This window comes from Phaenicophaeus curvirostris, chromosome 23 (assembly GCF_032191515.1).
Source record: "Phaenicophaeus curvirostris isolate KB17595 chromosome 23, BPBGC_Pcur_1.0, whole genome shotgun sequence".
In the NCBI taxonomy this organism is placed as follows: domain Eukaryota; kingdom Metazoa; phylum Chordata; class Aves; order Cuculiformes; family Cuculidae; genus Phaenicophaeus; species Phaenicophaeus curvirostris.
The window spans coordinates 4,420,801-4,561,765 of NC_091414.1; the positions used below are offsets into that span (position 1 = coordinate 4,420,801).

Consider the following 140,965-nt stretch of genomic DNA (forward strand, 5'->3'; position numbering starts at 1 on the left):
CTGCTGGATAGGATTTTATTGTGATGGTTAATCTAAATCGGGCACTGGCAGAGGCTGCCCAGGGAGGGGGTTGAGTCACCATCCCTGGAGGGGTTTAAGGGACGGGTGGACAAGGCGCTGAGGGACATGGGTTAGTGATTGATGGGAATGGTTGGACTCGATGATCCGGTGGGTCTCTTCCAACCTGGGGATTCTATGATTCTATGAAATGCAAGCACCTTTTACGGTGTTAGACTGAAGCGTAAGTCAAGGCAGTCACAGGCAGTCATCGCTGGAGAGCAATCCGAACTCTTTAACTAACGCAGCAGGCTTTATTCCTTACAAAACTAGAGCTTTCCGTGGAATGCTGGGAACGTGGCTCAGCCCAGGTGCTGAAATAAAGCATCCAGGTTGGCAGAACATCCAGTTCTGGGTTGTTCGATGGTATCACATAAAGCACAACGATTGCGAAAGCTGCTTCGGCTGAGCAGGAGAACCCAGCCCTGCTGGGGAAGGGGCAGCGTCCTGGGAGTTCTGGGAAAGGTTCTTATGGACAAAGCCTTTTCGAAAGAATGCAGTGGTTAATCCTAACTGAACCGATGGAGTCACAAGGAACTGGAATATTTAAGCTAATTAAGCCAGCCTACGACCTCTGTGCTTCTGAGCCTGCTTTTGTGCTCTAGAATGCAAGAAACGGATTTGTCCGTGGGTCTCAGATTATTAAATATGGAGAGAAATAAAGTGATGCAGAAAGCAGCAGTAAGGGATTGTGTAGCTGTTCCTGTCCTATAAGGTGTGTAACGGCCACTCGTCAACATTAAACTCATTTAGCAATAAGCAGATTAGAGGAAGCGTTGCATAAATTGTACAGTTCAATGATTCGATAGAGTTTTTGTGTTGTGATGGGGCCATTGATGGTTTTGGCTTCGTTGTCCCTGCTTTTTTGCAAGGTGCTTCATGCTTTCTCCTTTTCCTAGTGTGGTTCCCTGGGTTGACATGGCATTCACTTGTTCTTTGTGTGTGTTTGTTGTCATTGAGTGCTGACGCTCTTCAGAGCTTTGCAGGATTGAAGGTGCTGCAGTATTCCCTACTTGTCATTTTAGAATGTCTTGAGTTGAGGATCAGCTCGCTTACATCGTGATGTTCTATGAGATTTCATTTTAAGTGGTTTCAGAAGCAAATATGGGACTCGATGCCTTCACCAGGTGATGCATACGAGCCGCAGGGGTCTCACTGTGGGGTTTTTGGTAACTCTTTAAAGGGAAGGTAACTCTTTCAAGAAGGATGTTGAGGCTCTGGAGCGAGTCCAGAGAAGAGCAACAAAGTTGGTGAGGGGGCTGGAGAACAGGCCTTATGAGGAGCGTCTGAGAGAGCTGGGGGTGTTTAGCCTGGAGAAGAGGAGGCTGAGGGGAGACCTCATTGCTCTCTGCAACTACCTGAAAGGAGGTTGTGGAGAGGAGGGAGCTGGGCTCTTCTCCCAAGGGACAGGGGACAGGACGAGAGGGAATGGCCTCAAGCTCCACCAGGGGAGGGTCAGGCTGGACATCAGCAAAACATTGTCATGGAAAGGGTCATTGGGCACTGGCAGAGGCTGCCCAGGGAGGGGGTTGAGTCACCTCCATGAGGGAGCGGGACAGCAGCAGCTCCGAGTCCAGCATCATGGGTCGTGTTGCCTAACTCTGAGCAACGTGTTTGCCAGTGCTGGCTTTAACCACGTCTCTGTTGTTTTCAGATGAAAGGGACAAAGAAAACTCCAGGCCATCTGCTTGTATCCCAAATAAAACCTGTAAAGACAAAGGTATTTCTTCGGCTGCCTCCACGGTGAAGATCCTGGCTCTGCCGCGGATGGAGGAAGCTCGGACGCGATTCTTCAGAGCTGAGCAGGAGAGGAGCCCGGCTCCACCCTCGTGCTGTGCGCAGGGAGCACCGGCCTCACCAGCTCCTTTGCCAGATTCCCCGTGGTTACCAGCAGAGTCTCACAGGAAGAGCGAAGCCTCCTGTGGGGTGGGAGAAGATTCCTGCTGCTTCAGCTTCACCCAGGATTCCGAGGGCAACCAGGTCATCGCTCACAGGAATGAGTCCAATCTATTTGCTGGAGAAATGGCTTCAAGCAGCAGCGTAACTTCGGACTGTGGGATAAAGACGAAGGCAAGCCGGCTGTGTCCAGCCCAAGAAAAGACCAGGCTTGATTTCCAACCAAGGCTTGGGGCAAAGCAGACTAAGAAGCCACAACAGTTGAGCAACGTTAATTCTTTAACTGATTTCACCGAGATGGAGAATGTAAGGCCAGACAGTGCCCGGGCTGCAGGCTTCTGCTCTCCACGACCAGCTGGAGCGCGGCCTCTGCGGGAGCGCAGCTGGAACGCTGCGGGCTCAGCCGAGGAGAGCTGGGGCAGGGAGCCAGGCCGGAGCAGTCCCTGCAGGCAGCTCTTCACCCAGGATTCGGAGGGAAACAGGGTCATCGCTCACCACTGCCAGAGCGTCTTGTCTCCTCGCAAGGACAGCTCTGGCTCTCCCCACAGGGGCCGTGAGACGAGGAGCGTGAGCAGAGTGGGAGAGCAGCAGTCGGAGATGGGCTATGAGCGCCTGTTCACGCAGGATTCGGAAGGGAACAGAGTGATAAAACACTGTGACCTGGAATGGCTCACCGAGTGACCTCTTGGGAAACCTCAGGGAAGGTTTGTGTTGTCAGAATTAGGTAAGTGGCCCTGTTGTTTTCGGGAGTGGTCTCGCCAGCAGATGGGGCAGACCCACACCCAGGCAGGAGCCTTTTGTTCTCTGCTTTAATAAAACTAAATAAAATTTGGAAGGACTACGTCTACAGTGGTTTGACTACAGTGAGTGTTGGTCTCATCTCCCAAGTAAGACGTGATAGGACAAGAGGAAATGGCCTCAGGTCGGGCCTGGGGAGGTTTCGATTGGATATTGGGAACAATTTCTTTACTGAAAGAGTGGTGAAGCCCCAGCAACAGCTGCCCAGGGCAGTGGGGGAGTCTCCATCCCGGGAGGGGTTCAAAAACCACATAGATGTGGCACTTCAAGACATGGTTTAGTGGGCACCGTGGGGTTGAGCTGACTGGATGATCTTAGAGCCCAGAACTGACCCCAGGATTCGAGGAGCGGTCTCCCCAGGGCCGAGTCCAGAGGGAGAAGAACCTCCCTGGCCCTGCTGGCCACGCCGTGTCTGATCCAAGCCAAGATGCCATTGGCCTTCTTGGCCACCTGGGCAGCCCAAACTGGGGTTAGGCCACAGCCCAGAAGTTAATTAATCGCTCTGATCGGCTCTGGCATCCAGCACGTCCACAAAGAGGGACTCGGTTACAGCTCCACATGTAGGCAGGTGTGTTCCCACCCAATCCCTACGTAGAAGAACCATAGGACACAGAGATCGATCCCAGGGACCAGTGGCTCTTGGTCTTGGAGAGGGGAAGAGCAGCAGCTCCCTGGTAAATGGATGAAGGAGTAAATGCCATTTCTGGGGGCCCAGGGTTTAATTTTTCCAGGGCTGAAGGCCTGGTGGATGAAAATCCCTGGCACCCACGTTCATCTGCAGCCCCACCAGCTAATCCTGCCCCCAGCTCCCAGGACAGCGGCACCGCTGTGTTCGGACACAGGCACATTAACGACATCTAGGACAACCAGTGTCTTATTAAGGCTCCATTTTATATAAAGGAAAAATCATATTTAAATACAGCCATGAGGAACACTGCAGAGGATGTGGAGCTGGAGGAACCTCTCCAGTTCCGGCAATGCCAAGTGCGGCCTTCCCTTCCTCAGCTCCTGTGGCGGGTGCTCGGTTCTTAGCATTGGTGGTTTAATAAATAGACCTTCTGGGTGCTAAATAAAATACATTACCTGATACAAGGACTATTAATGAAACATTAAATTACTGGCAAGAAATTAAGGCCATTCTGTCATGCAACTGTGGGGATAATTTGTGAGTTAAGAAGTGGCCAGGGGACACCAAACCCAGCCAGTGTCTGTCCCTTTGGGGTGCCCGAGGGCTTTGATCGTCACTGCTTTTCATCCTACCATCCGCTCAGACAGAAACACCAGGAAAACACCTTTCACCCTGCGCTTCCCCAGCCTCCTGGACACAGGACACCTGGAAGAAGTAATTAGCTTATTCTCAGTAGCTCTGTACCACACTCAGAACAAAGAAAGACCAGGATGCTTGGCATCCCTTTACACTGACAATGGTAACGAGTCATATTGTAACGAGGCCGTTATCAGTTAATGCTTAATTTGAACCTAAGGATAATGATAGGTAGAAAGAATGTCATCCAGCAGCACTCACTGCACTCTTCAGAAGATCCTTAGCAATAATCAACATCAAAAGTCACGTGGAAAAGGATTCCATCTTCTTAAAAAGTTTCTTCTTAAATATAACAATACATGGAAAACACATCAAATCCGTAGGGTCGCCCCTAAGTGTCCAGTGCGGAAACCATTTCTAATTAATAAAAGAGGCAAACGGCTCAATCCTCAGGAAGGCAGCTACTGTGGAGAAAATCTTGGGAGCATAACATGTTTGCTTACAGAGTTTAATGACGGTGACATCATTTCTCCTTTAGGGCCAGATCTTCATCCTTGAGGGCAAATTTCCTTCTCAGAACTTCTGCTATAAGAATGGCCGGATCCTCCTCCTTCATTGGGGTCCGGGTTCTGCGTGTAAAACAAAAGCACAGTGTTTTTAGTAAAAAGAGGTGCCAGGAGCAAGGGTTACAGCTCTGGTTAGAGTTTGAGTGTGTTCCTGTAGCCTCTAGCACCAGCTTTTGTTGCAAGCGGAGGAGATGCAAGAACACCACCCCAAAACAACAAAAAGCAGCTAAAAACTCAAACATTTCATGTTGGCTTAGAAAGCTGGGAGCTCTTCGTGTGGATCAAGGGTATCCTGAAAAGTACTGGAAGCTGCTCTAAAGTCTCCCTGGAGCCTTCTTTTCTCCAGGCTGAACAAGCCGAACTCTCTCAGCTTCTCCGTGCACAGGAGGTGCTCCAGCCCTCAGATCATCTCTGTAGACTCGCTCCAACAGGTCCATGTCCTCCCTGTGCTGAGGACTCCGGCATTGCAGGGCTCCAGGTGGGGTCTCACCAGAGCAGAGGGGCAGAATCCCCTCCTTCACCCTGCTGGTCCTGCTGCTCTGGATGCAGCGCAGGACACAGCTGGTTTCTGCACTGTGAGCGCACGCTGCTGGCTGATGTTGAGCTTCTCACCCCCCAGCACCCCAAGTCCTTCCCCTCAGAGCTGCTCCCAATCCATTCTCCGTCCAGCCCGTGTTTGTGCTTGGATTGCCCCGACCCAGGGGCAGGACTTCACACTCTCTCCTAGAGGACACGTTTCTATAAGGTTAAAACACTCCACGTCCCAACGTGAAGCATCCGTCCGCTTTTCCAGATGGAGGAGACCCAGCAAATGACACAATGACAGCACTGTCACAACCTTAATGGGTCAGTGACAACAGGCAAAGCAAAGCCCTCCTGAGCCTCCTTTGCGGCCACACTGCACACAACAGTAGGGCTCTCCTTGAGAGTTCTCTCCCTCTTTGACTAACAGATCAGAACTGTTTGGATGCCCAAAGCTTTGCCATAGGCAGGAAGGGGCTGGAGAACAGGCCTTATGAGGAGCGGCTGAGAGAGCTGGGGGTGTTCAGCCTGGAGAAGAGGAGGCTGAGGGGAGACCTCATTGCTCTCTCCAACTCCCTGAAAGGAGGTTGTGGAGAGGAGGGAGCTGGGCTCTTCTCCCAAGTGACAGGGGACAGGACGAGAGGGAATGGCCTCAAGCTCCACCAGGGGAGGGTCAGGCTGGACACCAGGAAAAAAATTTTCACGGAAAGGGTCATTGGGCAGTGGCAGAGGCTGCCCAGGGAGGTGGTTGAGTCCCCTTCCCTGGAGGGGTTTAAGGGACGAGTGGACGAGGTGCTGAGGGACATGGGTTAGTGACTGATGGGAATGGTTGGACTCGATGATCCGGTGGGTCTCTTCCAACCTGGTGATTCTATGAAAAAAAGAGGAGGAGCAATTAATCTATAAATCCTGCTCATCCCCGCAAAAGATAACAGGCACTGATGTAAAGCAAATGAATGTTTAAGCTTTGATTAATATTTGAAAACCAGAGCAGCAGGGTCTAGCCTGTGCAGTACTGATGTGTAACATCGCGCTGGTACTCAGGGTGGAAGCTGCACACGTTTCTCTCCTATGTAATTTTTTTCAGTGCTGAGAATTTAGTTTCTGTTATACTGAGTTAGGTACAGAAATTGGGAAGAACCAGCACACAACACAGCATTTTTGGCCAGGAATCTCACTCACAGAACATAATGGGTGGGTAGGGCCGAGAAAAGGGGAACCTGATCTTTATCGCTGTGAGGCCCCAGGTATAACAGAGGCCGTGTAGCCCACGGTGAAGCAGCTCCGCTCTCAGCTGGCAGAACCCTGCCTCGGCCCGGCAGCAGCACGAGGCGTTCTCATGACCCATGTGTAAACTCGTCACAAGACAAGCGAGAACTCACTCTGCCCACGCTCACAGCTGGGCTGGATCCAAATGCCAGGAAGCCAAAAAGCTCCGTGTGTCAATTCCTGTATGCACCGTGCTGGAAAACCCGCTGAGCTCCAAGCTGCGGGCTTCGCAGGATGGTGTCAGCCCAGCGCCCGGAGCTGCTGGGGCTGAGGGTAGCACAACCCTTAAATGGAGGCTGCCGACACACACAGTTCTGGGTATCACCTTGTTTCATCTTTTATCATCTGGGCTTGTTCAGCCTGGAGAAGAGAAGGCTCTGAGGAGACCTTAGAGCAGCTTCCAGGACTGAAAGGGGCTCCAGGAAAGCTGGCGAGGGGCTCTTGATCAGGGAGGGCAGGGAGAGGAGGAGAAGGAATAGTTTTAAGCTGAGAGAGGAGAGATTGAGATGAGATCTGAGGAAGAAATGTTTTGCTGTGAGGGTGGGGAGGCCCTGGCCCAGGTTGCCCAGAGCAGTGGTGGCTGCCCCATCCCTGGAGGGGTTCAAGGCCAGGCTGGATGGGGCTTGGAGCCCCTGATCCAGTGGGAGGTGTCCCTGCCCATGGCAGGGGTGGGACTGGATGGGCTTTGATGTCCCTTCCAGCCCAAACCATTCTCTGATTCTATGATAAAGTTCTGCTACAAATCAGTCCCCCCTCCCTGCAAATCCTGAACGCAGAGCAGCACCAACAGGCAGTGAATGCACCGTCTAGTGTCTCCAGTGACAAAACCCAGAGATAAAATACAATCCAGAGAGTTCAAGAGGCACTTACAAGTCTTTGCTCTGCTTCATCCTGTGGATATCTTTGAGGATGCCCATCATGTCCGCAAAGCTACTGGCCTTTGAAAGTGAGACCGAGTCTTCCTCTTCGGGATCCTTTGGGTCTGGTTTAAAACACTCAGAGGTTGCAGAACAAAGCAGGGAGACGGACGGAAGCTCAGGGCTTTCGAGTTCTGCCTCCTCCTCCGTGATATCGCTAATGACAAAGGAAGTTGTGGATTGGAAAGAGGGTCCGAAACAAGGTAGAGGGGAAGACGCATTTGAACTTCCTGGAGATAACAGATCTGGTGTAAATGAAGTAGAAGCTGAAAAAGAAAACAATAGCAGTGGATAAGCTCATACCACGCTGTGTTGGCATTCTTTTCCCCAAAAGAAAAGAACATAAAACAAGTGGCATCACTAGCCATGTCCCCAGTGCTATCAGAAAACAAACTCATCATGGTCTGTTCTCCTCCACTGTCCACTCTGCTTCCTACACCGCAGTGCAACAAGGGACCTTCTCCAGCGCCTTTCATCCCACCAAGACCTTAATGGAGCTCTATTCCACACCCATCTCCGTATCATCCTTCCAGCAAGCCAACAGGTCAGGTTTGCTCTTTCTGGTCTTACAGGTAAGAAACAGGGGAACAGAGACTCAGCTGCTGCTCGGAGCCACAGAGAGAGCCTTAATTATCCAAACTCTTCTCCTCCTGCTCCTCACTACCCTGAAAACTGCTTGCCTGCTTTCCCCTCTCCGCCAGAAGGCAGAGCTAGTCAAGAACTCGTCTTCCACACTAGCTGGTCACAGCCATTCAGTCTGTGACTGTCAGCATTCTGATCTGTTCTGCTTTCCATCATGGTCTGTAAGAGGAGAACAGCATCCCCGTATCCCCCCGGGAAGATGGGATTTATTTGCTCACACTTTAAAATGCAGTGAGGACAAGAATGGATCCATAAATTCCAGGTGCTACTCAGTAAAAATATATTTCCAGTGTAAAACACTAAGGGAAAACAACCAAAAACCACAGAAAAACACTTGGTGTGCATCTCCTTGGAAGAACCTCCCTGTGCTGGAAACAAACCCTGCTGTGAAGCACTAAGGCCCTTGGCCTCAAGAACAAACCTGTAGATCATTATCGGTTTCCCATCACGGGGTTTCTCCTGCGGTCTGTACTAAAGCAGATGGCACAGTATTTCTTTTCCGACATCCATCTTTCCACATTAAGCCTGTTCCCTAGCTATCTCCTCCATCAGCTCCGTGAGCTACACCACAGCTCCCCATTATTGATCGAGAGGGCGCGGAGTCAACACGACCCATCTCAACGCCAGCTGATAACAGCCAGACGCTGCCGAGCAGGGAGGGAGAGAAAAGGCAGCAAATGATGAAATCATTTCTCTCCCATCTGGATCTTTAATCTTCCTCATTATTACTCGCCTTGAATTAAAATGGACTTTTCTAGCACACCGCCTGAGCAACCGTAGGGCTGAGGCAGAACTGGGAAGAGAAAATCACAGGACTTCCCCTCTTCTTTTTCAGTGCTGTCGTTCCTCTGGTCTCGCATAAAAAAAGAAAGAGGACACAGCAGCCTGTCTGAAGGGGACATCTGTGATCCCTTGTTATTCCCTGAGGAGCTGAGGATGATTAGGCTCCCCTGTCCCTGGAGAAGCTTCCTTTCACCCCACTGCTGTCAGAGTCGAGGTGCGTGGCACGCGGGACTCCACACAAAGATGACAGAAAGCGTGGGCACAAGAAAATAGGTGCTCTGTACGTGTGCGTGGACCATCAGGAACACCTCCCCTCAGCTAAATACAGCTTTGCATGCTAAAAACATCCCATATATTCTCATGTGGTGGCACATCTATTTATTCTATTGATATCAAGTAGATCCTTAGAGCCCACTGGCCACACAGAACTGAAAAAGAACCCAAATCTCTCATGTAGAAACCAGCGTTTCAACTAAACCAAACATCATAGCTCTGTCTCTTGTTCAGATGTGTTTATGGCTCGTGGACAGCCTGATGAGATAAACAACCATTAGAGCTGTGAGTCCCTTGGGGCTGCAATAACCAGACAACCACGTCGTCTCTCACAGACAACAGGAGATCCGATCCTGTGCACACACGATGCTGCACAGTGCAAAGCAGCGATCCCAGAATTTCAGAAGATTGGCTTTTGGATGTGGTACAAGGAAGGTTTCATCAGCCACCACTACCCGTCATGAACAGGAATTAACCTGTATGTTATCATTCCAAGTGTGGCGCAATCCTGGTTTAGTTTGGTTTGGTTTGTTTAAAGTAATTGGAGCTACAGCTCATCCTTTTCCTCTGGAAAGCACCCGTAATACAGCTGTCACCTCAGTTAGTGGGGAAAGAGTTGTAGGTACAAGAAACAGCTTTTAAGAAAAACTGTCTTCAAGAAGGACTGAATTCCTTTACTTTGTAAAACTTCCATGTTTTTCGAGTTGGGAGATGAATAGCTTTGCCTCCCGACTACTCCACAGATGCAAAGGCCTTTCTTACTGCTTTCCACACTCAAAACCAACCACTGGTGCAACAGCACCTGTAGAACCACTGGGGTGTGGATCCTACCAAAGATCTTCAAGTTTTCAGAACTGAGTGAGCAGGAAAAGCCAAGAAAGGAAGAGAAGTAAAAAGCCTTTTCTCAGGTTCAGCTTTCTGGCTGAAACACAGACTTAACTGCACATAAATTCACTAAGGGGAGGAAACATCAGTTCACCCAGGCTCTTGCCCAGATGCCTCATCTGCTACAGAAAGGGCATCGTTGTTACACAACAGAAATGAACACCTCACCCTCACCCAAATGAACGTGTAACCCTTGTAGCCGTGGCTGATTGGAGCAGGAACGGCAGGAACAGAGCAAATGCTTTCAAATGAGGTGCTTGAGGTGCAGCCACACAACAGCTCCTGGTATTTCTGAGAATGAAGCCAGACGCCTCCAACCAAACAGATGCAACCATCTAAAAAGAACCAGCACTGAGCCGACACCAAAGGTGGCACCCACCAATGGAGCCAGGGAAAAACAGCAGGCAAAGCTGCTCTGCATGGACGTAACTGCATGGTTCACTACCTCAGCCCTTCTTGTTCAACAAAACATTGTGTTCCTACCTGACTCTGCAGCGACTATTTTAGCTATCTGACTCCGAAGGTGACTCAGCTCATCCTGGAGCTCTGTGGTTCGGCTCAGCGCCGGTAAACCAGGCTTCTTCAAGGCGAGCAGCTTCTCCTCCTGCTTCCTTAGGTTGGGAACCGAAGCGTTTCGCTGTATAACGGTGAAGGGGCTCGGCTTCCACTTGTGTTTCAGCGGGCGAGTGTCGCTCCTACGGGACAGAAACCTGCCTGTCATTTACACGGCCCAGACCCCTCTGTGACAGCAATGATCTGCCCCCACCTCAGGGCAGCAGAAAACCTCAGCAGAACGAACGAAGCCTCTGTGCTGCTGTGCTGGATGCACCACGGCTCGTACGGATGTGCTCTATGAGCACTTTATACATCGCAGGTCACGGAGAACCCATCCCAGAAATCACGGCCCAGCAGCACGGGATGTGGTGAGAGGACACGGGGACCAACCCCGGGTGTGCTCCCAGGGTTTCAAGCCATTTCTCTCGTGTAGCCGCGTCTCCACGCTGGGCACACGGGGGAAACATCACCAACCCATTAACTCTTGCCCCTGGTTTCAAAGTCCATTTTCTCTTTCACAAGACACTTATTGCTGCTGCCTGGCTGCGAGGACAGATGTTCAACTGACCAGAACCAAACTCCAGTGGCAGAACGTTTAAAACCCAGGAAAACTCAATTCCTCAACTTCCTAAACAGAAAATATCACAGATTTTACCCCCCTCCATGGATCAGAGGGGCTTACTCTCCACAGACCTTTCAGTGAGTAAAACATGGCACAGGTTCTCAGCACTTCCCACAGGAAATCCTTCCTGTCTTCCTTAAGGATTTCCTTTGTCCACTTTTTGCTTCCCATCTCTTGGGAAAAACATCTTTCAACACGCCCCACATCAGACCTTGAGAGGACTGGAAGCTTTAAGTGTTTGATGCATGTCTGGCCTGCGCTATGTGAAACCAACCAGCGTGCAAAACGAGGGACATGGGAAGAAACCAACCTGACTCTGGCATACGTCTCTTCATCGTCCGCTGCGATCCACACGATGTCTGCCAAGGTGGGCACTGGAGGGACATCATTTAAATACAGCTCTGAAACATTGGGCAGAACCTAAAAAGAACGATGTTTTGGTAAGGAACAGCGATCCCACCTCCTGAAGCTGCCCAGATGTGCTGTGCTGGCTGTCAGAGCCCTTCTCCTCCGCACCCACCAGGTGCATGACATCAACATCACTCGGCTCACGGAGATGTTGTAGCGCCACGTGTTGGTGTCTGCACGTGTGACTGTGTCCCGTGAGGCTGGACAGCGCGGGGATCCCCGATACAGCTCAGCATGCAGCCAAAGCCACGCACAACGCTGCCACTGCAAGTGCCAGCGCTGCCCTTGGACAAGAACAGTCACAGCATTTCCACAAACCCTGCGTTACTGTTTAGGAAACACAGTCCCAGAGGGCACACGGCTGCTGGAGGTCACTCAAGGCAGCAGCGGCTCAGAGGCTCCGTGATTCCATCTCACCCATTCAGCTCACTAACCGTGTTCATAGATCACAGAATCATTAGGATCATCGAGTCCAACCATTCCTATCAACCACTAAAGCACCTCGTCCACCTGTCTTTTAAACACCTCCAGGGATGGTGACTCAACCCCCTCCCTGGGCAGCCTCTGCCAGGGCCCGATGACACTTTCCGTGAAAAATTTTTTTCTTAAGTCTAGCCTAAACCTCCCCTGGTGGAGCTTGAGGCCATTCCCTCTCGTCCTGTCCCCTGTCCCTTGGGAGAAGAGCCCAGCTCCCTCCTCTCCACAACCTCCTTTCAGATAGTTGTACAGAGCAATGAGGTCTCCCCTCAGCCTCCTCTTCTCCAGGCTAAACACCCCCAGCTCTCTCAGCTGCCTCTCATAATCCTTGTTCTCCAGCCCCTTCCCCAGCTTTGTTGCTCTTCTATGCTGTTTTAGAGGCATCGTCCTCAAGTTGCCAACGACTGCCTTACAAGAACAGAATTAAAACCAACCCAATCCAACTTAAAATGTGGAGCGCTCTTTTGTGAGTGCAGCCCCGCAGGCGCGTGTGGCTGACGAACAGCAGGTCCTGGCAGGGGCTGGTCTCACTCCAGGACATCATCGTCCTCCACAAACTCACCAAACCCCGCTTACCTCAAATGTGGCTCTGGGACAGGGCTTTAACGGGAGGTTTGACCCAATCCTCCTGACCACGCTGCGAGTGGAGCCATGGGGCTTGTTCTGCCAGATGGGGATCGTCTGCAAGAAATCATACAAGAAAATTAATATTTCTAATCAGTTGCCTTTCTTAGCATTTATTAAGCTGGAAATTGCCATTTTCAATCTACTCAAGAGCTCTGATCTCTCTTTATTTGTTGAGCGATGCTTTTAATTGGGGGTCTGCTAATAACAGCAGCCCTCACCCCAGCAGCCGGTGTTTCAGCCCGATGCAGGTGAAGGTCAACTAGTTACCCCAGGCTTTTAAAAAGGGGTGCAGCCGCCGTCAGGAGTGAAAACTGGAATCACCCAGTGCCAGACACTGAGCTGCAAATGAAAACGTGCCAAAAGGAAGCAAACAGCAGCGCCCGAGGGGCCCAGAAAAGGAACTACATAAGAAGGAACTCTTGTTTAAAGGAAGACTTTCACTTCCACGGGATCTGTCATCCAAGCAGCACTGACAGGACTGGGCACTTCTCCGATGAAGCCACCAAGAAACCCTCCCAGCTCACAGGGACAGCCCTCGCGGGTGTCTTCAGAAAGAGCCAATGCTCTGGAGCTCCCTGGATGCTTCCCAAATGGATTTACAAGGTGACGCGCTCTGTCCTTTCCCCGTGTTCTCCTCTGCCAGTTTTAGAGCTGCCACCAGCTCCCGTGACAGGAGGCAACACGAGACTCTGGGTGGAGAACACGCAACGCCAGACCGGAATCCGAACAGGTTACAGCACTCAGCCCACCGCTAATCCACTGATCTATTAAATGCTGGAGCCCGTTACACAGGCAGCACCGGGGCAGCGGTGTTAGGCGGTCAGAGTGAAAATTCCTGACGTGTGTTTTAACCTGGATCTCAGAGCTGGGAGAGCACCGACTGCTGAGCTGGCCCTGGGGCTGCCAGGGGAGGGAAGGTGGGGAGAAGGGGAGGGAAGGGGCCTGGGGGAAGGAGAGGGCACAGGCAGAAAGGGACTTGGGGGGAGAAAGCAGGGGAAGGGAGAGGGCTTGGGGAAGGGAAAGGGCTCGGGGAAGGGAAGGGAAAGGAGGGGAAGAGAAAGGAGGGGAGGGGAAGGGAAAGGAGGGGAGGGGAAGGGAAAGGAGGGGAGGGGAAGGGAAAGGAGGGGAGGGGAAGGGAAAGGAGGGGAAGGGAAAAGAGGGGAAGGGAAAGGAGGGGAAGGGAAATGGGTTCGGGGAAGGGAATGGGCTAGGGGAAGGGAATGGAGGGGAAAGGAAAGGGCTTGGGGATGGGAAAGGCCTCGGGCATGAAGAGAAAGAGGGGAAAAGAGAGAAGGGGAAGGAAAAGGAAAGAAGGGAAGGAGAAGGGAGGGAAGGAGAAGGGAGGGAAGGAGAAGGGAGGGAAGGAGAAGGGAGGGAAGGGGCCTAGAGGGAAGGAGGGAAGACCCCGTTTGCGGCGCTGCCACCGCCGCCCCCGCGCCGCCCCCCGCGGGCTCCCGGCTCCCCCGCGGCCACAGGCCCCTCGTCCCGCCCCGCTCCCGCCCGGTACCTGCGGCCCCGCGGCCGGCCCCGAGCCCAGCCCCGCAGCCGCCATCGCCGGGACCCGCCCCGCCCCGCCCCGCGCCTGCGCCTCAGGGGGACCGCCCCTCACTGACCGCAGCGGGGCCTGCCCCGGGCCGGCCGCCTCCTCCCCTGAGGCTGCCTTCCCCCGCGAGGGACGGAGTCACAGAACCGCCAGGTAGGAAAAGACCCACCGGATCACTGAGTCCAACCATTCCCATCAATCACTAACCCATGTCCCTCAGCACCTCGTCCACCCGTCCCTTAAACCCCTCCAGGGAAGGGGACTCAACCCCCTCCCTGGGCAGCCTCTGCCACTGCCCAATCACCCTTTCTGTGAAAAATTTTTTCCTAATGTCCAGCCTGACCCTCCCCTGGTGGAGCTTGAGGCCATTCCCTCTCGTCCTGTCCCCTGTCCCTTGGGAGAAGAGCCCAGCTCCCTCCTCTCCACAACCTCGTTCAGGTAGTTGCAGAGAGCAATGAGGTCTCCCCTCAGCCTCCTCTTCTCTAGGCTAAACACCCCCAGCTCTCTCAGCTGCTCCTCTTGTTCTCCAGCCCCTTCCCCAGCTTCGTTGCTCTTCTCTGGACTCGCTCCAGAGCCTCAACATCCTTCTTGTGGTGAGGGGCCCACAACTGAACACAGGATTCGAGGAGCGGTCTCCCCAGTGCCGAGTCCAGAGGGAGAAGAACCTCCCTGGCCCTGCTGGCCACGCCGTTTCTGATCCAAGCCAAGATGCCATTGGCCTTCTTGGCCACCTGGGCCCCTGCTGGCTCCTGTTCAGTTGCTGTCAACCAACACCCCCAGGTCCTTCTCCTCCAGGCACTTTCCAGCCAGACTTCTCCTAGTCTGGAGCTGCTCAGGGTTGTTGTGCCCCAAGTGCAGGACCTGGCATTTGGCCTTGTTAAACCTCCTGCCATTGGTCTCAGCCCATGGATCCAGCCTGTTCAGATCCCTTTGGAGCCTCCCGACCCTCCAGCAGATCCACACTCCCACCCAGCTCAGTGTCATTCGCAAACTTGCTAAGGGTGCCCTCGATGCCTTCATGCAGTCATTGATAAAGACACTGAACAGGGCTGGACCCAGCGCTGAGCCCTGGGGACACCACTTGGAACTGGCCTCCAGCTGGAGTTAACTCCATTTCCCACCACGCTGCCACCGGCAGGAATCACGTCAGGGCGAGGTTTGCTTTGCTTTGGGTTGAGGGTCCTGTGCAAGCGTGGGGTAAAGCCAAGCGGGATGCGAAGTGAAGCCCTGGGCATGTGTAGGTTTCGAGCCGTAAATCTCAGCACCTGCAGCTGCAAAACCGTCTGCCCTGACCCTGGCACTCACCGTTCCCCAGGCGGTTCTGTCCTCCCAGGCATCAGTTGGGACTTTGCATCTTTACGGCCTGATCCTGGCTCTGGTTCCATGAGCTGCTTTCCTTTTCTTCCAGCAGGAAGGGGAGCAGAAGGTTTCCTGGCTGCCCTGATGGCTTCGCCGCAGCTCTGATGGTCGTATCGGAGCTCGCTCTCTGTTGGTGACAGCTCTGCTGCTGGGGACACCACTCTCCAACAGCCCATGGACCCCACTGGATCCCAGAGCCATCCCCTCCGTAAGCGGCTCCCCCTCTGTGCTCAGGGACCTCCTGCCCCTGGGGCGGCCGTGCCAGCACCCACAGCCACCTCCAGCCTGGGCAACGCAGAGCGAGTGGAAACCCCAGCTCTGCAAGTGCCTCGTGTGTCTACAGCAAATCCAGGGTTAAGAGAGAGAGCTTGAGTCTGAACAAACATCGATAAATCTTTAATTATAGGAAAACCAACTCAAAATAACATTCTATTGATCTCCTTCTTCATACTCGTCGTCTTTGCCCTCATCGTCATCTGGTCCTCATCGTCGTCTTTGGCCACATTGTCGTCATCCTTATCGTATCCTTTATCTGCCTCCCTCTCATCCACTTTCCACCACACCCCACACCTCTACGGGCCTGGAAAAGAAGCAGAAGGCATGGCCTTTGGCTGATGAGCAGCGCCTCGTCCAGCAGAGCTGGGGCTCCCAAGCTGCCTCAGCGGCAGCAGCGGGTTGGGGTTCATCCTGATGGACATTCCATTTGCCACAGCTCTGGGACACGTCCCTTCCCAAAGCGGACGGGCGCTCAGGGCAGGTGCCTGGTGGCTCTTGTGTCACCAGGACAAGGGGACCGGGTGCTGTGTTCCCGCAGCAGGGCCCACAGCCCCCAGCCGGCGGCAGGGAACTCAGCCTGGCTCTGGGCAGTGGGTGAGGAGCACGTGCCTGTCCTGGTGATGGTGGGTTTATCCACATTTCCTCTTCCTCCTCCTCCAACTCCACATCCACTATTATCTTGTCATCAATATCCATCGCCTCCTCCATGTCCTCCATCTCCACATCCATGATTATCTTTTCATCGATGTCCATTGGCTCCTCTGTGTCCTCCTCCATCTCCACGTCCACAATAATCTTTTCATCTACATCCATTGCCTCCTCCGTGTCCTCCTCCATCTCCACATCCTCGATTATCTTTTCATCAATATCCTCCAGCTCATCCGTGTCCTCCTCCATCTCCACATCCACGATTATCTTTTCATCTACATCCATCGGCTCCTCCATGTCCTCCTCGATCTCCACATCCATGATTATCTTTTCATCAATATCCTCCGGCTCATCCGTGTCCTCTTCCATCTCCACATCCACGATTATCTTTTCATCTATGTCCATCGGCTCCTCAGTGTCCTCCTCCATCTCCACATCCACTATCACCTTTTCATCAATTTCCATGGGCTCCTCCTCATCCAACTCCTTCCTCCAACCCATGTTGCTGGCAGCCACCTTGGCAGTTTCCAGCATGACGTTGAAGAGCCTGAGCCAAAAGCCAAGCAGAAAAGTGCATTGGTGCCACCCTGGCCAGACAAGGCGACCGGTGGGATGCGGGTCTCGGCAACCCTGCCCCCTCCTGCTGCCTGGGGAGAACCGTGGGGCGACGGGGCCCCTGGGCACGTCCTCAGCCAGGAGGCAGCTGCAGGCTGAGCGGCTCCTTCGACGCCAGCACTCACCAGAACTCGTGGAGCAGAGCCTTCAGCTGGAGGATGCTGCGCTTGCTTTCCATCACAACACGAGAAGCGGGCACGGTGTTGCGGATCTGGCAGAGCAGAGAGCACGGGAGTGAGCAGCCCTGCTCCCTGCCCCGAGGGGCCTTGGGCACACGCCCCGGCCCCCAAACCGCATCGACCCCCAGAAGCTCCTTACTCTCTTCAGGCATCTAGTCGGCTCCATCGCACTCCGGGTGTTGGGCTGAGCTGCCGTGGATCCAGCCTGGAGAGGGGCAGAGAAGGGACCGGCTCAGGCTGCGGGCAGCCCCCAGCTGCTCCCAGCAAGCGTCCCTCCCGCACAAGCCCAGGGCACCCAGGTGGCTCCTGGGACACGTCCCGCCATGCGGGGATGCTCGGTTTCAGCCAGGGATGAGCAGCCCACAAGGGCTTCTCCCACCCAAGGTGGCTTCTCAGCACCTCGCAGGGTGGCTGGAAAGGGTGAGCCGCGCTCCCGGTCCCCCACGCTCCCCAGAGCAGGACACACACCCCACACCATCCCCACAGCGCCTGCTCCCCGCTCAGTGCAGGGGGTGTCACCCTCCGGGGACCAGGGCTTGTACCTTCTTGAGGATGAGCATCCTCTTCTTGCAGGCCTTCATCAACCGGTGGGGACGGAGGCGCTGGGAGCAGGTGGAAAGAGCCGAGCCTTGGATCAGAGGCATCAGGAACAGGGAGAAGGACAGTGCTGGGAGAAGGACGAGGCTGGGAGAAGGATGAGGCTGGGAGAAGGACAGAGCTGGGAGAAGGACGAGGCTGGGAGAAGGACGGGGCTGGGAGCAGGGGAACGTCAGGAGTAGGGCAGAAGGGATGCTTGGAGAGCAGAGGAGAAGGGCTGCGCTGGGTGTAGAGCTGTCGGGCTGTGACAGGATCGGGGCAGAAAGGCTGGTTTGGGGGCAGAGAAGCACTGAGCTCAGAGAACAGGAGACGTGTGCCAACAGCAGGGCAGAACCGCTGCGTTGTGCTCGTTGCCGGGCTCTGGCAGGTCCACTGGACCACGGGCCGTGACATCAAACCTCTGTTACACGCGAGCTCTGGGGCCAACTGCGCCGTGGGTAATGGGGACAACTCCCCTTCTTGGTGGCTATAGACGTATGAAGCTGCACCCCATCCAAATGAATAATCCTAACCAATCGAGGCACTCACTGCTTCTTCAAGAGGTTCTTTCTGACCATCCTGTCGTGCCTGGCAGCCATTCAGAGCCCTCCAAAAAGTTTTTGTCCAGCTGCTCCAGGCAAGAGCTGAGGTTTATCTGATATTTTATGGATGGTCCTTCATAGTCTCTGCTCTGGGCCTGCATCTGTACAGCACGTGGTGCTGAGCAGGACACAGGGCCCTTTCTCCAGTGTCGGGCGCAGCATTGCAGCCCATCGTGCCGTGCAGGGCTACCTGGGATGCTCGTGTTCCCTCCAGCCGTAGGGCTAGAACAGCATCGCCCATCTCTGCAGATCTATCGACAACAGCTCTTGCCAATCCTGGTGCCCCAGCCAGGGCAGGAATTGCTCAAGGAAACTGGGGGGAGCCGCGGTGTCAGCTATTTAACAAGTAGGTTTTGCTCAGGCTTCCTTTGGGATGCTGGGACAGGTTGTGCCCATCCTTCCCGAAGAGATGGGGATGTATTGAAACAGCAAGGGAAAACCCAGCTCCTCCTCACACACCAGGGCCACCCAGTCACCAGGAGGCACCTCTGGGGCCTTAGAGCCACGCACTGCTCATCATCTTCTGTTCCTCAAGGTCTCATCTGATACGGGTGAGTGGATGAGCAGACATAAGAGAAACCCCAAGGCAAAACTCCAGCTGCAATTCCTGCAACCGCTCAACAGGTTCAGGTGATACCAACAGGGCCATCGCAGTCTGTTTGCAAGGCTGGAGCTTGTCCTTCTGGTGACATTGGTTCCAAGACAACCACTGCAGCCAACTCCGCTGGGACAGGCGATGCCCTCTGCGTTGGCTCTGAAGATGGTTGGACCCTTTGCCACTAGGCAGTGCGGGTCCCGCTGAGCAGCCCTTGCCCATGGGTGCAGCATCAGGAATTCCCAGGGCCTGCTCAGGTGCCTTCCAGCTCTGACAGACCTCAAGGGAGACGCAGGATCCTTCTTTCGGGGAGGGACAGACTCCGATGGGGGCTCCGGTAAAGATTCTTCCACCTCTGTGTGGAGTCTTTCAATATTTAAAAAGAATTAAACTATCTAAAACCAGAACGTTTGCAGCTCTTCAATGATCACCTCCCCGTATGTGGCCGTGTTCTCCCCCAGCTTGAGGACGCCGTCCGAGAAGCCTTGGGAAACGTTGGCACAGGCGATGCCCGACGCCTGCAACCCAGCCAGCCCCCAGGGCTCAGCGGGAGCACCCAGAGCCTTGGGGACAGAGCCCACCTCCCTCCCAGGGGTCACAGGCACCCTGGGCTGTCACAGCACTGGGGACACCCAGGCACAGCGAGCTCCCCCTTCCACACGAGCCTGGCACTGTCCCTCGCCTGTCCCCAGCCCTGCCTGTGTTTGCAGAGAGCCTGGAAGAGCTGCTCTGCCAGGGCAGGGAGCCGATACGGGGAGAGTTGGGGCACCCACCGCCCCCAGCACCCTCAGAGGTGCAGCCAGGACCCACCCGGGAGAGATGCACAGTCACTTTGTCAGAGAAGTCCCTGCTCCCCAGCTCCCCGCTCTCTCCATCCCCGCATCCCCCCTTCCCCAACCCCACCTCTTCCATTCCCCCTCTCCCTGCATCACCCCTTTGCTCCCGGTTCCCTGCTCCCACGTCCTCAGTCCCACTTTCCCCCACTACTACCCCACATCCCTCCTTCCCCGCTCCCTCCATCTCCACGTCCCCCTTCTCCGCTCCCCCCCTCCCCATCCCCACATTCCCCCTTCCCTAATCCCACTCTCCCCCCATCGCCGCACCCCAGCTCCTCCGCTCCCCTCTGCCCTGATCTCTTCCCCCAAGGACCACAGGAGGCCGAGGCCGTGGGCAGGGTTTGGGTTTAGATTCCGGTCTGGGTTTAGCAGCTCCAGACCCCTCACGGCGCCGCTCCCGCAGCCCCTCGCTGCAAACATCAGCTCTGGCCCGCTGCGGTTTCAGACCAGCGCGTCACGGAGCAGAGGAGCAGGAGGAGCAGCACCGCCCGGGTATCCCCGGCCCACCAAAAATCTTGAAGTTAGTTTACAAATAAAGGAAAAGCTTGGCACAGGTCGAAGGCCTCGGGCGTTGGCTCCTGCCTGAGACCACTCACGGTTTGGCACCGATATTGGGCTACCGGGGATGCGGTCAAGGCCCTCCCTGCTGGGCTCCTCCCAGCACCCAGAGCTTGGGGCAGGGCTGCGAGTGCCTGGTGGGTCACCAGAGGAAAACAGGGGGACCTCACGGCTGCCAAAGGCTCCAGGTCAGCCCGGAGTCACTGTGGGCCCAGGCACCGACCCTGCTCCCTCTGCCAGAGAGCTCCGTGTCTGCAGGATCACAGCAGTGATGCTGCCCTTGCAACTCCCAACGTGACCACGGCACAAGGCAGAGGGGCTCCTCTCACCCTATGGAATCGCTGCTGTGCCACTTTTTCCAAGCCTGGAAAGACCCGAGTGATCCCTGCCTGCTCCGCCACTGCCCTCTCCAGCCCCTTCTGCTGCACTGGTGGGAAGGAAAAGAAATAGAGTGACTTCTGCACCTGAGAAGACCACTCTGAAGGCCGAAGCTGGAGGGGCTCAGGAGAAGAGCAACAGAAACGCCTCACGTGGAGCTTTGTGAAAGGCAGAAGGGCAGGTCTAGAAGGAGTTGGGGTGGGTACAGACACCACCCCCTCTGCTGCTCTCTGCTCAGACCAAAGCCCCCAAAGGGATGAGGCCAAACCCTCCAAGGGACGAGGCCAAAACCCTCCAAGGGACGAGGCCAAAACCCTCCAAGGGACGAGGCCAAAGACTCCCCAGAGGGATGAGACTGATGGTGTGATGGGAACTTGGTCTCGAACACTGCCCAGAGGCTCCAGGGCAACTGCTGGCACTTCTGGCAGCCAAATCCAAGCCTGTTGTTACTGCAGGCACCTTGGAGTGTGAGAAAAGTGCAGAGCTAATGCATAGTTATACGGCTGATTGCATCTCAGGGGTAATTATTCTCACTAGAGTAATTAGTGAAGCTACGCTAGTTTAGGCCAGAGGTTCACCTAAGCTCCGTCTCCAACCACGGATACACAGGAGGGCTGGGACAGGGTGATCATCCCCCAGGTTCCCGACAGGTCCTGGAGCCCAGGAATGAAAATCCCCCTTCCTAAAAACTGCTTTCCCCTATTTGGTCCCAAAAATTTGTGCTTCAGGGAGTAGGAAAAGCCCCACCAGCCTGGCTGGCTGCAGCCACCCTCTGCAGGTGCTCTGTCTCCTTACCTCACTGCAGGAATACGCTTTCAAACCCATTTCACTGAACCTTTCCTTCTCCAAATTCCGCTCACTCTGTGGCCAGGCACCAGTACGGAGCAGGAACAACTGCTCAGGGTGTTTACGGGTAAGGGCCAAGGGTGTTCTGCCTGATTTCTTTGGAAAAATCTGAAAATTTTAGCACTCTTGGCTTTGAGAACAGCTCAGTCCTCAAGCCACTTGTGCTCTCAGGACCTCCTGTTCCCAAAGGGAACTTCACTGTGGTTCCTCAATCAGTGTGGCTTGGAAGCTCAAAGCAAACGCGGACGGAGCATTTCATCACCTCCCAGGAGGCACAGGGAGAAAACAGCTCTCTGAGCAGTGAGGTGGGAGCTGCCCTAGGTGGAATGGTGGAACCAACAGGGCTCTGGCTCTTAATTCCCCCAGGTTAACCCACACTTGACATCCTTGAGCTGCACTGGACCCCTAAGGCCCCATGTGCCAATCCCAGTTCAACTGGGTCAACCTCAGCACCTCCCTCAGGCACAAAGAACCCAAAGAAGTGTGACTGCACCACACCGGGAGCAGGAGGAGGCTACTTCAGAGCTCAGTCACAAGTTCAAGGCCACGTTCGCATCTACACGTTGCCAGTGACACTCCCATTCCACACTGGTTGCTACCACTGTCCACACACGCTGTCAGGAAGAGCTGGCATCCCAGCTTGCGGCTCAGAGCTGCTGCTGGTGAGGAGGTGTGGAGGACACCGGCTTCCAGGAGGGATCTTCTCACCTGTGCTGGATTCTGCGCCTTCACCCCCAGGGCACAGGCACCCACCACAAGTGTTCGGTCACAACAGCAATGCTGTTCTGCGAGGTTCAGCACAACACAGTCCAGTCCTTGGGATCAGGGGTTCCTGGGAGACACCTGGCACTGCTGTTAGGAGAGTTTCACCACAGCCTGAATCGGAGCTGAACAACATGAGGGTGGCTGGCGAATCAAGGCCTGTGCACTGAGAACGTTTACGGATTCAAGTAGTCTCACTCCTGTAAAAATCTGCCTGAACTCCAAAGGGTGGGTTCTGTAAACTGGAAACACTGGGAATTCAGCCTGAAAACAACGCCCAGAGCAACATCCTAGGACTGCCTGCACCCAAACATCAATGTCTGGCACAAAGAGGAGGGAGAATCGCTGTCATCAAACCAGATCTCTGAAATTTTTGGCTGTCTCTGTAGGGCGCTCGGGTGCCCCTGTTTTTAGGTCTGCAGGTACGGTTTTGCTCTTTGCAGCCCTTCCTTCAGGAACTGGAGGTAAGTTGCAGTTGAAGGGTCTTCAAAATTGGTTGAGAAACTAAAGATGCTACTTTCAACATCTTCAGGCTTCATAGAAGTAATATCCAGGAAGTAGTTGGCATTGATGTGATGAATCTGGGAAAGAAAACAGAGGAGGAAAAGCTTTAAATGCCAGAATGATTCCCCACCCACTGCCTTGGCCTCAAGCCAGGGCACCGGTGATGAGCCTGTAAATCTCTGATGCTTTGGAAATGCTAATTCAGCAGCTGGGATTCAGGTTTGCATTTTGCAGTCAGAGAAAGATGCTTAAAAGATGATGCTTGTTTCTTCTAAGAGCATCAGCCTCTTGCTCAAGTTTGGAAGAAGATGAAGGCGATTTGGGAAAAATCACACAGGTGTAAAACCTAGCTGGGAGCAAGGGCTGGGGAGATGGCAGCCTGACTGTGCCTGCTGGAGCACCTCCTGTACGGGGACAGGCTGAGAGATTTGGGGTTGTTCCACCTGGAGAAGAGAAGGCTCCAGGGAGACGTTAGAGCAGCTTCCAGGACTGAAAGGGGCTCCAGGAAAGCTGGGGAGAGGCTCCAGATCAGGGAGGGCAAGGAGAGGATGAGGGACAATGGTTTTAAGATGAGAGAAGAAGATTGAGATAAGGTCTTAGGTAGAAATGTTTTGCTGTGAGGGTGGGGAGGTCCTGACCCAGGTTGCCCAGAGCAGTGGTGGCTGCCCCAGCCCTGGAGGGGTTCAAGGCCAGGTTGGATGGGGCTTGGAGCAACTTGATCCGGTACTGCCCATGGCAGGGGGTGGAACTGGATGGGCTTTGAGGTCCCTTCCAACCCAAACCCACTGCATGATTCCATGACTGCTAGGGTGCCTGCTCTTGGCCCAGTGCCGCTGCAAACCAGCACCAAAGCCTCCAATACCGCTGTGCTTTCTGGTCCTCTAAGGAAATGGGAAAGGGGGAGATGTGGCCACTAGACACAGCAACCTCAGCAGGATGGAACTCACTTGACAGGCTGGAACTCAGCTGAGCTGAGGCCACTTGTCAGCCCACAGCCTTGTCCAGAGGGATGAGCCAGCAAGGAGCCACTCCACGTGTTACGGGCTAGTGTCTGGCAGGCGTGGGGCGCAATCGATCAGCCCCAGCAGAACCTTTCACTGCCGGCACCTGGCTGTGGACACGCAGCCAAACGCTGCACTGCCAGCTGTTGGAGCAGTTGCTGTTCTCCAAATCCAGGTTAGGGGGGCCTTGCGGGGCAGAGCAGAGCCAAGCAGATTGGCTAAGAGCTGATCTACTGGAACAAACTTAGGGAACCAAGATAAACATGCTGATAAGCACGTTCTAATGGGAAAAGCCAAGCCCAGCTGAAGCCGTAATGAACGTACCACCGTGCCGTTGGGGAGGCAGATGATCATCTCCACGGGGAAGTTGTATTTCTCCAGGTGCAGGTCAGCCAGCTTGCTGTAGAACTCATTTTCTCTGTTGCTCTGTAAGGAGACCCCGAAGAAAAATGTTTGCACACACCAAAACTAGCAGAACAACGTGGGAAGAGTACACCAAACATCAGAGGAGGCAGACCAGAAAGCTGCTCTGCAGCATGGTAGTAACTGGCTCCATCCTCACCACTTTATTGTTCCCCTCCAGACAGTCTCCCCCTCGATTTTCAGCTGCTGATGTTCTCCCCAAACAATAAAATCACCCCATCACTGCAAGTCCCAGGCACACCAACACTGGAGGTGTTTAAGGGACGGATGGATGAGGCGCTGAGGTACATGGTTTAGTGTTTGATAGGAACGGTTGGACTCGATGATGCGGTGGGTCTTTTCCAACCTGGTGATTCTATAATTCTACGAAAGCAGCAGCCAGAAGGGTTCAGGCAGTGTTTGGTTGCTCACCTTCCTGATGGCACAAATGGCCTTGGGCAAGGCTATCTTGCAGTGAAGCATCTGCTTTAGCCTTTAATATTGGCACCAGGACAGAGCAAAGAGGGTCACTGGGCCATTTTCTCCACCTGCCTCCATCTGGTCTTTGCTTGCCCCCTGCGATCACTAGGATTTTGGTTGGGGACCAAAATCCCCCACTAGCACAGGCGCAAGCCCCCGTCTTCTGCTGGTGCCCTCGTGCCAAGCACCCTCTGTGTTCACCAGCGCTCAACACCAAGAAGGCAGACGTGGCTCACCTGCAGCTCTTCCAGCTCCTTCACCAGTGACCAGCTGCTAATGAAGCTCTCGTTCAGCAAGGCGAGGATGGGCGAACTTTCCAGGACGGTCTCCCGGAGAGTTCGCCCCGAACCTGGCATGGGAAGAGAGGCAGACACTGGATTGCTGTGTTTCCTGAGCTGACTGTTGCCATGTTTGATGCCACTGAGGCTTGGGGTCCCCCTGGCCTGGCCCATTTTTATGAGGAGCATCTGAGGGACCTGGAGCTGCTTAGTCTGGAGAAGAGGAGGCTGAGGGGAGACCTGATCACTCTCCGCAGCTCCCAAAAGGAGGTTGTGGTGAGGTGGGTGCTGGGTTCTTCTCTCAGTAAGAAGTGATAGGACAAGAGGAAACGGCCTTAAGTCACACCAGGGGAGGTTTAGATTGGATATTAGGAAAAATTTCTTCCTTGAAGCAGTGGTGAAGTACTGTCAGAGGCTGCCCAGGGCAGTGGTGGAATCTCCATCCCTGGAGGGGTTCAAAACAAGTGTAGCTGCGGCACTTGAGGACATGGTTTAGTGGGCACGGCGGTGTTGGGCTGATAGTTGGACTGAATGACCATAGAGGTCTTTTCCGACCTTAATGATTCTATGACTGTCTTTTTTCTCCTCCACAGGTTATGGTTTCCCATGGGTGCTGCTGGCAGAGAAGACTAAGCAGAGCAGCCCCCAGCCACCTGCAAGGCCACAGAAGGAGCAGGACAAGCTTGCCATGGAGGCTGACTAGTGTGGTGCATTTAGGAAAGGATCAGGCCCTGCAGATCCAGCACGAGTGCCGGTCCTACCAAGCAGAGCTCGTGCATGCTGGGGAGTTTTCAAGGGCAGATAGAAATAGAGATACCCACCCCTCTCCCACCCATGGCTCCTGCTCAAGGTGGGATGCAAGCTCTTTGGTGTTGGGGGAAAGCAGCTACACATCAGGACAACTGCAGAGCCACATCTGGCTTCGGCTTTTCCTGCATGGGTGTCAGGGATAAAGCAAAGAGCAGAGCCACTGTCCCCCTGCAGATCTGCCCAAGCAGACTGAGAGGGAAAGAGAAAAAGAAAAGACCAGACCCACGCTTCTGCTGCAAAAAGGGCACTAGAATTAGCGGGTTAGACTAGGGTTTGTCTCAAATAGATCTGATCCTGCAGTGGGGATATAAACCCCCATCAGTAATTCCCCACTTTCAGCCCTATTCAGCATCTTCAGTGCCAGAACGAGTAATAAAACATTTACCGCTGGCTCGTGACCAGCTCCTGACCCCAGCTCTTCCCAGAGGCTGAACGAGGCACATCATCCCCCAGCCACCCCAGGAATGTCCTCACCTCAGCAGGACTGGTCGTCCAGGGCACCCCACAGTAGGATCGAGTGCACCAGCTTTTTTTCTGCGTTCGCTCTCTCAAAAGCTTGTGTGAAGGGAAGATAGGAGACCTGGAAGTAAAAAGATGGCTTGAAAACAGGCACAACACAGCCCACCTCAAATAGAAGCAGGGTCACAGAATCATAGAGTAGTTTGGGTTGGAAGGGACCTTAAAGATCATCCAGTTCCAAACCCTCTGCCATGGGCAGGGACACCTCCCACGGGATCAGGCTGCCCAAGATCCATTCAACTTGGCCTTGAACCCCTCCAGGGATGGGGCACCCACCACTGCTCTGGGCAACCTGTTCCAGGGCCTCCCCACTCTCATCATGAAGAAATTCTTCCTTCTGTCTAGACTAAATCTGCCCCTCTCCAGTTTATCCCCATTGCCCCTCATCCTGTCACCACAAGCCATTGTAAACAGCCCCTCCCCAGCTTTCTTGCAGCCCCTTCAGCTACTGGAACGTCACTATAAGGTCTTCTCAGAGCCTTCTCTTCTCCAGGCTGAACAACCCCAACTCTCTCAGCCTGTCCTCATATGGGACGTGCTCCAGCCCTCAGATCATCTTTGTAGCCTCCTCTGGACCCGTTCCAACAGCTCCATCTCCTTCTTAAGTTGAGGATTCCAGAACTGGACACAATCCTCCAGATGAGGTCTCACAAGAGAGGAACAGAGGGGCAGAATCACCTCCCTTGCCCTGCTGGCCGCGCTTCTGCACAGAGCCTGTTCTGGTCACTCAAATGAAAGGAACATTATTAACATCTTGGCAGCTCCAAGGGGTATCTGTAAGCTCAGCCAGATGGAGGCAGCCACTGAAACGCGTCCCAGGAGCCAAGGAAGGTTTGACATGCAGTCGCCATCTGCTCCATAGGCTACTGGCATGTTAAATAGTTTGGGTCACTCAGTGCTATGAATTTATGTTTCGCTCTGGGATGCAGAGGTGCAGGCGGACTGAGTGTTTTCTGCTGATAAGGAAAGCTTGGTCCGAAGGAAGCTGAATGCTCCAGAAGTAACGCCAGAGGAAAACCATTTGTAAGCAGTGCGATTACCTGCTTCACTCAGAAATCGCATTGGCAGCTACTGATAAAAGGGAGGATGAACCTACATTTACAATACAAGCCTCTGACACAGGACGCCCAGGCTTTGCTCCTGCCAGTGCTGCCTTTCCGAGGTGCTGTTCTCCCTCACCTGGAAACGGGAAGCCCATCAAGCCACACACGAGGTGCCTGGGAGGCACACACTGAGCTAGAAAACCCCCACACTATTCTGAATGCTGATTGGGTTGTGATGTCTGGCTTCTGCTGATCCTTCAGGTGGCTGGATGTCTTAGTGAAGGTGACCTGCACCAAATAAAAGTGCCAAGGAAGAGCCCCACCCCTTCCTCACCTTCTTAAATGGATACATGGCCACTTCCAGCTTCTGAGCTGCCTCTTCCCAGGGGATTTCCTGCTGCCAGGCTATCTCTTCGAACACAAACTGAATGGGCTCCCCTGAGGGATCCCTGCTGTCAATCACATTCCCGTTCTCGCCATGGATCACAGAGGGGATTGAAGGCCCTGTTGATTCCAGCTCCATCTGCAGAAGAACAGGCTGAGTTGACAAAGCATACATCCCACTCCTGGTTTTTCTGTACTCCAGGACAGGATAAAGATGCAAAATAGAACTGTGCAGCTTACAATGAGGATCCAGCTCAATTTACTGTCTCCTCATGCTGTGCTTTACCAGGTGCAGGCGTGTCTTATTGGGGAACAGCAGGAAAACAACTTCATTCCCTTCAGTTATTGTCTGACTGTGCTTGCTAGACTGGAAATGCAGTGGAGATTTTTGACTGTGGGACAGCAGATCCTTTAACTCTGTGGGACGTGCAGGGCTAGTGTGAAGCTCTGGCTCATCCCACCAGCACAACCCTCACAGAGCCACCAGAGGGTGCAACAGAGAAAGCCGTTCAGGAGCTTCCTTGTGCTTCAGCGTTCTGCTACATCTGCAATTATTTTATAAGTCTTTTTTGTTGACTTTTGGCAATTAAAAAGAAACCTGGATCTAGTTTAGGAGAAAATGGGACTGTTTAGTCCAGGCATTCAAAATCGTGACTTGTGTTGCCTCTCCCAAGAGCTGGGATTACCACAAACTAGAGGAATAACCTCATGCAGTTTCTAAATCCAGGCATGCTGTGGTTCATAGACCACGCTGAGCGCAGGGCCTGGGTTCAGCTCCTCACCTTCCCCCCTGCCTGTCAGACAACATCTTAAAAATGGAAAATGTCTCATGACTCCAGGAGCGTAGGGTAAAACAGAGGGGAAAATCGAAATATCACAAGGACTCGAGCTACACAGTGGCACAGGACATGCAAAGATGAACAGAGATTCTATCGTTATATTGAAATGGTCAATAGAAGGCTCTGGAGAACAGGGATAACCAAAGTGACAGAGCTAAGGAATGGTAGCACAAATCCCTGCTGGGATACTGCAGGTAAGTGGAGGATTGGGAGTGAGTACACACCTGAGGCAGGTAACCTATATCCACTTCCATGTTGCTGCTTTCACTCGCCCCATACAGCCACTCCATGTCAACGTTCAGGGACCTGCAAGGCAAACCTGGTACGATCAGAGTCATCAAGGGCTAAAGCAGCGTACAGGAATCCCCAAACAAATGAGAACACCCAGCACTCCTCTCACAAGGTCAGCACTGAAGTCCAGACCCTCTGGCTCCTCCAAAATCACCGTGTTCCCTGCTGGATCAGGGCCCAGGAACCTACCCAACACTGGGCAAAAACGCTCACGCCTCTGAGCGCTGTCAAAGCACAGAAGAGAGAGGTGTCATTGCTCCCCCTTCCTTCCCAGCACTTAACTTACATGTTCTGATCCTGCTGAACTTTTAAAAGGGTTTTTTTGGAAGCAAAAGGCTTTTGTAAGGAGTTTCTGGCAGAGCTGTAACTGCCTGCTCGCTGTAACAAATGTGCTGACAGAGCCATAGGGATTGAGCCGCCAGGGTAATGTTATAATAGAATTTTCACTCTGGCCGTCATGGGCAAAGAGATTTGAAGCTTCTTTCCTCTGAAATGCTTCCAGCTGCTTGCCAGAAAGCAGGAATGAGCTAGTGCAAAGCTATACACACAAAGCCTTAACCTGTGAAACATCAAGCGAAAAATACGTTAAAGCAAGAGCATCGGGCTTTGCTGAGCTTCACTGCCCTGAGCCAGGCTCTGGGATCGCTAGGGGCTGCCTCTCCCCATCCTCCGAGCACCAAGGGACGGTCACTGGTGAGTGAATCAGACCCTGAGATGGGTCAGGGATCCTCAGTGCCTCGTAAAGATGTATTTGCCATTTTTACAGCCAACTCAGAGCTCAATTCACTCAGATTTTCCAGGGACTTGGCTGAAAAGCGTGAGCCCATCCATCACAGACACACGAGGAGCCTTCTGCAGCCTGCAACAGGTATCCGACATCTGTGAGAGCCCCTGCCACAGCCAGGACTGCTGGGACAGGTCAAGGGAGCAGGGCTTCCAGCAGGGCTGTGAATAAAGAGGCTGCTGCCGGCCTTTAGCGCAGTATCAGGACAACTTGAATTCCCCTTCCCTGTGTGTCTTAAATCATAGAATCACAGAACCATAGAATGTGGTTTGGCACAGCAGAGCTCAGGCTTGGATGCTCAGTGCCAGCTGCCCGCAGGTTGTGCAAGGACAACTATCCCCACCCCATGCTCCGTGTCCCCAGCAACCTCCACCCTGCTTATCCCCTGTCCCTCCTCTGCCCTTGTCCTTCCCTGCCTCTTTCAAGCCAGACACCCCCAGACCTGCTGATAAACGTAGCTCTTCCTGAAAAATTGCATCAGAACCAGTTCAGGGAGCGCTGTATCTAAAGAACTGAGGGCATGATGACCGGGATGACTGCTGGCAGACAGGGATGTGTGGGGAAAACGGATAAGCAAACAGCAGAACTGGCCCGCCCAGAGCTCAGACTGCAGATCTGCCCTCCCTGCAGAGGCCAGGATGCCCACATGCCACAAGGGACAGTGCTGTCACTGTGCTTAATTCTTCACATAAAAAGAGCCCGCCAGCCTCGCCCCAGGCACAGGACAGGATCCCAGTGCTTCCGGGATCCACTGGGCTCCATTTACAAAATTCTCAACCCTCTCCAGCTCCCATTAAGAGAGAAAACCAGCTGTACCTGCTGTTAGGAACAAAGAGCTTAAACTCTCGGACATGGGAAGAATCCTTGGAGAGGACGATGTGACCCGTGAACTGGCCTGGGGAAAACCAGAAGGGGAAGTCTGGTGGCTCGTTCAGCTGGAACTCAGCGTGGATCCTGAAATGAGAAAGGAGCCATCAGCTGCAGTACCAGGAGGAGGGAATGGATCACGCATTGCAGATGACAGCAGGGAGAAGTTATCTCCGGGCAGCAGAAATTATGAAGCTAAACTGGGGCAGAGGTTCAGTTCAAAAAGCTTTTCATGTCACACAGTGAAGACAGTAAAAGACTGGAGCAGATCCCCTGGGTCAGAATCATCATCTGGGTCAGGGCCATCTCCAGGATCAATGCCTTTTGGAACTGGGCAGTAAGTGTCTATCCAGGAAAGATGAACTATGTTATGATTCCTTGTAACACAGCAATAGACTAAGACCCCTCCAGCCTCCTTTTCAGCTTGATCAGGCAATTAAAAGCTGTGTGTGACAGTTCCAGTAAATCAGCAGAACAATTCCCCAGACTCTCCCTTTTGGAAGGGCACTCCACTCTCTGAGTGAACAAAATCTAACAAATTCATAGAATCATAGAACAACCAGGTTGGAAGAGACCCACCGGATCATCAAGTCCAACCATTCCTATCAAACACTAAACCATGTCCCTCAGCACCTCATCCACCCGCCCCTTAAACCCCTCCAGGGAAGGTGAATCAACCCCCTCCCTGGGTAGCCTGCTCCAGTGCCCAATGACCCTTTCTGTGAAAAATTTTTTTCTAACGTCCAGCCTAAATCTCCCCTGGTGGAGCTTGAGGCCATTCCCTCTCGTCCTGTCCCCTGTCCCTTGGGAGAAGAGCCCAGCTCCCTCCTCTCCACAACCTCCTTTCAGGGAGTTGCAGAGAGCAATGAGGTCTCCCCTCAGCCTCCTCTTCTCAAGGCTAAACAACCCCTTGCTAATCAGACTCTCCACTAATCAGACTCTCCTTGCCAATCAGACTCTCCGCGATCTGGGAAGAGCCTCAGTGACACTGGAAGCGCGGGTGCCCTCTTTGGGCGTCAGCTCAGCACCACACAGTGTCAAGAACTGCTGCGAACCGCCCTCTCCCTGTGGCTGCTTTGCCGCAGGTCCTGCTTGGGAGCAGGACAGCACATGGAATGACACAGGGCCTCTCTGCCATGGGCTCACAGTCCCCTTCTCCCCCTCCTCTGAGATGTGGGACGAATTTAGAAGTGCTCCCAAGCCCTCCCTGAACAGCCCAGAGCCCTGGCCTTACCTGAAGGCGATGGTGTAGTAGAAGGGACTGATGGCTTGGATGCAGGCCACAGCTCCCTGGGGAGCAAAGCGGGTTTTGACGAAGGGGCGTGGGTGGAACATGCTCAGAAGCTTGTGGATTATGATCTAGAGAAAGAATTGGAAGAGAACAAAAGTGAGAAGAGTTCCTCCACTGCAGATCAGCTGCAGGTCCAAAGGAACTCTCAGCCAGGTCAGGAAGGCAAGGGAACTGGTATGACTTCAAAAGCAGCTCAGGGAGCCTACTGACTCACAAAACAAGAGACAACGCAATAGACTGCTTTTAAAAATAAATCCATCCTCATATGCTTTTAATGCTATTCCCATTGTTTGCAAGCTTCCATCATCCCAGTTGGCTGATCGTCTGCGTACATTAAACTGATCTACAAGGCTACCTCCATCAATACTACTTAAGACTTTGAAAGAGTGGGTGTGCGATCAATAAACACACTGGGCTGTGAACGTTTATCAGCTGTGTGATCAACAACCCCTCCCTGGCACCCCAGGGGACAGCGATACGCCTCTGGCTTCACAAACTGTGCGTTTGCATCATTTCTCTTGCCAATGGAACACTCGCCTTAGGAGCAGCACTTGGCAACTGCCCCACGAAGCACGTTCACTTCATACGAGTGCTTTCTGAACGAGTCTCTCCTTTTCCTGTTCCAATAAGACCAGCCTAAAATCCCAACGCTTAAATGAAGTGAGATGAAGTTACTCAAGTAAGCTGCATATGGCTAGTACTGACACCTAAAGCCTTCTGCCGGCTCTCAGGCAGGAGATGGTGCTCCTGGCTGTATATCACAGTCTTTCTACCCCCTTAGAAAGTCCAGGGAGAGATAATGCAACATCCTTGTCCCTCCAGAGACTCCTGCAATTCTCCTGGGCTTTAAGGCAGAACATTTACACAAGCCACCTCCCAGGTACATAGAAATTAAGTTTCATATCTCACCTCTTTGCCCTTGGGAGGTGGAGGGTAAAATCTGTTGTTGGAAAGGTACCCGGTGAAGATGTTCAATTCACTAGGAATTATCCACCACGGATCCCCAAGCTCCAGTTTATTCTTTGGAGGAAGAAAGGCTTTAAACTGCCTGGCGAGCAACACACTCATAGGGGTGGCTGGGGCAGTCCAGTTCCTGAGCCCAGACAGAGCGACGTGAGAAATCTGTGAACGGAAGACACAGTCAGAGCCTAGGCCACACTCTTCAGATGCGCAGGAATGGTGGTGGATGTGCAGGTTTTGGAGAAGGGTGGGGGAAATATATCACATTTTAAATTCTGCCTACCACCCCAAACGCCACCAAGTCATTCTGTCAACTATCAGTTAGGTGAGCAATAGGAAACACAGAAGAACACACCACACACTGCTTTGGACTCAGCTCCAGGAGTGCCAGCTCTTACCAGATGCTTTGGGCTTCCCAGGAAGGGTGGATTAACCGGGGCACAGTGCTGCTGAGTGCACTGGAAATGAGGAAACATTGCAGGAGGCATCGAGCTCGCTCATCAAAGCAAATCCCACAGCTTGAGTAAGACCATGTCCTCCTCCCAACCCACTGGCACTTATTCCAGCTGATGTTCCCAGCCCATAGGATGTGTTTGTACCAGAATTCCTGGCGATACACATCCTGCATGATGTGTTCACACCAGAATATCTGGCCACACACATATCCTATGTGATACCTATTCCCATGATACCTACTCCCAAGAAACCATCTTTGCTCTTCGTCATTGTTTCCATGACCAGAGGCTGGAATTTAGCCACAATGGACAATGTCTCCCCATTTGGATCAGGCGCCTCCTCCTCTTCAGATTCTGAGATGGGAGCAACTCCTAGGACAAAGGGACAGGGATTTAAGCAGCTGTTTCCCCTCCTTCCCCTTGCAAGCAACTCTGCAGTGATTACACATTTATCCTGGCAAATCCAGAAGCACTGGGAGTTTCCCAGCTTTGCAATGGCAGCAGCAGAACTCAGACCCAACCCAGGGACCGGCTTCGGCTGCAGGAATTAAAGTGGAGCCCTCCCTTTAGCAGCCGATGCTCTAAAACCATAGCTTAGTTCACTTGCTTTAGCCAAGTCACTGCGGCACAAGCAAAGCACTATTTGCATTTTGGCTGTAGATTGAGCTCTCCTGTGCATCATCACCTCACCTCCTCCTGCCTGGCAGCTCTGTGCAACATTTGCTACGCACCAATACCATCTCTAAACACAAAGGCTCAAAATTGCTGTCTGAGAGAGACCGCTACAGCTGGAGGAGCGCATGAATGGAATGCTGGGACACACAGATAGCTCTGGCCTGGCCTGGGCCAAGCTGTATTTGTTGCCTTCACCCATTTCAAATCCCTGTTAAGCTCTGGACAAAGTAACTTACGCACTTTGCTGGTCCAGCAATGGGATCTTCTGCTTTTAAAAAATCTCTGCTTCGTGAAAGTCATGTCTAGTGCTTAAGCCTTTCCAGAAATATGGAAAGCTTAACACCCTCTCTTCACGTAAATCAGACCCAAAACAGTGCCCAGAAAAGAATGAAGGCATGAATAAAAACCATAGAGTCTCTTATCTTTGGCTTTCGGTTGCTCTGTGAGGTAGACAGGTACCCACCTGTCAGCTTCTCAGCTATTGGCTTGAACTCCTCTGGGCTGAGGTACAGATCATTGTTTGTGTCCAGAGACGAGAAGAGGAACAGCCCCTCTCTTCCCAAAGACTTCAGTGCCAGCTCCTGGTTCGGGAAGAAGAGAGAAGTGAGATTTCATTCCAGCTTCCTGCAGGAATTCACTCTGGCCCCTCTCAGCCTCAGAGTTAATTTGCATTCTTTCCAGCACACAAACACAGCCATCAAACCAAAAGATTTACGTCCCTTGGCAGGGTTTTGTGCTATTTACAACAGGGATCCATGTCCAGGACTGCTGGCATGAGCGTATTAAAACTACATCTGGCTGAGTAATTTGAACGGAATCATCTGCTCAGAGCTGGCCTCAAAGTCTTTTTTCAGAAAGATTCCCAACATTTTCCAGATAGTTAGTCCTAAACCTGCAGATATTCCAGGCACCTGGAGATGTGATTTCTGTAATTAACTGACACGGGTGAAACAAAGGCAGTTAAATACATTACTGCCACATGACAAATCAGAAAGGAAATGAACCGAGCCCTTGTAACTCTGCAGAAAGCAACTTAATGTAAACCCGTGCCGAGATCAGAAAATCGTGGAATGGTCTGGGTTGGAGAGGACCTCAAAGTCCATCCAGTTCCACCCCCTGCCACGAGCAGGGACACCTCCCACTGGATCAGGGGCTCCAAGCCCCATCCAACCTGGCCTTGGACACCTCCAGGGATGGGGCAGCCACCCCTGCTCTGGGCAACCTGGGCCTCCCCACCCTCACAGGAGAACAATTCTTCCAAAGATCTCATCTCAATCTCCCCTCTTTCAGCTGAAAACTGTTCTCCCTCATCCTATCCCTGCCCTCCCTGATCAAGAGCCCCTCCTCAGCTTTCCTGGAGCCCCTTTCAGTCCTGGAAGCTGCTCTAAGGTCTCCCTGCAGCCTTCTCTTCTCCAGACTGAACAACCCCCACCAGCGTTACTGTGCCCAGCAGCCCTGCTGCAGGCAGGGTCCCCTCCAGACCCCCACCCTCAGCACTGGATGGAGCATTTTGGTCCCTGGCTCCACAGGGAGCACAGCCACCCACATCAAACACCCAACAAACCCCATGATCTGCTTCAGAAACTTCTGTGAGATCCCAGCCATCCTGTGCCTCAGTTTCTCCTTCTGTGGTACATGATGAGATTGTCTGCAAAGCCTATGCAGAGATCATCCAACGGAAGACACCACTGAATGCCTCCCTTGAAGCATCCCCAGAAAACCTCTAGATTCTTCTCGTTATTTCCACTTCAGGAAATGAACGGTTTGCAGACAGGAGAGCTCCAGGAGGTTCTTCAGCCCTCGGATCATCTCCATGGCTTCCTCCAGACTTGCTCGAACACCTCCACGTCCTTCCCACGCTGAGGGCTTCAGAACTGAACACAGGGCTCCAGTTGGGGTTTCACCAGAGCAGAGCAGAGAGGCAGAATCCCCTCCCTCACCCTTCCAGACAACTGGAGATAGAGGAGACGAGGAAAGCTCCGCAATGGTGTGAGAGGGAGAGAGGGACACAGCAAGTCAGAGAAGCCACCTCCCTGCTAGCCAGCCTGAGGCACATCCCCTGTGCTCTGTCATTTGGGGCAGCTTCCCCTGCCACCCAGTAAGAGCCTGAAGCTCGGAGCACAAACACTCCGTATTCTGCTGTTTGCCCATGTTTATTTTCCACCGCCTGCAGCCCCATCCCCAGAGCTCCTGAACCAGCTGATTTTCCATCTGTTGCCTGCCAGCCCCAAGCAGCACTAATTGGAACGGGTCCAGAGGAGGCTACAAGGATGATCTGAGGGCTGGAGCACCTCCCATCTGAGGACAGGCTGAGAGAGTTGGGGTTGTTCAACCTGGAGAAGAGAAAGTTGCGTAGAGACTTTAGAGGGACCTTCCAGTACTGGAAGGGGCTCCAGGAAAGCTGGGGAGGGACTGTTCACAAAGGCTTGTGGTGACAGGACGAGGGGCAATGGGGATAAACTGGAGAGGGGCAGGTTTAGACTAGACATGAGGAGGAATTTCTTCACCATGAGAGCGGTGCGGCCTGCTCAGGAACAGGTTGTCCAGAGAAGTTCCGGCTGCCCCATCCCTGGAGGGGTTCAAGGCCAGGTTGGATGGGCCTTGGGCAGCCTGATCCAGTGGGAGGTGTCCCTGCCCATGGCAGGGGTGGGACTGGATGGGCTTTGAGGTCCCTTCCAACCCAACCCATTCTATGATTCTATAATGCAGCCTGGAAGGCTTCGCTCCCGCCAGCTGCAGCACCAAAAGCACCTCAGAGCCTTCCAGGGATATTTCAGGCCTGAGAGAGACAGAAACAAAGACCCTGGAATAGAAACCAGAGACCTGGACATGGCTAAGGAGGGACAAGGAAGGTTGAGGTGGCCACTAATGCCATGCCATCACTTCAGCCCCGATAGCCACTGATGCCTCGTGGTCCTTTCAGCCCAGCAGTGGCCACCATGCCCTCAGTGACCACTTCTCTCCCAGTGGCCACAGATCCCTGGAGGTCACTTCAACCCTGGTGGCCACATCACTCCCAGTCACCCCTGATGCCTCGTGGTCCCCTGAACCCAGCAGTGGCCACCTTGCCATCAGTGACCACCTCTCTCCCAGTAGTCACCAATGCCTGGTGGCCACCTCACTCCCAGTGGCCACTGATGCCTGGTGGTCCCCTTAGCCCAGTGGTGGCCACCTTGCCCTCAGCGGCCGCCTCTCTCCCAGTGGCCACAGATCCCTGGAGGTCACTTCAACCCTGGTGGCCACCTCACTCCCAATGGCCACTGATGCCTTGTGGTCCCCTTAGCCCAGTGGTGGCCACCGCTCTCCCAGTAGTCACCAATGCCTGGTGGCCACCTCATTCCCAATGGCCACTGATGCCTGGTGGTCCCCTTAGCCCAGTGGTGGCCACCTTGCCCTCAGCGGCCGCCTCTCTCCCAGGGGCCACAGATGCCTGGAGGTCACTTCAACCCTGGCGGCCACCTCACTCCCAATGGCCACTGATGCCTGGTGGTCTCCTGAGTCCAGCAGTGGCCACCATGCCCTCAGTAACCACCTCTCTCCCAGTGGCCACAGATGACTGGAGGTCACTTCAACCCTGGTGGCCACCTCTCTCCCAATGGCCACTGATGCCTCGTGGTCCCCTTAGCCCAGCAGTGGCCACCATGCCCTCAGTGACCACCTCTCTCCCGGTGCCCACAGATGCCTGGAGGTCACTTCAAACTTGGTGGCCACCACTGCCAGGCAGCCACCTTGACTCGGGTGGCTACCTAACTCCCAGTGGCCACAGATGCCTGGAGGTCACTTCAGCCTTGGTGGCCGCCTCACTCCCAATGGCCACCGATGCCTGGTGGTCCCCTTAGCCCAGTGGTGGCCACTTTGCCCTCAGTGACCACCTCCCTCCCGGTGCCCACAGATGCCTGGAGGCGTCAGCGCCCCCAGCGGCCCCTCAGCCTCCACCGCCCCCCCCCCGCCCTCGGTGCCGCCGCCCCGCCCGCCGTTCCCCCGCTTCTCTCTGCCCCGTCTCTCCCCTCACCTGCTGCCGGGCCGCCTCCCCGTCCCGGTAGTACCGAACGGCCACTAGAGCCGCCAGGGCGGCGGCGGCCAGAGCCAAGCGCGGAGCGGGCCCCGCCGCCCCCGCCATGCCGGCAGCGCCCCGCCCGCCAGCGGGGAGGGACCGCGAGGGCCCCGCCTGCCCCGGGCGCCGCGGGACCCGCCGCCTTGCCTCTCGGTTAGCATCCTTTGTCCTCGAATCCACCCCCTTTGGCCCTGAATTCGCCTCCTTTGCCCTCAAATTGCCTCCTTTGCTCTTAAATTGTCTCCTTTTACGCCAAATTCGCCCCCTTTGCCCTTAAATTGTCTCCTTTTGCCCCAAATTTGCCTCCTCTGCCCTTAAAATTGCCTCCTTTTCATAGAATCATAGAATCAACAGGTTGGAAGAGACCCATCGGATCATCAAGTCCAACCATTCCCATCAATCACTAACCCATGTCCCTCAGCACCTCGTCCACCCGTCCCTTAAACCCCTCCAGGGAAGGTGACTCAATCCCCTCCCTGGGCAGCCTCTGCCAGTGCCCAGTGACCCTTTCTGTGATTTTTTTTTTCCTAATGTTCAGCCTGACCCTCCCCTGGTGGAGCTTGAGGCCATTCCCTCTCGTCCTGTCCCCTGTCCCTTGGGAGAAGAGCCCAGCTCCCTCCTCTCCACAACCTCCTCTCAGGGAGTTGGAGAGAGCAATGAGGTCTCCCCTCAGCCTCCTCTTCTCCAGGCTAAACACCCCCAGCTCTCTCAGCCGCTCTTCTTGTTCTCCAGCCCCTTCCCCAGCTTCGTTGCTCTTCTCCCAAATTTGCCTCCTTTTGCCCCAAATTTACCTCCTCTGCCCTTATATTCGCCTCCTTTTGCCCCAAATTCACCCCCTCCGCCCTCAAGTTTGCCTCCTCCGTCCTCAAGTTTGTCTCCCCGGCCTTTAAATTCGCCTCCTTTTGCCCCAAATAAGCCTCCTTTGCCCTTAAAGTTGCACCCTTTGCCCCTAAACTGCCTTCTTTTTCCCCAAATTTGCCTCCTTTTGCCCTCAAAATTGTCTCCTCTTGCCCCAAATTCCCCTCCTCTGCCCTTATAATTGGCCTTTTTGCCCCCAAACTCGCCTGCCTTTGCCTGCAAACTCGCCTCCTTTGGCCCCCAAACTCACCTCCTTTGCCCTTAAATTGCCTCCTTTGGCCCTAAATTTGCCTTCTTTGCATTTAAATTGCCCTTTTTGCCATTAAACTCACATTCCTTTGTCCCAAACTCACCTTTTCCCTTAAATTTGCCTCCTTTGGCCCTGAATTTGCCCTTTTTTGCCCTCAGTTTGTCCTTTTTGCCCCTAAATTAGTTCATTTCACTGAGGTTTATTTTATTTAATTTCACTTCACTTGTCCACCCTCCTTGTGTTCTTGGTGCCCTCCAGGTTCTTCAAATGAATCACTGAATGGTTTGGGTTAGAAGGGACCTCAAAGCCCATCCAGTCCCACCCCTGCCATGGGCAGGGACACCTCCCACTGGATCAGGGGCTCCAAGCCCCATCCAGCCTGGCCTTGAACCCCTCCAGGGATGGGGCAGCCACCACTGCTCTGGGCAACCTGGGCCAGGACATCCCCACCCTTACACGAGAACATTTCTTCCTGAGATCTCATCTCAATCTCCCCTCTTTCAGCTGAAAACCGTTCCCCTCATCCTCTCCCATCCCTCCCTGATCAAGAGCCCCTCCCCAACAGGTTGATTTTCAGACTGTGAGTGCACGTTGCTGGCTCATGTTGAGCTTCTCACCCACCAGCACCCCTAGTCCCCCATGTTACTCCTCAGTGGTGCCTTGGCTGAGCGATATGTATATTTAGTCATTTTAATCTTTCCTCATAAATCAGTCTCCCTGCTCCTCCTTTCACGCAATCCTGCACCGAAATCCCCTGATTGCTGGGGAAGATTTAGTACCATTTTCTGCTGCTGCAGGGCTAACAGCACAGAATGTTTGATCTCGAAGTGTTAGCGTTTAATCCTTTGAAGCTTTCGCTGTTTCCTAAGCCTGCCTGATCATTTGTGTTTTAGGTTTAAAGAGTGTTTTGGTTGGAGATGAGAGCATGACCAAGCTGTTAAGAGAGCAGTGGCAGCAGCATCAAGGAAGGAGAAAGAGGCTGGTAATCCTGGGCAGAACGGGCCAGGAGTGTCTGGAATTTTGAGCAATTCCCTGGACGAGATATAGAAACATCACACCGTGCGTTTTCTTGCAGATGACATCAAGCGAGATTAGAGGGAGCAGGGAGCAGGCAGCGAAGGCGACTTACAGCTTTCTCCTGGGACTTGGGCACTTATATTCTCACTGCCATAGTTCCCCGTGTAGACCTTCACACTTCTCTTCAAGTGCAAGGTTGGGCAATACAGACAGCAAACTCCACGCAGGGAGCCCCAAGCACGGGGTTAGGGGTTTGTTCTCTTTATTTTGGGTGGATATTGGTGTATTTTAAATTAAGGGACTTACTGACATGGCACCCTATCACCCCGGCATCCTCCTTAGCCCCAAGCAACCAGGAATGCATGGAACCAGCAGTCCTTGCTGCCGTGGAGAGTCATCCACGTAGAGATGTTCCACCTAGAGTTGTTCCCGTGGAGTCATCCATGTAGAGTTGTCCCATGGAAAGTTGGACATGGAGACCTGGCTGCAGAGAGTTGTCCTAAACAGGCCAGGTTGGATGGGGCTTGGAGCCCCTGATCCAGTGGGAGGTGTCCCTGCCCGTGGCAGGAGTGGGACTGGATGGACTTTGAGGTCCTTTCCAACGCAAACCATTCTGTGACGCAGTGATTCTATGAACGCCTGGGACAGAGACAGATGTGAATGAGCTAAGCACTTGTGCACTTGAAGCAGATGTGCTTTAAAACTTCGCGGACTCATTAGGCTGGGCAGCGAGGTGTGGAGAGCTTTTGCTTACCTCAGATAACCTGGCAAGTACCTGCAGAGCACAAAATGTAACAAGAGGAGATAGCTGTGAAACAGGATAAATGTACTTGGGTGTCTGGGAAAGAGCAGGAGCAAGAGGTGATATGAGCTGACAAAGACAGCAGACACCGAGGTGGAGCCGGAGATCTGCCAGGGAAGCTGGCAGAGCCAGAATGAGACCATGGAGATGAGAAGCAGAGGCGCTCATCTTACACCTGAACCGTTCCCAGTGTCACCAGCGACCATATAAAGATGACAGCCAGATGAATTATTTGATAGGAAAAAGAATGAAAGACAAAAGGTGAAATAATTGAGGGCATCCGCTGGGAAGTAATCCTCCTCAAAGGGGAACAAAGCCGACAGCTCCTGGCTCTGCGCGGCTGGAGCTGGAGATTGCGGATTACAGCACTCAGGAAAAATGTTAAATATCAAGACATCTGCTGCGTGGCCCACTCAGACACACTCGTATCGAAGGAAATCCTCATGATAGGGAAACAGCAGGAAAACTGCTACTAAGAAATTCACCCAGAAGGTAAAAGCTATCCCAGATTTCCCCTTCGCCAGCAGGGAGAGAGTTGGGCTGAAAAATAAGAAAAATAGGGAGAAGTTGGTTGCAGGGATAAAAAACTTGGAGCAATGTTTCCTTGCAGCAGAGGGATGGGTTTTCCATATGTTGGAGCACAAGCAGCAACTCTGCGTTCCAGGGTGGCGTGTTGTGAAAGCAGAAGAGCCCTGTCCTCGTTTAAATTGATGGCCCCGTTCCCATAGCCTGAAGCCCTGGCCTGCTCTAAAGGCAAAGCGATCGTGTTGTGATGGAAGGCGGCATTAAAATCCGAGCTCCGCACAAATGAAGAAAGCACCTGGAAACAGACCCACTGCGAGGAAGCAAGTCCTGACCAGACTGAGGCCCAAAACCATTAATCTTCTGGAAAACAGTAAGGAATGTGGAGTATCCATGTCTGGTTTCACATGGGGCTTTTCAAAGGGGCCAAGAAAACCAGTTTTTTTGCTGTGTTTGCTGCAGAAAAGGGGTTTCCATCCTGCTCTGGGGATCATAGAATCACAGAATGTCCTGGGTTGCAATGGACCCAGACGTGCTCAGAAGAAACTGCTTAAACTTTGGAACCACCAGCACTGGGAGCCAGCGTGCGATGCATCACATCTGAAACAATTGGATAAAGAGATCAGATCAAAATGTATGTGGAAAAATACTCCGAGTGCCAGGCTTTTGAATTCAATAACCAATTGTGCTGAAAGCCTTCCGAGGGAATTTAATAATGCTGTAAAAATGAAGCGTGGGTCACAAAAAGATGCATTTGTTCCCTCTATAGTTTTGTCTTCTCTCTGTGTACGGTCAGGTGACAACAGCCAGCTGTTCCACAAGTGGTAGTTATCAGTTTTCATCTCTCTCACTAATGCATCTTTCTTTTACCAGAACTTCATTTACAGGGAATTCCTTCTGACATGGAATAGAGCTGCGTGTCCTGATGGTGAAAATTAACACGGAAATCACAGCTCCTGAACTTGAGCGTAACAGGGGAAATGGGACATAACTTTGCTTGGCCACATTGCCTGGAAAGGTGACTCAAACACAGGAAAAACTCATCAGAAATCAACACCAGAATTGCCAGGGGTGTCCCACAAGGCAGGAAAACAGCTCAAAGACACACAGCTTCCCAGATCCTTTCTGTCAGCGATTTAAACCCAAAGAGAACACCTCATTCATTTACCTACTTGGAGTATAAAGCCAAAAGGGTTCCCATCCAGAGCAACGGGAGTCCCAGCACCCCCACCCAGCAGGAATCACAGAATCACAGAATCACCAGGTTGGAAAAGACCCACCAAATCATCGAGTCCAACCATTCCCATCAATCACTAACCCATGTCCCTCAGCACCTCATTCACCCGTCCCTTAAACCCCTCCAGGGAAGGGGACTCAACCACCTCCCTGGGCAGCCTCTGCCAGTGCCCAATGACCCTTTCCGTGAAAAATTTCTTCCTAATGTCCAGCCTGAACCTCCCCTGGTGGAGCTTGAGGCCATTCCCTCTCGTCCTGTCCCCTGTCCCTTGGGAGAAGAGCCCAGCTCCCTCCTCTCCACAACCTCCCTTCAGGGAGTTGGAGAGAGCAATGAGGTCTCCCCTCAGCCTCCTCTTCTCCAGGCTAAACACCCCCAGCTCTCTCAGCTGCTCCTCGTAATCCTTGTTATCCAGCCCCTTCCCCAGCTCTGTTGCTCTTCTCTGGACTCGCTCCAGAGCCTCAACATCCTTCTTGTGGTGAGGGGCCCAGAACTGACCCCAGGATTCGAGGAGCGGTCTCACCAGTGCCGAGTCCAGAGGGAGAAGAACCTCCCTGGACCTGCTGGCCACGCCGTTTCTGATACAATTATACAGGGTGGGTAAAAGGGAAGAGGGGAGAAATCCCAGAGCCCGCTTCCGCACCCAGAGATCCCAGCACCCAGGGCTCTGCTCCAGCAGAGCATCCAGCCGTGGTCAAGATGTGCAGAGCAGCGAGGTAAGAGCAGCAGCATTTCCAGACACCAGTGGGGCAAATATTTCCATCGCATGCATTGCCGAAAGACATCACAAGCCCAGCCGGGGAACAGGGCCAGCCCTTGGAATAAAGCCAAACCTTCTTTCCTCTTGCTAAACACGTGCCCGCTAAACTCTATGCCTGTGATTAATCCGCTGGCCTCAGGGGCTGCACTCCAGGTGTCTGAGCACAGCCAGAAGGGTTTGCAGAATTGTGGCCTGCAGGAATGGAAATTTTGGGGCATGGCTGTTTGCAACACAAACTCCTGGTAAGCAAGAACAAGCTTTGCATCCGCAGGCACGCTGGGCAACTAAAACCCCTCCCTGTTTGCCGCGCAGCTGCTGAACTGCGGGGAGGCAGCAGCTCTCCCCGTTAGCATGTGACTTCGCTAACGCCGTTCTGGCTCACTTGTGTGGAAGAGAAAACAAGAGCAGAGTTTTAATATATCACCAAGGATATGCTCCTAAAGGAACCAGAACCATGCTGTTTATTTGTCTCTTCCAACCTAGTTATTCTATGATTCTATGATTTTGGGGGTTTAAATTTTGCCAGGCGATGTTTTTTGAGTTACTCCAAAACCAGCATATCTTTATTTATGGAATTCCTTTAATCCATTATAAAAATCCTCTGAGCTAAACCAGCTTCCCGGTACCCAAATCTCTTGGATAACACAACTCACTCCCAAGATGTTTATTTACCAATAACCATTCCTCCAGGGCAAGCTTACCAGCCAGTATCATTATCCGTGGCATAATGCTAAGTCCCCATCTGACAACCCTATTCCTCTTGGGGAATTACAAAGGCGTGAAGGTAGAAACACATTTTTTTGTTTTCACAACTCGCTCCAAGCAACTTTGTCTTCCTGAGTCACTGAATGAGCCGTTTATCCAGAGAGCACCACAAGAATGAACAATATGTTCCATCAGCCAGGGCTGGGCAGCTCTGCAGTGACCAGAGGAGGGAGAAAGGATGCTGATCCCAAATCCAACCTGGGGTAGGAACCGTGCAGCAGGTACTCACGGAGCGGTGTGCGAGCATCTGCGATAGTCCCGCTCGGAGTCACAGAGGATGCCGGGGCTGGATGTGTGGAGGAATCCATCTTTCCCGTTCTTTTTCTTCTGTTACTTCATTCCAGGAACACTTCACACCGCAGAGCAAGCTTGGCCAGGGATTATTTATTTTCTGCTAGAAAAATAAGACATTTAGGAGAACTCCTGCTACCCCACATCAGGTGGTGAACGATTAATCCAAGGGAGCGGGTGCAGATGGGGATTGCTGCCCATTGACCAGCGAGATTACTCTGGAAATCAACATCTATTGTGAAATAGTCTTGAAATCAACCACTATTGTCACCTCCTTATTCCGAGCATGATGTAACTGGGCTGTGACAGATGGCTTTGGAAAGGATCAACCCAAACAGGCTTTTTATTTTACAAGACTTTTATTCTGTTTCACAGATTTGACTATTACAGCAGTGAATTATTACAAGTGACTCATAACATTTAGTTTCAAATCAAAGTAGAAAAACACAAAACCGATAAAGGGAAGTTAAATGAGATGTGATGTGTGTTAAATGTGTTCTAAGAGCACAGAAAAACTATATAAAAATACATTAGGATCACGGATCTTGCAGACAGACTTTGATTTAGTTATGATTTTGACACCACAGAATTGCAGAATGGTTGAGGCTGGCAGGGACCTCTGGGGTCCATCTGGTCCAAGGCCCCTGTTCACACAGGGCCACCCAGAGCCGGCTGCCCAGGACTGTGTCCAGGCACCTTCTGAGGATCTCCAGGGATGGAGACCCCACAGGCTCCCTGTGCCAGTGCTTGGTCACCCTCAGAGTGAAAAAGTGCTTCCTCATGTTCAGAGGGACCCTCCCACATCCCAGTTGGTGCCCACTGCCTCTGGTCCCATCACTGGGCACTACTGGCAAGAATCACAGAATCAATGAGGTTGGAAAGACCTCTAAGCTCATCCAGTCCAACAGTCAGGTCAACCCTACTGTCTCTACTAAATCAAATCCTGAAGTGCCATGGCTACACGCTTCAGGGACCCCTCCAGAGATGGAGACTCCACCAGTGCCCTGGGAAAGAGCCTGGCTCTGTGCTCTTGGCACCCTCCCTTCGGGTATTTCTATATCTTAATAAGATCCTCCCTGAGCCCTCCTTTCTCCAGGTTAAGCAGTCCCAGCTCTCTCAGCCTTTCCTCGCAGGAGACATGTTCCAACCCTCTGATAACCTCCATGGCCCTTTGTTGGCATCTGTCCAGTCTATCCCTGTCTCTCTTGTACAGAGGAGCCCAGAACTGAACCCCCAGCGCTCTCACCGTGGCCTCACCACTGCTGAGCTGGGGAGCAGGATCACCCTGCTCGCCCTGCTGGCAATCTGGTGTCTGATGCAGCTCAGCAGCAAGGAGAGCTCCCTCAGCTCTTGTGGCTGTGTCCCTTCAAGGCCCAGCGACTTGTGTACGTCCAACTTGTTTGAGTATTTGCTGACCTGATCTCTTCCACCAAGGGTGCATCTTCCTGGTCCGTAGAACTTGGGATTCCTGAAGGCCGGTCTTGCTAATAAAGACTGGGGCAAAGGTCACATTTCGCTTTTCAACCTCTTCCATGTCCTGTGTAACCAGGTCCCTGTGTTGTTGAGCAGTGGGCCCACATTCTCCTGGTCTTCCTCACTGAAGCCCTTCTCATTGTCTTTGACATTCCTGGCTGATTTCAATTCCATTTGGGCTTTAGCTTTCCTAACATCAGCCTTGGATGCTCGGACAATGTTTCTGCAGAACTCCCAGGTTGCCCATCCTTGCCTCCACCCTCTGGGAGCTTCCTTTTTGTGTTTGAGTTTGGCTAGGAGTTCTCTGTTCATCCACACGGGCCTCCTGGCATTTCTACCTAACTTGCTGCTCATTGGAATGGAACTCACTTGAGCCTGGATGATAGGATTCTTCAATATTAACTGGCTTTCTCAGGCCCCTCTTCCTTCCAGGGTCTTATCCTCTTCCAAGCAGGTCTTTGAAGAAGCCAACGTCTGCTTTCCTGAAGTCCAGGGTTGTGAACTTGCTCTTCACCCTCCCTATTGCCCTCAGGATCCTGAACTCCGCTATCTCACAGTTGCTGCAGCCAAAGCTGACTTTGATCTTTGCATTCCCAACAAGCCCCTCCTTGTTAATGAGCATGAGGTCCACCAGAGCACCTTTCTTTGTTGGCTCCTCTGAAGGAACCTCCTGGATTGCTTGTGTCCTGCTATGTTGTCCCTCCAGGAGATACCAGGGTGGCTGAAGTCCCCCACGAGGACCAGGGCCCGCAAATCCAAACCTGAAGCTGCTCTTGCCTAGAGGGTTTGATCCACTTGTTCTTCCTGGTCAGGTGGCCTATGGTGGACACCCACTACAATGTCCCCTTTAGGTGTCCTCTCTTCAATCCTGATCAATAACCTCTTGGTCAGCTCCTTGTTCATCCCAGAAAGAGCTCCACGCACCCCAGCTGCTCCCTCACATCAAGGGCAACTCCCCTTCCTTGTTCTCCTGTCCTTCCTCGTTCTCCTATCCTGTCCTTCCTGAAGAACCTGGAAATCCCACCACCTAGAAAGCACAGTATAGTGAAAATATAAACCCAAATGAATATAAAAGGCAAAAATGAAACAGAAAACCAAAAGGAAGATGTGTGTGTGTGTGTGAAGTCTATTTTATGGCGAACTTCCAGTCCTTTGGCCACTATAAAGCAAAGTCAGTGGATTTCATATAAATTCTCTGTATAAAGGAATGTCTATGAACTGTGTACAGTATGGCCCATAATAAACATCTCATCATCAGGCTAAAAGAGCTCCTCACAGAGGAAAAGAAGGTGCTTATGTCACGGTTCCATCTCCCCGGTATAATACTGTCCGGAATTGGACTAGTGCCCCGAAATACCGTTTTAGGAACGACAGGAATTCCTTTAATGGAAAGGAAATGCAGTAACCAGCCAAGGCTGCAGATGCAGGGTGCTGGGCAGAGGCCTTGCTACTGCACGCTTGCTCGAAAGTCCGTGTGGTTGACTGGCAGGGGATGAGCCTCCGTGTTGAAGACCCAGTCGTCCAGGGACAGCACGTCATCTTCACAGAACAGAAGATAGAGGTACCTGGAGCCAGAGGGCAGGGGCGGGGAGAAAACGGACACAAACGGTGATTAAAGGCAACTCAAGAATCATAGAATCATAGAATAACCAGGTTGGAAGAGACCCACTGGATCATCGAGTCCAACCATTCCCATCAATCACTAACCCATGTCCCTCAGCGCCTCGTCCACCCATCCCTTAAACCCCTCCAGGGAAGGGGACTCAACCCCCTCCCTGGGCAGCCTCTGCCAGGGACCAATGACCCTTTCTGTGAAGAATTTTTTCCTAAGGGGGATTTCAAGGGGGATTCCAAGCAAGCACAAGCAAGCGCTGTCAGCAGGACTGTGGTGAGGGCTGCCTTTGGCCTTAGATGCCGTGGTTTATGGTGAGACATTGCGCTCAGCCACCCCACAGACATCAGCTCACGCTACCGGCAAAGGCAGATCTGCTGCAAGAGGCAGCAAATTCAGGCTGTAGCCATCACAGCCTCCCCTGCACGCCGGACACTAACCCAGCAGAGGAGACAGCTGCCTCTTAAACCAACAGGTAAATCCAAGGGAGCTCAGCAGTCATAGATTTCCACTCAGAGCAGCTTTAGAGAGCAGGAAGAGTCCTTTAAATCCAGCACATGAGCAGAAACCTTGAGTGCCAAGCAGCACTGGTTCTACAGGAGGAAACCATCAAAGCTTTGCAGCACCCATTCCCCCACCCAGGCTTCCCGACAGAGGATAAAACTTCCCCCTCGTTATCAGACACTCATTAAGCAGACAAGGGTTGACTGTGCAGGGATTACGATGCCCTGAAAGGCCTCTGTGACACCAGACTTACTTCAGAGTCTCTGCGAGGAAAAAACTCTGTTGCATGTTGTCATGGGTTGGGGTTGTGGTGTAAACATCTCGGATGCCAGAAAAGCCAGCTTCTACTCTACAATATTTTTCCAGGGCCTGAGAAAGGAAAAGAAATCTCAGTAGCACAGAGTAGCATGGAGTAACTCATTAATCATCATCAGTTGAATTACAAGCCAGCTTTACAAATCAAACTCCAGGTTTAAAGTAGATTCTGTCTCTCACTGAACATGGGGTGATTACTCTAGGCTCCAGGAATAAAGCTGGTTCTAATGAAATGGCAAGAGAAACATAAACCACCTAATTTAGTTGATTTGATTGACCTTGACGTTACACATATAGCAAAAACCTCATCTCAAGTGGCAACTTCAGCTGCTTGCAGAGCGTCTCATCCAGGGCAGTGACAGCTCTGCCACTGAAAAGCAGCCCCTGCTCGGACCCAGGGCCGCAGCCAAGAACTAGGAAGAGGTGAGGTTTTTGTGGGAAGAAAGGCAGGTTTGCTGATTTTCCCTGGCCAACTACAAACCCGTGGTTCTGAGCAGGCCAGGCATTTCAAATAGAAGGTTGACTCCTTTCTGCAGAGAGCTGTCACGTTAATAGCAGGTTTCGCTGTCTGCAGCACTCCTCTTCATAAACCTCCGCTGCTTTGACTGATTTCAGCACAGCCCCAAAGGGCAACGTTTACAACGATCAACGGAGACACCACACTAAATTAGAATCATGGAATGGTTTGGGTTGGAAGGGACCTCAAAGCCCATCCAGTTCCAATTTTCCCCCCAAGGACACCTCCCGTTGCTTGCTCAAAGTGTTATCCAACCTGGCCTTGAACCCCTCCAGGGATCGGGCAGCCACCACTGCTCTGGGCAACCTGTTCCAGTGCCTCCCCACCCTCATAGTGAAGAAATTCCTTAGTCTAGCCTAAATCTGCCCCTCTCCAGTTTATAGCCACTGCCCCTCATCCTGTCACCACAAGCCTTTGTAAACAGTCCCTCCCCAGCTTTCTTGCAGCCCCTTCAGGTACTGGAAGGTCATTATAAGGTCTCCTTGAAGCCTTCTCTTCTCTAGGCTGAACAACCCCAACTCTCTCAGCCTGTCCTCAGATGGGAGGTGCTCCAGCCCTCAGATCATCTTTGTAGCCTCCTCTGGACCCGTTCCAACAGCTCCATCTGCTTCTTACGTTGAAGATTTCAGAACAGGACACAATCCTCCAGATGAGGTCTCAAAAGAGAGGAATAAAGGGGCAGAATCACCTCCCTCAACCTGCTGGCCACCCTTCTCTTGATGCAGCCCAGGACATGGTTGGCCTTCTGGGCTGCAAGCGCACATGGGAATGGTTGGACTCGATGATCCAGTGGGTCTTTTCCAGCCTGGTGATTCTATGATTCTATGATTTCCGGCTCGTTCTCGTGGCAGTTGTGGTAATACGGTGTGTGCGCTGTTGCGGTCTCAGCCCTTGCTCTGGTGTGCGTGCATCATCCCCCACGTTTCCCTCCTGTCCATAGTCCACATCAAAAGCCCCATTATCTGCTGTGGAGAGACACCTGAGAAGGTGTGGGCAAGGAGGGGGTTGGTTTCCTACCCTGTTGCTAACGTGCCTTAGTGTCTAACACAGTTTAAAACATTTCAGCTCTTTTTATTGACCGAAGGAAAAATTCCTGTAAGAATCCAGCAGACCGTTAAGAGTTATTACCGTGAATTTTCCAGCCATACCTTTACGACCTCCCAGCCCCACTCTCTGTACTTGGGATCGTGCGTCAGCCGCCACATGTACATGTAGCTTTCCACCACCTCTGGACGCAGGATGTAGTAGCGCTCGCTGAGTCTGGTTGCCATGGCTTCAGTTCCAGCATCAAAGCGAAAGGCTTCAGGGCCCAGTTTGGTATCTAGACAAAATCACACACACGCAGCGATCAGTTTGAGGAGAAAGCCAGTAAACAGACCGCCCTGGTGCTTTTATGTTGCTTAGGCTTTCAATATTTACCTAACGCTTGCATGAACTCAGGTGAATAGGTCAGTCTTGCCCCTGTGTCGGATCAACCTCCCCGCTGATGCCCAACAGGGGCAGCTCCGCAGTGCGTGAGCCGTGGCCACTCGAGCAGCTGCTCATTCTGTGGTATCTAGGTGAGGATCGAGGGTTTCTGAGGGACTGGGACCAGATCTGAGTGTGGGGAGGGCAGGCACAAACCTCCCCACTTTGCAAACCATCCCAGCACTTTGCTAGCCTGGTGTTCGCTCCTAGGAATTTCACTGCCCCTGTCATAAAGCCTCCAAGAGAAAACACACTCAAAGGAAGACGTAGCCACGCAGCTGCCCCTGTCATCGCTGCGATACTAATACAGGCAGGGATTTGTTTTGCAATTATCAACCCACCAGACTGAGCCATTTTGCCTCCACGGCAGCAGGGAGGCTGTAAGAAGTGGTACCTGTGACTTGCGATCACTCTTCTGCCTTTCCTTCTGGCCCACCAGAGCCTCTTTGAAATGAAGATGTCAGGGTGATGGGGGAGGCTTAATCGATTCCCCTGGTAGTTTATAAATGAAGCATCAAGAGTACCTTGGTCCTTGAGTGCCTCTTTTATGAGAATCTCAATTTTGCAAGCATTAGCTAGCACTCAGATCCCTGCTTTAACACCAACCCTGTCCCTACTCCCTAAACAGAGAAAATGGGCACAGATGTTGCTTGTGATCACGCTGCAGTGTCTCTCGTGCTGCACCCATGTGTCTATCACAAGGCCGTGTGTCAGGGAGTCATTTAATGTCTCTAAACCTTTCACACATCTTCCCTGGGCCCTCCTGTCTGCGTGGGGATGTGACAGTGTTCGCTGGCTGGGCTGTTTGCTGAGAGCCAGGCTGACACGCACAGACATCCTCTGCAAAACAATGAGCTTGCTGAAACGACAGCCGGCTCGCTACCGTCCTTTCTATGCTGCTGGATCCTGGTGAAGGTAAAAATTGGCTCCAGGCACTCACAGCTAGAGGGTTATTAGTTCAGGTGGCTTGCTTTTAGTTCTCTAAGTGCTGGGGAGGGGTAAAAAAGAGTTATTTGCAAACACAATTTCAGGTTAGCCTGAAGTTTATTGGGCAAACACACTGCCAACATGGGCTTGCTGGTGTGGTGGGAAACAATCCTCGGGAACAGTTACTGCAGACAGACCTGTGCTTGACAAGGTCCTGGAAAGCAGACTGCTGCTCCGCTGCCTGCAGTCTCAGAAGAGCTATAGAGGTTTCTACAAAGAAAGGAGCACGGTCCAATGCCCGTTTCTCTCACTGAACGCCCCGCAGGCAGAGAACTCACCCAGTCTCTTGTTCATCACCAGTCACTGCCCTCCCAAGGCACCGGCTGATGAGCACTCTGGCTGGTGAAACAGATTTTAATGGACTCGTGAAACAAAAAGGCTTAGCCAGCCTCTGCGTAGGAGCCTCAGGAGAGGCTGAGCAGGTTCATTTTTCTGGCTCCCACCAGCAGCTGTAGGTGGCCAAACCTCTCCTGTTGAGCTTCTCAACTGCTCTACCCTCTATGTGGGACACCCTGCAATTAATCACTGTTAATCTCCTCGTCTTGCTTGCAAAGGGATGTGGAAGGGCAGACTCAAACTGTAGCCCTGTTGGGAGAAGGCTGGTGCTGCCACGGGGAGGCAGGACTAGGATTCATGTCCGGGTTCACTCCCCAACTCTGCCACGGGAGCCCACATCTGCCTGTCCCTCTGCTCCAGCTGTTTGCTACGTAAAACACACCTTCCTCTTCCAGATATCCCAGAAAGACAAGTGAAAACCATAACGCAGGGATGCAGATGCTGCTGAAACACAAAATACCTCCTACAAACCCCTGCCCCACAAAGCTGAGTCTCCTAAGGCCGTAGCCCACCCATTACGAATGGTTCCTAGCCAGCTCCAGGTTTACCTGAGCGTGTGTAAGACTCGTGACACGTATTCGTTATTTCTGCAGCGAGGTTCACGTAATGTTGCTTCTTCTCTTCTCCGGCGTGTTCTGCTCCCAGAGCGATCATGCCCCCAGAGAAGCAAGCCAAGTGGCCCATTTTGTGATCCAAGATGCCACCCCTCCATTCAGCAATGTAGGTCAATCCTCCAGCAGACTTCTTGACCAAATGCTTTTCTATTGCCTAAACGGATGAAAAATCAGGATTTTTGGTGGACAGGAAGTATAACTAACTTACTAGGATACTCAGTGGACAAGAGTGAATCCTGAGGAAACCCAAAGATCTAAGAGATTTTTGCCCGAAACATCCAGATGAACAACGTCCCCCACAAAAAAAAAGTCCAGAGCAGCGACCTGCTCCTTACCTCTAGTGCATCGTCGTACATCTTTTTAGCTTCAGAGTCTTTCTTGTCTGACATCAGCCACGATTTGATGAGATATTCATAAAAGCTGTCCCCAAGCCCCCCGATGGAGACGTGGTCTGTAGTGGGAAAGCCAGAAAAGAACTTCAGGTTCATGACAGACACCGAGCAGCTGCTTTACAAAGAGGAAACAACCATGTCCTATTTAATGCCCTTGTTCTCTCTCGTCCCTTTTCCCAGTTTCCTGGGGAGAGCTTGCAGCGTTTCTTTTTCAAAGGGGAAGAAAGGTGGAGAGTGCAATCAGAAGAAAAATGTTCTGTCACTTGACAAAGCATCAGTATCCCTTACCTAAACTATTCCGAGGTCTTATTTTGCAGCGGTTATTTATACCGCAACTTGAAGATGCTTCCTGTTTATGAAGCAATCATCACAAATGCCTCATAAACCCAAAGCCATGGCAGGTATTGATAGATCTCTAACTGTATGAAGCCACTGGGTGCTGTCTCCCTGCCTCAGGAAAGGGAGAATGCCCGCTGGATCACACAGAGCTGCCAGCAAGGGGCTGCTGGAGGGACCTCTTGATCGTGCCATTTGTATTCCTGGCTCACAGTGGGAGTCTGCGCCCTGGGGAAAGCTGGGGTTGTCGGTGTATTAAAATGATAAAGTCAGGTATGAGGATGTGCGCTGAATATGTTCTTCTGCAGAAATGGGATTTTCAAGGCTCTCTGTTCAGAGTACACAACGCTGTGACCTTACGGGAGAGGAGGATGCTGAAGAATTGCAGTATGAAATGGGAATGACAGCTGTGGGTCCCTGCCCGGAGGGAACTGCTGGGTGGATTTATATCTTTAAACAACACCACAGGTGGAGAAGCAGCATTCGCTCTTTCAAGCAGCCAATTCCTCCCCTTTTTAGAAGAACAAGACAAATTACCCACCACGGACCAAACCGTCCCTGTTAATCAACAGTGTCCACCTCCGTGTCTGCACACACCCTCATTGTAAATGGAAGCTGGTGCCTCAGGGTTTTTGGAGTTAGCTCTTCATATTTCTATTTTCCCTTCCTCTGTACACATGTAAAGTCCCGAGGCTTATTCTAAATGCTAAATCCTACCAACAGAAGAGATCAACAGTCATGCATTTTCCTGACCTGAAGAGCAAATATCCCTGATACAGTGTGTCCGATGATCCATGGAATAATCCATAGCAAAACAATGAGATTAGACACATGAATTCAGCAAAAAAAGAGGACAAGCTATTTGCAAACACCGCCTGCACAGCCTGTCTTTAAAGAGATGCTCTGTGATCCTAAGTGTGTCATTCATAAAATCACCAAAGCAGGAGCTCTGGTACATAATTGCTTTCCATATGGCATCAGCTTTGCCAGCGTTTGCCTCCCAGGCACTTTGCATAAACAAATCTCTCCTTCCAGCAGGGGACCGGAATTTAATTTGCTAAAGGTAACAACTGCACTCAGGAGAGGTACAGCACTGCCTCTCCATTTAGAAGATCTGCTCATTCAGCCAGGTCAAAGATACACCTTTTAAGAAAATCACAGCAATTCCAAGGAAAAACAGCTTCCCGCAAAGAGCTGTAATGACAAGACAGAAAATGAGAGCCTGGCACTGACAGGGAACATCTCCGTGGCAGCTGCAGCTGCCTCCCTGCTTTGGTCCTCATCTATTTCCCACCAGCAGCGCCGGAGACGCCAAAGAGGCTGAGCAGCCTTTTCCCTCACTGGGATAGAGTCAGACCACAAGGTCATGTTATGAGCAACTGCCTGGGCCATGAGTTGCCCTCATGATGTGAAAGTCTAAGAGAGAGAGGTTTTCTCTGGTCCTTTTGCATAAATCAGCCCGTCCCAGAACAATCAGAGGCTGCTTCTAATGAGCTCCAAGAATCAGCAGCAGGCCCCTCCGTATGGCACTGGGGTGGGAGCGGGTCAGTACAATGAAGGAAAATTTGCAGACATAAATAGAACGTAATTAGTGGCAGAAAAGATGAGTCCTGAGCATCAAGCTGAGTCTTTTAACTGTCTGAATTAAGAGCACAGCTCTTCAGTTTCCCAAAGATTCTACAACGATCCGTTATGGCAACAGACAGACCTTCTCCTCTTGGCACCGATGAATAGGCAGAATTAATGCCTGTGTCTGGTGAAACGTTCAGTGCAGCTGCCGGATGGGAATAACCTAAAGAGAACGGACTCTCCAGGGTGCGGTAAGGGATGGGACGTTAGCTTTTCAAGTGGAACATATTGCAACAGCTCTGCAGAGACAAATGGGGAGAGAAAGCTGAACTGCTTACAGAGAGATTGCAGAACTTTGAAGATCAATTAATGGGACGGGCACAGAAGCCTGTTTTCTTGCCTCGTGGCACCAAAGGCCAGCTCTGGTTTAACTGCATGACTGCAGCCATCCAGGATCTGCTGGTGGACACCTCGTAAGCAAAGCCCTGTCGATTACCATGAGAGATGCTGAGGTGGCAGCTAACCATAGAATCACAGAATCATCAGGTTGGAAAAGACCCATCGGATCATGGAGTCCAACCATTCCCATCAATCACTAAACCATGTCCCTCAGCACCTCATCCACCTGTCCTTTTAACACCTCCAGGGAAGGTGACTCAACCACCTCCCTGGGCAGCCTCTGCCACTGCCCAATGACCCTTTCCGTGAAAAATTTTTCGTAATGTTCAGCCTGAACCTCCCCTGGTGGAGCTTGAGGCCATTCCCTCTCGTCCTGTCCCCTGTCACTTGGGAGAAGAGCCCAGCTCCCTCCTCTCCACAACCTCCTTTCAGGGAGTTGCAGAGAGCAATGAGGTCTCCCCTCAGCCTCCTCTTCTCCAGGCTAAACACCCCCAGCTCTCTCAGACGCTCCTCTTGTTCTCCAGCCCCTTCCCCAGCTCTGTTGCTCTTCTCTGGACTCGCTCCAGAGCCTCAACATCCTTCTTGTGGTGAGGGGCCCAGAACTGACCCCAGGATTCGAGGAGCGGTCTCACCAGTGCCGAGTCCAGAGGGAGAAGAACCTCCCTGGACCTCTCACTGTCTCAGATGACAGCAGCCATGCGACTGCCTGTTGTTTACAATCAGAGCTATTAATGCAGCAGTTGGAACGGTCTGGAGCCATCCAGCAGAGCAAACAGTGCAACGGGAGATGGGGACACCAGGTAATGCAATGACAGAGAAAACTGCTTGAACAATACAAATGCAATCCTCTGTCAGGCTGCAATGCATCCTCTGCAAGAGCTTCTGCAAAAACAGCCCTTTCTTCGTTTTGACACAGTAACATGAAATCCAGTGACCCTCTCCTGCCAGAACAAGCAAAACCTTAAGAGGGAGGGAAGTTGTGGTCAGAGATCGGGGGCGCAGCAGCTGAAGCAGCCTCTCATATTCCCTGCACAGGACCCACAAAAAGAGGGGCACAGTCTCTTTGAGTAAGGAAGGGGCTGTGTGTGTAAAGCAGGAAAGTAAATAATCTTTCCCTGGCTACTCTGCTTCTAATGTTTCCTTGCTCCTTTCAAGCCCTTTCTGGTTATTGCTCCTCTTTATCTGTTTTAACACCCATGTCCTCAGCGCTGGCCAGTGCCGGGTTCCCAACAGGAAAGAGAACACATCCTTGTCTCACCCTTCCTGCAGAAAATTGCATCAGCCAGAGGTGCCACGGTGACAGGTACACAACTGCACACAGAGAACGCATCCCTGATCCTTGGGGCATCTGGGACTCTCTGGGACCCTCTCCAGGAGGGTCCTTACTGCCTGTAGCACACGTGGGAATTCAATCCCACAGCACTCCTGCTCAAAGCTTTCACGTGCAGCTCCCAACCAGGTCTGCGGGCTCTGTGATGACTACAGGATGAGGTCTTAAAGAGATGTGCTGATTTCTAATATCTGTGTGATGGACCATGTACCATTATCCTCCCCTGCGCAAGAGAGGCCCTCACTCTCTCCGGAGGTGAGACATTCAGCTGGAAACAAGGCTGATGGAGTAAGTGTGCAATTACTATATTGCATCTTACAAATGGGGTTGCATTATCTAATCACATACGTAACAGGCTGCCTGACAAGACATTTCCTTGGCTTGCTGCTCTGACAGTTGCTATTGCCTCCTAAAGAATAATGGAAGAGTGAAATGCTCCAGGCAGGACTCTGAACACAGAGCGATACCTACGTTGCACCCAGTTCCCTGTCACTGGGCTGAGAAAGTTGGGATAAAGGCCCTGAGGCTTCTCAACTCTGTTCAGGACTTTGCGGATGTTCATCACCTAGAAGAGATGAGAGACAAGAACCATGTTACTGCTCTGCTGTTGGTTTTGCTCTGTCACTGAGAACTCTGTAACTCATGAGTGCTGATCCCTGGCTGAACAAGCACAGCAGCTGGGAACGCCGTGAATCACTGTGTGAGCAGAACCCAGTGACGTGGCTCTGCGAGAGAGGGCTGTGATAGAGAAACTTTGCTGCTGGACAATCTTTATGCAGCTCTGGAGGATTTTAGAAACGATACTAAAAATCCTGCCAGGCCCCAGGTCAGCAAACAGTGGAAGCAGTTTGTTACCAGTGGCCCAGGAGCAAATCTGGGGATGAGGGCGGGGAGACCCTGGCCCAGGTTGCCCAGAGCAGTGGTGGCTGCCCCATCCCTGGAGGGGTTCAAGGCCAGGTTGGATGGGGCTTGGAGCAACAGATCCAGCAGGAGGTGTCCCTGCCCATGGCAGGTGAGTTGGAACTGGATGGGCTTTAGAGTCCCTCCAACCCAAACCGTTCCACGATTCTATGATCTGGGATCTGGGTGGAAATGTATGAGATGCAGAGGATGATTTTTTCCACGATCCAAAGGGAAAAGGAGTGGCAGGGATGAGTGACTCAGTACTTAAATTCACCGTGTGGTCACTTAACATAATGAATCGCAGCCTTTAATTCCAACAACAGGCAGCTCCTTTAATAGGCTGGAACAGTCATACTTATCCTCTAAAGTCTCACTTGGTTTTACCCCCATTAAATCCAACAGGCCTTTCCCATAAGGGACATGGTTAAACGGTATGCAGCATAAATATCCCATTATACCCTACAGAGCAGCTAATACACTCTAAACCTTTTATAAAATTAGACAATTTGTACGCCAAAAGCTGGCTCCAGCCTTAAGTCAGCGCTTCCAAGTAACTCGTCAGGCTGCATAATATTTACTGAAGTTTAATAGCACAGCATATTAATGACATGTTTGAATAAAAGACACAGATGGACTTTATTCTTGCTAAAATCACACAAGTCCCAAGCTGCAAGTTAATGAGTTGATCTGTTCCTCTGAAGTTAATTTCCCACAGGATGCGCTGTTTGAGCCCACACCATCCTACACTTTTTCTCTCTGAGGGCGTTGGGGTGGATGTGGTACATTTGCTGCAGCACACACCAGGCACGCTCAGCTCCTACTCCACCAGGGATGATCTGCCCTTACCCCTCTACAGGCTCAGGAGGCAAAGAGGAAAACATGTCAGGCTGGGGACAGAGGCTCCAAAAGCCACTGTTTGAACCTGGAATATGGATGCAGCTCTACTTTTTACTGTGCCTCTCCTCACCCTTGTGTTTTCAGCGCTCCTCTCTCTCCCTGTCCCCTTCATTTCTTCAGCACACATTATCTCTCCATGCTTCCCTGTGCTGGTCTTTTCTCAGCTCCTCCTTTTCTCTGAGCAATTTGTCATTAACTCTGTCTCTTTTATCTTAAATCACTCTGTCTTCCTTGCAGAGTTTCCTGGGTTTCTAGTTTTCCTTCACCCTCTGCCTTTCTCACCTGCTCACCCCTTGCTCTGCTAGCTTTTCCCTTCTCTTTCTCCTTGTTTCCTCTTCAAATCCTCTTCTTGCTTCACAGATCTGCACTGGAAAAACCCCACAAAAGTACCGCTTTAAGCTTTCTCCTGCATCCCTAGAACTGCTGTCTGGTTTCACCCCACTCCGGACAGGCCCCATTTCCTTGGGACTCACAGGGACAGTCTGGATTCTGACAAAAAAATTGTCTCCCTCCCAGCTGGTTCCTCAGGGACGTGCAGTGGAAGCTAATCACCTGCTGTATCCAACAGCATATTTATTAAGTTGTTCCCACACGCACTGCAAGATCACTTGTGGGGAAAGAAAAAAAAGAAAAAAAAGCTCCAGGTAATGTATAATATTAATAGATTTTCAGTTACAAGTTACACAAAAGGAATCCAATATGTCAACTGTCAGGCCTTTCCTACACGAGAAACCGCAGCAGAAATCTTGCTGGCTGGAGCATAACATTTAATGCCTGTTTAGAGTAAAAGGTCTGCTAGTACAAGGTGCCGCTATTAGGATATCAGAATTAACAATTATCTTTGCAGTCTGCATCCAGCAGATGGTTTAATTTCGGTTGTGTCCTTGTCGGAGTAGGTTTTTGTTACAACTTCACATGACTGAGATACTGGGAAAAGCATCCTCATCTCCCTGGTGGCTGCGAGACACGGAGAGGGAGGTGATGGAGCTACAGCGAATGTAAATGGCCAAAGGGAACACAGGGCAGCTGCCTTCCAAGGCCAAGATGGGCTGGGGCACAGGATGCTCGGAGGCTTGGCGACCCCTGCATGGTTTCTGAACCTGTGTCCTGCTTGGGAAGGTTTCTCCCCTGGGGAGTTGTTCTGGTATTGGGAAGAGGGAACATTTTGCTGCTGTGTTGCCTGCCTTGCTCTGCTCCAGCACCGACCCTGGGAGAGACCAGCTCTCCAAAGATAAATTTAGGGAGTACTTGCCTTTTCCGCAAACACCGGGTTGCCGGATAGCTCCGAGAGGTGCAGGAATTCTAAGTGCAAGGTACCAAATTCTGCTAAGATGCTGCTTCCGGCAGATGCCCAACCCCAACTCCAACTCATGCCACTGCAAAGAGAGAGAAGGGAGCCTTCACTGCAGGGAAAACAGCCAGAGTCGGAGTCCCCCCCGGCACCGATCCTGCCTTCGCTCTTTGTGCATGACGGGTCTAACCAGGGGCCGTGTAAAGGATCTACACGCACTTTCAGGATTCTTACACGGAGCAGTTCTAGTGGGATGGAGCAATAGTTTTATAAAAGATTGTTTAGGACAGGGCAAACACTCAGCTCGCACCCTGGGAATCACAGAATCACCAGGTTGGAACGGACCCACCGGATCATCGAGTCCAACCGTTCCCATCAATCACTAACCCATGTCCCTCAGCACCTCATCCACCCGTCCCTTAAACCCCTCCAGGGAAGGTGACTCAACCCCCTCCCTGGGCAGCCTCTGCCACTGCCCAATCACCCTTTCCATGAAAAACTTCTTCCTAATGTGCAGCCTAAACCCCCCTAGCAGAAATTGCTGGTTTTGTGGGAATGATCCCTCCCAAACAGATTAGCTTAAAGGAAACTTTGGAAGAACAGCGACAACCTGTCTTACACAAGACACCCTGGGATAAAAACATCTCTCTTAAGTAGCCTGCTCTGAACTCTCACATCTCAAACGTCTCAGAAGTCCAATAAGGCTGCTATTTTATAGAGAATCCAGCCTGTCCCTGAGCACCTTGTTTCAACGAGATCTCACACTCATGGTGCATACACAGCACTGACATTCCCAGTGAATCCTTGGTTTCGGAAGGATAAAGCACGCAGCAGCATCAGTGCTGGGGGAGAGAAGCCACTGGGCAAAGTGGACTGTATGGAAAAGCCATGAGGAATCTAAACATCAGCACAAGATAAATCTGACTCTGAACACACGCCGTGGTGCTGCTCTGGAGCGCCTGGCAAGAACAGAAGGGCTGGCATAAAACTACAGAGTGTGGCAAGCTCTGTCTGAAGAAGCCAGTCACACAGAGTGCCTCCACCCCTACTTTTGATGCACTGGGATCCCTTCTCAGTTTCTGTTTGTCTCCCCTCATCCTGTCAAATCCACGCTAAGAGAGAAATTGTAACTGAAGTGAATCAAGGAGCCAGTTCTGGGGATGAAGAGGTCATCGCTTCTCCATTAAATGTCAAAGAAAACCAACCAGAGGACCTGGGAGGGCAGGGGCTCTTCCAAGCACTGACAGCCTCACCCTTGGGATCATCCAGTTTGTAATGCTGAAAAAAAATCTTTTCCTGCAGGGGCTCCTTTCAGGCTTCTCTTTAACCCAGGGACGTGTTGCAAACCCAAGGACTCACCCCTGGGGTTGTGTTTACATTCAACCACTTCCTTCTTGTATCCCACTGCTACAGATTAAGGCTTCACACCTCTCGGAGAGGTTGTAGCGAGGTTGGTCTCTTCTCCCAAGTAACAAGTGATGGGATGAGAGGAAATGGCCTCAAGTTGCACCAGGGGAGGTTTAGATTGGCTATTATGAAAAATTTCTTTACTGACAGAGTGGTGAAGAGGCTGCCCAGGGCAGCGGTGAAGTCTCCATCCCTGGAGGGGTTCAAAACACGTATGGCCCTGGCACTCTGGGACATGGTTTAGCAGGCAACGGTAGGCTTGGGCTTGACGACTGGACTGGAGGAGCTGAGAAGTCTTTTTCCAACCTCAATGATTCTATGAACATGTCCTATATTCTTAAGCCTTGGCCTCAAACCAGCTTGTGCCTGTGCTGGCCCAGGGAAGCTTGGCTGAGCCACCTCAGAAGGGACATAGCTTTGGTTTTCATGCTGTTTGCAGTCGATACCCATGAGGGAAGAGGCTCCTGGGGCTGGGGTAACACTAGATGGCGCCTGGAAGCTTGGCTATTAGAGTAAAAGGGTTTCTGTTGTTTACAGGAGGCTAAAACTAATGATCTTTTTAAGGGGGGAAAGCAAAGGCTTCCCCTCCATGCGATATACAGAAAAGCATTTCAGGTCCAGAGCTGTTTGTTTCGCCTCCAGACAAAAAAAGCCATTAGATAAGCAAGACATTCACGCTGTTTCAAACTGCTCAGTCACTGCCAACCACCAGCCTTCCCTGCACGCTGGCAGGAGGCTGCAGCACCAGCTTTTCATCCGCAAACACTGCGTGCAGCTAAAATGAGCACGCCAGGAACACCGAGTGTTTATGGCAGGAGCCTCTCTGTGCAGGTAGAAAGGTCCTCCCGTTGGGCTCTGTCGACGCTCGTATTTGGCTGTATGTGCAGAATCCAGCCCCAGGACGGGCGTGCTGAACAGTCCCATGGCGCTCCCGTATCTATAAAGAGCCAATTACTTTTTCTGTATTTACTGCACTGAAGGGAGGCTGTAACAAACGCAATCTCACAAGCAGAAACTGCCTTCTGAGCTCGTTCAAATGAGAAGAGGCTGGAAGCAGCAAAATGGGGCTGTTTGTTGTGGCAGCAGCTCTGTGGGGTCACAGCAGCTGATAAAACTCTTCCCCAGGGAGCTTCTGTCCCTTGCACTGCCTGCAAGGACCACACTGCTGCAGACCCACACCTTGGGTTAGAAATAGAGTCATAGAATCACCAGGTTGGAAAAGACCCACCAAATCATCGAGTCCAACCATACCCAACAATCTCTAAACCATGTCCCTCAGCACCTCATCCACCCACATATTAAACACCTCCAGGGAAGGCGAGTCAACCACCTCCCTGGAAAGACCGTTCCAGTGCCTAATGACCCTTTCTGTGAAGAATTTTTTCCTGATGTCCAGCCTGAACCTCCCCTGGCGGAGCTTGAGGCCATTCCCTCTCGTCCTGTCCCCTGTCCCTTGGGAGAAGAGCCCAGCTCCCTCCTCTCCACAATCTCCTCTCAGGCAGTTGCAGAGAGCAATGAGGTCTCCCCTCAGCCTCCTCTTCTCCAGGCTAAACACCCCCAGCTCTCTCAGCCGCTCCTCTTGTTCTCCAGCCCCTTCCCCAGCTTTGTTGCTCTTCTCTGGAGTCGCTCCAGAGCCTCAACATCCTTCTTGTGGTGAGGGGCCCAATCACAGTAAAACTCGAGGAGGGGAGGTCTGGAGGAAACAGAGCCCATCTGCAACGTGTCCCTGGGTGAAAGAGAAGCCTGAAGTGACTCCCTGCAGAATAAACATTTTTTCAGCATTACAGACTGGACAAACTGGGTCTTCACAGCTGCCGTGTTCTAGAACATCTCAGAGGAAATGACCACTGAAAGGATCGTGGTCTTCAAGGCAGAAGCAAATGCCCTGAGCTCTCTTTATCCCCCCAGATAAGCGGGTCTTCTTTAACCACTGTCAAGAGCAAGCATGGAGTAAAAATGGCTTTGTCATCTCCTTCCCTCACAGAGATCCAAAGCAGCAAAACAGGGCGAAGTAAAGAGAGAGACGGAGAGCGGACAATGAGGAAGAATCTGGAGGTGCAGAGGGACTAAGGGAGAAGTGAAGGAAAGCAAGAGCCAGGGACCCAGAACAAGAGAGAAATCCCAGTGCAGGAGAGCACAGAGCAGCAGCTTGAGAGGACAATGTACTCCAGGACCTGGCAGACAACGTGGCAGTTGGGCCAGCAGGATGGAAAACAAGCCTGGGTGAGATATGATACAGCGTCTGTGTGAAAACAGAAGGCCACGGGGAAGCACAGCAGTGGAGCGGGGACACAAGAGGAAAAGGTGGTGTGAGGCGATAGGAAGAGATAAAAGCCAGCCGGGGATGGGAAGAGCTGGGGGTGGGTGTCTTTGCATCTAGGCTCTCAAAAGTGCATATGCAGAATTGACTCAATGCCAGCTTTGGTTTGTCTCAAATTTCTGAATCTCATTCCTACCTCACCCTCCCCAAGCTACTACCACCAAAAGCCTGCAGACGCTGCAAAACTCCCCTCCTTCCGAGGTGAGGGGGGTCTCTCTGGAATCAGCACATCCTGGAAAAAGCAGAATTGGAGAGGGAATTCCTTCTTGCAAATATCTTCTGGCCTTTGGTTTGGCTCTGACAATCGGGTCAGTGTGCTCTCGCAGCATCCCCTCACTCTCCTCTGCTCCCACCTCCACACTGTCTCTCACTGTAACTACCTTCCTCTCTGGGTTTATAGCTTTCGGCTCTTCATCCTGTTCCTGTGGCAGTCAGACTCCAGGTTTATCTCACCTCATCCTTGCTCCTAAATCAATCGACACTCCGAGCTCTCACAGCAGTTCTGTGGCCCTGAAGCCAGAGCTGAAGCCAGCAATACAAGATCTGGACTGCGGGCTCAGTGTTATTCTGATTTTCTTTGCTCTTAGTCAAGGTCATCAGCAAAACATTTTGGGAATGTCTCGGCAGACAGAGTCTGTTTCAATTGTCTTCACAAAGGGCAGGGGAGGGGTTGGCATTTCTGCGAAAGGTTAGTGTGTGCTGAGCCTCTATCAGCCACAGAGGAAGCAGGATGTCTCTTCTGTACAAAGAGACAATTAGAGTCATGGTGGCTCAAATTTTCTCTGGGATCACGTGTAGAAAAGGCAACTGAAGGGTGACAGTGATATTTGAGCAAGGGATCAGCAGGAGCCAAACATTCGGAAGTCTTGCACTTCACAGAGCCACGAGCCAAACAGGAGATTTGGGTAAGAGATGAATAATGATTTTCATGGCTGCTGCTCTGAATTTTGCAGGAGGTGAGGATGAAAGGCTTTTGTTAACCCACATTTCCTGCTGTCTCTGTTTCAGCTGGCGTGCAGCTTTTACCCAGGGGGATTTGTTTGTAGGCATCAAAATGAGCCAATGAGCCCTTTATTGGCAGGGAATGCTGTCTGCTAGTGAGAACCAGAGGCTGAGAGTCCAGCCTCCAGGTTTGCCTCTGCTGAGAGACCTTCAGGAAGGTCTGTAACCTCAGCGCTCCCCTCCAGCACGAGAACACCTACCTGAAAGGAAACGCTGTGGCTCTAACTGAAGGACACACACCTGGCTGAGCGCTGCCAGCAGAGAGAGCTGTACATTCCCCACTTCTTAGCAGCAAAACTGTCAGCCAGTCCCATCCAATTCCTCTCTTACTTTTCCAGACGTGAAGCCTGGATAAATTCAAATGGATTCTAGTTGGGCACACTGCAAAAATATAGAAAGCACCGCATGCTACGTGCAGACTACAAATAACATTTCAAAGAAAATAAGAGGGAGGAAAATGCTCTTGCAGCAGAAAGCCCTGCCAAGAGGTAGAGGAAGAAGCTGTGGATAGCCTAAAATTAATAAAATACAGCTGGGTTTGACTTGTGTCACCTGCGATCTCTGCCAAGGCACCTCTTGGTTCTGAGCTGGCAAAAGAAATGACCTCCAAGAATCTGCACTAGAGGAGGCACCTCTGAGGAACTGCTGCTCTTCCTGCCTGAGTCCTGGTCTCTTACAAACGCTCAGAAATAAAACAACATGCTCGTGAGGATGTGTGTCTTGCCTGCCCAGATTTATGACGCCGCGTGGGATACCAGTGGGGGTGTTAAAAGCTGGCAAAAGTTTCTCTCCGAGTTCCAGAGCTTTAGTCTTGAACACCTGTTAAAAAAAGAAGAAAGGATTAATTTGGGATGCGCTGCTTGTGAACACCAGTCACACTGGGTTCTTTCCAATCCCTTTTTCTAAACACACTATTAAAAAACAATAAGAATGCCGTATGATAGGAATCTACCTACGTTTCATGTCCACTGCTGCCCCAGTTCCACTGAACGGAATTCAGAATTCTATTGGAAAAGAACTCTGGGATCTATTGGAATGTCCTCTAAAAACCCACACTAAGCCAGTCCCAAGTCTCCTGCCAACCCCTCATCAGCCTGGATGAGAGCAGCCAGGGCTGCAGAGCTCCAAACGCCCCAAATACCTCAGCAGCAAATTGCAGGGATCTGAATTGATCCAAAGAGTACTCAGTGGGTACAAATTTTTCCCTTTCCTAGGGCGGCAGAGAGCAGAAGGAGGTGAAGTGACTGAAATGAAGTGAAAAGACACCTTTCTAGGGTGAAGTGTTTTAGATTTACAACACGGATTGGTCTAGCTTGTGTCACATCTCCTGTTGCAAAAAAAACATCATTTCCCACACCAATCTTTTACTTGCAGCTCTTTTCCAGGAGGGATTCGTGGTTTCATGGCTAAGCTGCTCCTTTTCCATTTTTAATGCCTGAGTTTTGGGCTTTTGAATCAACTTCTGGCTTATAGTGGCTTGCAGCACAAAGCCACCACACACGAGTATTTTGGGACAAACCAATACACACACTAATCTTTGCTCCAGAGATTAGTCCTGATCAAGGGAAGCCTCTAAGTGACTTAGGAGATAAAACACAAGCCTTTTACCTCTAGCCCCCCTGTACCAGCCCAAGCTGCCACGGTTGTTTTCAGAAAGGAGGAATTCATTGCTCTAAAAATACAGCACTGGGGAAACCTGAGCTCTCCTATGGGCTTGCAGAGCTCTGATGCGCTCAGAAGGAGGCAGGGGTTTGGTTCAGAAAGGAAAGCAAGAGACAAGGACTTGATTTTTGCCTTTCATCCTGGTGACACTGACTGGGTATATGACAGGCACTGCCCTGGCTGCTGACTGCACTTCAAGAGGTCACTGCTGGAGTTCTATGGTTTAATGTCGTTTCTTTTTGCTCTGTTGATCTGAAGCCTGTTGGAAGTTCTGACTGAGACAGACCCTCAGTCGGGGCACTGAGTCTTTGAGAGTTTTCCCTAGAGGGAAATCACAGAGAAAAGTCATTCCTGGAGCTCATTTAAAATGCAACTAAAGTAAAAAAGCTGCTCCTGCGACTCCATGGATCAATGGTGCCACTCTGCAGTGATGAGCCATCCCATCCGATTACGGAGGACAGCACCCAGCCACGGTCAGTGTTGGCACAAGGGCTAAGCTCTCATTTAAGAGCCAGTCTTCCAGCTCCTTCACTCCCAAAACTCCCTGCTGAAGCAGAGCTTCTGCTCGCCTAAGACTTCCAGGGCAGAGGAATAATCTCTTCATCTCTCTACAGCCAGCTGTAAAATTCCAGCCACATTATAAAACAGATTACAGCATTAAACCCTGGCATCTGCCAGGCTGCAGAGGAAGAAGGGGAGTGAAAGTGAGAGTCTCTCGCTTCAGCCAGGATGGGAAGGCTGCTCCACAACGCTGCAGGAGGGGCTGTGACACCCAGCCCTGAGTGAGGGATGCTTTGTGGAGCTGGGACACTCGGAGCTTTAAAGAACGATCATAGAATCATGGAATGGTTTGCGTTGGAAGGGACCTCAAAGATCATCCGGTTCCAACCCCTGCTATGGGCAGGGACACCTCCCACTGGATCAGGGGCTCCAAGCCCCATCCAACCTGGCCTTGAACCCCTCCAGGGATGGGGCAGCCATGGTTTTTATGGGCAACCTGGGCCAGGGCCTCCCCATCTGCACAGGCAGACATTTCTTCTTAAGATCTCATCTCATCTCAATCTCCCCTCTTTCAGCTGAAAACCATTCCCCTTCATCTTGTCCCTGTCCTACCTGATCCAGAGCCCCTTCCCAGCTTTCCTGGAGCCCCTTTCAGTACTAGAAGCTGCGCTAAGGTCTCCCCACAGCCTTCTACTCTTCAGGCTGAACAATGTTAACTCTCTCATCCTGTCCTCATATGGGAGATTCTCCAGCCCTCACGTCATCTTCATGGCCTCCACAGGTACCCTATGCTGGCAGTTTGTCACCCTCCTTCCCTGTACTTTATCTCAGAACCTGCTCCTACAGAGCGACGGCCCGGAGCTCGCAGCGCCTGTCACCGCTCAGTCACCCTCCTTAGTCCGAGGCAGAATCTGGAATGACGTGTGATCAAATACCGACTACATTTAGAATACAAAGGCGCAAGTACAAAGAGGAAGATCATCCCAAACGGCATTTCACTGGGGAGCAATGTGTCCAACCGCAAACACGTCTTGCTAGAATTGCCCACAGGAGAAAAGATCTTTGCAAATGAGCCATGCACGGTATGTGCAAGGTAATTATGCGAGACTTAATTAAAAGAACATTAGTGGCATTTCGGTATTCATAAAAACGACAGGTTTAGCCTGTTGTTATGGAGGGATTATCTGATACTCAGAGAAAAGCTGCCGAAGAACCCTTTCACTTCGTTACTGGTGATGGTACAAGACACGCAGAGCTGCTGAAACAAACCTCTTCTCCAGTTAAGTAGTACGCGGCCAACAATCCTCCAATATAGCGGATGTTCACCTCAAACAAGGACGCTTCTCCATTCTGAAAAGAAATAACAATACACTTGAGTGCAGAGTCTGCACACGCAAATGCCAGCAAGGTGGAACAGCTTGTGGGAAGATACTCGGGTCTCCCAGCCCTCACCCACGGTGCCACACAGCTTTCAGCTAAAATCTCCCAGCATTTTATTTGCTCCACAGTGACTGGAGGACCCTGAAGGGGAGAGAAACACGCCAACTGCCCGTTCATAGAATCATCAGGTTGGAAGAGACCCACCAGATCATCGAGTCCAACCATTCCCATCAATCACTAACCCATGTCCCTCAGCACCTCATCCACCCGCCCCTTAAACCCCTCCAGGGAAGGTGAATCAACCCCCTCCCTGGGCAGCCTCTGACAGTGCCCAATGACCCTTTCTGTGAAAAATTTTTTCCTAATGTTCAGCCTGAACCTCCCCTGGTGGAGCTTGAGGCCATTCCCTCTCGTCCTGTCCCCTGTCCCTTGGGAGAAGAGCCCAGCTCCCTCCTCTCCACAACCTCCTTTCAGGGAGTTGGAGAGAGCAATGAGGTCTCCCCTCAGCCTCCTCTTCTCCAGGCTAAACACCCCCAGCTCCCTCAGCCGTCCCTCATAAGGCCTGTTCCCCAGCCCCTCACCAGCTCTGTCGCTCTTCTCTGGACTCATCACCCACAGTGAGGGCAGAGATGTTGTCTGTCCAGCCAGCCCTGTCCGGGGCAATTTAGGGGAAGAATTTTCCCCTTGGAATGCTTTATTTGAAGAGAAAATTGTACTGTGACATGGAAAAATTACTTTCTCCATTCCCTTGTGAAGAGGGCTCTGTGTAAGATAGAAGCAATGCGCTTTCTGCACTAGGTAGGTATTTTCTGTCACTCCAGGACTGCTCCCAGCCCACAGGCTCAGAGGACACAGCCCGCAGGGAGCCTGTCCAGGGCAAGGCTTATACAGAGACACGTCGCCGATGGCCCTGTGCCCCATCACCCCCGACAGCAGGCACAGACAGGTACGGTTCACTGAACTGCTCAGGAACCCATCCACCTGGAACAAGTTTTGCTCTACCTGCTCAGCTGACGATCAGCAAACGTCAAAACAATTGCATTCAAATTGTGCCGCTGAAAACCAGACGCTCCTGGCCACTAAAGCCGCACGATAAATGATTCCTGTCCTCAAGCAAATGCAGAAAGTCAAACCCCAGACAGATCTTCCACCAACACGGCACTTTCAGCAAAAAAAGGCGAAGCAAATGGGCACCTGAACCTTTGCCCTCGCCTGCCCTTTCCAGATATCTGCAGGTTATAAATTGGAGAAGTGCTTTCTTGGGACAATGATTGGAATTGCATGAGACAGATCACAGCACCCAGTTTCAAACAAGGCCTTGGAGTCCCTGCTTCACTTTCCGGGACTATTAGTTCTTGTACAGAGCCAATTTTTAATTAATTTCCCTCTTTCTCTCCCTCTGCTGTGCTTTCTGACTCCACCGATCAATCCATAGCATTCATTCTTGTCTTTGCAGATCAATCTATTCTGCGGGCCAAGATTAAAAGCTTTTATGAAATCCAGATAAATTATCTCCCAGTTGATTTTGTCCCTTGTTTATCGATTCAGTAATGCATTGAGAGCATTCACCAAATTTATCAGATGTGGGCTTCCTTTTATGAATATGTGAATGCCAGTCGTGCCCTCCCAAACGACGCCTTTCTATAAAGGCAGCTGCAGGCTTTGTTCCCGTGGGGAGAACCATTTCTCACGACAGACAACTAGGCTGGCATGAAAAAAAGAAAAGTTTGAACTGCACTCCGGGTTTAACATTCACCGCAAGCCACTGCTGTGATCCCATCAGCTCTCCCACAAGAAAGAGAAGCTGGCTGGGAGACTGATGTCAGAGCTATGGCCAGGAGCCCCGGCCACACAGCGAGATAAGGACAGCATCCTTCGTTTGATAACGCTGAAAGGCATGTGCTGCACCCAGAGGCCATTCCAGTCTAATACCAATTCTAAGAACTGGCCAGAGAAGCTTCAAGGACCACAGACAGCCAGAACTATGGAATGGTTTGGGTTGGAAGAGACCTTAACGTCCATCCAGTTCCATCTCCTGCCATAGGCAGGGACACCTCCCACTGGCTCAGGTTGCTCAAAGCCCCATCCAACCTGTCCTTGCCCTTCCTTTCAAATCCAGGCTCCCTTCATGCCCCCACTCTGCTGCCAAGGTGCCACCCTCCCACTGCCCGAGTCCCAGTAATGAAAGACCAACAAACGGCCCCATCATCAGCATTTTCAATCTTCATCTAGAGATATGCAAAAAGAAAACTGGTCTTATCACAGGCAGACACTTGACTGAGATGAATCAGAACTTGTTCTTTGATGAACAAAACTTCCTTGAGTATCTAATAATCACAGCTGGTTTTAAAACCCAGACCAAAACCTAAAAACCATTCAACATTGAATCTCATTTCAACCAGACATCAGGGTTTGACCTGGTGGCCTCAGACTGGAACCTGGTGTCACGTACAGGCAGAAGGCGTGGTGAAGGATGGGGTGAACATCACAGCAGTCAAAAAAATCAGAGTGCAGTGGTTTCTTCCCTCCCCATCCAGACTTCACAGAACCCCTCCCCAGATGACTCTTCGAGAAGGCTGTGAGAGAACAGGCCAAACAGGCACACAGTTTCTGTGACATGGATGAGTGTTCCCAACAAATGACTCACCACATTCAAGTCAAAGCTCTTCTCCACCCAATTCTTCGCTTCTTGGAATTCCTCCTCGAGTTCCATGATGTACAGAGTATCTAAGGCATCAACAACCGTAGCTCCTCGAAGGCCTCCTGTATTGCAAACAGAAGAGCGCGATGAAACCCTGTTCGTGCAGTCACCTTTACCTCAAACCAACCTGCAGGAGCTAGGACAGGCAGCAGCTTCCAGTCCCAGTGCTGGGGATGTTTGGACAGGATACAGACTGGCCATGGTCCAGGCTGAGATCTTCTAACAGCACCAGTGAGCTCTGCTACCCAAAACGGGCTGCTCTGAAGAGGCCCATTATTCAAAGGCCTGATAATTGTTGTAGAAATACCCTCAAGAACAGCTCAGGGCTCACTCTTTAAGCCATCAGGCGTGACTGCAAGCCTTGGCCTTGTTTTCCAGTTCTTGCTTTAGCCAAAGTGGTTGGGCAATTCCACCCATAATCTTTGCTCAGCTGAAAACCTAAATTCAGGCTCTTTCTAACTCAGTTATGAGCATAACCCTCTGCTAAGTGAGGGAGAGAACCTTATTTCTATTGTGCGAGAGCATCCGAGACAGGACTGTCCTGATGCAGTGTTTGCTGTCTGGGGCACAAAGTACTCTTCCACCACCAATGACTCAGGGTTCCCCACTACCAGCACAGAGACAAAACAGTCTCATCCAGCAGCAGAGAGACCACAAACTCACCCCCATGAATCCTGAACAGAGGGTGTGGGACACGTCCCTCCGTCTGGCTAACAGGCTTGTCCCTGTGGGCATGCTCCATTTTCCAGCAGATGGCAATGGGACACATGCAGATGAAGCAAATGCCAACCAAGACTTGGACAAACTATGTAAAAAAATTGCATGCCAAGCATCCTCTTACACAAACAGACCATAGGAGAACTCCCAGTGAGAGCGAACGGCACGGCATGCCATGCCAAGCAAACTACACAGGGTGTGTAGACAGACAATCTGGCAGCAGTTGAGTTTAATCAAACCTAGACGTGTTCACAGCCCTAGTTTCGAACATCTCCGTGCTAGAGATTTATTTCTGTTACGGTTCCCTGAAAGTATTCCTGCCACAGGAAAGCAAAGAGTACAGAGCACAATGTGATTCAAATCCCTTTGTGCTTAGTCCACTGCTTTCCTAGGTAACTCAGCAAACACGAATCCTCACGTGGAGGATTCTGGTTTGTGATCGTCACCAGTCGCCCCCCTGCAGACGCAACACCCCAGAGACAGAATCATAGAATAGAATCATAGAATCACCAGGTTGGAAAAGACTCACCGGATCATCGAGTCCAACCATTCCCATCAATCACTAACCCATGTCCCTCAGCATTTCTGCGGGGCTCAGGTCACCTCCTTTTGCTCACTAAGAGACTCTGAAATACTACCCTGAATTCTCCTCCACCTTCCCAGCCCTTCACTGCATGCTCGGATTGGCCTGGTGGTTCTGTAATACCTCCAGTGTTACTTCAGTTCTGCTCAAGAGAGTTCAAACCAGCTGGACGCGCTGCCAAGGGGAGCGGGAGGCGGAGGTGAGTCGTGTCAGGAAGCTGAAGGCTTTGGTCTTTCCTTACAAAGGGAAAGAAGAGACCAAGCCTAATAAACCTCATGCCTCTTCCCTAGAGGAGTACTCAGATCCCTCATTCCATCTCACTGATGCTTTCGGCATTCCTCTCCCGTAAGAAAGGCATCCGACCTGATTTTGTTGCTCTTCGAAGATTGCAGTTTTGACACTTTTCAGCCAGTCAGCACATCATTGCTTTAATAAAAACCCAACCAAGACTTTACTGCTCAGCTGCAGATTGCTGGCTTTCGGATGCTGTCTGCATCAAAAACAGGGGCTGTGGGAAAGGGATGAAGGCAGGAGAGATGCCTCTAGAAATCCATTTATTCCTGCAGGCTTGTGAACAGCTCATCTGACCGGAGCTATCTCCGCGAGCGCAATAGATGGGAGTCAAACAGCCACTACATCAACCGGTGGGTTCGGAGAAACAACAAGAGTCGAGCTTTGTATGGCGTGCTTTCCAAAAGCAGTGACCATGAAAAACAACATCAGCGCAGCCAGAGCTGCTTTTATCAACCCTAATGATTCTTCAATATTAATGATTATGTGATTTTTATGCACTTTCCTATTAACAAGAAGAGACACCAGCTCAGAGCAACACGGAGCAGGCCTTTAAATAGAGAAGGGCTGCCTGAGGCACAGCCCAGGACTGTGATGTTCTGAGCACAACACCACCAGGCTCGGTTTAATTTGATGATATAATCCACAAAGCCTTTCTTAATCTCAGAGAGACAATACGAAAAGTTGAATTTGCTCAAACAAAGAGACAATAAAGTCGCAATTTTCTGGCATGATTAATTGAAGTGAAAAATACTGCTTGAATTTACAGCCTTTTATGTTTTTAGCAAGAACACAAAATGCATCAGGGATTAGGAACATGCTCGATCATCGCTACAGCTCCGAGTTGCTTAGCTTTCCTCCCCTGTATCTGACAACGTGGAGAGCAAACCTCGCTTCCCCGCTGGTTTCTCTTTGTGGAATTTTAAACATTTGTTTTAAATATTCCCCTAAATGCTCTGTATCCACAGAACCGCAGGCTGTGTGCTTTGTACAAGGGTCTTGTCCATGTTCCCTTTCTTCTGCACCAGCTTTGAAGCAATTGCGAAACGCACGGCTGACTTTTCTTCCTACAGCTAACAAAGTCTATCGCAACACCAGGAGCCACCATCTCGGCTTCAGCTCTCTGAGCGTGATAAAAAAGAATCTCCGGCCCCTGCACAGACACATAAAGAGCAAATCAGGCACTGGGCCTTCACTGCGGGGTCTCTGTCACATGCCAGGACAGAGAGGACATCTAAGAAGGTCTTTGATCTCCTGCGCACACTGGCCTGTTACTGCTTGGATGAGACCAAGTGCTACATGAGCTGGCAATGTGCGCTCACAACCCTGAAAGCCAAATGTGTCCTGTGGCTGCATCCAAAGCAGGGGGACCAGCAGGGCAAGGGAGGGCATTCTGCCCTCTGCTCCACTCTGGTGAGACCTCACCTGGAGCCCTGTGTCCACTTCTGGAGTCCTCAGCACAGGAAGGACAGGGAAGTGTTGGAGTGAGTCCATAGGAGGCCACGGAGATGATCCAAGGGCTGGAGCACCTCCTGTATGAGGACAGGCTGAGAGAGTTGGGCTTGTTCAGCCTGGAGAAGAGAAAGCTCTGGGGAGACCTTAGAGCAGCTTCCAGGGCTGAAAGGACCTCCAGGAAAGCTGGGGAGGGGCTTTTGATCAGGGAGAGCAGGGACAGGATAAGGGAGAATGGTTTTCAGCTGAAAGAGGGGAGATTGAGATGAGACAAGATGAGATTTTAGGAAGAAATGTCTCCCTGTGCAGATGGGGAGGCCCTGGCCCAGGTTGCCCAGAGCAGGGGTGGCTGCCCCATCCCTGGAGGGGTTCAAGGCCAGGTTGGATGGGGCTTGGAGCCCCTGATCCAGTGGGAGGTGTCCCTGCCCATGGCAGGGGGTGGGACTGGATGGGCTTTGAGGTCCCTTCCAACGCAAACCATTCCATGATTCTATGATCGCTCTCTAAAGCAACATCTCCATTCCTTCCTGCTCAGACTTTGCTTCATCAGGAAGACCATGACAGAGCTCATGACACGATGTTTGATGCCTCTGACTGTACTCAGCTGTCAAACAATAATTCGTTACTTATCTGAGCATGTTTATTACAGTATGTCTGCACCCATTTCTAAAGGTGCTGATATTCACTTGACACGCGGTTTATTTTGAGCAATGTTAAAAAATAATCACCTTTCCAGATCCCCACATTCTAATGTGAGGGATATAATCAAAGGGGAAGCAGCTTCAAAAGGAAAAGGAATCAAAACCCACCCTGCCACTTCTGACTCCTGCCGACACTCCCCTCACTAAATTACTGGTTTCAGCCCCATTGTACTCGTTCTCAGGGTATTTTAAAGTAAAAACCAAGAAACTCTCAGAGGAAACCATTCTGCTGGCACCCAGAAATGGCAGCGATGACTTTTAAGCAAGGCTCAATGCCTATGCTACTGCCTATCTCCACAAACCAAGGGTTGTGTGCTATGAAAAGTCATCCCGATCCTACTGCAGATCCGCCTTGGAGCGGAATGATCCTGTGCAGGAGACTTGCGGCCACTTCACCACTGGCTCAAAGGGAAGGTGAGGACACAGCTCTGGGATCCACATCAGCTCCAACATCACCCATGCCTGTGGGCCCCTCACCACAAGAAGGATGTTGAGGCTCTGGAGCGAGTCCAGAGAAGAGCAACAAAGCTGGGGAAGGGGCTGGAGAACAAGAGGAGCGTCTGAGAGAGCTGGGGGTGTTTAGCCTGGAGAAGAGGAGGCTGAGGGGAGACCTCATTGCTCTCTCCAACTCCCTGAAAGGAGGTTGTGGAGAGGAGGGAGCTGGGCTCTTCTCCCAAGGGACAGGGGACAGGACGAGAGGGAATGGCCTCAAGCTCCGCCAGGGGAGGTTCAGGCTGGACATTAGGAAAAAATTTTTCACGGAAAGGGTCATTGGGCAGTGGCAGAGGCTGCCCAGGGAGGGGGTTGAGTCACCTTCCCTGGAGGTGTTAAAAGGACAGATGGATGAGGTGCTGAGGGACATAGTTTAGTGATTGATGGGAATGGTTGGACTCGATGATCCGATGTGTCTCTTCCAACCTGGTTATTCTGTGATTCTATCAATGGGAAAGCGGAACCCTATACTGGGACCAGAGGGTAGAACTGGGACCTCAGCAGGATACAGGGATGTCTCTCTAGGGGCTCTACCAGCTGAGGGACTTGTGGCAGCTTTGGTGGCAGCACCAGGCAGGATCTCTGCCCGGCGTTCCATCTGCGACAGCCCACCAGAAGCAGCAGCTCCTGGTTTGCGACACAAAGGTTCAACTCTTCTTGAGCTGAGAGAGTGCCTGTACCGCCCCGTCCCAAGGCACGGGTGCGTTTGCTCTTTTGTGCATGAGAAGAATGGAGACATCCACGGAGGCAACAAGGCTGCTCTGTTCCTCCTCCCACCCACCCAGAGGAGCGAGCACCCACCCGCACGCCTGTGAACCCTGCCACAGAGATCATTAACAAACGTTACATTAATTAACATTGCACTTGTGAAAGGTGCAGGAGGGGGCACAATGCAGAGAGGAGATGGCTTTGTACGCACACCGCACCCCACGGCCTCAGTGGGAATGTGCTTAAATGCCGGTCTGGAGGAACAAGGCCATTCAAGCAATGCAGTCTCAGAAGGGCTTTCACAGGCAGTGCTGTCCCTAAAAACCACAGACAAAGCCCACGGCAGCTCGTGCCAGCCTAGGGTAGAGAATCTGATAAGAAGAGCTGAGGTTGTTTAGCCTGGAGAAGAGGAGGCTGAGGGGAGACCTCATTGCTCTCTCCAACTCCCTGAAAGGAGGTTGTGGAGAGGAGGGAGCTGGGCTCTTCTCCCAAGTGACAGGGGACAGGACAAGAGGGAACAGCCTCAAGCTCCACCAGGGGAGGGTCAGGCTGAACATTAAGAAAAAATTTTTCATGGAAAGGGTCATTGGGCAGTGGCAGAGGCTGCCCAGGGAGGGGGTTGAGTCACCTTCTCTGGAAGTGTGGACAAGTGGATGGGTGGACGAGGTGCTGAGGGACATGGTTTAGTGATTGATGGGAATGGTTGGACTTGATGATCCGGTGGGTCTCTTCCAACCTGGTGATTCTATGATTCTATGACTCTATGGCCAAGAAGGGACTGCTGTGTGTCCCACTCACAAGCTGAACAAAGGATGTAAAGGGGGAAAAGCTCCAGACCAGGAGCAGAGAACCTGAGAGGAACAACTAGCATCCTTTGGCACAAGATTGCACGTCCCACAGCCCTGCTCTCCAGTGTCCCAGCAAGCCAGCGTGCGGAGGAGGAAAAAGAACAGCTTTCCTCTCAACATATGGTTTAGAGGGAGGCCATGAGGGCTGATCAAAGGTGGAGAATATCCACCCTACCGCCTGCCAAACACATAAAGGCTGATTAAGACTTGAAAAGCACTGCAAAGCACCAAGCAGGGACTAAGTACAACCGTGGTAACAACCCCAACTGCTGCTGCATCTCTGAGCTTCCTTGTAGCTACCTATTACCTGCAAATCAAACCCATGAATTTAGGCAGAAGCAGACCACGCAAACACACCGGCATCAGGTGCACAGCAGAAACCACACATTTGATCACGGGTAGAGCAGTAAGAGCTCACACCTGACTCGCTGAAGCTTTTAGGAGCCACCAGTTCCACGTGTGAACTTCAGCTGGGGTGAACGCTTTGCAGCTGCTCACGCTAACAACAAGGGACGGGCACAGGTTGTACCAGGCTGGAACATCGATCCAGGCGCTGCTTGCGGTCTGGCTCCCCCAGCAGAAAGGACTCAGAGGCCAGGATTACAGTTTTTAAGATGATACACCGAGCAAAAGACACAGCCTTTACACCAAAGAGTCGCTTTTCATCAGGAGACCGTGACATTATCCTGGGTTTAGTGCTCGTCAGCCGCTGTGGGAGCCTCACAGAACAGAAAGCAATCACATCAGAGAAAGCCACAGTTTTTCATCCGGCTTCTTGCAGCCAAGGTCAAAACCTTTGGCTTGGAAGAACCTCTGCCTCTGCCCTCTGCACCCCGCAGGCAGCCAGCACCCAGCTGAGACACACAGCACTGGGAAGGTTTCTCTTAACAGCAACTACAACGGTGAGGGGTGAGTGGGGACAAAAATTAGGAAAGGAGAGGGAAGACGGACAGAACCAGACTGCGAAGAAAGAAAAATGAAAACCAAAGAGACTGTAGAGCACTTGCAAGAGCATCCAGGATATTTTCAATGCATTCCCTTGGCACCAGAAAATAGATTGTGGTTTTTGCTGTGCTCAGAAAATGGTTTGTTTTCTCTTGCTCTATCTGTTTAAATTGCTAAAGTGTTGCCCATACCAGAGGAAATTCATCAGCCTTCTGGGCCGTGGAGCCTGAGCTTCATCCCATCTTTTCAGCCTATCCAGTTGCTGTCGAAACAAAGCTCCACCACGCTCCTTCCAGTGGGAACAGGGCCTGGGGTCTGTCAGCTGCTCTAATAAGGTGTCAGTGACTCACTGACGAGAGAAGATACAATAGTTAGGCAACAGAGTGACTCACTAGTAACAAAGCACGACTCATTTCCCTTCATCCCATCTCAGAAGGTTGATATCCTCTAGGATGCAGAGTAAAAGGCCCAAGGAGCAAGGGCAGCCATGCAGCAGCATTTGAATCAATCAGTGGATTGGGAGCAGCCCTGAGGAGAAGGACTTGGGATGCTGTGGGATGAGAAGCTCAACGTGAGCTGACAATATGTGCATGTAGCCCAGAAACCACTTCATGTCCTGGGTTGCACCCAAACCAGTGGGACCAGCAGGTGAGGGAGGGGATTCCACCCCTCTGCTCCACTCTGGGGAGATCCCATCTGGAGCCCTGTGGTCAGTTCTGGAGTCCTCGGCACTGGAAGGACATGGAGCTTTTGGAGCGAGTCCAGAGGAGGCCACGGAGATGATCTGAGGGCTGGAGCACCTGTACGAGGACAGGCTGAGATAGCTGGGAAGCAATTTTGGCTAAAATGAAAGACCTCCTTGGGGCGAGGCATCTACAGGCTGGGGATCTGTTCCAGGACTTGTGCTGCCAGGCTCAGTAAACAGACCCACACTGGCATCTCTCAGGGGCTAAAGACGTGGCCAAACCCTGGGACAGATTCAGCCTTTGTAGCTCAGCAAATGTTCAGTTTTCTAGACCAAGTGGAGCAGCTGTGATGGGAGGGGCAGAGAGTCGCGTTCCCCCACTCCCCTCTTCCCAAAACATTCCCAAAATAGCCAATGTGGAGAACCACAGGCCAGATAAGAGCCTTGAAGGGCTCCCAGCTGCAAGTCCATCCCTTGAGAGCCTTTAGAAAAGCTGTAAAGTGATGCTTCAGCAAATGAGTAGCTAAGAGTGGGGTCTTTAACAGCCCTCTTCTCTTCCAGAAGGAGAAATGCCTTTTACCAAGGGCTTTGCCTAACTCTCAAAGCCACGATGGCTCACAGGTGCGTGGTCCAAAGGGTGGCTCTCCTGCTGCAAACTCAAAATGGCTCATAGAGCACAGGCAACGAGGTGGTCCCCTGACTCATCCCTCACCAGCTCTGCTATCCGGGTGCAAGGAAACACGATGAACTCTGTGCCTTTGCAAGACTGGAGAAGGTACAAGGATTCCCAAGCGGCACGAGACAGGAGTGTCTTCACCAGCTTTTCAATGCTATCTCCATGATGCCTGATATCAGGGTTTAGCTTGATAAAATGGTTCAGTTCTGGGCCCCTCACTACCAGGAAGACGAGGAGCTGGAGCGGGTCCAGAGGAGGGCAACAGAGCTGGGGAAGGGGCTGGAGAACCAATGTTAAGAGAGGCATCTGAGAGCTCTAGGGGTGTTTAGCCTGGAGAAGAGGAGGAGATCTCATCGCCGTTTGGGATTGCTCATCGCGGAGACGGACGGAGTCCTGAGCCAACCTCACCAACGCACTGATCCAGCAGGCAGGGCCAAAGCACTGGAGCGAGAAAGAGATTAAGGAATATTGTCTCTAATGTCACAGACATCAGAGCTGGGGGTCTGGCCTTGCCATTTGGCAAACAATCCTTTACGAAGGCTCTCGGTGAACAGGAACAGAACCCTTCATTTTCAACAAAGCCATTTAAAAGATCTATACAGTAATGCGTTGTGCCAGTGATTAAAACGAACAGCATAAGTCATTAGGAAGCTATCATACTTAATCTTGCATATAGCAGGCCTGCTTAAATGCTCCAGAACAGAGAGTTTCAAATAGCTTTTTGCTAACTTTAATAACCCAGTATACAAGGGAAAGGCAAGAGCGAAAGGGGGAGGAATTTAGATCAGCACAATGTAAACCTAGATCAAAAATGAAAGGTCTTGACTCCCACTGTTCTTATGTCAAATCATATTTGTCAAAACAAAAATTAGTGCTGAAATCTTGTTTGGAATAAAAATTAGGATGCAGTTTCTATGAAATCTGATGAAGCTGTTAACTGTTGAGGCACAAAAGGCTCCAGTCGTTACTGGTTATTTATCTTCACCTCTCGGGGTGTGGGAGATGCAGGGCACAACAAGAACTGAAAACACTGAAGATTCCTTCTTCTGGTTATGCTGGTACCGAAGGCTTCAAAAGATGGAACTGGCTTTGATTAAAACCAGGGCCTTGTTAAAACAGGGGTTTGAAACGCAACCATCTCCAAGCTCTGCTTGTTTTGTTCTCTTTGGTTCTTTTTCTCACTGACAGCGCTTGGAGACCAGCCTTAACTTCTGACATTTATCTCTGGATCTGTGCAAGCAGCCTGGGAGCCGGCGGAGCCCACGACACTGGGCAGCTCCTGGGTGGTGGCACTGTCTGATTCCAGGGAAAATCTGTTACACAGCTCGAGATTATCTTGGCAACAAAGTGAACTGTGAAAATCATGACAGTTTCATGAAGAATCCGCTTTGCAGCACAGGTTTGCAGTTGTCCCTGTGGAGTGCACTGGGTCAGGGAGAACGAGGGGTGGGGGAGCCAGGAACTCCTGAGGTGGGAGCTGGGTTGAGGCTGGAGCTCTGGGCTTTAGGTTCTTCTGTGAGCAAAAAAAGCAGGAGGCAAATGCAGGAGTGCCTCCCAGTTTAAAAAAAAAGAGTTTAAACAAAGAGAATGTGCTGGTTAGAGAAATAGAGAGATGTAAAAATCCACACTCCGGGAAAGGGATGTAGCATGCTGACTTAAGTTTTCGCCTGTTCTACTCAGCACCAGCCACAGCACAAGGAACACAAATTAACAGAGAGCGAGGCACAGGCTGCCCCTCCGTCGCTGCGCTCACCAGTCTGTTCCCTCATCAGCTACGCTCTTGCCATCTCTGTTCATCACATCAGCTCATCCAGCACCATCTGACCTGGTGTTTCTGTTCCTGCTCTTCCTAAACACCTTGTGCTAGTCACACATCTTCCCTCTGACCACACAAAAATGCTCCCACCAGCTTATTTTTTTAATTTTTCCTCTCGCAACTGTCCTCTAGCGTGAAAACCTTGCACAAGGCATCAGCACTGGCAGACGCAGTCCAGTTCCAGAGGACGTTCTCCAGAAGCAGAAAGGCAATCTGCTCCCATGACAGCAGGATCAAGTCAGTTGTCAGAGATCTCTAGCACAGGGCTGTTCCTATTTGCTGAGCTGACATAAATAAGAAAATCCAAATGGAACTGGCAAACAGGTTACAGGCCTTTTCAAGAAGAAATGAAATTTTTCAGTTAAGCCTCATTCCAACGCGGCTCTTCAGCTGCCTGAGAATGGCACCGACATCCTGCAGGTGAAGGCTGAGAAGCCAACACCACCAGACCCGAGTTACAGCCTTGCCATTGGGTCTTATTTATTGAGGCTTTTGTCTGCAAACCTGATAGCTGCAACACAAAGTAACTCTATTCCCTTTATTTAAGGTAAACTAAACAAATTACATCTGAGCAACAAGGGAGCAGCAGAGAGAGATAAAGGGGACAAAAAAGTAGTCCAAGAATTAGAAAATATCTATTTCCTTCCTTATCAGCACATTCTCTTGCAGACTGGAAAAAAAAAGTCCATTAGCTTTTGAGCAACCTCATTTTTCTTCGCTTTCTAAACAAACCACTGCACCTACACTTCAGGGACTTCATCAGAAAGCACTTCGTATCCAAGGTTATTTTCCTGTCTTCCTTGTATTAATCCTCCTCCCGCTCCTCTCCAGATATTGGTCAGAAGGTCTCACTCCCCACCCCATGCACGCTCCCCAGACGTGCAGAGCTGGGGTGGCTACACAGAAGAGCAGAACCCACCGTACAGAGCCCTCAGCCTCCAGTGGCTCCTGGGCAGCTCTGTCCTCTGCTCCCCTGCGAGCAGCCATCGGTGGAGAGCCCTGTGGCCACGCGCTGGGCACCGTCATCACTCCCAACTCCCCAACCACACTTGCTCTCCCTGCCTTCAGGTTCCACTCCCCGTGGCACTTGTCCTGTCCTGCAGCAGGTCAGCACTTTCACAGGGACAACAGGTCCTGCAGATCCCAACAGAGCAGCCTCCATCACCCTGAGACACAAACCACCCATGGTTTCAGTTCATGTTGATATGCAACACCTGATCGCTTCCACTTTGTGATTCCTGATGGATTTAGCTCTAGAAGCTGACAGAGTGATCACCCAGCTACCAACTGGCTACTAATCTCTCCAGATACAGAATCATAGAATCATAAAATCATCGGGTTGGAAGAGACCCACCGGATCATCGAGTCCAACCGTTCCCACCAACCACTAACCTGTGTCCCTCAGCATCTCATCCACCCGTCCCTTAAACCCCTCCAGGGAAGGTGACTCAACCCCCTCCCTGGGCAGCCTCTGCCACTGCCCAATGACCATTTCTGTGAAATATTTTTTCTTAATGTCCAGCCTGAACCTTCCAGAACTTTGCAGTTCTGGAAGAAATCCCTAGTGGATCCATCCGAAACCCTTACTAGATGCAGGGCATCAGTCATGACAACGCCAAGGTTACTGCCACTCTATAAGCTTCACACCCAAACCAACCCAAACCTCAACCCTATGAGGTAAGGCGGTTAACATCACGCCTGCCCCAGTTAAGGGAAAGGTCAAAGTGCTGATCATTCCCTGAAAAGATACTTAGGAACAGGAGAGCAACTAATCCTGGAGCACGTGGGGTGGAAGAAGCAGAGCCTGTGGTACATCAGACCGCACAAAGAGCCTAAAGGGAACCACCACCCTGAGAGAGGCGTCTGCCAAACAAGGATGACCACCTCTCACCTTAAGGCAAAGCATTTTGGAGAGCAGCATCACAGAGATCGTGCAAGCATCTGGCCCGCAAGATAGCTCCGTCTGTTTTTTGTTGTCAACAGGAGTGATCTTCCAAGTTCAAGAGAAGCGATAATGAATCACAGCTCCACCTGCACCACACAACAGGCATCAGCGTATGTGCTGCACGGTTTCTAGGTAAAGCTGGCATCGCAGAGAAGCATCTTGAAGTGTTGGCTTTTAGGTTGCTATGATCAAATTTAATACAGAATGTGTTCCAGCTGGGAAAGAAATAGCTTTTTTGGATTACAAACCACTCATGTTTTTCAAATATCAATTTCCCCTGAAGAATTAAGTCTATCATTCAAAACGAACGAGCAGTGGCAGCTCTCCCCCGAACAAGTGACAGGCGAGAGGGAGAAAAAGAGAGCTCACGCTCATTTAGGAATGTGGCAAAGTAGTCTGTGTCTGAAGGAGAATGGGCTGGTGGGAACAGGTTAGCAATATTCTTATTATGCACTGGAAAAAAAAAGGAAAGAGGAGCGTTCAGCATAAAAATGAATCGCTTGTCACAGTAACAGCCCTTCAGATACTTGTTTCCTTTGGTGAAAGGGAAGATACACGATAAGCAGCTACTGCCAACTGACTCTTAAGTATTTAATGCTTGGCAGCAGCTCCCCAGTTTAATCCTCTTTTCCCTAGTTTCTCCAACCATCTTTCATCATTTTGTGATCCTCAAATAACAGGCGCTGTCCCATCACCACATGGCTCTGAACCTCCTGGAGCTCAAATCAAACTCGTTGCGTTTGCAAGTGTCAGGGAGGAGGAAAGGGTTTGACTGAGCCTCAGGAACACAATCCCTGATACCGGAGAGATACGGCAAATCCACTCGCCACGTGGATCCAATCCGTTCCCCATGACACACAGATCCTATTGCAGGCAGACTGTGTCGCTATGGAAAGCTCAGCGGAAAACTCAAAGCCGTAATCGTTTCAACGCTCCTTTGGGAAAGAGGTTTCCTCTTCTGTTTGGGCAGCAGGGCTCAGCGAGGCAGACGTGGTAACTTCTGGCAAGGAGAGGGAGTTTGATAAGAAAAGGAGGAATGGTTCAAGAAGGTTAAGCAGAAGACAACAGCAGCAATACCGGTGGGGCAAACTCCTGCTGGTCTCTCCTCTCTGGATGTGTGCAATTAATTCTAGACCGGCGAAAGGTAATCTGATTACACACTGCTTATTGCTCCTTCGCACACCTCCTTGAGGACTTGCAGCATTTAATGTGAGGGGTCCCAACAGACCCATTAAAACAAACACACTCGTCCTACCTGCTACTATTGTCCATGGACTCCGAGACAGAGGTAGCAGTTAATGAGCAGAGACTGCTAATTCATTTTAAAATTCAAAGAGAGAAGCTTCGTTGCAACAACTAGAAAGGTGCCCTTCTATCCTTCACTCTTCCCACCAAGTGGCTGTGGTTGTGTTATGGCAGTGCAGGAGAGAGATGCAGTTTTCCCTCCGCAGATGAAATACGCTCCGGAAGGGGGTGTGGAACAGACAGAGCGTTCTAGTTTGGGTTATAAAACCGCTCAACCCTGACCTGGTTTTATCTCCAGTCCACAAGCAAACATCACCTCCCACAGCATGGTCACAGAGAAGAGCTGGTATTTGAAACAGCCCAGTGTGAGAGCAGAATTCAGAGATACAGGAAAAAAAGTGCCCTTTGCCTCAAAATAAAGCTGATAGGATTAATTATGCCGATCAGTATAGAACAGAACGGGAGGTGCTGGGCCTAGACACCTGCTATCGATTCAGGTACTGCCAAGCACTCAAGTTCCTGCTCCTGAAGCGAGCTAAGGTCCCTAATAATCAGCAAAGAATCTAAATACATTTTTCTATGAATGCAGTGGGTCAGGAGAACGCAAATGGCTCATTACCACATCTCAGCTGAGGAGCAGGAACACGTTAAGCCCTGGTGACTCCATCACTTGGAACCATCTGTCCACACTCTTCCTTTCCTCTCCTACATTGTTAAAGTCACACCAACAAGACGCCGGCTGAAAGGCTCCAAATGCTCCCAGTATGCTGCTTGACAGGATCAGACAGCAAAACCAATCCCAGCAAACTGGGAAAACAGTCTGAAACAACCAGGATGCAATTCAATAAGGACACACGACGTATCTCACCCCGAGGGAAGAACGAACCGCGGAGCAGAAGGAACAAACGGTTAGGCAGTATTGCAGAAAACCAGACCCAGGCTACAGCGGATCACGAACTCGGCTCAAATCAGCAATGTTGTAATGTCACAAACCAGAGCAAACTTCACGCTGGGGTGGGTAAATGGTGTGTGCTGCATTCAGACATGAAAGGGCTCGTGCACTCCGCTCCACTCCAGCAAAGCCTCGTCCAGGGCACAGAATCCCCTTCAAGAAATATTTGACTCATCTAGAGAGTTCTGAGAGGAGCAGCAGCCCTGAGGAGAAGGGCACAGAGAGTGACCCACAATTAAAGCCGGAAAGGTCTGGGGTTGCTCAGCCTTGAGGGGAGAAGATGGAAGGGAACTTGGCAACGTTTTGCAAAGACGCAGAGAGATGTGAAACCGTTCTCCACATCCACGGGGAGAGGCCAAGAAGTCACAGCTGTGCTTTCTGCAGGAGAGAGAGGTCAGACACCAGGACAAGCTTTAAACTGTAAAGCACTGCAGCAGAGCGCCTGTGGTGGCTTTCCAACACGGGGCAGCTTAAGAAAGGAAGGACTAAATGACTTCTCACTGTGCCTTTTTCATTCTGATTCCTCACTAAGATGAATGAGGACTGCAGGTCTCCAAAAAGCCTCAAAAAAGCCCCTTGGAGATGCAGCAAAGTGATTCTGAGGGAAGGAAGTGCTACAGAAAATGCTTCCTGATGGCTCAATTCCCTGCAAAACCCCAAAGCTACCTCAGTGACAGCACACATCACAGCTACAGTTTTGGATGTACACAGAAGTCAGGAAATTAAATATGCTGGTTCCCACAGCAACCAGGATGCAGCCTGCCAAGAGAGAAGGAATGTTCTAGCCTAGTCAAGAGGTGCTAACGTTAACGCCTGAAGGTGACTTCCACTTCCAGATGCCTGAAGAAGGGCTAGGTGAAGCCAATGAAGGCTCTCTGCTCTCGTGTATAGCAAACATTTCATCCTCAGCTTCTTCATTCCTGAATTATCCGCTCTTGCTTGCAGAATGCAAAGATTTGAGTTTGGAAATCAAGATGTGAGGCAGACAATCAAGGCTGCTGTGGAGACCATCAGCAGGAATGCTGTGATCGTGGACCACACTGCACTCCAACATTCACATAATTTGTGCTTTCCCATCCTCCAGCTCTGGGAAGAAATTACATCCCTACGTAATCGTGTGTTGAGATAAAGCACAGTGACGAGAAACAGGCGTAACTAAGGTGTTCTTAATTGCATGTTTGTATCAGACCACGGATATTATAGGTGTATTGAAATTGGTACAGAAACAACTTCTGCCTTTAGAACTTTCCCTTGAAACACCTTCACTTCTCTGCACTGATTTTTTTTCCTCCCTTTTTTCTTTTGGGAGCTGCATATAAAGTGTTTGTCAGGTTGCAGTAGATTTTTTTTGAGTATAAAATATCAGAAGAAGGATGAAGAATTTTAGTAAGTCCAAAAAAATCCTCCCTGCTTTTCACACCGGTGCCTCAAGCAAAGGCTATGGGATTTTCTTGAACTTCCAAAAGATTCTCTCTAGAGACAAGAGCAATCCTTAAAGCCTAAAAGTGAGTGTTTTTAAAAAGCAGAAAGGTCTTCAAATGACAAATGCCTACCACGATATTCTGAACACACAGATCCAACCTTGCAACCAGCGACAAATCTGAAAGTTGATGTCCTAAGGGATGGCATTAAACCTACTGATTTAAGTGGGATAAGAGCCTGCCCGCATCCCAAAAGGCAGCAGAAATGATAAAAAAGATATCGGAAAGGAGTACCCAGAGAAATTATAGAAAAGGAAATTCTGTAGCAGGAGCCATTTGAAAGGTGATCTCCTGAAGAGGAATAGAAAACATCCACGTCTAACACTAATCCGGAGGAATATCCAGTGATAGGGTGAGGGGGAATGGTTTTAAATTGGAAGGCAGAAGATTTAGATTGGACATAAGGAAGAAATTTTTCATGATGAGGGTGGGGAGGCCCTGGCCCAGGTTACCCAGAGCAGTGGTGGCTGCCCCATCCCTGGAGGGGTTCAAGGCCAGGTTGGATGGGGCTTGGAGCCCCTGATCCAGTGGGAGGTGCCCCTGCCCATGGCAGGGGTGGAACTGGATGGGCTTTAAGGTCCTTTCCAACACAAACCATTCTGATATAGGATGAAACGAAAGAGATGTGATAAAGCAGTTCAGTTCTAAATGTGAAATCTAACATAGCAGGGCCTGTCCTGAACCTGCCTCGTCTCTTCAGAAGTTTCAAGAGTGGAAAAGGAGTGAATTAAACGCAAAAAACGTAAGTGTGGAGTTTGTTACAGAGTTTATAGCTGCCCACCTCCTCTGGATAAAGAAGAAAAGCTAAAGACAGAGGGATAAGGATAAGAAAATCAGAAGTTTCAAGATACTTCCAACATAAAATGGCACGGCTAAAAGTACGTCTTTTAAATATTCTGCATTTTTACGCAGTTTCTGGTAGCGCCTGTCAGCAGGTGGGTTTGTGTCTGCAGCAGAAATGACGTGAAGCATCTGATTGTGAAGGGCGGCTGGAAGGCAAACAGCCCTCAGCATTCCTAAAAAGATACAGCCTGACCGAATCAGAGGTATCTGTGTGTCAGGAGCCTCAAGCCTGGCATTCAGCTCCGTACACTCAGTGTTATTAACAAGCCAAAACAGAGGGGAGCCACTCAGATCCCTGGAGTAAATGCTGGATGTTAGCTCGAGCCAGTTGGAAGAGCCAAAGCTCCAGCTCAGTTTTGCTGCGGAGTTGCCACCACCGCCTCCAGAATGCAGAGAGGAATCGGTGAGCAGTCCAACTCCACCCACTCTCAGTTGGCTGCCTTTTAATCACACGCTCAATATCTCTGAAGATTAGACAATTATTTCCGCATAATTAGTGGCCAGAACGAGGCACAAACAACACCCTTAGAGGAGTGGGTAAAAAAATAAAATAAGAATGAAAAAACTTAAAAGAGGAGCTCACCGTACCTTGAAATACAGCCCCTAGAGTGTGAAATAAGGGGAAAAAAATTACTGACAGCCTGGATTGTTCCCCTGTCAACATGGTAACGGGCTGCTCATGCGTGGCTGCGTTCTCCTTGCTGGTGGATGCTCTGCTCCTCAGCATCTTGAAGAGGTGTCCCAAAGAACACACTCCAGTCAACATCTTCCTTTTCCTGCTTTCACTTCCTGCTTTCTTGGCTGTTTCTCTCTTTTTTTTTGTTTCTTTCTCCTCCATTTTGCTGTGCAAAGCACTTCTGACAAATCCCAAGGCGCTCTCCTACTTTTAGGCCTCATTAAACTCAAAGCTCTGTTCAGGGTCAGTGGAAAGTTCACAAAACTCGTGAGGAAGCCCTGGATGATGAATGGTTTTGCACTGAGATAACGTGAAGTTTGCTGGTTTCCTGCTCAAGACAAGCCTGGACCAACCCCCTGCTGCCTGGTCTTCGCAGCCATCCTCGGATCACGAGGTCTGAACACAGATGGCAGCTACAGACGCTGGAGCACACTTCGCATCGCAGGCTGCTCTCCACTGAATTTTCTGAGTTTGGTTTTTGTTTTCTAGGATATAAACCTCAGCTGAGTGGAGAGGAGCGTATTCAGTTCAAAACCAATTATGTTCAAGAACTGCTGCCACAACAGAGCCAGTCGGGTCTAGCTCAGCCCAAGAACAAGGGCTCTGAGAGGAACAGGGGCTGAAGAAAACCCTGGGCTGCTTTGTCAGACATTAAACTTTTTAAACGAGTATTTCGAGCTGACAAGTTACCAGCTGAGCTGCTGGAATGAGCTTAAATCTCCCTGTGTGAGTTTTTGGGTTCAAGGCAGCCCTGATGTTCCAGCAAACGCTTGACACAGTAGACCTGAAGGAAGCCACCATCCTCAGCATGATCCAAGGTGAGAGCAGAGCAGGAACGGATCTCCTGCGGCACTACTGACAGCCCCGGTGCTGGGAAGCAGCGATCTTTGGCAGGTGGAAAGCAGGAGGAAAAAAAACCCAGAACAGGAATAAATGTCAGCTCGAACATGACTCACGCAACCAATCTCCGACAAGTTTGGTATTTGGAGGATGTGTCCTGATTCACTGCTTCCTGCTGACAGGAAAGAAGTTTGTTTCTACAGATTTCAGTGACAGCAAAAGCCAACGTCAACTCAAAATGCCCTTCCTGAAAATAATACTCGACTGGATAATGTTATACATAAAAAAAGATGGTCATGCCAGGGAGTAAGAGTGTTCCAGCAACATCTTCATTGCAAAGCTTTTTTCTCTTTAAAGAGCCCATGGAGCCAACTGTGCAATGGGCAGCGGGGAAAAAATCAGCATACAAATTCAGAGAGCAATTATTATTATTATTATTTTAATCACATAAAAGGACACTCCAGGGTTTTGCAATTTTGTGATCACTGGGAAAGAGACTTGCAGGCAGAATAGAAAAGCTGCACCGAGCGACTGCTGAATTGGAGGTTACCTTTTCTTTTCAGGTAGGTAGAATGAATGGTGCTGAACTGGTATTTTCACCCAATTATCTTTCCTGTCTTGAATATTCAAACATCAACGCCTGTTGCTTCTGGCTGAGACAGGCAATTTCCTGCCTGCCTCATGGTTTCCTGGCTAAACCAGTGACGAAGGAAACAGCTATCTGGAAACTGTTTGGCTCTGCAGGCAGGACTGGATGGTTGAAGGGACTTACTCTGGGATGTGGAGCCTGTTGAGTCTGATAGCGTCCAGCACATGAGGTGGCAATCAAAGAGCACTCTGGCTACTGTCAAAAGCTCCTGTGGAAGGAGCTTGGTGGTGTCAGTCCAGCGGTGACATGTCACTTCACTCTCCATCCAGACTGGAGACGGGCAGGTCACTGCGTCACTGTGCTGCGAGGGATTCTGGTAGGATTGCACTGTGTTTACTAGGGAGAAAAGCCTGAAGGTTTCTGTATCTCAGGACAATCAACTCAGTGCTTTGTAGATGTCTCTCTGTACACACTCATGTTTGTGGTTGCTGCTTTTCTTCCCTGGCCACTTCAATCCCTTTTACCCTGGAGAGCCAAAATAGCACTATTTCCAGGCAACCGGGACCAATGACCTCCTATTTCAAAACAAACTGTCAGGACAGTGCAGGCCAAAGTCTGAGCTGAGTACACAAACACAGTCTAAGCAGCCGCTGCTTTTCCAGGAAGGGTTATCCAGCCTGTACCGACAGCCCTGCGCGCTCTGACACCAAGCAAACGAACGTGGAACAACACGGAGGGCCCTACACGAGGATGAAGTCGAAACAGCTCATGTCTTTTAGATCCAGCTGCTGTCAGATCTTTGCCAGCCAGCCCTGGTGACCTGGCTGTGTCCTAGATGTGACAGTTATCACATGGATTAACATCAGAAAAAACTACAGAGATGCACAAAATCCAGCATATGTTGAGAGAAGTGATGGCTGTGATGAGGCAATTCATAATTTCAGGTGTGATTTCAAGTGGGGAGAGAGGAAAAAGGGGGTAAGCCTAGCTAAGGATTGCTATTTTTATCCTAAAATTAATATCCTAACATGCAGTTAGGTGGTGAGAAACGACTATCTAACAGCACAGCAAGGTTCCGTATTTACTTGCTGTCACTGATTTCAGAGCAAAGTGGCTCGGGTTATTAGTCAAAGGAGGATTCTGCTACTGCCAGCACTGCACACTTCAAGGGATATCTGAAAATCAGGCTTCTTACCTTATCATCGTTAAAAGACTGTGCAATCAAACTGTAACTGACAATTCAGCTGATGCGTGAGCAGAAATAGATGCCAGCTCACTCTCCCATAGCTCGAGAAACTCTGTAAAGCTAACAGGATTTTAAAAACATTTTGTCAGAAAAATAAGTGGCGATGACAGACCCAGGGCGCGGGCAGAATAATAATTCAGCTATTGAACGTTGGATATCACAGGGACGGGTGCGTTTCAAGTGCTGCGCGACGGAACGTGGTTGCCCTCGCTCCTAGAATTCTTGCTTTGCAAACTTCAGTTAACTTAATGCTCACCCCATCAAGGACAGAAATGCCAGGGTGGGTAAGAAGGGGTTAGGAGTGGGGTAAAAAGGGTTAAACCAACTGGATCAACACTGGATGAAGATACAATAACCTGGATGAAGGCATTGTGTGCACCCTTAGCTAGTTTGCGGACTGATAGGAATGGTTGGATTCGATGAGTCGGTGGGTCTTTTCCAATCTTGCGATTCTATGATTCTGCGATACTGGGAGCAGAACACACACCTGCAGATCTCTGGCCTTCACCCTTATCCACAAGCCCAGACGTGGCACCTTTCTTATACAGCTCTCCTAAAACACGTTTCAGGCCTGATCCTAACAGTGCTCTGCAGGTCTGCCTTGAACCTGCGTAAGGGCAGAAAGAAAACTCTACAGATCATTTGGAACACCCTGCAGTCATGCAGTCACTGACAAGGGAATCTCGTGGCACAGGCTTTATCCTAACAGAGACCATCCTCCCACCCTAGCAGTGAGCTTGGCCCTTTTCCATAGCATAATTTCCATGAACAACATCCTTGCCCCATCGGAAGGCACGGGATGAGACGTTCAGCATGGCACATCTGATCACAAGCATCACAGATGAATAAATAATGCTCATGAAAGAATCGTGGCTACTGGGCTTAAGAAGAGGGTTTCAAATTACAGTGATTATAAATGATGGCAATCAGAAGGCTTCTGTACAAATAAGCTATGTCCAGAACACAGGCGAATCTTGATAGAATTGATGCCTTAGGAACAGGACGAGCTGGAAAGCATCAATCCCAAGTAGGAATGTAAGACCACGTCACCAGATGGAAGAACAAGTGAGTGGGGACACTGCCTTCCACTCTTACGAAGCGGCCTAGCCCTTACTGGGGCAACTCATATTTCTGGGAAGTAAGTATGGAAACTGTACAGATACTCTCCCAGATGTGAGCTGCTGCCTTCCAAGGCAGAGGAGAAAGGAGATTAACCAGCACGGAGATACCAGAGTTGTTCTGCCTGTGATTTTCACGCCACCAGGGCAGATGCTGGGGAGGGATGCTAGCTCAGGGCTGTTAAGAGCAGCAGAGTGCTATGTAGGAGCAGAAGGTGAATGTTTATGTTGTATTTCTACTTTGATTAGAGAGAATATTTGATAAAGAGCAGCTCCCCCGCTTCCCGCAGGGTGAGGCTGCTAAACTGAAGGCTGGGCTACCAAGTGAGCATCATATCCACAGCAGAAAAAAGTACCACCCTTCAAGAACTTGATTGCTTCTCATGTACACAAACACACTTGAAAATAGCCCCAAAGAGACTCCTTCCCTCCCACATGGAAGTAGCTGCAGAGAAATTTCAGCTTAATATTGAAACCTCCAGCCTGAAGAGTACCCGATTTGCCTCTGTTACAACCGTGGAATAAAAAGACATGGGCAGCAATCAAGAAGGCAAATGGTGACTTGTCCTGATTTCTGAAAGTCCCTGAAGACAGGAGGGACAGAGGGCTGCAGTGACAGATTGTCTAACACTTCTGCTCTTCACCAGCCACAGCTAAAAGGAGGAAAAGTCCATGAAGAGGCTGAAATGTTCCATATAGCTTCTCATCTACAATTGCCTGCAAATCCTTGTGCTCCAAAGCATCCTCCTTGAGAGTGCTCACAGGCACGCTGCAAACAAGTGTAAGCGCTGCCAATTGTTTTAGCACGATAAATGCATTTAAAAAGCTTTCAGTATTTTTGTCTGTTTACAGGCACGCTCCTTGAGGAATTTTGACAAGCTTGCCAGAATGGAAATGTTGCTAAATGCTTAGCTTAGTGTTGAAGTTAATGCAGACTCCCAAGTAAGAAATCTGTGTGTTCTTGGGGTGTTGCAAGAGGAAGGCAAAGGATGAACAATCCCAAATCGCTGCTCCTGACAAGGTGAGCCTGGGCAAGAGCAGCGGCTGCTCATCCACAGTCTGTGCCAGCACAAGGCATGCTGCCAGAACAGATTCCTCCAGCTCCCTCAGCGATCGCTAAACGCAGCTTCCATGCAGCTCGCAGTATTGCACAACCAGCTGCGAGTTAACTCTGCGGGCACTTCCACAGGAACCGGAGAGATGAGTGTCTCAGCTGGGGCAATGAAAGGACTCGATGGTAGCACCACCACGGATCACCAAGGTTTCTCCCCATGCTGTGGCTGAACTAAATGCCAGCCCTTCCTCTGCCACCTCCATCAGTTCAGAGGCCAAACCAGGCTGCTGCTTTGCAAGGTTTTGGCCGTCTGAGAAGACGTGTGATGTTATTTCCACCTTCAAACCTTCACTTCCATGCATATCTCACATGAGGCGTCTAGATGAGGCAGTACTCAGTCTCCACACAAAGCAGTATATCTTTATGTCTACTGTCTGAAAGATCACACCCAGCTCATGTCCCTGATGGAGAGAAGGGCTGAGACACCTAGAGAGTGCAAAATCAGGAATGGGAGCGTTTCTCCATACTGTACGAGTCCAACCCCTTTGCCCTGAGGAGATAAATCTCACTGATAACTTGCCCACTAAAGAACTCTACTCCACTCTAACCTGGAAGAGGAACTCTGGACTCTCCAGATAATCTCCTCTGGACAATGAGTCTTCCCCAAGGAGTGGTGGGAAACAGCTGCTAAAGCAGATTCTGCCAGCCTTTGTTCACCTTCTGTGCCCTCTCACCACAGCACAACCTGTGCAAGGACGTGCTAGAGCAGAGCAGGGAAATACTTTGACTGCAAATGTGGGAAAAGACAATTCACATCCTAAAAAGTCAACGAATATTGCACCAGAGCAGGCAGGGGAATAGCACTGAAATGATGTAAGTGGCTCACATCAAAAAATGTAATCTGCTAAAGAGTAAAATTATACAAGCCAGGAAGCACATAGTATAAACAGCCTTTAATATTGATTCACTCACTCAATATTTCATGGAATTCACATCTTGCTCAAGAGTGGAGAAACGAGAGAGAAAATGCTCAGTTTGGTCAGGTCCTGATGTCTACAAGCTTAGACAAATAGCGGCATTGTCAGGCCTGGGCTGGCTTCATGTTTTAATAAAGACACTGGTTGGTTCAGCACTGTTCTCAGACAGGTTTGGTGCTAAATGTGAACACAGAGGTGATATAGGTTGGGCACCGAGCGATGCCTGCAGGAATGAGATTCCCAGCAATGGCATAAAGGGAGGAAACCCCCTGGAGCTGCGCTGAAAGTCTCACTTCATAAAAATGGAGAGAGAAAAGAGATCAAAGCTGTTACCGATACCTCACTGCACTGCAGAGAAAGGAACTGACACGGACATGTGACCTTTAAAAAATTTAACAAAATTGCACTAAAATTGGTTCAGAACTCACCAAACATGTTACCGATGTGGCCGTTCTTTGTCAGCGGGCGCAGTTCATTTTTTCCAAGTGCATATTGTTTGTAGTTATCCCAAGCAAATTTCATCATCTGTAGAAAGAAAAATGGAATGAAAGCACTGAACAGAACTGAGGGGGTTTTGAACTTCAGCTCTGGGAAGGAATGGGAGTTTCCCAGGCCCTGCAAAACCCAGCAACCAAAGGCCCATTAATTATAAAATCTTAATTTGCACTGAACACTGATGAATGGGGCAGCATTCAGTGCTTTGCTAAAAGCTCAGCCTCACCAATCCCAGTGCAGGCCGGGGGATGATGACAGTGAGAGCAACCCAACGAAGAAGGACTTGGGGGTGTTGGTTGATTATAAGCTTGACAGGAGCCGGCAAGGTGCACTCACAGCCCAGAAAGCCAACTGTGTCCTGGGCTGCATCAAAAGAACATGGTCAGCAGGGCAAGGGAGGGGATTCTCCCCCTCTGCTCCGCTCTTGTGAGACCCCACCTGGAATCCTGTGTCCAGTTCTGGAGTCCCCAACATAAGAAAGATATGGAACTGTTGGGACAGGTCTAGAGGAGGCCACAGAGATGATCCGAGGGCTGGAGGACAGGCTGAGAGCTGGAGTTGGTCAGCCTGGAGAAGAAAAGGCTGCGGGGAGATCTTAGAGCAGCTTCCAGTACTAAAAAGGAGCTCCAGGAAAGCTGGGGAGGAGCTCTTGATCAGGGAGGGCAGGGAGAGGACAAGGGGGAATGGTTTTCAGTGGAAAGAAGGGAGATTGAGATGAGATCTCAGGAAGAAATGTTTTGCTGTGAGGGTGGGGAGGCCCTGGCCCAGGTTGCCCAGAGAACTGGTGGCTGCCCCAGCCCTGGAGGGGTTCAAGGCCAGGTTGGATGGGGCTTGGAGCCCCTGATCCAGTGGGAGGTGTCCCTGCCCATGGCAGGGGGTGGAACTGGATGGGCTTTGAGGTCCCTTGCAAATCATTCCTTGATTCTACTATCCCAACACACTGAGAGTCCACTGCTCCCCAGGGCTGTGCAAACCAAGTGGGAACTTTAGAAAGACGCCTCCATCTCTGAATTCCTCACCTTTTTGGAGGAGTTAATTGAAATGAGCTAAATACATAAGGCAAACAATGACATACCCATAAGGTCAGGGATGTTACCTTCTAAGTTTTTGCGTTTCTTTACGACAGCAACAATGGAACTTGACCAAATTGCTGAAGCCCTGCAGACTGCCCCCCCTCACAGCAGTTGCACACACAGTTTCAGCACAGCAGCTCCACTGAGGGACACAACACGTGTGATGTTGCAGTGAGCAAAGAAAGAAATTGGTCTTTGTTTAAAGATTGCACAGAAGTTTCTATTTATTACCAGAACGCCCTCATAAAAGAGGAAGATCCATGACATTTTGTTATCTTCCTGAAAACCCAAAGTGCTTTCTTAGGAGAGTCCTGGTGTTGGGCTGGGTGATGGCTGAGAAACCCCTTCCAACTCAAACAATTCCTCTTGGGACATTTGACCTGTCCTGCCTGGACTCAGCACTTGAACCTTTCCGTGAGGACTGCGAGGCAGTGGGTTTGTGCGAGTTCCAACACACACACACACATCAGCACAACTTTTCCTGTCCTCCTGCCTCTTTGGCTCCAGCTGGAAGGAAAAACTAAACCTACAACTCTTCAGCTTGGACAGACCACGACTTGTCAGCTTCTAAGGAGCGCTTGGAATAAAGCTCCCTTTTATATCCCCACAGCCGAGCTCGGAGCAGTTTCAGCCCCAGCGTCGCTGTGACCTGTACATTCTTTGATTCAATCCCTGGGAAAAAAAGTCAGATAACAAAGGAAGAAGGTGGCTTCAGAGAATCGACAATGTTCTCCACCACCGCTCAGCAAAGATAAGAGCCTTCTAAAACGCTTCACTCAATGAAGACATTTGAGAGAAAATGACAGTTTTAAAACAAATCACTCCTGCCCCTGTCTAGTGCCTGCAACATCATTTACTGCTCCGTTTCAGGCTCAGACGATGCAGGTTACTTTGGTCTGAAATTCCTGTTGTCATTTCAGCTCTTTCTTTTGTCCTTCCCTCCAGCTGCGTGTTTCACAAACCCAGCGCTGCAACCCTCCTGAATCAGCGCACGCACACAAAAAGCCACAGCACCACATTTCCACCCCTGCTTTTGAAACATTCAGCTTCCAAAGTAAAGTTTCCCAGCACTGGTCACACGGCTGAGGATAAACATTTGCTGAACTGATTGACAACACTCGGGCTCCAACACCACCAGGAGAAGGAATGTTGGACAAACAAATAAAAGTCAATTTGGGTTTAAAAACTCAGCGTGGGATGAATTAGTCACCGGAGAGCACAGCTAGGAGGTAACTAAATAGTGACCAAGGGAAAAGAATAGAAGCCTTCCACAAAATGCACTCAGATGTGCCTCAGCCAAATGATTTGGGGTGTTCAGTTCAGTTTTGATTGATCTCAGGGTTTTTCAGTGGCAGCATTACTCTCAGTGGGAAGTTCAGTGAGGGTGGGGAGGCTCTGGAACAGGTTGCCCAGAGCAGGGGCGGCTGCCCCAGCCCTGGAGGGGTTCAAGGCCAGGCTGGATGGGGCTTGGAGCCCCTGATCCCGTGGGAGGTGCCCCTGCCCATGGTTAAGGGGGTTGGAACTGGATGGGCTTTGAGGTCCCTTCCAACCCAAACCATTCCATGATTCTATGACAACAGGGTCAATCTTTGAGGAACTCTGTGACAGTACCAAGCAAAAGCTTTTCTGTCTCAGTGCCTGATCCTAAAGTTTACTGCAGGAAAGACAGGGTTTCCATAAAAACAGCTTTTCCACAGTGAGGGACAGGGCTTGGCCACTGGAAAGGAAACAGCCAGGCCATCTATTTAGTTCATTCCTACTCCAAATCAGAGCTGAGGAAGAGGACCCACCCTTCTGGCACATGATGTGCCTGGACCTGGAGAGGATGTGGAAATGACTCTGTTTTGTTGCATAAAACTCCTAACGTTGTAATTCTGAATCAGCCTCATTTTAAGCTGAGTATGAAATTTAAAGTCATTTCCTCCCCTCAGCTTTTTTAACCCCTCCACCCCAGAACATGAGAAGTTCCTTCCTCAAACCATGTGAGAAAACCAAACATCTCTGCCACACTGGGGCAAACGGCTCACTGGGATCCAGAGTACGACAACGCTTCCATCACTGACAAGAAAACTAGCTCAGGTTTCCTTATCCTACAAGGGGCATCTTCCGTCCTTCTGCCTTCTCACAAAAGGAGGGGCTGCACGAGGCCTGCTAACAACCCAAGAGCGACTGCACACAGGCCTCCCAAGTGCTATTTGAATAAATACATTTATTCTTCATTTGCCTATTCAACCATTTAAGCTGCATTTGTCACGGTGTTGCAAAAAGTTTCACTACAAAATGATTTCCTGGGCTGCTGCCTGCAGTGTCTTAAAACTCTCCCTCTCTGTTCTGTCCTGAGCCGACAATCAGGCAGACTGAGGACGGAGGAGATTGGATTTGCTGCTTCGTCAAACCAAAGGCTGTTAGCTTTCTTTTACGTGAACAAAATCTTAGAATACTTTGGGTTGGAAGGGACCTTAAAGCCCATCCAGTTCCAACCTCCTGCCATGGGCAGGGACACCTCCCACTAGAGGATTTTGCTCCCTGCTTTTAAACCCTGTATATTTAGGAGGCAGGATGCACAATGTGGTACCCCTTCATTTTCCAAGATCAAGCTTTCCTCAGTCTCTAAAGATGAGTCCAAAAGCAGCAACTGGAAAAGTTTTAAAGCCAAAAGCATCTGTGCCATTCTGCCCATTCTTGGCTTCCTGCAGCTGCCTTTCCAACCCAAATTTAGCAGAGCTACTTCCAAACCACTGAAGAGATTCATTGAGTTTCTAAAAGCAGGGACTCCACATTTATAGAAAGTACAGAGGACTGAGCTGGAGCTTCCAGAATCTTTCTCTGACAGAGGTGCTGATGCGTGGCTGAAACAGAAGGGCATGGAGCAGAGAGGTGCAAAACGGGAATCTGCACAGAGAGGTGTTTAATGCTGCTTTTTGACAAGATGCTGAGGTCAGAAGTGAATGGTTTGTGCCGTTCTAGTCATGACAGATCACAAGACACCAGCATTAATACTAGAACATTTTAGATTTGAGAAATGGCACAGAACCACAAAAATGATGGAAATAGATCCATAATTTTAGATTCTGTTCTTACCAGCTTGCCATCTGCCATCTAATAGACAATTATCTCTTTGGCCCTGAAATTCTAATCACCCTGGCTTTCAGCTGATTTATAGCAGAGACTTCCAGATTTATAATGGAGTTTGTCAGGCTGCTCTTCCTTTTCTCTCATCTGTAGGGCACTTCTTACTTTCAAGACATCCAGCCAAGTGATCAGATATTCAAATCACCTACAAATAACTGAACCGAATGCTGAAAACCTGCATTGCTGCTTTCATCATCCAGCCTGTTAACTCTTCCTGTGCTCTGCTCCATGTAGACCCAAACCAGCTCTTGCTCTCCACCCCCGTGTTTCATGCGGGGCCAGGCATGGAGTGCAATATCCTACACCGAGCTCTGTGCTGGGTCAGGGTCTCCAGCTGCATCTTTGCAGGTTCACAACACTGCAGCATCCACACTGCACAACCCCAGTGTAGAACACAGCTGAGTTAAAGCTGCTCTCAGGTTGTTTTTTTTTTATTTTACTTACTGTATGAAAATGTTTTTATTTATAAGTCAGCTTTATTACTACTCTTCTTTAATATACAAGCACTAAGTGCTTGTGTCCCTTCAAATACTGCAGCAGGAAATCATACCTGCATTTAATGCTTCCACTGATCCCAAAGTTCTCCACCTGCAAAGCCCAACAAGCTCACCCCAACAGCACCTGCACTGCTACCACAGCTTTGCCCGTTCTCTCATTTCTGCTTGCTCTTAACATGTCTTAACTTTGCAAGAATTTGTACATTTTATGCCAAATAACACAATAAAACTCACCACTCCTGAGCCAGTCAATAAAAGCACCGACAAAGCCGCTAACGCTCCCTCTCCACGCACGCTACGGGAGGGCACAGCTCCCCACGCTCTGGCAGTGCCACACAGGCTGTAATACGGGACACACTGAACGGCTGAGAATCACAATTCCTGCTCACATGTCCCGCAGTCACGGTTTTCAGAGTGCCACAGCTTCACTGGTTTTCAGGGAACTGGAGGTTATGGAAAATCAGACTTCACTGGAAAGGCAGTTGGGAAGAATTCAGAACAACAAGGCACTTAGCGAGTTCCAGATAATGAAGAAACAGGGCTCAGGATTACAACTTAACCTAGGAAGAGTTTTCACTCTGAAGAGATGGGCAAATCCAAATGTTCTTTAATGTTCGTAACAGCTAAAACACTGAAAATCCCCAGGTTCTTACACTCTTGCAAAAAGCAGAGAGAGGGAAAAAAGCCCCAGCTCCTCTTGCTATCCTTTGCCCTCCTTTTGTTACCAGGGAAGGCTTCAAACTGCTGAGCATTCCCAAACAGCTATTTGATTAGCTTTATCCATCCAAGCTGGGATAATTAGTAAATGCTTAAAAGATGAAATCTAAATATACCAACCAATCAGCCCCTTTCAAGAACTTCCAAGGAACATTACACAAAGCCATTATCCTCACACGATAACCACTTTTGTGGCTCTTTAGCCTCCCTTCTTCAACCCCCCTTCAAACATTTAACTATTAAGCTATCAAAGAAATTCCCAGTTTAGGTTTTCAAAAATAAACCCCAACCCAGCAAAACCAAGAGAGGTGTAATGTGAAGTATTCCTTTCCCTATTGTATTATCTACTGGGTTTTTCACAGCTTGAATTACCAGACAGGTTTCTCTTCCTTTCTCTGCAGTTGGGGGAAGACTGGTTACCAGACGAGGGATGGGGCAGCCACCGCTTCTCCGGGCAACCTGGGCCAGGGCGTCCTCATCCTCACAGCAAAACATTTCTTCCTCAGATCTCATCTCAATCTCCCCTCTTTCAGCTGAAAACTGTTCCCCCTCATCCTATCTCTGCACTCCCGGATCACGAGCCCCTCCCCAGCTTTCCTGGAGCCCCTTGCAGACCTGGAAGCTGCTCTAAGGTCTCCTCAGAGCCTTCTCTTCTCCAGGCTGATCAACCCCAACTCTCTCAGCCTGTCCTTGTACGGGAGGTGCTCCAGCCCTCGGATCATCTTCGTGCTCTCCTCTGGACTAGCTCCAACAGATCCATGTCTTTCCTGGATAAGCCACTTATGCTTGGGATAATGGATGGCATTTTTACCTGATCAGACTTGCATACACGTGTATAATTCAAGATTGACTGCGGGAAAGGTAATGAAGCAGTACTGTGTTTGTTATATATTGCTGTTTTAAATATTATCACATGGGGATATAAATATCCATGCAAACACCCTAGCAGAATGTTCTAAAAAGGCTAGAATTTCTTTGAAAATCTTTAAGAAAAAGCTGAGCAACTTCCTAGAGCACTTCTCTGGGACATGGCCTTTAGAAATGGTTTTACGTAACAGTAAAATAATAACAGAAAAGCTGCCTGTTAACTCCCGTTGATTGAAAGGTTCCATTTAGGCAGACGCTAATATCCATGGGCTTTTACTTCATGGCTTTAAAAGCCTGTAACGTGCAGAACAGACAGTGCTTCTGCACAAGAAAGACGTTTCCAAGCAACCCACAGCAACGGACACCAACATTGATAATCCATTCTAAAGTAATTACATTTTATAATTAAAGATCACAGTAAATCCAATAGATCCCAACAGGAACTTCAGCAATTTAGAGACGCACCAGCTAACCTGCCTGTTTATAGCACCGGAGTTCGCTTCCACCTCTGAATAAAACATTAATTGAGCTGCAGAGTTTCATTCCTCAGGCCTTCAAACCTGATAACCATTACAGCCTCACCTTGGTGTTCATCTAACACTACCTCATTTCTCTAACTTGATTTCAAGTATCCTTCTTTTAACTGACACACGGGGCTGACTGCACGTAAAACCGGAGTATGTTGCCACCCAATGAAGGCCCTGGCAAAAACAAGTGAACAACCCCTTCATTCCAAAAGGACAGGGGTTTCTGAACATTAGGAAAAAAATTTTCATGGAAAGGGTCACTGGGCACTGGCAGGGGCTGCCCAGAGAGGGGGTTGAGTCACCTTCCCTGGAGGGGTTTAAGGGACGGGTGGATGAGGTGCTAAGGGACATGGTTTCATGATTGATGGGAACGGTTGGACTCGATGATCCAGTGGGTCTCTTCCAACCTGGTGATTCTATGATTCTGCTCTGCTTTCATTCCTGACCCTTCTCACACACCCATCGGGAAACCTCCACTTCTGTGTCCTCAGTTTCTCCACCTACAGCGCAGCCTCTTCTCCTGAGAGCACTGCGCAGGGAAATAACCCAAGTGTATCTGACAGTGTGGGGTGAGTTCACTCGGGGAATTCATGCTCAATATCCTTTTGCCCGATGACCCTGCAGAGCCAGAATGATTTTGCACGAGATGGCAGTGGCAGACTCAGGGTCAAACCTCACCAACTCTCTACAGGCACCCGGCGTCAGTGATGACTTCATTTGGCAGCGAGAAGCGTGCGTAACCGGGCAAGGTCCATGCCTCAGGAGGGCATGAATCACTCTGCTGCAGCTGCACCAGCCCAGCACCGCACCTCTTCGCCAAGGAGATCTGTGGGAGCGAGCGCTGGGATTATACGCACATCATCACGGGGCAGGAGGTGGATCAGCCTCCCAGCTAACAACAAACTGAATCCTGTTGCAAACCCACTTCCCCAGAAGCGAATTTCTGCAAATACACCCTTGGGAATCATGGTCAAAGCTGAGGAAAAGCCTCAGCTCTTGACAGCCACTTTTGCCACTGTGCTACTCGATTTATCTTCAAACACAAGATGTTTCTATACCCAAAGCACCAGCTCAGGTACTCAACCCCTCCCATGCGCTCCAGTTCTTCATAACAGATTCTAAACCAAAATTTCAAACCTTGTCAGCCTACGGTATGTAAATCCATCAGCTGATTGCTCAGTGTTAGATGGTAGATAGAGAGCATGAATTGCTTGCACAGGTCGCTTTATCTGGAGGTTAATCCAACCGGATAATTCAAGCAGTAGGTGAGTGGGGCTTTGCTTTGGATTTTTCTGGCAGTCTTGGCAGTTTGTTTTCAAACTTACATGGGTGTTTTTATGGAATTAGTTACCATCACAGCACACCCTCTCTTGCACAACAGCCTAGGACACAGCAGGTCATTGCTCTGAAAACTCATCGCCACCAGTGGAAGCAATGGAAGAATTCATTATGAATCTAGAAGAAATCTCCTTCTATCACACAGCCACAAGTTGCAGTAAAAAATAAAAAGTTTCAACTCCTGCTCGCTGTTCCCAGACAGACGGGCCAGCTGAGTGAAGGGGAGCTACTCTGCTCAGATCTGCAGAGGTAAGCACTCTCTCTCCACCGTGATCAGGGGAAAAGAGGACCAGAAGTCTGATTTGCACCAGGGGAAGAGGAAAAAAAACCCAGCCTGGAGCAATCCAAGGTCGTTAGTGTTAGTGACAAGGACAGAAATAGAACTCAAGATCTTCTCTTCCTGACTCACAGCCCCTGCTAGGAAAGCTGAATGGGAGAAAGAAGAGCTCAAAACACAATTAAACTAACTCCTAATTAAATTCCTAATAGAAGTAGATTTAACCATGTCAAGAGGAGGGGAAAAAAAGCCCCTTCAACAGGACTATCTCGGGCATTAAGATCCAGCTGCATCTAAATCAGAAAGCATGTCAGCAAGAGCTGTTGATGTTGCAGTTAGCTCCTTAATGAGATGCTAGACTGTGAGGGGACGACAGTGGCTCTGAGAACAAATTTGCAAGTCTAGACCAAAGCACAGGGTGATTTAGTAGAGAGACGAGAAAAGCTGTAGTCTCATCTCCTCTGCTTCCCAGAATCAAAGCTTGTGGAAAATGCTAATAGAAAGAAAAGGTATTTGTGTTCTCGGCCACCTTAATGCTGTTAGGTCCGTATTTCCTCCCAGCCTCTATCAACCATATGATATTCCTGAGCACGGCTGAAGCTGATGCTGCACAAGGCCAGCTATAAAGCCGATAAAAATTGTTCTGGTTCCCTCTAACTGCTACGCAAGCACTTGCTGCCACTAGGTTTAGAGAACTCTCACAGTCCGTGATGTCCATTTTGCAGCCAGCAGTCCTAGCCAGAGGATCCAACCCTGTTAAATCTGATTTATTGATTTAAATCATTATCATTGATAAAACGATCTCTCCCACAGATGGATACTCAACAGGTAACCTGGCACCCTGCACAAAAAATAGAGTTGAAGAGCAAACCTAACTATATAGCTCGTGTGAGGCAAATCAAAGTGAAGATGTTGTGCCAGCAAATGCATAGAAAGTAAACAGTGAGATACAGGAAAGATTAAACATCGGAGAGAGGACACTTCAAGAAAGATGACCTTAAAACCGCAGGAATAATTACTATCTCCCTTGTTATTACCACAGAATGAAGGCAGAAGTAGCTTTTTGAGCAACATCCGTAAGTATGAGGCAATGAAAAAAGAAATGCAAGGTTATTATAAAACATTGGGAGGAGGAGGGTACTGCGCAGAATCTGAACTTAGCTCTGCTTTACTGCTTCCATGCATTCAGATTTCCCACAGATTCCGTTTTCCCACCCAACACAGATTTCTTAACTGAAAATTTAAATTGTGAGTATGTATCTGTAACTCTAAGAAGCGCTTTCAAAGGTGGAAGATATCAGCGAAGACAGGAAATCAATCTCTTTTTGTAAAATATTGGGATACGAGATAATTTCTAATATTGGAATATTAGATATTCGAAGTATTAAACGTACCTATGAACTACATCAGACTGGGCTATACTTCACCACGATGCTACTGCAGCTTCAGAAATTACTGTGTGCGCTGCACTTCACAAGTGACAAGGTTCCATGTATCCACACAGGCTTTTATGCCCAAAGAGGCCTATCAAGCAAATATTTTTCCCAACACTGCTGCGATGTCACAAATCATTGCCTTTACATCCTGATGCAATGGTTCACTTCACAAGATTACTTCTGCTAATAAAGTTGTGTATTAGAGATGTCTGTCAAACACACAGCGACGTTTCCTACGGCCACTGCAGGGGCTGCGTGCAGGAAGGACCAGGAAGGAACAATGCGCTTTGTGTGATGCTGCTATTTGGATTTTTCAAGTCCTTTTAACTCCACGCTGGACAGTCCTGCTCTTCTCTTAGTGACTGCTACTAAAGGAAAGCGAGTGGAAAAAAATGACTTACCTAGTAATTGTGCTTCGTCAAATGTCGCCTCCGAGCCCTCCTCCCGAGTTCTGTGCCTGCAGCACAAATCATGCAGGAAATTGCCTAACTCCTGAGATTTTGGGCACTGTGACATACCTACAAGCTGCCTGGAGGGCACTTAGGATTTCAGCTACGTCCCTTCAAGCACATACAACACACAGTCTTCCCAAATCCCTAACCGCACACGCAGACTACAAATTCTCCTTACGAGCAACCGACATGGGGGGCAAATGATGTACAAACACGCGGGCCAGAACCCATCAGCTCCTCATGATAACCCCATGTTAAAGCGATGGCGAATGGAAACACAAACACCATGTGAGACAGTTTTTCCAGAGCTGCATTATGACAAGGTAAGTCATCTTCTCTCTCCCTGAAGATACCATCTGCACAGGATTCTCATTTTTGGAGAGACAGAGCCCACAGGGATGCTCTAAAAGCAGCTGTAGCAATAACTAACCCAAACTGGGCAGGCAGCAAGTGAAAAACAAAAGCGGGGGGATATTTTTCTTTTCTTTTCCAAGAAAAAATAATAAAAAGGAAAGGAAAAAAGTCTCCAGAACCTATAGGCCTACCTGTTTGACAGCCTGTGGGACAGATGTTAAACACATCAATCATGATAAGAAACAAAACAGAGACGATGGGAGGCTTTGTACTCCCAAGTCTTGGATGTGGGACCGCGGCAGGAATGCTCTGTGGGTATGGAAGTGAAAGATTAAACAAGGGCCAGTGTCTCCGTGCACAGATGTGCCACAGAGCCAGTAAATAAAGCCTGAAAATTATCAGAAATATCCTGACAGTCAGCATGGGGCACTGCTATGGAAATCAGGGTGCACCAGGAGGCCAGGTTCTGTGCCAGCAGCCCAAGCTGGGCAGCTCGGTTCAGCCATCGAAACGTGTCCAAAGTGCTTTCAGACATAAAAAGCGAGGACCACCCTCACCGTCAGCCTCCTCCTCTTCTGGAAAGAAGAGATTTCTCAGCCTGGGATGCAGCAAGATGCTGTGGAACATAAGTGACTCGGGGCTGCTAAACCAGTGTAGGGAGCCAGGTGGATAAACTGAACCACTTCACACCACAGCTCGAGGTACAACCTTGGCTAACGTCAACCTAAACAGATTGAACAGGCCTCTGCCAGGCCCGTAACTCTGGAACTGGGAATCACAGCTTTGAACGGGACCCAGACTGTAAGATACGAAACGAGTCCTTTCGCCTTGGAAGGAAAACTTCACACGGTCACAGGTTCACTCAGTGGTTCGATACACACGTCTCACTCTTTCCATCTCAGGACCATGCATCTGATCTGCCTCCTTCCTCCCAGCAGCGGCAAAGCGTGAATTGCTTTTGACACATGGATGGCTCAAGGGCCCCAAAAGCAGTCATAAGCAGATGGGATAACTGAAGGGAAGAAAGGAAATTAAAAAGGAAATACAGGCCAAGAGTCACCCTGCACCGCTCCTGCTTCAGACCGTGAGAATGGACTTCGGGGGCAGGAGAAACATCTGGTTAGAAACGGCCTTTGTCTCAGTCTAAATGCTGGAAACAGGAGAAAAGAGGGAAGTTGAGGACTGCCAGCACACCTCGTGCTTTATCTCACACTTGGATGGCTTAACAGGAGAGATCTGGGAGGATGAGTTTAGTTTAATGATTTCTTGCTGCTTCACCTGCTGCCCATCTGTCTTTGTAGCCCTAGCTCGGAGGGACAGATTGGAGCATTGCTGTCCTCTCCCCTTTCAAGAGTTACTTGTGATTTGAAGAGAGGAACAGAGTGATTCTCAAGCATTAAGTAGTCAGCAGAGATTAGCCCAATGATTTATCAAAGGTAATAGCTAATAACAGACACAAGAAAGTCGCTCACAGCATTCCTAGAGCCTCGCAGTTGTCACCTTACCAAAGTGTTATAAGAAATTCTTGGACCACAGTAGCAAATTTATTAGCCAGAGGCTGAAAAAACTCTTCAGAATCCCTCAGTAAACAATAAATCATACAAATCAGGTTGCAAATGCTGGATCTTTAACAAAAATGAAGTCGGTGGAGTGGCTGTTAGAACAATGTTAGAATTCAGCTGGCAGGATGAAGGGGACTCGTGTTCATGTAGCCTGACCTCCCATCACAAGAGAGACCGGGGCTCAGCCCTGGCATCACTCCAGCGCTGCACTAGACAGTCATCACACACAGTGATTAATGAACTGTCGGAAGAATAAAGCAAAAATTGGAAAGTTCAGAGATCTGGGTAATAAAGTGAAGAAAAGAGCCACGAAGATTCACCAGAATCAGAGACAGAAGGCACCTCCTAGATCACTGACTCCACATCCCTGCCTGTATAGAAGTGCCATGGAAGGCACTGCTCCAACCGTGCTTCCTTCCAAGCCCTAAGCAGCCATCTCCTACTCTGTCCCACTTCCCAAATTTCACCCTAATATTGAACTCAACACTTTATTTTGCTAGGTCTTTGAAATTAAGAAATAAAAGCACCAGAAGACAGCTGACCTCTGCTTTACGCCACTCCAGCTAAGGAGCTGCCTTTCAAAAATCAACTTTTTGCATTATTCTACTGCATGGCCACTGGTGAGAGGGGGCAGATCCCCATCCAGCAGTGACAACATTCTGGTTGTTGGGGGGCTCACCAACACGTCTGATGGATAAGACAATCAAATACAACTGTGTTTCAGGACTGACAAATCCTAACATGGTACCAGTATGAAAGGAAGGTCTTCGTGAAAGTCAAAACAGCACCAGAAATCAGCCAAGGGCTTGTTTGGGCTCATCCAGCACAATGCTGAGCTACCAACATGAATATGTGTCCTTCTTCAAGAACTCCTGAGGAAAACGGATGCTCAGATGGAAGAAGAGGCAGAAACGTCCCCATTTCCACTGGAATTATTTCACTTGTGAGCAGGGCCAGCTAACCCAGGCAGCAGGAGGGTTTCAGGATGGATGGAATGTGATTACATTATAATTATCTTTGTTATTTGCAAAGTACATGGTTATGCACTTTCTTGACTGCCCAGGGAAATCATGTTAACACAATTAGAGCAAGAACCCTGTTTTAAACACAGTTTGCTCGGACGTTACTAACATGGTTCCAATTCTCAGTACTGACAGAGCCAACAGGCTCCATAAATCAGTGGGAGTTATGTCACTGGCTTCCTCTGAAGCAAGCACTGTCTCCTAGAGAAGAGACATTCCCTAGGATGCACTGAACATACAGCTCCACTCTATATCATCATCCTGTGCAAGTGCTGCTGGCATGATGAGATGCTGCAGAATTTCTAAATCTCTTGCATTTATTATTCTTCACAGCCTTACTCTCAGGATATCATTCCACCCACTAATAAATGAAGGGAGAGAGAAGTACAACAGCAGCTCTATGGCCATGCAATGGAAGTGTTGGAGGCCAGATTAGAACTAATGAGCTCCTGGATCCCACTCAATCACAACCATCAGAACAATTAGCTCAAACAAGCCCCAGAACCGTTTTCTGCTCAGCTGTCGTTGGCCCATCCTCCCTGTAACTTCTAAGCTGGAAAACTTCGATCATGTTTGAGAGTGAGTAAAGGGCACAAGGAAACTACAGTTCAGCGCAAAGTGCCAGGAGACCAGAGGGGACCCGCAGAGTGGGGCAGGAGAGCAGCAGGCAGGTACAGACACCTGGAGATGGATCACTACCACTGGCTATCACAGCAGAAGGTGAGCACTGGGAAGAGCAACAGGCACCACTGGGCAGGGATGGGGGATACAGAAGGAACTGCCAGCAGAGGATGGGGAAAGTCACCAACTGCACTAGGAGGTTTGAGCACATGGGACTCATCCCTAGAAAGCCAGACGCCCTTACCTTTCTGCTAAGGGAGGAAGCCAGTCTTAAGAGCACACTTCCCTTTCCAGACACCACTGAGGTCTGTCCTTGGATTCGGATTCGCACACAGGGGACTCTACATCCCCGCTGTCAAGACGAGCGGATGCGAAAGGGAAGCACTAACATCACTTCAGTTTGGCACAAACCTCCAGCCACTGCTAACACTCCAGTGTCCTTCCAGGGAACGCTGAAGTGCCTGCCTGAAAGGAACAGTTTTGCCTCATAGTAGCTTGCTGGATTAGAGATAAAAAATCGTGCCTGCTGTACAGAGATGCATGCGGGATCCATACAGTGACACGATGAATCTGCCATCACGAACAGAACACAGGACAAAGCATCTTGTTCTAATTAACAGTAGATGCGCTGCCTCCTTTAGTAAAGCTACAAATGAATAACAACCCTGTCCCATAAATAGAGCATGTTTATCATCCAGTCCTTCAGCGTTCTCACTGTGCTGTCTTCCCTACAATGCTTTGGGTCCATCATGCACAATATACTCGTGTTATGCACGGATCACTGACACCACTGCCCATGACAGCTTCGCTGGAGCACTTCCAAAATATTGTGTCATATGATGGACTCAAGCGCCGAGGGGATAAGCAGCACAGACAGCAATCATGGGAGCGTGTTCGCTCCTCATGCCAAATCCATTTGCAGCGTTCAGGGAAAAGTACTTTTTAGGGGAATGTAAATTTAGTCCCTTCCTCAAGTATAAAAACTAAAATGCTCCAAGCACAAGATTTCCTCTTCCAAGCAAGGAAGTGAATGCTCCTTCCTGCTTTCTCCTTTTGACAGCTTCATGGCAGTTTTACAGTCAGAACTAAATGACAGAGTGATCTAAGACACAGTCCCCTCTGCCTCCCATCTAAAACCTGAATTTTTTTAAATATGGACAAACATATTCAAAACCATCAAAACAAAATGATAAACACGCTAAACAATAATAGACTGGTAGACTAAACCAAACAGGATTGATTAACATCCTCTGGCAAAGTCTTGCATACAGATCCAAAGGGAAAGAACACTGTGCGCAAAAAATCTTTCTCCCATTAAGGGGCAGATTTAACCGTTGATTAAAAAGTCAATCAGGAGTCTATAAATATTTTGGCTGGAAAGATGGAATCTTAAGGAGGTGGCTTTTCAGTAAACGCTGGCACATCTGCAAATACCCAGTCCCTAGTGTTTGGCCATCCTTGGTCCCAGGCAGCACGGCACAGCCAGGCACCATGCCCCACGCAGCCCCACAGACCTGCGGCCCCGCTTTGACCACGGCTACGTTTGGCCCTGCTCTCCGTGGGTACATGGATGTGGTTACAGCAGGATGGGACCCACAGGCCACAGCCAGGCTAAAGCCTCCCTCTTGCTGTTTGAGACCTGAGCTCACACGTATTCACTGAAGCAACTCAGCGCAGGTCACAGAATCATAGAATCACCAGGCTGGAAAAGACCCCTCGGATCATCGAGTCCAACCATTCCCATCAATCACTAACCCATGTCCCTCAGCACCTCGCCCACCCGTCCCTTAAACCCCTCCAGGGAAGGCGACTCAACCCCCTCCCTGGGCAGCCTCTGCCAGTGCCCAATGACCCTTTCAGTGAAAAATTTTTTCCTAATGTCCAGCCTGAACCTCTCCTGGTGGAGCTTGAGGCCATTCCCTCTCGTCCTGTCCCCTGTCACTTGGGAGAAGAGCCCAGCTCCCTCCTCTCCACAACCTCCTTTCAGGTAGTTGGAGAGAGCAATGAGGTCTCCCCTCAGCCTCCTCTTCTCCCTCTGCACAACACGCCTGTGCGTGTCCTGGAAACTCATTTCACCGTGTCCAGCACTTGCATCCAGTCATTATCTGTAATCTGCTGGAGAGGCACACACCCCAACAATTTTCCTGTTGTGCAAAGAGTGCATTGTCTTTAAGTGGTTGCTCATAAACCAGCCTTTCACCAAATTTAGTTGTTACGGAACAAGGGCTTTCAGGGCTAGATTGTAGATAGGAACAAATGTCTCCAAATTACACAGCGCTTCCAAACTCCAAAATGCCCCCAGCTCAAATAATGTCAGTAATAGCACACACTTGGGTGTCCCCGGCTTCTCCAAGGACAGCAGTGCTGTAGCGTGGATCACAGCATGGGACGTATTCTCTATTTGTACGTATTACACCAACAGAACAAATATATTTTTAGTTAATTAACTGTATACCCTACAGCTGGAAGAGGCTGAGGCAGGTTAGGTCTAAATTTCGTTTGCTCAAAACCACCGGAGGCTAGTGAAGCAAAAAACACGCTGCACACACCATTTGTGGGATTTACAGTACAGTACCCTTTTTCACAGGTTCTGTAAATAAATGCATGAGAAAGAGTGTGGAGCAAAGGAAAATTCCAGCAAGGCTGGAGCCAGCCAGTGCTTCAAACTGCAGAAATATCCTCTCATTGCAAAGGTATTTCTACCCCAGAGAAAGAATTATAATCACGCTATACCTGCCCGGTTTGAGATCATTGTTCTACTCCATTATACAAGTATTTTACTTACAAAATTTTTTAACCCCAGTGTCCAAAGTTGTCTGGAAGTCACTGGATTTATATCAGACCAGCACAAAGGATTGGATGTGTTCTGTGGGTCTTAGTGGGAATGATGTGCATGGGGAGGTGCCCTTCCATCTAGAAGTGCACGTGGTGCGACTCACGTACTGAAGCCACTGACGGATTACATTATCTGCTTGTAGTACTGTTCATCCCCAGATTACAGAAAGAAAAAGCATTTGTTCCAAATGGAACAATAGAAGTTGCACAGTGTAGGGAAAGGGAGACGTCTGAAACCTTTTTCCTGCTGGATTCAGAAATGCAATAGCTCAGGGACGACTGATAATGTGATTCGCAGTGTTGCACCAAGAGGCAACTGAAGCTGAGAACCTGAGTTTGAGCCCTGCTTTCAACACTGGTGACCACAATCCAGTTCTCCATGTAAAATCCCCAGGGAATATCCACTAAAATCCCCAAGAAATACCCACGGCTTGTCCCCATGAAGGTGTACGAGACTGAACAGGCGCCTGTCCGGATGCTCTTCCCACCAGGGGTCAGGGCTGCGGCACAAATTCAGAAGAACAGCAGCACCTCCCCAGCTCTGCTCCAACACAGAGCCCAGAGGATCCCCCGCCAGGACTATCAAAACCACCCAACGGGAACTCAGCAGCCAGCACCTAGTCACTGCTCACAAGAGCTGAGCTCCTCAAAACATTTCTGTTTCTTGGTAATTATTGTTTGGTGACGAACTGTCCAGATATCTGCATTTACAAGACTGATCTACCTGAACAGGTGCCTGCTAACCTGTAGAGCGATGCTGGATAACTGTGTACGTGGGCTCTGGTGGCCTTCATCCCCCTGGGGTCTGATTTTCAAAAGCAAATACACCCGTAGAGCTGTGTTAGGAGAGGTGGCAGACAGCAAGGTGAGGCAAATGAAGGTGGAAACACGAAGAAGAGCCAGGATGAAGAGAACTGCACTGCAAAACAAATAGTCTTCAGTATTACTAATCCAGAGGAAATGAATGTGTGTGTCAAACCCAAGGGTAGAATCCCAGCAGAGGACTCGTAGCCTACCTGGATTTGACATATTCCTTTATCTGAAAGGGACAAAGGACACTGTCTGGTTGAAGCATTAGGTATTCTCACGCACCAGGCGAAGAAACTTGCCTTTTGTACCAAAAGAGGGAGAGAAAAAATAGTACATCTCTTTCATTGATCACATTTTTCTCACATCTCATGACTGGAAGCTAGCTGGCTGGTCTAATTTCACTGATGGCCACTTTCTTACTTAGCTGGTTCCAGGCGTTGTCCTCAAGCACCAGGTGGCATTAGTAGGGTTGGCATAAAAACACTTCAGAGAAATGCTGCTCTCTCTCCCCACCGCCTCCCTACCTGTGAGACCCACAAAGCCAACACAGCAACAGTACAGCACGCAGCGGTCTGTTTTGCTTCATCTATCATCAGCAAAACTGTCAGCTCAGCTCCAACAGCAAAATCTTTATTACTGGCTATGATGCAAAAGGCAGAAACCACACGGTCTGATTTTCCCAGATCTGAGGCTGAGTTTGCAGTCGCAGTAGTTGGAGGGGAAATAATTTTGACTTTTCACTGAGCCAATTTGATCTGGAAATTGTTGAGAGCAAATAAATATGGAATCCCACTGTGGCATTTCTGCAGTCACTTTCTGACTACAGCTGCTTTTCTTCTTTTCTGGGTTTTTTTTTTTTTTTTTGAACATCAGTGATCAGTATTTGGCACATGTGAAAAATTAGCTATTCCCTGCAGCCACGCATGACTGATCGATTACAGAACTAATAGGTTTTTCAGAGGTCGGTTTAAGAGATGAATAATCCCAGGCCCTTCTAAATCTCCCAACCTGTAGCACAGGGAGATTGTTATTTGGTTTTATTGCAGTTTTCTTCAAAAGGTCAGAGTGCCTGCAGGACTCTGCTGCCCACAGCAACACACAGCAGTACATCCCAGGCAATTCTCCAGGTGACCAGTGACCTTTTGCAGTCAGCACTCTGAGCGATACAGGTGCTCGCTTTTTTCCTTCTCAGGAAAACAACTGCTTATTGACTCCAGACTTGTCTTTAAAAGGTAAGCGAAACCCAAGACAACTGCCACTACGCCGAGTAACCCACCAGTGCAAAGCAGCATACCTGCGTGCCCATGTCAGCTCAGCTCACTGCAGCAATTACTTCTTTTAACGGACTTTTACGTGCCACTTTGACTCACTAATCCACTTCTTTTCCTTTCTGCACTGCTAGGAAACGCAGCACTCAAAGCGCACGAGTGAGTGAGGCGGATTTACCCCCAGCCACGCTGTAACCTGCAAACAGCTCCAGCATATCCAGCGCAGCTCAGAGCTCACCCAAACAGCAGTAGAGTGGGAGACACCGCAGTGGTGGGTTTCACACTCCCGACAACACTATCTGTCAAGCAGAAAAAGTCTAGCAGGACTACATTAGTCCACACTTTCCACATGTCACAGCCAAGAAACCAATGACACACTCTGTTCCTTGGCTGAAGCATCCCCAGCTGGGCAGGAAAAAGCAAATGACTGCTCAGACTCCACAAACTGAAGGGTTCTCTGAGAAAATAGAGTTATAAGTCTCTAGGTTGGGCATCAGACCTTGACTTTGATCACACACTAGCTCTGGCTTTCATCTAGGCTCTGGTAGACAGATGCATGAAAAAAAAACCCAGACGGGTGAAAAAAAAATACCAACAGGTCCCATCCGTATCCATCCTCCCTGCTACATAGGTGCTGCCTGGTAAGAATGGCTTAAAGGGAGAACAATACCCCAAAACTTTAAGTACCAGGACTGTTAGAGACACATTTTAAAAAATTAGAGGGCTTAAAGCTCTGGAAGAAGCCGAGCAAAGCCTATTGCTGCTACTGCACACACCACTTTAAAACGACCAGCACACCCACCACCTGCCCTGCTGGCATCTCTCACACCAGGGAAAGAGTATTTGCTAACCTGAATGCTGCATCATGGCTTGACTTATTGCTTCCTTGCATTTTTTTTACCCATCTGTTTCTTTTTATATAGCATTTGTCTTCTAACCTCTCCTGGCTTGTTTTCTTCATGTCTTTTTGATTCACAAAGAAAGGACACTCCTTATCTCTCCCACAAGCTGCACCAGCACCTCTTGTTTTGCACATTCAGCTTCGTATCTCAGCTCCATATTTGCTTCCCTCTCTCTTTCTGAATAAACAGAAGTGCAGGCACTTTTAAGGAATAAGGGCTCTGTTTGAAGAGTAATTAGCTGTCAGCATAAAACTAGTATTTATGGATTCTCATCCTTGAAAAATCTAACTCTGCTACCCAGCACTGATTATGGCTGTTATAAACAGATGGGACTGAATCCATACAACTCGCAGTAATCCTATATTTAAAAAATAATTAACTACAAATAAAGGACTGAATTCCACCGGCTTTCATAAATTTGATTTCCAACTTGATTTGTTTGTACAAAGTGGAGGCTGGGTTATTCATGGGTATGTTGTGCTATCCCAGCATACCTGGAAGTATTCAGGCACACGCTCCTCAACTCCAAGCACATCAGAGCACCTGATGCTGGAATATTCTGAACATCCTGCAGCTGAGATGAAGAAGGAAAGGATGGCTCAATCCTACCTGGGATCATTGAGAAACGCAGCACCCCTGGGTATATTTGGTCTGGTGCCTTGGCAAAGAAGTTGGAATTTCACCAGCGGTGCAGCCTTTGTTTTACGAGCTGACTGAGATGAGGGGAACTTTAAAACACTGTTTTTAAAACACAGGTTACAGCAGATGAAAGCCCTCACTGTTATTCATTGACTTCTCTGCTCAACCTGGAGCAGCCTCTTCGCTGAATGCCTACGCTTCTGCGAGAGAACAAACCCAGGAAATTTATACTCCGCTTAATTAAATCTGTGCATTTTACTTATTGGCACCTCTTACTCGACCAAAATTCACTCCAAGCGGCTTATCCATCACAGCAAAAGATAGGACAAACACAATAGAATACTACACAGACGCTACAGCTCTTGGATAACTAGGTCACAGACTGCTCCGCAACACTGGCGAGGCTGCCAGGCTTTTATGCACGAACCAGAGGCACCAGGCAAAATGCCGGCTCCGTCACACCCTGTAACCCCAAGGATGAGGTCACCAGACTCGGTGGGGTCTAAGCGAGGGTAGCGTTCAGGTTGCTGTTGGCAGGGAACAAGTCCCAAGCCAACTGCACTCCGAGTCAGCGACAAAATGATTTCCAGGGACAGCCAGGCTCACGCCTCCTCCCCGAGTTCCGCGAGAGCGCATCCCGCGTGTCCACCCGTCCCCACGGAGCAGCACAAGTTTCATCATCTACCAGCTCGTGTGAAGCAGCCAGGTTTACACGGATATCCCTGGAGGGAGCCTCTTGCACAACCACAGACACCTCCCACCCAGCAAGTTTCTCCTCCTAATAATCAAGCGGAAATTTCCCTTTGCCTAATTCCAGCTGTTTAATTTCTCCTCACACCCTATCAGGCTCCCTGGTGAGAGGAGGCGTGAGCGGACACCACAGCCACGTGCACCTTGGCCACGCTCCACACGATGCCTCCACGGAAAGAGGCACCCCCGAACCCTGCCATCTTCCCAGGGAAAAGGGGGAGAAAGGGGCACGAGGGGCTCGGGTGGGAAATGGGAACAGGGCTGAGGAAGTGAGGGGAAGGTGAGGAGAGAGGGGACAACGCGAGGGGACACAGCCATGAGGGGACTGAGAGGGGACATGGCTGAAGGGGGAGACACGGCTGTGAAGGGGAGCTGAGAGGGATGTGGTCGTGAGAGGGGACGTGGCTGAAGGGGGAGACACGGCTGTGAGGGGACATGGTTGTGACAGGAGGAGATGTGGGACTGCGGCACGCAGCCGTAAGGTGAGGTGAGGGGAGACTGAGAGGGAACATGGCGTGAGGGGTGACCAAGGGGGACAGAGCCATGGGGGGAGGCGAGGGCTGACTGAGGGGGGACTGAGGGGGGACATGGCTGTGAGGGCTGACTGATGGGGACCTGGCCGTGAGAGAAGGCAAAGGGGAACGTGGTCATGATGGGAAGAGACGGGGTACCAAGAGGGGACATGGCTCAACAGGGACATGGCCATGATGGAAGGCAAAGGGGCACATGGCTGTGAGAGGAGCTGAGGGCTGACGGAGGTGGGACATGGCGGTGACCGGAGGTGAGGGGGGACCGAGAGGGCGACTCAGCTGAAGGGGGATGTGGCCGTGATGGGAGGCAGAGGGGACATGGCTGTGACAGGAGGTGACGGGAGGTGTGACTGAGAGGGGACCCGGCTGAAGGGGGTCACGGCTGCGAGGGGAGGGGGGACTGAGAGGGGACATGGCTGAATGGGGGGAGGTTGAAGGGGTCCAAGGGGGGACTCAGCTGAATGGGGGAAGGTGAGAGGGGACATGGCTGAACAGAAGAAGGCAAGAGGGGACCAGTGGGGGCCATGTCTAAATGGGGTGAGGAGATGAGGGGATAGGGCTGAATAGGGGAAGGCAAGGGGGGACCGAGAGGGGACAGGGCTGAATGGGGCGAGGGGGACCGGGAGGGGACAGGGCTGAATGGGGTGAGGGGGACCGAGAGGGGACAGGGCTGAGTGGGGCGAGGGGGACCGGGAGGGGACAGGGCTGAGTGGGGCGAGGGGGACCGGGAGGGGACAGGGCTGAGTGGGGCGAGGGGGACCGGGAGGGGACAGGGCTGAACTGGGGGACCGAGGGCAGACAGGGCTGAATGGGGGGAGGCGATGGGGACACAGGGCTGAATGGGGGGAGGCGAGAGGGGACACAGGGCTGAATGGGGGGAGGCGAGAGGGGACACAGGGCTGAATGGGGGGAGGCGAGAGGGGACACAGGGCTGAATGGGGGGGGAGGCGATGGGGACACAGGGCTGAACGGGGGGAGGCGATGGGGACACAGCTGAATGGGGGGGAGGCAATGGGGACACAGCTGAATGGGGGGGAGGCGAGAGGGGACACAGCTGAATGGGGGGAGGTGAGAGGGGACTGCGGAGGGGCCACGTCTAAATGGGGGAAGGTGATGAGGGGGACAGGGCTGAATGGGACAAGGCGAGGGGGGACCAAGTAAGGACCAGGCTGACTGGGGGAGGCGAGCGGGGACAGGGCTGAACGAGGGGATGGAGGGTGGACAGGACCGAACGGGGCGAGGCGAGGGGGGGCGGGGGCAGGGCTGAATGGGGGAGGTGGTGGGGGTGGGGGGGGTCCGAGGGCACACGGCGCCCGGGCTGCTCACCTCTTTCACCTTGTCCCTGCGGGCGCGGCTCTCGGGGTCCTGCCCGGGCCGCCCGCCGCGCACCGGGTGCCGGAGGCTCCTTCGGAACCGCTCGTAGTCGAAGCGGCGCGGGGCTCGGCCGTGGCCGGCGGGGGTGCCGGGCTGCGCCCGCTGCCCCCGGGAGCCCAGCCCGGGGCGGGGGGCGCGCAGCGGGTCCCGGGGGCGGCGCGGGGCCGGGGGGCTGCGGGGCAGCGCGGTGCCGCGGGCGGAGGAGGAGGAGGAGGAGGCGGAGGCGGCGGCGGAGGAGGAGGAGGAGGATGAAGAGGAGGAGGCAGCGCGGCGAGGCAGGAAGAGGCGCTTGAAGCGGGAGGAATCGGGCAGGAGGAACAGGGCGCCGAAGCAGAGCGTGAGCAGGCCCGAGAGGAACAAGAGGAAAAGGAACTTCTGCGGCAGCCGCAGCCCCAGCGCGGCCGGCCAGCCCGGCATCCCCGGCGGCTTGCGCAGCAGCACCATGGGGCACCGGAGCGCGGCCGCCGCCCGCAGCCGAGAGCTCAGCGGGCTGCGCGCTCCTCCGCCGGGCAGCGCCGCCGCGGGGGGAGGCTCCGCTCCGCCGCTCCGCGCCCCCGAGGCTCGCAGGGCTCGCTCAGGGCGTCCCCGCCGCGCATCCCGGGCCGGGCTGGTGCTGGCTCAGCGAGCGGCGCCGAGGAGGCGCGGCCCCTTCTCTCTCTAGGCGGTGGGTTCACGCCGCAGCATCTCTGCGAGGGAGGGGAGAGAAGAGCGTGTTCATTCAGCACCGACAGCCGGCGTTATAAGCCCTTCTCCCCCCAAGTTCTCCCCCGCTAGTTCGTTTCCCGGACTTCTAGAACCATTAAGGTTGGAGAAAACCTTCAATATCCTCAAGTCCAAGACTTGCCATCAACTCTTCCAGCTCCCCACCGTCCCCTCCAGCTCCCGGGCTCTTCTGGCGAGAGGAGGCTCCTTGCCCTGACGAGGAGCGAGGAAACCCCTGTGAGCCCAGGGACAGGGAGCAGACAGGCTGGGAGGAGGCGGCTCCGCTCCTCTCCACGCTGCCAGGAGCTGCTGCCGCCCGCAGAGGGCTGGGGACGATGGAGCTGCAAGCAAGCCATGCGGAAAGCTCGGCTCGGGCTAAGTTTCTTGAAGGAAAAAATACCTACGGGTTTCGCTTTTGCTGAATGGACCCCCGCAAATTCCTCCTTCCTCCTAAATCTCTGCCCCTCCCGATGTGTGCTGGAGGAGACGGAGCTCAACTTTCAGACCACGAAAGCAGGACCGCTCTAAAAATCGGGGGACAACCTATCTAGGAGCCCTAAGCCACCGCTGCCCCCACGACACGCGGTCAGACCCGCCGGGCGGGGGCTTTGTCCTACCCCCAGTCCTCTTTACTCACCCCTCTGACAAAATCCAAGCCACTCGGGGTCCTACAGTGAGCAAAAATAAATCTTCTGGGTCCTGCAAAGCGAGAACCCCTCGCTGCTGTCAGCGCTCACGAGTCCCCATTCAATTAAGAAGAGGAGGCTGCCTGCCCGCCGGGGGATCCGCACGGCGGCTCCTCTCTCCTGCCCATCCCAGAGGGAAGCACCTGCCTGCGCTAAGCTACTCGGAGGAGCCTGTTTTCCACCTCCTCCTCCCCGCCGAGGGGACCCTCCGGGCTGCTGCGCTGCCCGCTGCTCGCTGCCCGCCCGCCTCGCCGCTCACTGCGACAGCGCCGGCGGCCGCGCCCCCGGCCCCGCCCCTCGCCCCGCCCCCTCGCCGGCCGGCGGCCGCGCCGACCAATCAGCGCCTCGGGACCCGCCCGCCGCGCCCCGCCCCCGCGCGCTATTGGCTGGCGGGCGGCGCCCGGCCTCGCCCATTGGCTCTTGCCGGCGGGGACACGCCCCCTTGTTTACCACCGCGGCCCGGCTCGAGCCGGTGGAGCGCCTAGCCCCGCCCCTTTCCTCAAGCCAGCCTGCCCATTGGCTGCGGGACCGCCCCCTCCCCGCTGCGATTGGCGCGCGCGGGAGGCAGAGACTATAAATAGGGCTGAGGGGGCAGGGCGGGCTCAGAGCGCTGCGAGGGCGCGGAGGGAGCTCGGTGGGTTTTTTGAGGAGCTGCTATAGCTTCATTCCACCCATTTCCACCCCCCCCACCCCCTCGCCAGGGGTCTGGCGTGTGCCACAGGGTCAAAGCCCCCAGGAAGGACCTGGACGGGCTGAAGGGGTGGAGTTGAGCCAGATTCATGGAGCTCAACACGGCCAAGCGCAAGGTGTTGTCCCCGAGTTGCACAAACACAGGCTGGGTGGAGAGTGGACTGGGAGCAGCTCTGAGGGGAAGGACTTGAGGTGGTGGTGGGTGAGCTGGCAACAAGCACTCACAGCCCAGTAGCCACTCGTGTCCCGGGCTGTATCCAGAGCAGTGGGACCAGCAGGGCAAGGGAGGGGGTTTTGCCCTCCCCTCTGGTGAGACCCACCTGGAGCCATGGGTCCAGTTCTGGAGTTCTCAGTACAGGGAGGACATGGAGCTGTTGCAGAGAGTCCAGAGGAGGCCACGGAGATGATCCAAGGGCCTGAGAACCTCTGCTACGAGGACAGGCTGAAAGGGTTGGGGTTGTTCAGCCTGGAGAAGAAAAGGCTCTGAGGAAACCTTAGAACAGCTTCCAGGACTGAAAGGGGCTCCAGGAAAGCTGGGGAGGGGCTATTGATCAGAGAGTGCAGAGATAGGACAAGGGGGAATGGTTTCCAGCTGAAAGAAGGGAGATTGAGATGAGATTTTAGGAAGAAATGTTTTCCTGTGAGGGTGGGGAGGCCCAGGTTGCCCAGAGCAGTGGTGGCTGCCCCATCCCTGGAGGGGTTCAAGGCCAGCTTGGATGGGGCTTGGAGGCCCTGATCCAGTGGGAGGTGTCCCTGCCCATGGCAAGGGTGGAACTGGATGAACTTTGAGGTCCCTTCCAACCCAAACCTCTCTGCGACCGGGAGCGCAGGCCTCAGGGGCACAAAGAATGGTTTGGGAACGAGCTTTTTGCACACAAAAATGTTCTTTCTGGGTTTTATGACCCCAAAGTTAACTGCCACAAAGCACATCTGAACATTGAATACTTAAATCCTCATCACACACCATAACCTTCAATGTGCCATGCAAGTGCTAACCAAATCTGACAGTTATTCCAAGAGGTGATGCTGTATCAGACATGCAGATGGTGACTGAAGTATTTCTGCTCATAAATGTTAAAAGAACCCCACCAAAATCTTCTGCAGAAATAGCAACAAAAGGGAAAAAAGGCCACCAGCCAAAACTGAAGGCATCTGAACCAGCTCAGCAGCGCAGCTGGATGGGTGGAGGAGATCAGAGAGGTGGTTTGGGGCTGGGAGCACAGGAGAGGGGAGCAGCAGCAGTAGAGGGCTACCTAGAAAGGCTAAACTGCAGCTGCCGAAGCTCTGCTATGACCAAACTCAGAAGAGCTAAAAGAGAACATTTTGTAGGCTGGAAAGGAGCTGGAGCTGCAAGGAAAGAAATCATCTGCTGTTTGCGTCTTCCTGTGCTCAGTGTGCTCCTTCTCCATAAATAACTGACACCACAGGAAAGAAAAGCCTGATCTGATTGCTGGGTCTAGCAGGAGCATGTTGCAGGGCCCCACGTTTTGAGCTGTTCATCAGAGAACCAGTTTCATTGTGATTTTCCTACGAAAAGTGCTAGAAATGCCATAAAGCAGGCAGGAAAGCAGCTCCAGGAGCAGCACTAGAGAGTTGCTATCAACCTGTCTGTGCCCAAGGCCGGCGATCAGCCTGCTTTACTCTTCCTCACACCTCGCACAACGGCTGCGGGTTTTTGTCCAGCCAAAATAAAACTAAGCAAGCCTTGTGCTTTCAACTGTTTAGTGCCTGCTCAGTGGACCTTGAACACAACCACCCTCAGAGGCAAATTTGCATCTTGATTATCTGGTTTTGAAGTGTGTCCTTTGAACCATCCCCTGTGGTTTGCAGACAAGACCAGTTTGGCCTGAGCAAGAGGGAGCAGCGGGCACCGTCTCCCAACCACCGCATAGGGTTTTCTCTGGAGCAGCTGCTGGAGGAGCACCGGGCCCTCTCCACAGCTGCTCTCCCTTCCCTGCCCTGTAGCTGCACCACAAGGGAGAGAGGAGTAGATTTGGCTGCTCTATCTTGGCAGGTCACACCGGAGCCTCGCTGAGTGCAGCAGATGCTCCACAGGCTTCTTGGAGCCCAGGGGAGCTCCTTGTAAAGGATGATTTGGTTTTGCTTCTCTGCACGCTTTTGCAGGGCAGATCAGGAGAAGAAACCTGAAAGCCAGCTGGCAGTTCCATTATTTTAAGCATCAATTCAGCTGAGAGGGCTTTTACTGCTGCCCTGCCTCGTGCATTTATCAGTAGTACCCCAGGAACCAGGCACCAGCAAGAGATCATCACTGTGGGGGGCTTCCATCATTCCTTCTTCCAACACCTCACACCCTGCTTTGGCCTCAGACTGGATGGAAATAATCCTTCCCCCTCCTAAGATCTCCTCTCCCCTGCACAGACCTCAAGCAACACACTGCAGTTTGTCTCAGCCTCATGAAAAAAATAACCCACCAAACGTAAAACCCCAAACCAAACAACAAAAAAAGCCCTACCAGCCCAAAAACCTCTGCTACTGGAGTGGTGGTCCCTTGATGTTCTTATAGATGGCCCCAGGACCAAAAAGGTTAGATCGCTCTGTTTTCTAAGAGGATTTGGAGGCATCAAGTAGAATAACAAAATCAACAAATGAGAACAAACCGAAGGGATGATAAAATAGACAGTTCAGAACAAGACAAAAGGCTATGCCCAGCTCTTTTATACAGCAGTAATAGAAAAGTTGAAGGCTTATCTTTTAATTAGGTTAAATTAAGATATCTTGTTGTTTTGCTTTATGTTTAGCATAACATTGTCTTGACGGTAAATGCTTCAAAATTAATGTTTTCTAAATCAGGTTAAGTGACGATATTCTTCTTAGAGAAGACAAAGCATTGTCTTCAAGGTAAATGTTTAATTACATTTTTAAAACAATTTAGTCTGTGTAATAATAAGACAGAGAGCCCAGTCTCTGCGTATGACTGCAGTTCCAGACATCAGCCAAATAAATTGAGAAATTGGTATTGAAGGAGTTAGGCGACAGAGTGTAATTACTGGAAAGATGGGGGGGTCCCGCTGCATTATGGTCCTTGTTTTTAGCAGGACTAGAAGAAATAATTTTGAGAAAATTACATTTTTATGGCCATAAGAAAAATAGAATTTAATATCTACCTTTCCGTGAGGAAGAAAAGCACAGAGCGATAGATAATACTCAAGGCAAGAGAGTTTGGCAAGATAATTACGCTTAAGCCTCCAGCCTATCTTTTAAAGTAGGCTTGATTTTCTTCTCCCCCTCACTCCTTGCTGTAGAAAATGCTCCCATTCTGGCTGCAGGAGTGGCCGGGATGTGTCTCTCGTGCTGGAATAGCACTCCAGTTCTTAGCCAGAAAGCCCTCTTCAGCTCTCAGAAACACTCAAACCTGTGATTTTTAGGCATCACAGCAAAGAAAGGCTGGAGCAGGCAGATGGGAGGAAGGCTGCGTATCACTGCCAGACAGTGTCAGAGTTATCATGGTTTAGAAAAAAGGAAAAGGGAAGAACACCAACCCAACAAGCCAGCCTGAACTGGAGAGGGACAGCACATGTAAATGCATCCTTAAAACAGGGACGGCTCAGCGTGTAAACCAGACACTGAAACTTTGTTGATAGCTACTACAAAGTATAGATAGTGACAACAGAACCTGGTGAAATTGCCAGCTTTAAGAAGGGAAGAATCCTTTCCCTCTGAAAGAACAAGCTCGACACTCGGCAGAACAAGGTGCCGTCTTTCAGTGCGTCGTTAGAAGATCCCTGACACTTCGCCGTGGCGTGGAGCCTAATTTGTTGCTCAGCTTTCTGAAGCTTGAGCTTATGGGCTGCCGAGCGCCCCGCTGGGAACGGCAGCCTCACTCTGTGTAGGATGCTGCTGGCTCTTCCCACCCTGCGCTCTTGCTCACGCGTGACCCAGCGGGGAATCTTCCCTCTCCGTGCAGCCCCAAGGCTGTTTTTCCTCATCGCAGGCAGCAAGGTTTAATGTCTGTTTAAAGGCTTAGATGAGTTTAGGCCACGAGGCCCACTGCAGTTACCTCGTTTTGTCGGATTGTGATCAGATAAGGGGAAATCCATATGTTTAAACCAGCTGATGCATTATGCAAACAACAGCTCTAAACTTTCCCCAAGCAGGGCTCATCCGCACACAGCGAGAATGATCAAAACAATCAGGCCCCATGGCCTGTAATGACTCAAGACAAGAGAAATCTGTCTGATATTGATTATTTTAAGGTTTTAGAAATACAAGCGGACGACAATGAGGCTCCTGAGAAGCCTAGATAATTACAAACTTTGTTATCTGTTATGTGAAAGTGGATTGCAGTTTCCCAGCGTATGGAGTTGCTTGCTTTGAACCTAAGAGAGTGCGCTCTTGCCTTCCTTTTTTTAAGGAACAAGGACTGAAAAGCATGATTGCTTGTTAGATTAGTCCGTGTGCTGATGGATTACCCAGATTGGTAGGAGGTATTCTAATAAGACACCTGAAAGGCTAAATTGTAATAATAACATCACCCAGACATGTGTAGCCCAGATGAATTCAGCCAGAGTAAGTTCCCTTCAACCGCAACCTGGAGTATCAACCTAGATGTGGTTCAAGAAACTAGTTATGGATAAAGTAGGTGATAAAGGTGTAGAAAAACATGTTTAAGGCATGGCTCTTTGGAGCAGCCTTCCTCCTCCTCTTCCAGATGATCCCATCAGCATCTGTTGACCATCTTGTGCTGCCAAGGAGGAGGTTTGCAGCTGCGAGTAACAAGAACAGTTAAGCTAGTAGTGGATTTTTGCCTTGATTTCATTCAGTTTGTGCTGTGCAGGCATACGATTTTCACGTGATAATTTTCATGAGCTAAACTGTAAGTGAAGGGGCTGCTAAGCCCCCTTGTCTCTTTACCAGTCAAGAGCGAGTGGCTGATGCAGGAGGCAACTGCCTCACCCTGCCTCTGAAAATATGGTATCAGCAGCTACAGCAAAATTCAAACCAAAGAAAACAGCATATTTAGTCCCCAAACCTCTGAACTGAGACTCATAATCACACACTGATCTGCTGGTTGGACTGCTTTTAAATCCACGTTCATACATACAAGGTATTCATTATCTGAATTAAGACTCACACTCAGGGATGCAGAGAAGCCTCGCTGAGAATTCAAATGGCAGTTCTCTGCTAGCAGGAGAGAGACATGATATAAAACCCAGCACCACCTCAGCCAGATTTATCAGTTTTCTAAGAAAAAGGGGAAAAGCCATTCACATCTGAGATAAAAATCCATTCTATGTCTCTTAAACCACAACGAACTTTCACAAGCAGAGAAATCTTGCTTAATTATGCTAAAGGTCTATGTCTCAACCATCTCACCCTTCTGTGCCAGGGAAAATATAAACCAAGATGAAAAATAGTGCTAAAGCAGAAACAGCATAAGGTGCATGGAGGAAAGAACAGAAACAGCTCTGGTTTATGACTTTCTTGTAACACTAGGTGACTAATATAGCAGGCTGCACAAACTTTTTTTTTTCATTAAAATCAGCATCATCAGAATGACTGTAATCCATTTTCCCCCTACTTCAGTGAGATAAGGGCCAGAAGAATGCAATGAGTTTGCTGTTGTGAATGTGGAGCAACATCCTATTTTAGATGTTTCAGAAATAAGATCCCAAGTGGAAAACATCTAAGAATAATTCTCAGAAAAAGAGTTGACTTGTCAGAAAATGCAGTACAGGCTAACCAGAACTGCAGACAAAGTGATGATGAACTCTGTGAGGAGTTTTGTTTAAGAAAAGAAAGACAAAACCAGTTTAGGGGAAACAGAAGAATTACTAAAATCCAACAATCTTTAACCCAACTTCAATACTTTGACTCAACCCAAATATCTGGAATCAATCAAAAAAAAAAAATCAGTGTGTATCAACATCATCCTGGTGAATGAAATATCTTCTGCATACAGCTAAACCAGTTCTTTATCTCAAGTTGTTTGGAGCAGGAAGATCTACCCTCCTTTTCAGGTAAAATCTGGCCACTCAAAGTTTCCTACCAAGTCTGCACTCACCTGAACTATTTGGAAAGAAAGCAGGAGGTGACAGGCTCATCTTACCTTGGTGGGTACCAAGCACAGCTCAAAAATGTGCTAAGGGACCCTGACCTACAAACCAGGAGTTTTCCAGACATAGGAGACAGCCACAATGATGGCTTCGGAAACTGCCAGGCTTCTGGGTAGTCACTGAAGGCTGGTTTAGTCATTAAAGGAAAATAATCTCCCAAAAAGTGAATTTCCGTTTATTTGACAGCCATCTGTGTAGTCCATTGTCAGTCCCGAATCCTAGATGTCTGCAGCAGCCCGTCCCCAGATGTGACCATCTCTGCACTCCTTGAAATGCTGGGCTAGGTTTGCTCTGAGAGTGTTGAAACAAACGCATATTTCACAGAAATCTTCTTTCATCATATAAATATACCCTGCTGCAGCTGCTTTGTAAGAGTGGATTTCAAGGCAAGCCAGGAAATAATGACCAACGTCTTCAAATGCTAGGAAGATTAATCATGATGAGGGAGCACAGGAGGAAAAGCCTTTCTGGTCACCCTATTCATTGCCCACAGACTAGAAGAAAAGATATATATTCTTTTAGTTCTGCTCTGTGTTTTAGCCAAAGGTGAAACACAGCCATATATTTTCATTACCTGCCTCAGAACTCTTAGGGTTTATGTCAGCCCACGAACAACGCTCTTGCTTCGGACCCACTGCTTGAACTGTGATTGCTGTTCGTAATCATGCCATGGGGTCAGGGATTTCAGCAGGGCTTCTGCAGTTTCCAGCTCTGGTGCTGGATCTGAAGAGGATCATACAAAAGAGGGTTCTTTTAGATGAGGATTAGTACGCGAATTCTTCTAGGCTAATAGAGAAGTGCTCCAATCATCTAGGACAGCGATCTCCAACTTGTGGTTAGCAGACCTGTGCAGTTAATACGCTGCTCAATAGCAATCCATAAAAAAAAAATGGAGAAAAAAACCCCCAGGTTCATATAAACCATGTGGAAATGCACATAGAGGACATTTGTTTCTAGGAGACCACAAGTCAAAGACCAAACCCCACCAGTTTATGGAGAAACTTATCAAAAAAGCTGTTACAGACCAAGCAGTGTTGGTTTTTTTTCAGTAAGAGATAACAGTATAAGAAACCTTTGGGTCAGATTATTAACTGGAGTTATTAGACTTAATGGCAAGTGATAACGCCCTGAGCCATGGGGTCCTCTGGCCATTTGTCTGCAGATAGGATAAATGACTGTCCAACAGTGCTGCCTTTGGATTAGATTCTCTCTGATGCTGTGTAGGAAATCCTTGATAAACTCATTGCATCAAAGCTTCAAGCCCTCTCCATTATTTTTCTGCACTACTGAAGTGATGTAGAGAGGCCCTGAATCTGTGGCAGACACTCCCCTGCACACGGTGGATGAGGAGCTTGTGCCATTATGGAACGAGCACCTTTTGAAGGCAAACGGATCCATCTCGGAGGAAAAAAAATATTTTGCTACTTCCCCTGGTGCCAAGCTCATTTCCTTTCAACTTTAACGCTTTTGAACTGGGCCATTATGAGCCAGGCCAAGAGAAATAAAGACACCTTCGAGCATTTGAATGGGATAGCTTAAATATTTCCATTATAGGGGAAAAGAAACCCTTCCAAAGAGTTGAGTCTTTTAAATTATGTGCCGCGAACTATAAACTCCAGCTTATAGCACTGTCTATTGGCCACTCTCCATAGTGGGGGTGAAATGGGTCTGTAGATGCCCTTCAGACAATTAGATTGAGATTAATACTCAAGTTTGAGAGTATTTTCTTGGCACTACTCTGATGTTCCCAGCCTCTTTCTGCAGTGATCTCTAGCTGCCAGTTTATTGATGGGGATAAATCCCTCATGTGTTTTGCATGGATCCAGGTGCCTGGCAGTCCCTCCCCAGGGATTTTCAAGGAAAGCAGAATTTAAACTTCTTTCAAAGACGTCAATAGTGCATAGGAAAAAAAGACAAGAAAAGAGAAGGTTAATGGGGCAGATGTTCCAGCAGCTAAATATATTCCTATTCCCAGTGGAGAGGAGTAAAAGTTGAAGTGCTTTGCTCTGCATTGCTTTGCCAAATTATAGAATTACCCTTTTCTCTATCCAGATATTAACAAATACAGAAAAAGAGAGACACCGGAGTTCATGGTTCCAGAGTGGGAGTTCCTGTGTCATTAGTATCCAGACAAGAAATATGAGTTAAGATTTTCAATGATCATGGCGAGTCGTAAGCTAAAGCCATAAAAGAATAATAATCTGCACTTCCCAGACATGGTGCTGTCACAGTCCTGCTATGCAGGTTATTTCCACCTCCCACCCTCCCTGCCAAAAGGCAGGATTGCCATTCTTTAAAAAAAAATACCCAAACCATCCTTCCACTATGGTGCCAATGGTTGCCTTGCTTTGGAAGGGACCTCAAAGCTCATCCAGTTCCAACACCCCCTGCCATAGGCAGGGACACCTCCCCCTGGATCAGGGGCTCCAAGCCCCATCCAACCTGGCCTTGAACCCATCCAGGGATGGGGCAGCCACCCCTGCTCTGGGCAACCTGGGCCAGGGCCTCCCCACTCTCACAGGAAAACATTTTTTCCTAAGATCTCATCTCAATCTCCCCTCTTTCAGCTGAAAACCATTCCCCCTCATCCTTTCCTTGCATTCCCTGATCCAGAGCCCCTCCCCAGCTTTCCTGGAGCCCCTTTCAGCACTGGAAGCTGCTCTAAGGTCTCCCAAGAACCTTCTCTTTTCCAGGCTGAACAATCCCAGTTCTCTCAGCTTGTCCTCACAAGGGACATGCTCCAGCCTTCAAATTATCTTTGTGGCCCTTTTTTTCATCTGTGCACTGCACCACACTTCCTGCTAAGTGCCAGAATATGGAGAGGGCTCAGGGTAGCCCAGAATAACTTCCAAACCACCTTCAGGGTGAAGTTCATCCGTCCCAACCTGAGAAACAGGTCACTCCGGACACCACTCGAGGAGTGACTGTCTGTGCTATATTTATACAGGAGCCTGGGGAGGTCTGTGCCAAACTGTTGACGTTTTGCCAGTGTAAGTCTGGGAATAGAGATGTTCCATCTAACTCACGGCATACGCAAGCAAAACATCCTCTGGCAGAGACACAGCTTGTAGATGCCGCATCATTCTGGCACTGGGGAAGAAATTGCACTCCACTGACCCAGGAACTCCAGTTTCCAGTATCATAGAATCACCAGGTTGGAAAAGAGCCATCAGATCATCAAGTCCAATCATAAATCATAGAATCATAGAATAACCAGGTTGGAAGAGACCCACCGGATCATCGAGTCCAACCATATCAGCCGCTTTCCGACTATGGAGCTTTACTGGTGCCAGTGTGAGGCAAAGACTGTGCTATAGGAAAGACCCTGCTGGGTACTGGTGGGAGAGACTAGGGCTTGATCCTGTGTTTTGCTACTGGTTTCAGCAACGTCCTCCTCAGTCACCTTTCTGTTTTTCCTCGGTTAGTACAAACTAAAACTGTTTTCTGTGCTGAAGCTCTATAAAACAGGAAAATGCTTTTCCTTGCAGGATGTTTACAAGTGGTGCCAGTTCAGACTCATCGTTCCATCATTCTCCATCTGTTATCTAAAAGATCCCATGGAATCACAAATCTCGTACCTGGTTTTGTAGGTCCTTTATATTTCATGGGATGTTTGTCTTTCCTTTTCCGCCCCTAAGCTTGTACATAGGCCAATGCCTAACCCACAAACAAGAAACATCTTCTTTGGATCCTTGTTTAGGCTCAACAGATCCTCTTCAGGGATGCTAACATACCTTGTATAGGTTGGTGCTTTCTCCCTCTCCCAAGGCAGGTCTGTGTGAGCAAGCATGCTCATACTGCAGCCCACAGCAGGACTCAAAAGATGGGAAATCATAGAATTACTAGGTTGGAAAAGACCCACTGGATCATCAAGTCCAACCATTCCTATCAAACACTAACCCATGTCCCTCAGCGCCTCGTCCACCCGTCCCTTAAACCCCTCCAGGGAAGGGGACTCAACCCCCTCCCTGGGCAGCCTCTGCCAGGGACCAATGACCCTTTCCATGAAAATTTTTTTCCTGAAAAGAGGGGAAGAGAACGTTTGTATTTCTGTGCCTCGAGGTGTTGTGTATTAGCACAAATCCTCAAACCCAGGTCTCTTCTGGGCTGTGCAAGCCACACAGCTGCATGAAGAGAAAAAGAAAGCTCTGACCAGGTGGCCAGGCTGTAAAATAGAAAATGAGAACTGGAGTAAATAACAAATATGGGGTGATAAAAATACCTGCAAGGTGTTAGAAGTGCTGGGGAAGGGGGAAATGAAATAGTTACAGGGGGAGGGAAGAAAGGAAATGAATGTTTCAGGGCAGAGATATAAATAATTGGATGGTTTGGGTTGGGAGGGACCTCAAAGCCCATCCAGTTCTAGCCCCCGCCATGGACAGGGACACCTCCCACTGGGTCAGGTTGCTCCCACCTGACCTTGAACACCTCCAGGGATGGGGTGGCCGCGACACAGCATCCTCTAGCCTGGCAGACGGGTTTCTGAGGCAGAGCTGAATTACCAAATCCTCGCCCTGCTCGTAGTCTCCCAGGCTTTGTGTCTCCTTGAAGCCAGAGGCACTAGGAGAGGCTGAGCAAGCCCACGGACTGTGAATGCGGTACAGGTTTTGCAGTTAATCATCACAGCCGGCGCTGAGGCCACGCACTCCCAAGTACCATTGTAGGAGTGAGCTAGCACTGCAGGGAGGTGGCGATTGCTCATTTTCTAGCTGGTTGGTTGAGGGAAAAGCAATGTCACCCGTGCTGGTCCTGGAAGGTTGTTGCTTTGTGTCTGCTTCAATTTGTCAGGTGTTTTTTCCCAGCCATCGCGCTGCCACAAGCCACCGAGTCCACGAGGGACCTCAAGGGCAGCCCGTGGGCTGTGCAGTGCGGAGAAGGACAGATGGACACGTGCACCCCATGCACTGGGACTCCTCGCCTGCAGGATCAGATAAGCAGCAGCATCCAGTACAGCTCAAACTGGCGCCAGGAAGAAGCCTGCAGAAACCAGGGAAGCCTGCGTGCGCTTGCCAAAGGCAAATTCAGCTCAGCCTTTAATGCTTTGCTAATGGCCAGCTTCCAAAGCCTTTCCCTCAACTTGCTCAGGGCTCTCTCCATTTCATCCTAGAAAATCCTCTCGGCGCTGGTGTCAGAAGCTCCGAGAGGTAAAAAAGAAACTTCAGCCCTCAAATAGCCATTGCTGAGAGTCGTTCTGGAGACAAGAAAAATCCAGAGACAGATGATCAAATGGTTGATTGGAGAATGCCTCCTTCCTTGAAGGGGCTCTCCTCTTGTCCACTTTCTCACTCTTTGAAAGGACTTTCATACCTAGTGGATCAAACTTTTGGGGAGAGGGAATACAGTATCATATCAGGGCTGAGAAGGCGTTTCAGATGCAGGAAATTCTTATCTCTTTTTCACAAGTTTTGAAGGCTATAGGTCATTTTTAAGAGATCTGGTAACTCAGACAGGAGTTTCTAGTCCAGCACAGATGTTGCCAAGGGACATCTTTGAATTGTGTATTTCTGTACAAAATCAGCCTCGGTGCTGATAATGCTTTCTGGTGGCTTTACAATCTGTTGCACTTATTCTCACCACACAGCCAGAAAACACCTTTCTAGATAGCCTTCCATTATCACTTCAGCACCTTCCTGAAACGGTCTTAAGTCCCAAACCAGATAAAACCCAAGCTCATCAGGGTAACTAGCATTTAAAGGAGTTTCAAAGAGACACGAGCAGGTTAGGATTAGGCTCGCGTTGCTCCAGACTGACTGCTTCCCAGATTCTGGCCACAAATCTCATCTCCCCGCTCAGTGTTCAGCTCATACTGATGGTTCAAGAGTGAGTTAATTTCTTGGAAGAGTCTGATTCAATGACATTTAACTGAAGCTGGCAGGAGCCACGGAAGGGGAGAAGGCCTTACGAGGGGCGGCTGAGAGAGCTGGGGGTTTTCAGCCTGGAGAAGAGGAGGCTGAGGGGAGACCTCATTGCTCTCTCCAACTCCCTGAAAGGAGGTTGTGGAGAGGAGGGAGCTGGGCTCTTCTCCCAAGTGGCAGGGGACAGGACAAGAGGGAATGGCCTCAAGCTCCACCAGGGGAGGTTCAGGCTGGACATCCGGAAAAAATTTTTCATGGAAAAGGTCACTGGGCACTGGCAGAGGCTGCCCAGGGAGGGAGTTGAGTCCCCTTCCCTGGAGGGTTTAAGGGACGGGTGGACGAGGTGCTGAGGGACATGGGTTAGTGATTGATGGGAATGGTTGGACTCGATGATCTGGTGGGTCTCTTCCAACCAGGTGATTCTATGATTCTATGAAGTGCTGACAACACAAGGGCAGGACCACACCTGTGCTCCCTCCAATTAAAATGAGATCAGCTTGCAGCCATCAGACCTGATCATGGACCAGAGAGGGGATGACTAGTGGGATCATATTGTTAGGCGGCGATACAGAGGTGTCACGGGGACACAGGTTGCAAATGACCTCTGGGACTGAAGAGTCTTTTCCCTGCTCCCAGAGGAGTCGCATCACAGACTGTCCATCGTTATCACGAAGAGACCAGCAGCTCCACCGGCATCCCATAAATCACAGCTTATTGCAAAACACACGGGTGGGTGCCCTCAAAAGCTCTGTGGTGCTCTGGGCCAGCCTGGAGCTGAGAGCTTGTGGCTGCAGCGGTCACAGGCATCAGGCAGTAGCATCCGCAGCTCCCCACAGGTTTTTGGTTAGCTAGATGAAACCCAAATGTCTCATCTCCTGAATTTTGCTCTGAGGAAACTAATCCTTTTAAACTTGTTTGCAGGTGGCTGTCTCTGCTGCTGCTGTGTCAGGTAGGAAATAAAGAGATGTAATTTTCAGCTCAGCAGTATTGCACCTTCTTATGCAATCTGGTTAACAAGATGAGGGAACACTTGTAACTGAAAAGATCTGCTCCTGCCTGTGCTGCCTCTGTCTTACCTCGTCCTCCAGGGACCACGCTCTCATTTTGAGGACATAAAAAGCAGAACTGGAAAGGCACACAGCGTCAAGGGCAGGGGGAAGCGCCTGTGAAATACAACCCAGCGCGCTAGCCAAGTTTCTCCTGTCATAGTTGCAAAATGACTCGTGTGCTTGTACCTGTCTGAAGCCCTTAAATAACTTCACCAGAAGCTTGTCCTGTTCTCCCATCACATTCCACACGCTTGAGTCAGGTCAGCTCGATACATAAATGGGAGACCACAAAGGAGCAAGTAATCCAGATTCTGACAGTCTTCCCCTAGAATTTAGTCTTGACTTATACGATAGCAGCCAGTCACTGGATCTCAATGCTGTAGCCAACATGAAACACCAAAGTCCACCCTCTCATCACCCTTAAAGACCCTGAAAAGCAAAGGTCTTGCCCTCCCAACACCCACTGGTTTTAGACACATACAATTATGTTTTGCTGATTAGCTCTGACCCACTGCCCAGCCCTCAAACACTTACAGACGCATCGAACCCTCAGATGTAATCCTGGAGGATCAAATCTGGCCCAATTTAAGAAGCAAATCCCAGGCAGAGCAGCACAAACCTGTCTCCCTGCCCACAGACATACCTCTGGATGACAAATACTCCCAGGTGCATGGGGCTGTGGCTTCTGGGATTTATTTAATTACTCTGAGAGGCAAGAAGGTGGATTCAAGGAAGCTGTGAGTCAAAGAACTCCACCTGCAGATAGGGAAACCTCCCTGCTAGAACTGATGCAGCACAAGGAAGGAGGTGAGGTAGGGGAATGACAGCTTGAATTTGCCTGGTATCAAAGGTCGATGCCACTATTTCTGTGTGATCTTGTGTGCTCAACATAAAGTAAATATTTTTGACTCCAGCTGGACCCGTGGCTTTAATAAAGTTAAGTGAGAGTGAGCTGGACTGTCTCTGCCTCCTGCACCAACCACAAAATTATAGGTTCCTGTTATAGTCTGTATTAAAAGGTGATTTCACGGGATCCGTAAGAGGGTGATTTTCAAATGTGAGCTGGATCTGCAGGTCCGACAAATTTTTTTTGCATCATTCTCAGTCCTCTTTCCCCACCCACCTCCTCTCACTCTGACTTTTTCTTTTTTTTAACTTGCAGATGAAACCATGTGGATCTGAAAGTCACTGACACATGATCCCCCCAGTTCCCGTAACGGCGTTTGCCTGGCATCACCCTGATGCCACCCGTCTGCAAACCTGCAGGCTCTCTCCTTGGAGCTCCCTCTTTTCCCTCAGATGTGGAGCTTTCCCGACCCTTCCTTACAAATAAATCTCAAATCAGCCAGAGAACTCTGACACATTTTCTTGGTGTTTAACATCCTTGCTGCAGGCTGGCCTCGGTGTAACACAGCCACTTGTCTGCACATCAACTCTTATTCTGCAAAGGTTAAGTGATCGGTAATATTTTATATTTTTAAGGGCTGCCTCGTTCCACTGCAATTTGCATGTTCTGCTCTGCAAATATATCCTTGAATTGCAGCCACCTCAGGGGGAAATGCTGGAAATGATGACCAGGAACGTAGCATATGGCAGTGGGAAAAAAGGACGTGAAAAGCAAATCTCTGCTATTACTGAACACGATAAGATCTCAGATACACACAGGCTTGGGTTAAGAACTTGTTACTATGTATGAGTACATTTATTAAGCCTTCTTAACCCGAGCTTTCCGAGAGATCCTGTGAACATGGTTTACTTCCATAATTTCAGTTATAACGTAATAATACATGAGCTTAGAGAAAGGCTATCAGCTCCTGCTTTTATAGATATAAAAGCCTTCTGGCTGAGCAATTTTGATCAGCTATTGATCCACACGCCGATTCCTAGAATTGAGATTGAACAAAAAAAAAAAAAAAGTCTATTTCGTAGAATAGTTTGGGCTGGAAGGGACCTTAAAGATCATCCAGTTCCAACCCCCTGCGATGAGCATGTCTTCTAGCATCTTTTGTTTCTTGTATTTGACAGCTCTATGTGTGTATCAGGAGGGGTTTCTTCATGATTAAAGTGAGGGAATTATTCATGAGTGGAAACCTATAACAGCTTCAGACCAGAAGGCGCCGAGGAAGCTCAGATGTAGGAATGGTGGCTGAGAAAAATCTGGGTACTTTCCCACTGATCACCTTTTAAATGTCGAGCAGCTGCTGGAGTTTTCTGGGGATGACAACTAGGAACAAGTAACAAGGGGTATGATGAGAGGAAATGGCCTCAAGTTGTGCCAGGAGAGGTTTAGATTAGATATTAGGAAAAATTCCTTTATCAAAAGCGTGGTGAAGCCCTGGTAGATGCTACCCAGGGCAGTGGTGGAGTCTCCATCCCTGAAGAGGCTCAAAAAACACGGAGACGTGGCATTTCAGGATGTGGTTGGTGTTGTGTTGATGGTTGGATTGGATGAACTTAGAAGCCTTTTTCAACCTTAATGATTCTATGATTTTTTTTTTTAAATTTGAAAGAATAAAATACAAATAAGACTGAGTGCAGGTGGGTTCCTGATGGTGCAGGTGAAGTCTTCTGCTTCCCATTCTTCCCTTTCCTCCTCCCCTGCTCCGATTCAAGACAACAGCTGAACCTTGTATGAAGTCAGGATTGCAAGAGCAAGCCTGAAACGCTCCCTCTCTGGGTGATGAAGCATGCTGGCAGTTATTAGGTTTAGATCTTTCTGTAGGCAGCATATTGATGGAGAAAGTGCTGTGTATACAGTTGTTTATTTGCAAAAAAAGGTAACAGAAAAAAAAATTCTATTAAAATCCTGCACCTCTGGGACTGTCTTTGAAAGGAGTGTGATGTGACTTGAGGAGAGAAGTGATCAGCCTGTAATAATTTAGATGTTCCTGTTGCTATGGATACTTTCTTTTTTTTTTCTTTTTTTAAGTGAGGCATACTATTATAATTTAAATTTCCAGCAACAAAAAAGTAGCATATTAAACGTAATAAAAAAAAAGCCAGAGACATAACTGGTTTATTCTTTACTGTCAGTTTTACTTGTGCTGTGACTGTGTATAGAAGTGATAAAACGGCCACATCTGAGGAAATTTAGGACTTTTACACATTTTATTACATTAATTAGACCTTGGGCTCATACGTACGAGGCAGTAGCCAAGTGACAGGCCTGGTGCTGGGATGTCACATTAAAATTCATGCGCCGAGCCGGGCAAGGGAGGAGGGCTGAGCTGAAACAGGACCTGACAAGCAGCAAGTTTGGGGGCTGTTAGGGCAAGGCTTGGGCTGGGAGATGGAAACACGAAGGTACAAGCCAAATAACTCCCTGCAAAGTATCAGCTGGGAGGCTTTTAAGCAAAAAATTTTGCCTGGAGTGGTGTTGCCATCCATGGGGTTATTAACAGCCGAGACAGAAACTGTGGTTTGCAGCGAGGGTGCTGGGAAAACTCAGCCCTGAGACTGTTCTCCTCTTACACAGAGTCTGGGTTTTTTGATGGGGAAGAAATCGCTCACGGCGATGGCTGGAAAGGTGAAGAAAAACCCCTTGGAGGCAAGAAGTGAGTGATCAAGACCTGACTTCGCAGAGTGACTGTTTTGAAAGGGGAAGGAGAATCCCCTGGGCATCACCCCGGCTGCCCAGAGAGATGATGGCTCGGTGATGCCCTTTGTGCACGTTGGCTTCTGCCTGCAAAACCCAGAAATTGGAAGGCAAAAGTTTGGGGGAAACGAGGTGCTTTGGGAATAAATTGAAAGACAAGGAAGGCAGCAGGGGCTTCAGTGGCTAAATACTGTTTTTCTCACATCATGGTTCAAAGATCTGCATCAAGGAGGAGGAGGTTGCAGAATTATCCTCTGGTACCGCAGCCTGGGTGGCTCTTTGATTTCACCCGTGACCAGTAACGTTGCTCCTGCCAGGACAGGAGCCTTGGGCTGAGCCTACGGGCTTTAAACCAAGCTTTTAAAAATCCCTATTTTTCTCCCTGCTTCCTTATCTTTTCCAAGCTGCAAGGAGCAGCTGGGCGAGTGACAAATCACAGGAGTCAGCAGGGATTTTGGAGCCAAAACTTGACGGGGTTGATGTTTCACAACCTGCCTCTCCTGATCTTTTCTTCTGCAGGGAGAGGAGCGACCCCGAGGCCTGACGTGGGAACAGTGACGTTGGTGATAATCACGCTTGGATCCTGGCAGGGAAAGCGAAGAGGAGGGCTGGAAGGTGGCACGGTCCTTGTGAGCGCAGCCGGCGTCGCTTTTCCCTGCGCTCCCACGCTGGGTTTGCTGGCACGACCTGCGACTTCCAACGAGCTTCCAAGGAGCCCCTCCAATTGGGAATAAAAAATTCTCAATTGCAAAGACAGATTTCTGCGCTCACAAATCGAGGCCGACAGCTTTCCAGTGGGTTAATGCCCCGGGAGATGCTCGGTGCTGCCAAAGATGAACGGTGCCAACCGGGTGCTGGGTGGGATGGAGAGCCCCAGGCTCCAGCTCCATCCTCTGTGGCGCCTGGAAAGAGGCCAGTGCCGGCTGCTGAGGGCACGTGGCATGGAAAACAAAGTGCTAATCCGCTTTCCAGGCAGAGCAGAGGGTCCCTTGGACTTTGCTGGCCCAGAGAGCTGCCTCGCTGCACTGGGAGCTGCTGCGGAGCTGGGATTGAGAAGCAATAAATAATTTGATAGGAATGGTTGGACTCGATCCGGTGGGTCTCTTCCAACCTGGTTATTCTATGATTCTATGATTCTATGATTCTATGACTCTATGCTGGAGATCAGAGCCCAGTGGGAAAGGGACTAAGTGTGTGTGTCCAGCGTGAGAGGCTGGTGACAGTAGATTAAGCAGCACTTGGTCACTAACTACCTTCTACCTGCACATTCACTCTGCAACCGCCTCTGATCTTCCTGCACTTCCAAATCTGCTTTCTGGCTCCTGCTTTCTGGCCCCCTTTCCACTCCCATCTCAGAAGATTTCCTCTTCCTGCAGCTTTTTAATGACATGACATCCCTTCTTTTTGTAAAGCCAATCTTTCTTGCTTAAGCCGAGAACCAGCTGGAGATGTTTGCTTCTAGCAGGGGAGAAAAATAACAACCAAGCCCCAGCAACCCGCAACGCTCTTTCCCATTATCCTTCCCCTGGGTGTTAGAGGAGAGGTGCTAAATAAATGAAGTAATGCAATATTAAGACTCCCTCTGTCATAAGCAGTATCCGCTCGCTCCTGATAAATTGCTCGCAGTCAGATGCCGGCTTGCGGCTAAAAGGACTTCCGAGCCGAGGGCTGGTGGTGTTGGCCCCACTCCCTCGTGTCTCGTTTGCGCGGGGTAATTTCATCAGCTCCTGCTGATGGGCTCCCGTGTCCCATCCGTGCTGCGGGTGAGGAGAGGGACTGGGTCCTCCAAGCCCACACTGCATCTTGCTCAGCTCCAAATGTCCTGTGGAGCTTGTGGTTCACTCCGAGAGCTTTCTTTTTCTGCAACAGAAACGGGCACCTTCAACCCCTCGTTACCATCAATTTGATGGATCGAGGCACCAGGTTTCAGGGCAAGCGGAAGCAGAGCCTGCCAGCAGGTTTTCCTCTGAAGGAGAGCGTGAAAAAGTTAATTTTTGGACAAGTTTATGGATTTTTGGCACTGAAATGACTCTTTTTCAAGAGGAGAGACATTTGCACATTGAAGGGATTTGGTGGAATAACCCTGCACCCCTCATTGTGGGGACCACATTGGGGGACCTCTGGAGGAGAGGAGGATGAGGGGAGACCTTGTTGCTCTCTCCAACTCCCTGAAAGGAGGTTGTGGAGAGGAGGGAGCTGGGCTCTTCTCCCAAGGGACAGGGGACAGGACAAGAGGGAATGGCCTCAAGCTCCACCAGGGGAGGTTCAGGCTGGACATTCGGAAAAAATTTTTCACAGAAAGGGTCATTGGGCAGTGGCAGAGGCTGCCCAGGGAGGGGGTTGAGTCCCCTTCCCTGAGGGGTTTAAGGGACGGGTGGACGAGGTGCTGAGGGACATGGGTTAGTGATTGATGGGAATGGTTGGACTCGATGATCCGGTGGGTCTCTTTGAACCTGGTTATTCTATGGTTATTCTATGACCAAAGGCCTTGGCACGCGGCTCGGCAGCTCCCGGTGATGGCAGCTTTGACAAAAGCCCTTTGCTAGCCTTGCATCGCTGCCCCTGGTCTCCTGCTGCAGTATCACCTCGTGCCATTAAGTGCTGCAAACCCTGGAAGAAGTTCAAAAGCAGAGACCACTTACAAAATACTCTTCCGTTTGCTGACCCATGGCGAGCTCCTCTTGAGCAAACTTGGGACCCAGCAAGGCTGGCACCGAAGCTTTCAGCAAACGTGACCTTTGCCTGGTGTTTCTTCTGGTTCAGCTCCCCTCGGCTCTGACAGGGATGAACCTCACCCAGGTCTGGCGGTTCGATATTTCAAACAGCTGTCACGCAACGCCGACACCTAAGAGTGGAGGAGAGCGGCACTCAACCCGCACCCCCCTCCATCCCCACCCCAGGGCCTGCCCCATCCTGAGCCAAAATGCATTTGTGCTTCTCCACAGGGATGGTTGTTTCTTCTTGCTTCAGAGCACAGAAAGCCTCGCAGAGCAGCCCACAGCTCCTGGCACCCTGGGGCTGACTATAAAAAGCATCGTGCAAGCATTCAGGTGTTCAGATGAAATATTGCTCCCTTTATTTGTACTTTAAAAAAGAATGATCTGGGTAACGACGGCCCTACAACTCTCGCTCGAGCTTGGCGTGATTTTACAAGCTCTCTCGGTGCCCCAAGGAGGGAGAAGTTCAGAGCTTGAAATCCTGTCACACCGACTGCCGCCGTCCCTGAGGCCGGGAACCTCAGAGCTGGGTTCGGCCTCGACTTTGTCCTTCCTTGAAAGGAAAGACATGGAGCTGTTGGAGTGAATCCAGAGCGGGCCACGAAGGTGATCTGAGGGCTGGAGAACCTCTCTATGAGGCCAGAGAGAGTTGGGGTTGATCAGCCTGGAGAAGAGAAGGCTCTGGGGAGACCTTAGAGCAGCTTCCAGGACTTAAAGGGGCTCCAGGAAAGCTGGGGAGGGGCTCTGGATCAGGGAGGGCAGGGATAGGATGAGGGGAATGGTTTTCAGCTGAAAGAGGGGAGATTGAGATGAGATCTTAGGAAGAAATGTTCTGCTGTGAGGGTGGGGAGGCCCTGGCCCAGGTTGCCCAGAGCAGGGGTGGCTGCCCCATCCCTGGAGGGGTTCAAGGCCAGGTTGGATGGGGCTTGGAGCCCCTGATCCAGTGGGAGGTGTCCCTGCCCATGGCAGGGGTGGGACTGGATGGGCTTTGAGGTCCCTTCAAACCCAAACCATTCCATGATTCTATGATCACTCAAGAGCACTCCTTGAACAGAGAGGAAAAGGCAAGACCTGACAAAATTAATATGTGTAAACCCAAGCTGTAACTTGACAGCAACCAAATAGGTTTGTTGTTTCAGTTTTGGGAGGAGAATTAAATGATTTTTACGAGTCACAGCACCAGCAGTTAACGACATCGGCTCTGAACCATGTGGCTTGTGGTAGCTGCAGGTTTTGTTTCTTTAGCAGGTGATTTTGAGAGGGAGACTGAAGACGGGCTCTGCATTAGCTTCCTCACCCATGCTGGCTACCATCCATAGGATGGATGGAGTTGTTACAACCTATATTAGGAAAAAATTTTTCACGGAAAGGGTTATTGGGCACTGGCAGAGGCTGCCCAGGGAGGGGGTTGAGTCCCCTTCCCTGGAGGGGTTTAAGGGACGGGTGGACGAGGTGCTGAGGGACATGGGTTAGTGATTGATGGGAATGGTTGGACTCAATGATCCAGCGGGTCTCTTCCAACCTGGTGATTCTGTGATTCTGTGTAGACCTCGTGCCAACACGGAGTGACAGACCAGCATTTCACAGCCTGCGCCACCGTCTCTTGCTGCTGTGGCTGCTCCAAGGGAGGAAAAGAGGCAGCTCCACGTCCCCCGGGGTAGGCAGAGCCCCCAGTTCTCCTGGACGCTGCAGCAAACCGAGCAGGCAGCTGCTTTCCTTCGGTGCCATCGCCCCATCTCACCACGCCGAGCCCCTGCCTCCCAAGGACGCTGCCAGCGCCGGGGAAGGAAACGGATGCCGAGAGTTTAACTGGCACTTCAGAAAAAGGTCACATCAAAACTGAAAGATCAATTTGTTCCTCAGCGTCGCCATCAGTTATGCGTGAAGGCGCAGACTGCTGGGACTCGCGGACTCACAATCGGGGGCACCACCTCGCCCTCGAACAGGCAATTTAAGCAGAAAGATGAACATTTGTTGGATTTGTTTTGTTAGTCTAACACTGGGGAAGAGAAGAGGCACCTCTGCAACGTCTCCGTGCTCTGCCCGCAGCCCGGCTCCAATAGCCCACAGGGAGCTCGCTGCTACTCACAGGTTAAATCTTGTTTGTCAGCATCCCCAGATGAATGGTCGGACGCGATGATCCGGTGGGTCTTTTCCAACCTGGTGATTCTATGATTCTATGAATTTCTCCATGCGGTTCCCAGGCAAGTGTGAGCAGCTGGTGGCTGCAGGAGCCCAGTGGCTCCAAGCTCACAGCCAGCAAAGGCAGGAATTGCAGGGGGAGGATGAGTACGCAGGGCAGTGCTGGACTTGCTGGGCTGTTTTTAATGAAAAGGCAGCTGTACAAACTAAACTCCTCACAGGGGAGAAGCATTTTGCACAGCAACTCAGAAACTCTGTCACTTAAGGGATTTTGGTTTCTGATGCTACCAGCACCACGTTTACCTGCAGATGAGACCAAAGTACCAGCCTCTCTATCTGATCCTATAGAATCATGAAATCATTGAGGTTGGAAAAGACCTCTGAGCTCATCCAGTCCAACCATCAGCCCAACCCCACTGTGCCTGCTAAACTGTGTCCCCAAGTGCCACATCTATTTGAACCCCTCCAGGGATGGAGACTCCACCACTGCCCTGGGCAGCCTCTGCCAGGGCTTCACCACTCTGTCAGTGAAGAAATTTTTCCCGCTATCCAATCTAAACCTCCCCTGGTGCAACTTGAGGTCATTTCCTCTCATCCAGTCACTTGTTATTTGGGAGAAGAGACCAGCACCCACCTCCTTCCCAGGAGCTGCAGACAGCAACGAGGTCTCCCCTCAGTCTCCTCTTCTCCAGGCTAAACAGACCCAGGTCCC

At 50.4% G+C, this 140,965-nt stretch overlaps 5 protein-coding genes across 7 annotated transcripts in view; 1 reads left to right on the forward strand and 4 right to left on the reverse strand.

Moving 5' to 3' along the window:
* The window catches only part of AUNIP (aurora kinase A and ninein interacting protein), a 4,861-nt gene extending 2,075 nt beyond the window's left edge, over window positions 1-2,786 (forward strand). The window contains exon 3 of the mRNA XM_069875585.1: window positions 1,712-2,786. Within this exon, the coding sequence (XP_069731686.1) occupies window positions 1,712-2,634 (923 nt within the window). The 3' untranslated portion in view covers window positions 2,635-2,786. The remainder of the gene's footprint in view (window positions 1-1,711) is intronic.
* An 837-nt stretch (window positions 2,787-3,623) lies between these two features.
* On the reverse strand, window positions 3,624-14,128 carry MTFR1L (mitochondrial fission regulator 1 like). Of its 2 annotated transcripts, none has more exons than XM_069875271.1 (6): window positions 14,069-14,128; window positions 12,511-12,615; window positions 11,360-11,469; window positions 10,356-10,567; window positions 7,243-7,555; window positions 3,624-4,644 (listed from the first exon to the last, which is right to left on the reverse strand). In XM_069875271.1, exons 1-6 carry the CDS (start codon window positions 14,111-14,113, stop codon window positions 4,539-4,541), a joined length of 891 nt encoding a protein of 296 aa, XP_069731372.1. In that variant the 5' UTR covers window positions 14,114-14,128; the 3' UTR covers window positions 3,624-4,538. The 2 variants fall into 2 exon arrangements, with proteins under 2 accessions (XP_069731372.1, XP_069731373.1); XM_069875272.1 differs by lacking the exon at window positions 14,069-14,128 and adding an exon at window positions 13,009-13,035.
* A 1,777-nt stretch (window positions 14,129-15,905) lies between these two features.
* Window positions 15,906-19,386, reverse strand: LOC138730247 (probable serine/threonine-protein kinase kinX). Of its 2 annotated transcripts, XM_069875264.1 has the most exons (5): window positions 17,724-19,386; window positions 17,321-17,386; window positions 17,128-17,213; window positions 16,349-16,934; window positions 15,906-16,043 (listed from the first exon to the last, which is right to left on the reverse strand). In XM_069875264.1, exons 1-5 carry the CDS (start codon window positions 17,823-17,825, stop codon window positions 15,936-15,938), a joined length of 948 nt encoding a protein of 315 aa, XP_069731365.1. In that variant the 5' UTR covers window positions 17,826-19,386; the 3' UTR covers window positions 15,906-15,935. The 2 variants fall into 2 exon arrangements, with proteins under 2 accessions (XP_069731365.1, XP_069731364.1); XM_069875263.1 differs by having other exon boundaries at window positions 15,912-16,934.
* Window positions 19,387-20,124: 738 nt separating this feature from the next.
* Window positions 20,125-38,044, reverse strand: SELENON (selenoprotein N). The gene is made up of 13 exons (XM_069875253.1): window positions 37,930-38,044; window positions 34,381-34,498; window positions 33,484-33,614; window positions 32,737-32,949; window positions 31,771-31,895; window positions 30,486-30,623; window positions 28,819-28,900; window positions 27,706-27,894; window positions 26,284-26,389; window positions 24,958-25,070; window positions 24,164-24,265; window positions 21,041-22,915; window positions 20,125-20,995 (listed from the first exon to the last, which is right to left on the reverse strand). Exons 1-12 carry the CDS (start codon window positions 38,035-38,037, stop codon window positions 22,745-22,747), a joined length of 1,596 nt encoding a protein of 531 aa, XP_069731354.1. The 5' UTR covers window positions 38,038-38,044; the 3' UTR covers window positions 20,125-20,995; window positions 21,041-22,744.
* A 6,587-nt stretch (window positions 38,045-44,631) lies between these two features.
* On the reverse strand, window positions 44,632-117,206 carry MAN1C1 (mannosidase alpha class 1C member 1). The gene is made up of 12 exons (XM_069875252.1): window positions 116,696-117,206; window positions 93,694-93,790; window positions 70,332-70,447; window positions 67,574-67,654; window positions 64,866-64,960; window positions 59,374-59,497; window positions 56,793-56,886; window positions 52,631-52,746; window positions 52,230-52,449; window positions 50,040-50,212; window positions 48,313-48,428; window positions 44,632-47,508 (listed from the first exon to the last, which is right to left on the reverse strand). The coding sequence occupies exons 1-12, from the start codon at window positions 117,185-117,187 to the stop codon at window positions 47,391-47,393; spliced, it is 1,842 nt and encodes a 613-aa protein (XP_069731353.1). The 5' UTR covers window positions 117,188-117,206; the 3' UTR covers window positions 44,632-47,390.
* Window positions 117,207-140,965: the final 23,759 nt, after the last annotated feature.

Bases quoted from the DNA above. Each gene is read 5' to 3' on its own strand.
- LOC138730247 (XM_069875263.1), bottom strand. From the start codon at position 17,825: ATGCCTCTGATCCAAGGCTCGGCTCTTTCCACCTGCTCCCAGCGCCTC. The intron at 17,387-17,723 runs GTACAAGCCCTG...GCCCCTCTCCAG, and splicing joins GGATGCTCATCCTCAAGAAG to GCTGGATCCACGGCAGCTCA. The intron at 17,214-17,320 runs GTAAGGAGCTTC...CTGCTCTGCCAG, and splicing joins CGACTAGATGCCTGAAGAGA to ATCCGCAACACCGTGCCCGC.
- MAN1C1 (XM_069875252.1), bottom strand. From the start codon at position 117,187: ATGGTGCTGCTGCGCAAGCCGCCGGGGATGCCGGGCTGGCCGGCCGCG. The intron at 70,448-93,693 runs GTGAGTTCTGAA...TTTGCAATACAG, and splicing joins CCACATCGGTAACATGTTTG to GAGGCCTTCGAGGAGCTACG. The intron at 47,509-48,312 runs GTAAGTCTGGTG...CTCTGGCTCCAG, and splicing joins TTCCTCGCAGAGACTCTGAA to GTACCTCTATCTTCTGTTCT.
- MTFR1L (XM_069875271.1), bottom strand. From the start codon at position 14,113: ATGGCGGCTGCGGGGCTGGGCTCGGGGCCGGCCGCGGGGCCGCAG. The intron at 11,470-12,510 runs GTAAGCGGGGTT...CGTTCTTTTTAG, and splicing joins GTCCCAGAGCCACATTTGAG to GTTCTGCCCAATGTTTCAGA. The intron at 10,568-11,359 runs GTTGGTTTCTTC...TCTGTCCCGTAG, and splicing joins GAGACGTATGCCAGAGTCAG to GAGCGACACTCGCCCGCTGA.